Below are 144,179 nucleotides of genomic sequence, written 5' to 3'. Positions count from 1 at the left end.
TCACAGCACAATGTAAAAATATTCTAAAGATAATGTATCTAAAGTGTTTATTTATGTATTACAAACAATATTCTTTCAGGATCTGCATCATGACATAAAAGTCCAACGCATGTGGCCCAAACCCTTCTCACTTCTCAGTCATTGATTCTTTTTTGACCAATTCTTCTTGGAAGCTCTCCTGTATTTAATCATGAGAGTTATCTGTTGTGATACAGAGTTGTCAGAACAAAAAACATACCAGACTGAGATTATCTTCATAATCCAAGCTGCACAATTCATATCATATAAGAAGATGTTTTACTTGAAATGTTATAAAAAGATGCATTTTGCCATTAAGTATGTATTTTATTATGCTCTTCACAAACAACAGTGAAAAGAGGTATTGGTTTTAGACTTGCCCCTAGGCATTTAAGGCATCCCCTCACTTTAATATGTGAATATTTTTAATCTCTGATTTATTTATCTTTGTTAAAAGTTTCTGTGGTAATGATAAATTCCCATTTGTAGGTGAGAACTGAGACACAAATAGAAGAATTATAAAAAGTCTTATTCTCAATTTCTAACTTAAATTCTACACATATTAGCAGACATACCATTTCTAAGAGAAGTATTCATGATAGGCTTGTAGCTCCATGTACCAACTGCAGTTCAATATTTCTGATGAGATCTGTGAAATAAAACCTCATGCACCCCCTTAGGTGAACATGTAACAGCAATGAATCACAGTATATGTTTGATTTTCCATTCTTCATTTTGAAAATTGTCTGGGTTTGTTCTCAATTTTTCTCACCCTTCCATTTATCTTTCATGGTGTTTCTTTTGGAGATGGAAAAATCTGAATACAAGCCATTGTATGTCACTCATGAAAGTACCATATTCTGGTATAGCGCCAAGAATAATGTCATGACACTGTATTTTGGCAGATTTAGGCAAGCAAATACTCTTCAAACTTCTGACTACCAGCTGTTAGTTTTCTTATAAAAAATATTCATAAAATACTTCTATATTTGTTCCTCAGTGGTTTCTACTTCTCCACGAGTGTTTCTTAAGTCCTTTGGTGTGGTATCACAAATTCACCATCCATAAGGAGTTAGCTGAGCAGAGTGCCTTACTTCTTTGATGCCACAGATGTACCACTTGACACTAAGCTTCACCTAAAGCAGCAGGAGAAGGAATCAAGTCAGTAGTGGTGGAGGGGAGGAAGAAAAATACACTTCAGTGCCAAAATTCCACCATTTGTCTATGCTTCCTAGCCAATAAATTGTTTAAACTGTCACCAAATTGTTTTTGTTTGATTGGAATATCAAATACCACATTTTCCAGCATGTCTGAAGGATAAAGCAAGCTGAAATGTTAGATGGGATATCAATTTTGCTCACTGTATAAAATAATACTCACTGTACATTACTAGAGTAGACAAGGCTTGGTAATTCATGGCCATCAGATTGATGAGGAGAATTTTATTGAATTACTGAAGCTTCACAGCAATGACAATGAGACCCTGGGAAGCTAGTTGAAGAGAAAACAAGATTACACAAGTCCAACAATTCAGAATGAAATCATCAGTCTAATGAGCCGTGAAGTTATCCACACTATTGTAAAGGAAATTAATTGTGGTTCACAATACCATTCTGTCATAGCTGATAGAACTCAGGATTACATAGATATAGTATGCAGAAGAAAAGTGTCCATCTTCACCACATTGACCCTGGCACGAAAACGAACAAAAACTCAGTTATAATTTCCTACACACCAAACAATTCCATGGACTTCATTGGAAAAATTGCTTAGTGACACTGAGTACTTGTTTGTAATGCACAATACTCATGAATAAATCAAGAACATTCTCAGGATATTGTCCATAAGTACACATGCTTTCAAGTGTATGTACGTTTTTAAGTGAGATGGGATTCGTAGATCACCTAGTCTGCCCCTTCTCTGTAAAAGAGCAGTTTCAACAGAATCTAGTATCCATCCATATGAGACATTCAGAGGAAATTAAAATTGGAGATATAAAAACTTAGGCCAGCAGTGTCTCAATGGGAGGATGCAACTGTAAATGTGCTCGCTTTAATGTCCCACACTCATAAAACCCCTGATAAGTCTGAAATAAAAGTTTATAAAAGAGGCAAAACGTAACACTAAACAAAGTATGTCAAGTAAATTTTGTCAAAGAAAAGTTAATGAGGCAAAGAACTGATTCAACTGTGTCTATTATTAAATAAGCAGAAGAAATTGTCTAAACATCAGACTTGGATCCAACAGCACCTCCACAGCCCAAAGCTTCCTCTGCTATTGCGCTGTTAGAAGAGACAGCAATTTTATGTAATCAAAGGAAAAGAATTTTTCAGACTGTAGTACTTCAAAGAAGTTTAAGTGTGTTTTGTCCGGCTGAAGACCGCGTTCCTGTAGGCTGATCTGAATGAATATCCACAGCTGGAATGAATGTTTCCTGTTGATGTGAATGACGAATTTGCTGGCTGTGAACCTGAGGGAAAAGAAAAAATCATGATTAAGAAATATCCCCCACTCAGAATCTGACCATACGAAGTATAACTAGAGACATTTTGCACACTAGAACAACTCCTGTTGGGAGCACGCGGTCTGGTAACTGTCTCAGCACAGCTGCAGTCCCTTCAGCGTGACAACTTCACCACCAGCTGCCACAGAAAGGCTGTGACTGCAGAGCTCCATAGTTGAGCCACCTCCAGACTAGACTGAGGACAGATTAATTTATTTTACTTTTCTACCAACTTTGCCTGCAGTGTTTGTTATTATACTTACCAGCCCAAAGATTCACAGCACATGCTGTTTCCTCAAATGTCTGCTTTGTTCAGAACTGTCCAGCTCTGAATGCTCTGCAAGCATCATGTCGTCATTTCAGGCCATACCAGGGGAAAGAATGCTTTACTAGTGCCTTACTCTTCAGACAAAGCTGTGCATTTACCCAAAGGAACAACACAGGTTTAGACAATATGCTTACTGCAGACAACTTAGAAAAAGGAGCAAAAAGAGGATCTCAGGTGACCCCTTTTAAAATTTTCCTATTGTATTGAAAAGTTTTTTTGTTATAGCTTATTCTCACTCTCTCTACCATTGAAACATTCTTGCTGTATGGGACACTCCTGTAGCTCTTAAAAATACATCTAAAGAGAAAATTTAGTGACTTTGAAAAGGTGTTGGACAGCAATTTAAGCATGTCTTTTCACCCAAAAAGCTCAAGGCAGAGGGGGCATGAAATGTTAGGACCACAAGCTACCATAAGATCAGGGGAATTAATTCAGAAGTAGAAACAACTATCAAGTACACAGAGAAGTTGCTGTCAAAATTCAACAATATGTTGAGTAGATGATGGATTTGATAGACTTTCTAAGTACAACTATGAGTTGAAAATCTAGATTTTCAAGAAAAGTGTACAAGTGGTCAAAATGGGTAGAGAAGTGTGCAAAACCATCAGTTTACCTGAAAATTTGACCTCAGCTTTCCATTTTAGAGAGATTTTATTTGGGGGAAAATACTTGAATCTGTGAGAATATTCTGACCTTAGTGTATCAGACAAAGATTGTATTTGATGAGGTGAATTAGGCAGTTGCCAGCTTGAGATGCTTCTGTCCAAGTAGCAGTGTAAAAATATACATAGAGAGATAAAGAGTTTCAGAATCATTTTCTGGGTAATTTGTGTGCTATAATTTCTTTTGGGCCAAGAAGCACTACTTTAAAAACATATTTTATTCAGTGGAGAGATCTTAGCCTGTTTTTGTCCTAAGTTATGTGTACAGAGATATCCATGCATCTTGCTGCATCACAGCTTACATGTTATGAGAATGTTTTGATTTTTTTTAATAGTTCTAGAAAAAATGATGTTGAAGAGTAGCAACTGTAGTGAATCAGATCCAGAAGCTTGTTTGTAACAGCAAAAGATGCTAAACATTTTAGAGGAAAAATTATACTAATGATGATCATTTACCTCTCTGGATTTTAGAGTAAAATTCTAACTCCTTAGGCTATTTCCTTTACCTGCTTTTGATCTAGTAAGGTAGAAGCCTAGAGCATGAATGATTAATTTCCACATTCCATTACAAAAACTTGACTAATTTTGAAGTGAGGTTCCTCAGTGTCATCTCTTCACCTGTTCATTACTCATTTTTCACTTTCGTACCTGATCAGTTCCTTACAAGCACTCGTACTGCAGTGTCATTACTAGTCTCATCTTGCTATCTGTTGCTGCTCTTGTGCAATCCTGGTCACCCCTACATTCATCTGAAGGGTACATAAACGTGACAGTTAACCACTGCATCATTGCTAAGGGTGAGTGTATAATTCACAGCACTGTGATCAGCCAAACTTGCCAGAAAGCAGCGCAGAAAACCAAGCCGAATTTGTCACAAACATGAATTTCTTGCACATCCACTACACACATATAACCTTCCACATCCACTGGCTCTAATGAGGCACAGGTTGTTTGTATAGGTGTAGTACTTTCTGCTACCCAGTAAACAAATACACTTGTTAAGTAGGGTCACTTAAAAGTGAGGAATTCCACAGAATAGCAAACTGCCTAATGGCAGGTCAGTGCACAATCCTTTCCTGTCCTGTATCTCACATGGACCAGAGCCATAGTCTGGTTTGTAACAAGTGATAACAGTATCTTATAGTTTGGAAATGCAGATATTCCTTGTAATTTCAAAATTATAAGGAGAATGGAAGAAAGCAGACCTGGGGGCATTTTCTAGAATATCTGTCAATGGAAAGAGAGAACTCAAAAGGCGCATGACTTAGAGAACAGCTAATCAGTGACAATACCTGTGTGGTGAATAATTTTCAGCAGACCTACACCTTTTAAAATAGTTAAGTTTTCCCAGTCAAGAAAGTCCAGGGACCCAGTAGAACCCCTTAAGTAAAATTCAGCTGCAGTAGCTGGAATAAAAGGACAAGAAGTAGTTCTGTGTCTTTCCAGCCATACTGTATGAGTTGGTCCCTCTCCCTTGTTTCTGTTACCTCCTCTGCAGCCCATATATCTCCACTCACATCCTGGCCAACCCAACAGCAGCTATAACTCCATCCATAAGTGTAACACACCAAAGAGCTTCGGCAGGTTTCAATTCTGCAATTTCCTCATAAAAAATTAATACCAAGTGTAGAAAAAATCACTTAAGTATAGATAGCCATTCAGACATTTCCATGAATATTAGTGAAATACAACTTACAGGTACCATTTTTCATTGTATCTCACTTTCTTAAGCATCCAGCAGAAAACCACATGCAGAATTACTTAACATGCAATTCATGAAAGCCACACCAACCCTAGACTAATCATTGTAACATAGGAACTCATAACCAATAAATGTTTTTTGAAGTACAAGGCTATATGCTGGTGGCTCTGAACAGAAGTGGGAATGTGTGGGTTGTGGGTAATGGAAGGGAAGTAGTTGGGGTTGAGAAGAAAAATCTATCAGTGACTGTAAATGGGGTGTGGAATGATTTAACTGCTTGTTTGTTTTCATTTGTGGGCTGTGAAATTAGGAGCCTTGTCTCAAAGTTCATGAAGATCTGGTGCACGTGTATGAGTCCGTAGTATGGATGTGGGTGAGAACTAAAATTAAATATACATTGCAGTGCATCAGTTTTCTTGCAGAGGAAATTAGAGTATCGTGCATCGAAGTTAAAATGGTGTCATTGAACTGAGAACTTCTCAAATGATACTGGTAGAAATAGTGTGAGAATGAGAGTCAAAAGCTAGAAATATATTATTCATGTCCAGTGTTTTACTCGGAGCTTACAGGGTAGCATTTAAAGAACAGACACAACATCATCTAAACGCCCCCTCTTGTGTTTGTTCTGAAAACGGCAGGTTTGTGTTTGGCGGTGGAAACAGAGAAATCTGCTTTTTAATTTGCAGGTCCCTTAAAGCAATGCTTAATGACATTTTAAAGACTGTCCTACATAACCCAACTTTGAATGTAAAGACAAAATTGAGTCCCATGTAAAGATTTTTGTAAAAAAATAACTTTCAACGTGCAAAAATCTTTTTCTGATATAAAACACAATGGTAGAAGGAATCCTGAAGTTTTCACAAAGCTTTTGCTTACAGAGAAATCTGATATATGCTTTGGAGATGCAAGATATCTGTATTCTATATTTTACAGTAAAGTTATTGTAGAACTGCAAAGTAGACAAATGACAAATGTGAAAGAATATTTTGTTGAAAGTCAAGCATAGATTACAAGGCATTAAGAGGGGCATTCATAGAAAAGTCAAATATGTGAGTAAAGTTTCACTAAAGAAAAGTAATTTATATAACAGGTTCTGTTGCTGTTCAAACCTCAGCTCAGAAATTGCACATGAATAGTGTCAACTTCACATTTTGCCTGGAAATCTGACCACTCAGAAAGTGCAGTATATTTTGTTAAAGGTTTACTGCCTGTGGCTTGAAAGCATTAATATTAAGTACAAGAATTTTAAACCAAAAGTAAGAGGTGCTCTGGCACATGTTTTTATAGCTTGCATACTTGAGGTTTGTTTAAAATTTGATCCACAAACTACTCTGATGTAAACTTGCTCATTTAGATGCTGGTGGCACTATTGGCCATGCACAAGTCTCATTTGGCAAAGCAAATGTATGCAACTGTTTTTGCAATAAAATATTACTTTTGCAACATTTTCTGTCACAGAAGTTACAAAATCCTTTACTTCATCATTTCTGTACATGAGGTTGGTTGGAATGAATAAGAGACAACCACATGTTGGGAGACTCGTAACTAGACAGACAAATCTAGAGTTAAAACAAGAAACTGCTCCATGTTATCAGTTGCAAGATGTCATGTCATTTTTTCAGCTTCTAACTATTTGAAGAATGTCTGCTTGTGATGAAATTCTGAGAAAATTTGTACAAAAGCAGATATGTTTCAGACAATTCCGTCAGGCCTTGGCAATTTTTTATAGATCCTCTGTTCATTTCAATGAGTGTTTTGACTAAGGACCAGTAAGACATATCTCAGTCTTTCATCAAGATCCTCATACTCATCTTAGCTCTTAGAAATTCTCATTCATGTGAATTCCTCTGCAAGTATGGTCTGTCCCACTGTATCCAAAAAAGAAAACCCTGCTCCTAATAGTGGAGTTTTACAGGACTTGGACCAGAATATTCCCTGTTGGGCATATGGTCACTTAAATAATTTTTTTTATCCAAAAAGTTGGGAACAGTTACAAGGTAATTTAAAAGCTCAGGTATCCTTTTGCTATTTATGCTGCTGTAGAATGTTTCATGTTTCATTTGTCACAAAACGAGCCCTGTGTCTGTACATGCAACAGTAAAGCAATCCTCTTCCTGCTCCATTCCTAAGTATTCATGGCAGATTCCAGCTCTAAATAGAGGATTTTTAGCCATTTTATAACTATCTTCCTCAAAACATTCTTTAAGAAGTTCTAGAAAGAGTCAAGGCAATCTGTGAATTCATTCCAAAACTAAAGATGAGGGAAATCACATGAAATTTCCTAGAATCTGTGTGCTATTAGCCCTCAGCTCTGTAGACCCAAAAATGTCTTTGGCAGATTTTCTTCTACCTCTTTTAGCCAAATGCTTATTTTTTGCCTTTGATGTTGATTCATATTACGAGCAATTAGGTCTTACTCAATATTATCTTTCCTTGTTCTTCATTGGCCTGAGGACTGAAACTCCTAACGATAGCTGTCCAAAATAAGCCTCGCTGGTCTGTCTTCCATCATCCTAACCACATACTCTGCCTACTCAGGTCACTGTGATTTCACTCCATTCACTGCATTTGGCTCTTCACAGACCTCCCACAGTCCCTTGTTCAATAGTTCTCTCCACACGTTTTTCTCTCTAACTGGTCCAAACATTTATCACAGGGTTTTATTCTCAGAGATCTGTAACTGTCTTTTTTTCTTTTTTAGAAATTCCCTTGTTTTCCATCCATATCTCCCAGTGGTTCTATGTATTGTCAGTCTGGTCTTACTCCACAATTCCCTCAAGCTAAACATTATCTTCAGAGAAAAGCAACAACTGTTCCTCCTCTGTACTAATTGCACATTTTCCATCACCAAAATGTTGCTGAAATTTTCTGTAATTCATAGGTGAAATACTTGATTTGGTAATTATCTTTAGAAATTATGGGTTAAATGGTTTTGATTTAAAGGCTATATTTATGAGATTTTAGTAATATTTCATCAATATCTATCACAATGCTTTTATGACTGTTTTCTTTTTCCCTGTCACCTAACCAATGAAGTCTCAAAGCTAAAATGTAATTCCTGACCTTATTCCAAGTTTCTAGTATGAATTATGTATGCATTATCATGTGTACTTATCTTCCCACAGCTATTGTTGTTTTTCCTGTTGCTGACCACCAAGTTACACAATTCCAATGTTGCATATTTCTTCCAGATTTACATGGAGGTTTCCCATACAAACAATAGTTTTATTACATTTTACCCATATTTACATTTTTTAAAAATCAAATCCTCTAGTATTTGATTCCATGGCAGAGAGGGAACATAATATGCTATAAAATTAGCCTTAAATCATGTAAATATCCCCTAATTCCTTTAGCTCCAGGCAAAAGATGGTATCTCTGAGAGAAAAGATTTTTAAAGCTTAAGGACTCCTATTTTGCATCCAAGCAGTAAAAGCCACTGAAGTATTGTTGTTACCTTTGTATCAGTATTTGTAAAGAACAAAGGCCTTTTTAAGCAGTGAAAAGCATATTGGTGCAATTAAAGTCTTTAATAACAATCGAAATTATTTTCATAAGTCAGTGCAAACTGGGGTTTTAGTCTTTGGCAAAAAAGTTTTATCAGGAATTTCTAAAACATTGTAACTGCTGTAAAAACTGCCAGCTGGGAAGGAGTTAGAAAGAGGTTTTATTTGATGTTCATCTCTCTATATTCTTTGCATTTGATAGTGCCTTGTAAGCTCACTCTTTCTTCATAGCTTTAATTTCATTATCTGTTTTCATTCATACTGCTTTTAATCTTAGGCAGAAGACGACCACAACTTCTGTCAAGTCTTGAAGTCAGTTGGGCTGTAAGAAAGTGCTGTTTGGAAGTGTACTACATTGTAAATCAAAGTCCAATATACAAGCGTTAACCCAGAAAAAAACAAAACAAAATGCAGAGTATAATGCAACAAGAGCATGAGGATACAACGAGAGCATGAGAATGCAACAAGAGCATGAGAATGCAACAAGAGCACGAGAAGGCTGGACATCACTTCAGTAGAGTGATGTGAAAGCTGATTACAGAAGAAGTTATGCTCTCTGCTAAACATTTTGCTGATGGAATAAATAATCCCTGACATTTGGGAAAGAGACATCAGCATGCAGTAATGCCAAAAGACTTTGATAAAAAGATGTATAAATACATGTATATATGTATAATATGTAAATACATTCTGGTATAAAGAAACTACTTTTCTTTCAGGTGTTTCACTGGTTGCAAAGCTCTATATTGCAACTTGCTGGATAGATATCAGGCAGACTATTTTTTTCTTACATTGGCAACCAACAGCTTGCCTTCAGAAAGCTTTGCCTTGCAGAAGGTGTTTCCTGTCCCATTTTGCCCAAGTTTAACATTGTTAAACTGCACTTCATGCCAATAGGAATGTTGAATTCACATGGGCCTACCAGCCAATGTAAGCAGGGGAGGAGTGGTGACAGAGCAATCCTGGAGGCAGCTTCCTTGTATAAAAGGTTGATGGGAATACTCCCTTTACCCTGTGTTTTGCCTGTTCTTCTGTGTAGAACGTAAAACCTTTTGACAAATTACTGTCTCTGCTCACAGGCCTAGCCTAGAGTCTCTGAAGCAAATGGAGAGACTCTGATGATCTTCAATAGCACTGTGTGTGCAATAACCCACCCAGGTCATGGCATGGGGATGCTGTTGCAGCTATAGAGAAGCTGGCTGTCCCTCTGCTGGGAAGGCTCAGTTACTGTGAACCCAAAGCAGAGAATGTACTATCCAGCAAATCCACCCTGTACTTACAATACAGTTTTGGAGTGCAGGATCACTCTTTTTAAGTCTCCAGGTGAATACATTATTTAGCCCATAATTTGTTTGAAACTGGTTGGTGCTTGAAGAAATTTAGCATCTGTGTCAGTGGGGCTTTTTTGAGTCTGGCTACACGTAATGGTAATCCAAACACATTAAGATCAGGGCAGTCTGGCACCTACATAACTTTAACTCTGCCCTTCAGTGATACCACAAGTAGAGAAAACATAGGATTGGAGAATCTCATGTGCTTTTAAAAATGAAGTATAATCTAATGCAGGACCACAAATACAAAATGTTTTAATTATAATCATACAATTACCACAGAGTTAAAAGATGTGTGAGTTGTGTGAGAGTCTTAATCTTCACTGATTATCTTAATAAATGTATTTCTTTTAAGCTTAATCACGTTTTACAGGTTTGACCTTGATGTAATTGAAACAAGTCTGTACAATATTTTGCCTTGAATTAATTGTTTTCTCGGTTTAACACTGTCTTAATTTAGTTTTTTATGAGGGCATACCAAGTAATTGATTTCTAAAACTGGTAGCTATGTGCCTAGATTAATGGAAAAACTTATTTTTCAAGAGATTTATACAGCATGTTAGAAAATACTTTGCTTTGGTTGGATTTAATACCCTAGTAGTAGGATATAAAGGGAAATTTGAATGAATATACGCTTTTAAATGAAAATATTTTAAAACAGTTTCCCACATTATTTAATTTTTGTAACATTTTCCCGTTGTTATAATGATATTGGAATAGTGTATTTCGTTAAACAGAGTCCTGAAAGCAGAACAAAAAAAGTAAGTTATAGCAGGCAAAATTGCAGTTTATATATATCTCAATCTCAGAATTACCTTGTCTATGGTCTAAATAGGTTAGTTTTCCATATGTTGCTACAAATTGGTCTGTCAATAAATGCCTTTGATCAAACTCTAGGGAGAAGCACCACTCTTTGATTGTGATATCTAGTTCTTAAAGCCACTGCATAGTAAAGGTTGATAAGAACAGAGATAAAAGGTTACCAACAGCCTGAGGTTTGGAATGTATTTGAAAGCTAAGATACCTACAAATCAGTGGGGTGCTGTTTAAAGAGTGGGATCATGAACAAGAAACGCTAAGAGTGTGTGTTTTGCATGTTATGATTGTGAGTGCTGTCCTTGCTTGTTGACAATGTTCAACGACTAATGACCAAGCACTGCATTTTGAAAAGGCTGTAAATTAAAGGTAGAGATTTTAGGACAAATAATTGAAAGATTTATGTGTAAAACTGTCATAGATATAGTTTTTGTGTCCAAACCTGGCAATCTAGACCTGTTATGCTGTAGCAATACCTGCATTTGTGGAGTCCCAGTCAACTGTAGGAAAATGTGAGGGTGAACTGACCCACTGCTCTCAGGTCCTGCTGCAGTCAAGAGGGGTGATTGCAGAAGTGCAGCCACACATGTGAGGTGAACCGGGAGGGCAATCACTGGCAAGCCCTCTGGAGGCTGTAGTAGTACTTGATACAAAAGAACACTGCCAACCATTAAAGAAAATGATGATGACAATGACAGCCATTAGCAAAAATCTTTTAGAAATAACTGCATATAGGTTTCCTTATTGTCATAACCATTGTCAATGCAATTGGTAATTCAGTGTGACCCAGTCTGTGCCACACCGTGACAATGGTATCTTACTCTCTGTGGTCCCATTACTTTGAAAGGGGAAATTCAACCTCAACCCAGTGAAATTTAGACAAATGGTACCATCTACATGCTGATGTGAAGTAGATTGTAATGCCTACTTTAATGCTTTGATGAATGAGGACTAAAGCAAAATAGAAAGCAAAGCAGTACCTCAACATTATAAAGGGCATGGGAAAAATCAGTCGAGTTCTGATTAAGGAAATACAATTTATGGAACTATATAGGAAGTATTTAATTTTGACAGAAATATTTTACAAGCAATTGTGTAGTAGGAAAAGCAAAAACCATGTGAACAACAATTTGCTCTGTTCATGCTGCTCGTTCTCTGTTCGCTTCAGCACTTTTTGAGTTAACTAAAAAATGTTTCAAGCCCTTCTTTTTTGATTATGTAAAACAAACATAGTGTACTCTAAGGTAGGATACGACTCTACTATTAGACTAAAGTTTCTGCAAGAGTTTTCCATTATGTGTATATTGCTTCTTTTGACTGTACACTGGGAGTCAGTTTTGGGGATATTTGGTGTTGAATATGCAAGCAGAGGCACATAATATGGCTGAACCTGGGCCTATTCAATACTCCATGCAGCAAAGCCCTGTCTGAGACCAAGATTGTCCCTGCCTTCAGGTAGTTTCTAGTCCATTCAGGACAATTATTCAGGCATTCATAAAAGGGTATTAAAATTAATACTTTGTTTATAAATAGATGTTTTCCATTAGGCTCACAATTATTTATAGTCACTGGGAAAGCTCTCATGATGATACTAAAGGATAAAATATATCCCTAGAATGCAACAATGTGAATATTAAAATTAATGTAAGAAGGGGGCAGTAATATGATAATTATTCTGAACTGGTAGCTGAGGTTGTTTTAATTAGTAGCTACATAGTTATTAGCTATTTTACACCTATTACTATCATTTATTTACTGTGCACTTAAGACTGGAGTAGTCATTGAATAATTGTGTTTGTTTTATTTAGTTGAAGCTCATGTACTCAAAAGCTTTTCTTGTCACTTCAAAAGGCCTATGAATTTACCCCCACCTTAGCAGCCTCACTCAGGTCCCTGGAGAAAGTGAGAAACTGCAAATGGGATTTATCTTACCTAAATATAGCTGCCTAAAGGTTAGGATTCTAGTGTGCACCACTTACCCAGACCTCCTGTATAGCCAGAAAAAAAGTACAGTCGTTTTATGCAACAAATTCCATCTACTTTGGATGCTTTATTACAGTTACAGCTACATAGCCATGAATCTATAGCTATGCTTTCCTGCTTGCCTAAAACATCGTGGAGGATGCACTGCTTCTTCCAGATTCTCTAAGCCTGCAGAACACTGCACTCTGGGATGCTTCCTACACTGCTGTGTTTGTGAGGTTAGCTCTGTATGGCCCTTTCTACCTAGCTTTTATCTTCAACAAATGCTCTGACTTCAAAGAAACCCTATTAATTTTCGTTGTTACTATAAACAGTCCATGAGATGATTAAGCCAGAGACATGCACAAATTGCTGAGGGGGACAAGGAAGAGCTGCAGTCAGAAGCTGATCACATGAGGCTGCAGTGATTGCAATGGCAGTGAAGCAGAGCCATGGTCCAAGCATTTGGGAGCTACATTTTCTTGTTGGATCAGGAACATAAGTCCTAACTGCTGAGTCATACACACTAGTTTCCTAATCCATCTTGCCTCTTTAGCTACAACTGTCTGAATAATTATATTCTATTTTAAATTACAGTCAAATGGATAAGTTTGAATCTTCCTCCCATGCAGAGATTTCTACTGGCCTGCCGGTTTGGTTTTGCCTTAAATAGCCTTGAAGCCATCATAAAGCCTGCCAAATTTCTCAGCTGAGCAGCTACTACCTGAAAATCAGCACCTCTTAAACCATTTCTCATATGAAGTTTGTGTTTTCAAAGACAAGTCAAATCTGTAAGATTGAATTACTCTTAGAACTTAAACTAATAACAAGTTAAGCAAGCAGTTTAAGAAGCTGGTTTTTTCTGCTTTCAGTAGTGAATTATCACTTAGCTCAACCCAGGCAACCAAAACTTCTGTATATGAGGAGTTATTTTGTGAACACCAAATGGGAAAACCAATATGACATGTTAGGATAATCCAGTTTTGTGATTAGAATATAGTTGATTTTTTAATGCTACTTAAAAATCTTTCTCTTTATAAAGACATTCTCCCTCATAGACTGAAGTTCTTCTGCAGAAGAGTTCTTCTACAGAAAACTTTTTTTACCGAAGCGTGCTATTTTCATCTTCTGTTCCTCATGGATTAGTAAATAGTGTTGTAGTCTCCATACCTTCTGTAATGAAGATTCACAGCTTTCGCAAAGACTTTTTGAGAAGGAGAGATTTGAAAGACTGCAGTCTTAAGGGACCATATAATTTGCTATTTTATTCAATCTTATTTTCATGATAAACTCCATGAACTGCCTGTCCATACAGCATGTAGCCTATTTCCTTGACTGGAGTTTCCAAGTGCTGCTGTAAAGAAAAAATTAGGAATTTTCAGTGTTAACAGGACTCTCAGTTAAGAGCAAGCAAGGCAATATAAACCGAAGAATGGGTGGTGTATTGAATCTGGCTGAGCCGCAGTTCATCTCCCCACGGGAGCCCTCACAGTGCTGTGCTTTGCATTGGCAGCTAGAAGGGTGTTGATAACACACCAGTGTTTTGGCTACTGCTGAGCACAGCATCAGCACTGCAACATTTCTTCCTTAGCTGAGGTCAAGATCCTGGCAGTGGACACAAGTAGGCCATCCCAAACTGACCAAAGGGATGTTCCATACCATATGACATCAGCTCAGACACAAAAGCTGAGGCACAGAGCAGGAGGGTGGGTGTTCATTGTCTCCAATGGCTGCCTGCTGACAACCATCACACGTGCTGAAGCCCTGCTTCTCTGGAGTGGCCGATCAACGCTGCTCATGGGAAGTAGAGAATAAACCCTGCTATTTTTTGCTTCGCTTTGCCTTTGCCCATGCAAGCTTCTGCTTCACTTTTTGCTTTAAGTAAACTGCCTTATCCCAACCCACGAGTTGTTTTCCACCTTACTCTCTCTCCTGTCCAGCTGGGAAGGGGAGTGATAGAGCAACTGAGTGGGCACTTGATGTCCAGCCAAGGTCAGCCCACCACAGGTGGTAAAATCATCAGGCATTCATTCGAATGTGTTTTAATATTTTGAAATTATCAAGAAGAAATAATTCAAGTGAGATGTTTGTCTAAAGAGCTAGGAAGTGACTACATAAGGCTGAAATTAAATTATGTACTTATTCACTGTGAGTTGAAAGAGAGTTTGACTACTCTACTGTAGTTTAAGTTACACCTAATCTCATGAAATTGCACTTGCAACCCTCAAATGGGGTTGTTCTGCTCTTGCATTGGTTTTTTCATATGCTCACTGCTATGTCACTTGCCTTGGACATAACAACCAAGTGACCTAAGTGTGAGTTAGTACAGTTTGCTATTCCAGTGGAAAAGTAATCCACCAAAAGAAAAAAGAATAATTTTCTCTTGTGTCAGTTCACCGAACCATCTCGTACTCTGCTAGAGCTGTCACAAAGAAGGCTTTTTTTTTTTTTTGCTTCAAAATAAAGCAAATGTTCAGAGAAGGGAATGTGACCAGTCACTCCGGAGGAAGCCTGCAGAGCTTTAAGTACAACAAACCTCAGATCTCAGTCTTACAAATGTTTTAATTTTATCTGAAATGAGATACTGCCAAAAAGCCCTACAGCAACCTCCACACTGCTGATAACATGTTCTCACATCATCACATATGCTGACATTGCATCTACGTGTACCTGGGCCAGGTACCATATGTACAACAAAACTGCTTTGAAGCATCAGCAAATCCAACCACTAGATTAAAGAAAAAAAAAAAACCATTGCATTTTTCAAGTTCTTTTTGGTAAATTGAAATTCAGGTGTGCCAGTTCCCTGACCGAGATCATTGGGTAGTTGTCTTATTGCTAGAGCTGGCACAGGAAGAAATATCAAGGTGCAAGCAGGGACTAAGAAAGGGTTGGTAGAGTCCCTTTGGTAATTCATTCCTAAATCATCTCAAAGCAAACATGAGATGTGAGACTATACCCAGACCACAGTGGATATCAGGTTTAGATTTAAAACACACAGAAGGAAAAAACATCACCTGTGTCATAAATTTGTTACATCTTTTTATGCATGTTACCTGTTTTATGCTTTTAAGGTTCATATTCTGTGCAGATATAACTACAACAGCTATTGTGGCTGCACCATCCCTGGAAGTGTTCAAGGCCAGGCTGGAGGGGGCTCTGAGCAACCCGGTCCAGTGGAAGGTGTCCCTGGCCATAGCAGGGGAGTTGGAACGAGATGATCTTTACAGTCCCTCCCAACCCAAACCATTCAATGACTCTAGGATTCTATTTTGCTAAGATAATTTTCAGCAAGACTTTCCTTTCTATACTGCTGTAGTCATTATTCTGAATATCTATAAATATTACACACCATTCTGAAGATGATTTCTGGTTTTGATCTGTTGATTCAAATAAAATGTGTCCGTAATTAGCTTCTGAAAGGAAGCATTACATGTGCTGGGTAAGAAAAGTGCCATTTTTTACAAGCCTAGACAGATTCTGCTCAGCTAAAAGAAAATGCTGTGCATAAATCCACAGTACAACATAAATATTCAAGGAACTCAGCTGCACACAAAATGTAGATTACAGGCCAACAACTTCATGATATATTTTTGTATGATGTATAATCAATTTTTACACCATATATTTCTTCCTTCTTTCCATTAAACATGAGGCATAGGTATGTTATCCCTTGGTGTAGAAGTTTTATTTCTATTATTTCACACTTTCTCAGGATTTTTCTCCTAGTTATCTATGATATATCTTGCAATTTCAACCTCTTCAGGGGACACAGAGACTTCACCTTCCACTCTGGTGTACCCTTTTCAAATTTGGTTGTTGCTTGCAGCTAAAACAGGTCTTTAATTTTCAACCCAATGTCTGCTCTGCAAAACCTGCAAATTAAGTCCATCTAGTAAATACAATTATCATCCTCAGGCATTTTAAAGGGTGATCTTTGCATACAGTTATTTTAATACTTCGTACCTTCTACTTCCTGTGACAACATACTGTGGAAAATAGGCAAATGCCAGTACTGAAAAAAAACCCTGCATTTTTAAAAAATATAAATAATGCTTTCCAAGATAATAAGTACAGTAGCTCTCATTATTTAGTTGTTCAGAAAGTAAGGTAGGAAATCAGTAACTCTCATAAACAAAGAAATAAGACATAGAAAGGTCTTAGTGGAAAAAAAAGTCTAAGATGAAAAGTCCATTTTCCTTTGATTCCCACAAGGCGTGGATTTTATCACTAGTGTTGGTACTATTTATGTTTACTATTAACTCCTTCATCCTCAGCACAAAACAGTAAACTCTGATTTTCTTTTTTCCTTCTTAGAGAAATCTGGGCATGCATAGTATTCACACTCACAGATTTCAGCAGCCTCCAAGCCAGGTGTCAGCATCTTGTAAGTGGTGTGGCCACATTTTGAAAAACGCTTGATCACAAGTTATTCCTTGTATTGTCTACATCAACTGGAGAAAGGGGTAAAATATGACACTTGGAGTTTACCTGCAGATTCTCTATTGCACAAGCCAGAGAAAGATACTTGATGCAATGAGCTACTTTTAGCTCCAAGCATCTGAGCTCCTTCCCATTTTTACATAAGAAAAAAATAATGTTGTGGAACCTTTCATCTTCATGAGCTTTCATGGTGTTCATTGTGAAACGGTTCTTGGAAAAACACAGAGCTTGAAAGTGCTTAATGAGGTTGCCCTGCTGCCATTAATTTAACAAAGCAATTTAACAATTTAACAGAAGATGACTATTCATAGTAACCACAGCAAAGATGCAAGACACTACCCAGCCTCTGTCTTCTTCTGGGAACACACCCTAAAATAGCTCTAAAATATGAATAGTGGAGAAAAATTAGAAGCAATTTAGGTATCCATATCTCTTGATCTACAGTGCAGTGTAACACCCAGAGGCTTAACATTATCTTTCTTAATTTTTAAATAGTTAAATTAGCTGTTATCAGCTGACTCCACTGAATCCACAGAGGACTAACAAATATCTGAGTATTCATTCTTTTCACAGTGAAAAACCACAGAACTGTGTCCGTGTTCATGACACCCAGGCTGCAGAGATATATGATCAGCCATGATATTAAATTATTAGCATAATCCCTGAGAAAGTTTTGGCCTGTGCCAAAAAAAAAAAAACAACTACCAAACTGCATCTGGGATGATGGCCATTATCTACATATAGCTTGGATTTGGCTTCCTGATATCAAGAGAATTCAACCATAAAGATGTGAGCTATGTCATACCACTCAGCCATAAGGACTGTTTTATTTATTGGTAAAGATATACTCGAAGTGTGTCAAAGAAGAGGAAATATATTTTCTGATGCAGCTTAAGAAGGCAAAAGGACTGATACTTCCACATTCTTAAACACAGCAGCTACAATTACACACACACACAATTCCATAAAAATTAAGTTGTATAAAAATGCACTTTAATGTATCTTACTGTGGTGTTTACATTTTTAATTATTATTTTTTTCTTTGTTAGAATATTACTCAAAATATCATCAACAGTGTTCTTTCCTATGTAGAACTGCTTTGGCATTCTGATCATTTTAATCTTATTTTTATTTAGCACTTTAACATATGATTCAGACAGATAGTTATGCAAGCTGTGGTTTCACTTAACCTTTTTAGTCCATGAATGTATTTGATGTTTTCTTAGAGTAAATTTAATAAATTCAAACATCCCTAGACTTCCTGGCCACCACTGTCCTTCGCTGGTATGTAGATTTCAAGAACTTGAATAGCTGGAGGTAACTTACACAGTCTGTTCATGCTACCTTTGCTACTTACACTTTAATCCAGTATAAAGCAAATAAACTTTCATCTTCTAAGCACTTAAGCTAATTAAATTTAGTCAGAATCTCAAGTACTGGAATCAGTTCTATATACAGCCATTACAAAGACAAACATCATAAAATCCAGATGCAAAAAACATGGCAACTTAGTCTAACAAATTTTCTTTGGCGTGAAATATAAACAAAACCATATCAACCACTGTAGCACTTCAGATGTCCAACTGTTAATCAATGTTTTCGAATAAAAATTTATTTTACTATGATGGTTATACATATGTACATTATTACTAAAATATACTTTAATTCAAATACTAGTGGATATTAGTATAACTAGTAGAATCTTCAAAAGTATTTTCCCAGAAGAGTAATCATAAGTTGTAGAATCAATTTCATTTTAATTTGATACTGTCTATTATTCTTTCCATTTAAAAGATTTTCTGTATTTTCATTTCTATCCCACAAGTGTTGGGGAATTAACTGCTTCTTCAAAAACTACTACAAAAGATCATAATCTAAAGAGTCTTTTTCAAATTTGTCCAACTTTTAGCACTTGAGTTAGCCCAAACTTTGCAATGCTTGATTCTTCTCTTACACTGCTAGAGTAAAATTGTTCCAGCTTCAGTGTTTCCCAAATACAAATACACACCCTAGTTCATACTGTTGTTCATCACCTTAGGTTTCTAAGGTTGCCTATATAAAGGTAAGCCCTAATTATTGTGTGGATTTTATAGGCTCCATAGTGCCTCTCAATTTTGCAGAAAAAATTCCATTTAGGATAATTTGGGAGTTTTATTAATTCATAGTGACTTGCTTACCACTGGGTTCATTTAGTAGAAGGTGCAGTGAGAATGAGTGTGAAGTTCAGTTCCTTTTGTTGTTAGAAAAAGAATTTGAAAAATGGTCATCTGGCAGAGTCCTGAAGCAGCCTGTGAGCTCGTCTGCTTTTGAATCGTTATGAATCCTCAGTGCCTGTGAAGCAAACATGACAACTAGAGTTCATCAGGGATTTTCTGTCATGTCATTTTCAATCAATGTCAGTCAAAATCAAAATTTCTCAGTGGGATATTTGCACCAGTTCTAATGAAGGTGTGATTCTTGTCCAAAAGAAGAGGAGAATAACCCACATTAGACTAGTCAGTACCCAGGATATAAGAGAATAAGGCTCAGGATTTAGATCTAATAGTTTTTTATTCTTTTTTAAACAGCTCCTATAAAAAAGACTGAGAAGATCCACCTCGATAGAAACAGATGGAATAATTCACATGGGATTTAGAAGCCTGAGGCAGGCATGGATATAGTAGAACAGGCTGAAAATGTTAGTACTCATTTTTGGCCTTCTTTGACCATGTCCTTTCAGACTACTGCCCCAGAGCTCTGCTGGAGGAAAGAATCACATTCATGCTGCCTCAGAAAAAGTGAGTTAAGTAAAATTAAACTGTTAGTGTTTTGATATTGCTTTAGAGAATTGCTGCTGTAATTCTTTCTGCGTCTTGCTGCTGACAGAGAGGGGAGATTGTGCACAGTAGGTGTTGCTTGAGCTGGAAGACACTGTCTCCACTGCCTTAAATTCCAATCCTTTGCCAACAGTGCATGATGTGGGTTTCCTCACAACACAGGTTTAGATCCTAACTGCTGGTTGTCTCATCTTTTTCTGCCGTGAGATAGGAAAGGCCTTTCCTTATCACTTTTACTGGTAACCATTATGCCGGTGAAAGCATTGAAGAGCAGAAAGGTGTGATATTCCAGGATTCAACCCTTTGCATGGCTGCCTTGCAAAATACCTGTTAAAATTTCACTAACTTGATCAGTCCTCTAAGCTCAATAAACTTCTGAGGTGCTTGAAACTAACTTCCACTGTAACACATTTATTTACACCTTTAAAAAAGACTGGCAAGGATGTGTCACTGTTACATTATTGCTGGCATTCCTTAAAACATTATTATTCCAAGGACAAAACAAAACCTAACCCTTTAAAAAGAGTAGGAATACTGACATTTTGAAAGGTTACACTCCAACTTCTTCACAAGGGATTGTCAAATCTTTTTAGTGTTTGGGGCACTCCTTCCTTCACCTAAATAAGCAATAAGGCAGCAATAAAATGTTTATAATGCAGTTTTAACTACTTGTGTTATTTCTTTTCCCTGTGGATGCTGCAAGCTCTGAGCTTCCTCACAACCTTACAACAGTGGCTATACTTACAGGAAAGGTGTCCGTATTCTCCAGATCAAAGCATGACTTATAAACCTCTTGAGACATACCACCTATATGTATTTAGGGAAACCTCAATTTTGGTGAATTTGAGTAAATATAATACCTTACCTATACAAGGAATCAACTAAATATATTAAAACTAATTATGATATTTACAATTTATGTAGATGCATTGGTGCAAACCCTTACTAAAACAAGCTTAGTCAGCATAAATAATTTAGGAGACCACGTCTGATACTTCTTAGGTCAATACAAATTTTTGCACTGTGAGGGTCAGAACTAGATGAAGTGTGTAGGCCAGTCTCAGTGCAAACTTTTAATAACTGATGACAGCATAGATTTTCAAATGCATGGGTAGCTCTAGATTAGTTTTCATCAAAAGTGGAAAGCAGTTAGATGTCTAGTTTCCATGGTGATCTGGTCCTGTGCAATTTATTTTTCACAGTCATTAGATTTCTAACTTACAAATTTTAAAGCAAAATAAAAATAATTCTTCTTTCACACACTGCTCATGAGCTCACAGCTTGATTTCTCCCATGGAGAAAGGTGGTCTAAGGGGAAAGATAGAGTCTGTGATCAGTGTGCAATCACTGTAGAATAAAGAGCCTGTTTTAATCTAAGTATTTGATCATACACAAAGTTTGATAAGCTATGCAGTGCCTTTCTATGAAATGCTGCTGGAACAGTATTCAGACACCTAAGAGGTCTCCTCTAGCTGTACATTTCATTTTGGGATCAATTTGATTTTAGCATACATTGGCCATAAGGCTTCTGTAGAGTTACAGTTCAGAGGTCTTACTCTCTTATGAAGTCAGGGTTCCCTTATGTAGCGATGTCGCATCTCCCTTCTGGCTCACTGTACAAGGCATCAAAGGAACTGTCTGACAGAGGGCATTCAAGGACATTTATAATAGAAGTTCAGCCAGTGAAGAAGTACCAGGCTCAGCTCACTCAAGCTACAATTCCCATGAGGCAGCATGGCAGCTGAAGGATACCCAGGGCTGCAGGCCAAGGCTAGGGATTTGGGCTTTTATCTGTAAAAATGTCTGTTCTTTAATTTTTTTGGCATTAGTGAAATTGCATTCCGAAGGAAGATCTATTTCTTCAGATGTCTGCCGTAACAAATGAGTCACTTGAAAATATAATTTTCAATACAAAGTTAAAGAGCGAAATCCTTAATGTGCTATAGAACCAGCCATGTGCTTTGCTTCTGTAACCAGAATGACAGAAAAAGTAACTGTCAGCATTTTCTTAGACACTCACACATTCAGCTTTTCCAAATGACATGGATATCTCATTGCAACACTTGAACTCTGTTAAGAACAGCAGTTTCTTCTAAGGATGGGGGTGAACTTTCCTAACTACTTTTCCTTTTCTTTGTTTTTCCCCCAAAATACATAGTTTTAGTGAGGGCCCAGTGGGCCGTTAAGGACTGTCTTTATTTTGGCTTTCCTTTTGACTGAGCCCTTTATAAGAGATGTTGTGTGGTTTCCCTTTAGAAGAAGAGGAGTTTTGTGAGTAGTTAAGGGCAAAAAATTGAATTTGTTAGTAGTGCATTCCACACTTTTATGACTAAGCCCATAGCACATGTCTATGTAACTGGTACATAACATGATACTAAATCAGCCCGCATAACTAAATTGCAACATACCATTGATTTTAGTCACTAATAAAACACATACATGTGTTTCAAGTGGTTTTAATTATCTGTTTATTATTAAAGCATGTTTTCTGTGTTTCTAGAAAGTTTTGATGTAAGAAAGAATTTTGTTTCCAAATTTAAGCTCAAGTGTATTACTTGATGCATTTTTGGACCAGTCAAAGAGTGTCAAATGGCCATTTACCAAACTATGGTTCTTTAACTTTGACCTCTTAAAGGTGGTACAGAAATCAAGCCTGAGAGCTGGTGTTCAGGGAAAAATAATTAAAGGTTTGACTGATTGCATGACAGGACTGTGTCGTTAGCTTCACAGAAATGAACCACTTCTTGAGCTGAGGCCAGAACAATCTGTAAGCCTAACTAACAAACTCGCAGGGACCAAGCTCTCTGCCTCACACTCTGTTCCCTTCTCTCTCTGATCTGAGAATTCCTGCATCTATTATTCCCTGTCCTCCACTTCTCATTTTGCTTTTATGCCTTCTCTGACAGCAGAACTCCAACTCGCTCCCATTGCTCCCTTCCTGTCTTCCTGATCTTGCACAGCACAGAAAGACAGGCCAACACTTGGTGGCCTGGATGCCTTCCTGCACCATGGGTGTGTTTTCTCTTCCGGTTTTGCCATTTCCTTATGTAACATTGTTCAGAGCAAATCTACCTAATTCCAGTAAATTTTTCCACTCACTCCTTAAGCTTCCCATCTTCCTGTATCTACTTATCTCTCTCCTCAGATGGCATCTCACTGATGTATTCGGAGAGAAAATCAGCAAAGGCTTCTGCTTTACCTTGTTTCTCTTCTCCTCCCCAGTTTTCCTTTCCCCTTGAGACAGAGATGCTGTAATGGCTCTCTTCTTCTCAGAGCTCTGCTTTATCCAGCAGTCCCATCCCATCATTTCATCTTACTCCTGCATTTTATGCATTACTCTTCCTATAGCTTTTGTCACTTTCCCTTTTCAGTGCAATCCTACTTCAGTTTATCCCATAGTCACCTTCCTACCCTTGTCTCTCCAATAATTGCTCTACTTACTTTTTACTTTACAAATTCACTGAGTGAAAAACTGAGCTTCTCTCCTCTGGTTCCATCCAAGGGCAACATTTGTATTCTACCAAATCGATGATTGCTGAAGTCTTTTTAAACCTTTAGACCATGGATCCTTATCCTGCCTTAGTATCTCTCGCTCATTTTCAACTATTGGCTCACAGATATTAACAGGAACATAATGGTGCTCTCAGCAGTTTACACTCACTAACTTTAAAACAAAGATCTCCATTCCTTTTCCTGCTTTGTACACTATGCTTTGGAGGAACTACTGACAAACATTGACAGGACACGGCTCCTGCACAGTCAGAATTCTCTTTCCTTGATGTCTGTGGATAATCAGACAAATACTAGGTTATTGGCCTGCAGAGACTTTTACAATTAGTTTTGCTTAATTAGTCTGATATTGCCTAGTTTCCTTGTACTCATTTGTCTGCATCTGTTCCTTTGTCTTATCTTTAGATGATTTCTGAGGCAGGACTCTTTCCACAGTGGAATCTTCAGTCCATGACTAAGGCACCACTTGAATTCAGTAATAACAGCCATGCCTTAAAGGCTTAACTGAATTTCAGCTGTACTTAAATGTACATAATTGTTAATAAACCTGCTCTTATTTTGCTTTGAATAGTTTAAATTTAAGGCCTTTTTCAGTAATTTACTCTTCTTTGTAATTAGCAATAGTGAGAAACATATGGTTACTCTTTTTGATCTGAGCAACTAGCCACATTTTGAGATCTCTTAGGTTATTCCCATTGAATGGAGAAATTGATGGGGTAAATATTCTTTGGTGTTTATTTCTATTTATTTCTGAGAAGGTTTATTTCCAGGAAAGCAATTACTTTTTTCTTGAAAAAAACAGGTTTCAAGCTACCAAAAATAATGCATACCCAATTCAGTATCCAATAATACACTCTGTGGACTTCTCTTGAGGCACATGCGAGCATTAGTTCTTTTTATGTCTTCAGTCATTACGAGCTTTGCCCCACTTCTCAATTTGAAGTCTCTTCTATACACACTTATCTCCATGCACATATAAGCTAAGCAAAACTGCTTCACTATTTTGATTTGGATTTCTGTTTTGAATCTGGAAACTCCTGCTTGCCTACATGGAGGGGTTGAATGGCTTCTTACAAGTATTATAAACAAGCCACAAGTTCATCTCTATCCCAATAATGCATCAATTAAATGGAGGTTTCTTTCAATAACTGTATGCAGATGCATTTATTATGAATTTTGCTACATGGTCTGTAAAATCCTAACAGATAATAAAACTGCTTTTGTATTTTGGCTTTGTAGACCTCTGGAAAAGCTGTTTCACTGAAAAACATAAAGGATTTTTCACAGATGACTGGAAATGCAACATTTACATTGAGACATCTCCAATTTAAAGCTGTAAGAAAAATATTTTCTTCATGCAGTAAGATAGAAAAATGTTGTGGGAAGTACTTTACTAGCACTCACTGTGCTCTGTTTCAGAACCTGTCAGAAACCCACCCAGAACCTTGGCATGTAACTGTAGGCTTTGCTGTTTGTGTGCATTTGGAAGACACAGTTGTGGCTACATGGTTACTTCATGTGATTTTGTGGTGACATAAATAAAAGGCACATCACAGACCTTATTATAAAGTGTAAATAATGTAGTACAGGCCTTGTTAAACCATATAGAAGAGCTTTTTTAGCTTTTCTCACACATTCCCTAGCCAGTATTTTGCTGTCACTTTTTATTATCACATTGTAACTACCAGTTATTTTGTAAAGTCTAATATATGGTGATATGTTAAAGAATGCATAATGTATTTCTGTCAGAAAAAATACTTTTCAATTGCCTTAGTTTTTTCTTTGCACTTCCAATTCTAAATTTGTTTGTATACTCTTCTGTACATACCTTTTATGCAATTTCTGTCTCCCGGTAGCAGTCTTGGTACTGTGAGAGAGAAAAAAGCTAATTTGGAATTTATATTGGTATTTTGTGTCATTTTCATTGGATCTTAGTTGATATTAAGATGCTCTTTGCTGCTCTAGTAATCCTATTGAAGCATTATCATTTCAGCTTTTTTATTTCCTTGTTAAGTTTTACGACTTACAACTTTTTTGGGAACAGTGTTCCCTAATGCAATGGTGTGGCTCCTGGACTGTGCCTACTGAGTTCATGACAGTTTGCCTGTGAACAATCAAGGTAAACATTTGGTGGTTTATATACTGTGTCCCTCACTTGACAGTGTTCAGATCACTGGAGCATTGCCTTCATTCAGCCTTAGATCAGGGCAGATACAGAAAGTTGAGTGGACACCTGCTACAGCTGTATATGTGCATCCTCAAATGATACGTGCAAATTTCTGCAGCCCCATAAAAGCAGAAGTTCTTTTTCAGTCTCATTTAGAGTATAACAAAGTAGTTGTTATAAACTGTAACCTTTCAACACTGATCTTGATGAATATGCAACAAAAAGATAAGGTTTTTGAGAAAAGCAATTGCAGTGATCTAACTATAATAATACCTAGCTCTTCTACAGTCCTTTTCATCAACTGATCTCAGAGCACTTTAGAAAGGAGATCAGTATCATTACCCCCATTTTACTCATTGGCTTCATTTTCTTACAGTGCATTGTCCTGATTTGCAAAATGTATACAAAACTCTTTATATTCATCTTTCAGATCCAATGTGAAGTGGGAGTTATACTCACTCTGGCATGAGAGGGTGCTTTTTGCCTTTCACATCCTCCAACCCCTACGCACACAGACCCCTCTATTTTTTTCTGACTGAGTGGTTTTGCAGAGCAGAGATCAAAAGGAAATTTATCAGTATCTGTCTCCCTTCAGAGCATTGAAGCCAGACTTCTGACAACTGTGTAGCAGCCTTAAAGCTGAAAGAGGCATCAGAACAGGGAAGGAAAAGAAAGAAAAAGAAAAGTCCCATGGCTACATTGTTATTGTCAGATTATGGAGGAGGAAATTGCAGTGTGAGAGCACCACATATGCTTTGTAGGTAGGGAGACAGGGGCTGGGGTCTCTGGCCTCGATTGTTGGTTTGTCCAACCCAAAAGACTCCAAGGTCCCCAGTCCCTAAAGACCCTTGAGCTCTGAAGTTGAAATAGATCCTCCTGTGTTATACAATTGTGGTTAAAGGTGCCCTAAAGTGCTTTAAATACACGAAGTTCATCAGAAATTACAAAGTGTGTAACTTAACCATAGTCCTTCATTCATCTAGCTACTAAAAATGGGGCAACAGAGTTCAGAATCTCCTCTGTTAGAAAAACTCTTGTGTATAAATGCTGAAACCTGGAATAAGAACTTATGAGTTAGTAGACTGAACTTTTACAGACTCCAAGGGATTCAGGCTAGGGATTGTCTGAAGGTCCTTGTTTAAATACTCAGGCAAAACTGCTGAGGTGATATTAGATAGCACAGGCTCTGTTCAGCTAAACCAGAGGAAAAGAGTGGATCTTTTAGTGTCAGATGTGCTCAGTACTCTTTTAACAGTATCCTCTGTCTACTGTATTGCAAGTGACTTCACTAAAAGTGCTGGGGAGAGTTCTGCTTCTGCATTGCTTGAAATAGTCACGTTAGTAATGTAATTCACTGATGAAAGAGGAGTAGATTAATCCCTGAGCTCTGAACTCGGAAAGCAGAAAGAAATGATGGATGAACCTTCTGCATTGGCAATTCAATTGGGTTCAGATAATGAATCAAATGTTTAGCTGCTTATCCAGACCATATCCCTGCAAAACTCTCCAAACAGTTATATCTGACACTGGGACTTCATCCAGCTCCCTTTGAAATCAATTAACAGACTCTCACTGACTTCAGCAGGGAGGCAGGCCATCAGGCCCTAGGGCTCAAACAGGTTTGCTCTCATGACTTACAGATTGGTTTGCATTTTGGCTGAGACAGGGACAAGACTGACAGAATACTAGTTAAAAGATAAATCTCCAGTCAGGGAGAAATGGGACAAGTGAAAAGTCAAAGGACTTTAAAAATCCTCTAAGAAAACCTCTGGTGGCACATCATTATCATGTATTTATTTTCTTAAGAAAATAGTTAATTCACTTTGGGCTTTGTGGAAAAAAATAAAAAACAAAAAACCCCAAAACAAACAAAACCAAAACCAGACATTCTTATTTTGATCATTCTGATTCACCTGCATTGGTAAAATGCATTACATTTTATTGTCAATAGATAATTATTTTGAACTCGATGACTGAGAGATGCATTTTGTTAATGAGTAGGACCAGAAAGAATCTTTTCAAAAAACACTCGGATTTACCTTTGAGTTAAATACTGGCAGCATACATAGCAAATTCTCCACTCATGGTCAGGGAAGAGTTTAGAGGTTCCATATGGCAACTTGCACCAAACAAAAGAAAGCTGGTCAAAGAGGTTGATTAATTGGGACACTACCTCTCAAACTTTTGCACAGTGTCATTACTACCCACAGACACCCAACAGGATGCGGTTACATTTCATCTTCTTGGCATTTCAGAAATGTATCTGGGACTGCATTGTTGGGCCCTTTTTAAATTTAAGAGCTGTCTGTCCCAATACTTTTGTGTGACAGTGTAAATAAGAAAAGGATAAATGTTCATAGGGAGGTTGTCAACATAGCATTCATGTATTTACAGGGAAAAAACCTATACATTTCAGGCAACCAGATTTTTTTTTTTTTCAGAAAATAACATTAGGGCTTAATTATTTTTTTTTCTAAAAGGAAAAACATTTCTAATGGAAATATATTTAAAAAAAACCTTTAAACCAAATATTTTCTCACTAACTTCTGATCAACAGAATGACACTTTCTGATAGGAAAGTGGTAAGAAAATGGGCCTTCTATTAATAAGTCCTTGTATCTCCATAACTACTTGGGGATATTTCTGGACTCCATGGTTTTCCTTCTAAATCAACCTTATTAACGTGAAGGGGAGAAAAGAACACAGATGTTTCAGTCTCTCTGCAGCAGTCGGGGCACAATTGCAAACCTTTTTTAAAAACCTCTTGGTCTGTAGACATCCAAAAAGGAGCAAGAAAAGCCTCAAAGAAGTGAAGCCCCAGCTCTCGATGTGGTGGTGTCATTTTAGGCCACCTCTACGAGAGCAGTGAGCTCATTGGGCACCCCTGACAGGAGCAGCTGTAGGGATAACCATCTACCCAGTGTGGCCAAGCACATACTCCTTCTCCAGAAGCACAAGTCACTCAAATATAAAAAGACTACATACAGCTGTGACAAACAAGTTTATACACACCCTAAAGTGTACTGGCCCCTACTCTGCAGCATGAAAATTGTTTTATGAACTTCTGTAGAGTGACTGTGGTCTGAAGATTTTGGGGAAGGTACAATTTAGTATATTCCTGTACAAGGAGGCACAAATTGCCAGACAGAATTGGGTCAAAAAATATTTTTTATCCAATTTTCCTATTATTACCTTCAACTTGAGTTAAAGACAAATGGAAAAGAGAGAGGTCCATGTTACTTGTTTTTATAGCTGTTTTCTGGCTGGGTTCGTAGTCTGGTTCTCAGGCACTCATAGAAAGTTAGCTGGACTCACAACACTGGAAGGGAATGTTCAAATGCAAAACATTTCCCTTTCTAATGAGCAGAGATCATGAAATACTTCCACTCCTACTGTCTTTCAAAAATCAACTTCAAGAAACCTAATTTGAGGCCCTAAACCAGATGGCACAGTCCTTGCAAAGGTAAAAAAAAATCTGAAATAAAATGCTATTTTATCTATTAGTTACTATTTCTGAAAGTAATCAAATATTTTTTAATTTCCACTCAGTTGTAGGTGGTTTTTGTGAAAGGTCTTAGAAAAAAGGCAGAGCTTATATTAGTTCTGCTAAGAACTAATGTTGGCTTCACTGCATTCAATGCAGAAAAAGAAGTAATCAGGACTTGAAGTATGTTTCCTTCTGTGGCTCTTCCTATGTCTCCTCCGAAGGTAATCTAATATTGGTCTTATCAGTAGCAGGTTACCTCTCATGTCTGCATCTGTTACTTGTGGTACAATGTACATGGTGCTTGAGAAGACAAACCATGCCTGATGTGCCACATCAAAAACACAGGAATGTCATAAGACTTTTTCCTTAGTCTACATTTGTCTAAAGGAATTGGCCATAAATCCTAATGCCCTGAGCGTGCTCATCCAAACATGATCACTGTGAGGTGCAGTTTGGCAGATACTGTATCACATTAGTGTCCAAAGGCTATTCCAGAAACATCTCCAAAAGGGGTATAAAGATTAGATAGTTTCTTCAGAAAGCTAAACAATGGGAATCTCAGGTAAAAGGATCCTAATGCACTGAAATAACTAATGGAGTTGTTTGCACTCTCAGTAAAGGACATTAGAACATAAGACACAGATAATAATCCTACTCAGAACAGTTTATTCTGAATGTTCAAATTCCATTAAAATCACAGAAAAGGTCTTCATTGTCTTGTAGTGTTTGTTACAACATAATAAAAGTCTCTTTCAGACTGTTTTGGACAACAGATGCTTGTAGAAAACCCCTTTTTATTGCAGGTAAACTCAGCAGAGAATGTGTTCTTCCACTGAAATTATTGGAAAAAGTAACTTTAGATTCACTTCATCACACTGAAGATCAGATATAGCTCATGCAGGGGAAGTCTTGCCTGTTTCTGGAGGTTATTTGGCAAGACTGTGCTGACATTGCAGTTCCAAGCCTGATGACACCAATGATCAGAGACATCTACTGTTTTCTGTCTGACATGTACATACAAACCAATGACAGTGCAATTTTGCTGATGGAGGACACTGCTTCTGAACTGCTCACACATGTATTTCAGAAGAAATCAAAATCCAGAACAGAAACTATATATTCTTTAGAGTAATTAATTAGTTAATTTGTTATAAGATATATTGTTTTGTAAGACTGTAGCTACGACCACAGGGACATTTCTTGCAATGAAATGTCTCAGGCGATATAATTCTTAATAGTTAGGTCAAATTACACATTTGCAAGTCTAACTGCTCCCTGGAAAGGCATCCCAGAGCACAACTGTCACTGAATAGCAATTAAATTGAAAACTGGAAAAACAAAACTGGGTAGAAGAATGGCAAAATTATATATTAGGCCCTTTCACTTGCTGTCTTCAGCAGGCCTTATGCTGAAGTCCTGACTCAATTCTTATCGTCCTTTCTAAGCAAAAACATCATTCAAGGTAAAAAGTAATAATTAAATGATAAATCAACATAGGAGGTAGATTTGGGGATGGAGTGAACAAATAGTAAGGTTGATATTTTCGGTATTTTATGCATGAGAATAGTCACATTTTGTAGGGACATAATAAAGCAAGCCCAATTTTCAGGAGATCTGGGATCCACACTGGGAAGGATTTTTTCTCAGTTGGGAAATTCCTTTTTTTCCTTATTCTCTCCAGAACTCTCTTCTCCTTTCTTCTTTGGCATTCTTTGCTTATGATTACTCATCATGATTGTGATGTATTTGAAGAAAGAATATGTGTTGATAAACCTCCTCACTTCATTATGGACTCAAAATACAACTACAGCAATTACATATAATAGTAGCAATACATTTTTAAAAGCTTCCTTGAGACAGCTGTTTTGAAACAATAATGAACACCCATGGTTTAAATCACTTATGTCTGAGATTAGCTCTTTTCCCTTATTTATGTTCCCCTATTTCCTAGAAGTGTTTCTGGAAAATATTTAAGGTAAAATAGCATAGACATGTCATTGAAATTTTGTGGCAAAACATGCAAAAAGCAGAGATGACAATCACCTACTGCATTGATCTGATTGTTTAATTACTTATTCTCAAGTGTAGAACTGAGGTTCTGAAGAAGTGTTTTAGGAAGACATGAACACTTTTTGTGCCAAAATAAGAGACTGATTTTGAAGACTTCAGCACCAATTGACAGAAGAAAATGCCTCTCCATAAAGCTCTACTCTGGGATCTGCTGTGTGCCAAGAACATTTGAAACGTAAATCTCACTTACCTGGTGGATACACTTACCTGTCCAGGTGGGTGGTAGATTTTTCTGAAACATTGGTCCTCTGATATTCCAGTGATAAATGATTTAGAAAAAATAATAGTTACAAATGTCTCTTTCTTGTGGCTTAGACTGCAACATTCAGGTCTTTATCTCCTAAAAATACATTTGGTTCTTACTTGAGTTAAGAACTATCTGCTGACCTCTTACTAATATCCATCAACCATGTTTTTCTCTTCTTCATTCTACATCAATTGATGGACATTTTATCAGACAGACTTTTCTGTAGAGAGGGAGCATACAGTCAGCATACAGTCACAGAATCTCTGCTTTTTCTCTGGTTCTATATCACCTGACTCACTATATTTTTGGCCATCATCACCTCATATTTTTTAGACATCTTTAATTAGCACTTTACGATGACTGGAGCCTTATGGAAATTGGATGATACTAAGCTATCACAATCTGATGAAGTTTGCACATTCTTATTCTGCACAACAAGATGTCACTGCAGGAGGCAGTGAATTAGATATGTATTTATTTGTGCACGGTTACAATGACTGCAATATACGCTGATGTGTTGATGGTAGGGGGTTTTTTCAGAAATAGAGACTTTGACTCCTAAAGTAGCACTTAGGTAGAATTAGTGACTTTCTGTCTCACTCATTCTTAACCTGTAATCACCGGAATAATTCTGCCCCCCTTCATTACATTTGTTCTTTTAAATCACATTCTAAGTAATTTAACTTTCACATTGCATTGGAAGGTTTGCTGTATTAAGTTCTTCAGTTCATTTCAGAGGACAGATGACAAAATGTTAGCTATAGCACTATTTAGCATTATAACTATATATCTTATGAATCACAGCTCCTAGTACGGCAGGTGAAGCCTTCGGAGGAAGAGCAAGTGAAGAAATATATAATAAAAAGGACACAGCTGGACAGCAATGTTTAAAATAGCAAAATTTTGGTAACAAAAAATACATTAACATGCAACAGTTGATTTATATTTCCATGCAACTCAAATGTGTTTGGAGATGATGAGGAGAGGATTGGAGATCAGTTGGTCAGCAGTAAGTATCTTGCAAGATTAGACTCATGAGTCTTTTTTAGTCATCAATAGTCACTTCTACCTCCTTTTCTTTCTTAGTCACTTTATTTGTTTCAAGGGGACTGATAAGGCCCTCAAGGCAGTCCCATAATGATACTAATTAATTAATAATTGGTAGCAATTTGGGTGTGTTGAAGAGTTGACCTCAGATAATTCATGCATTGTGACATGATGTACTTGACAGTGCCAGCAGCAGAAACAGCAGGAGTGCCATCCTCCAGCTGCCAGAACTAATTATAAGCAGTTTGTCTTTTCCCTCTATGGCGGATTCTGTTTGTTTCACAACAGCCAATTTAAAAGTCACTTTTAATATCATCATCAACAAAAGAATACCTGGAAAAAAATGTGTTCACTTCTGACTGACAAACTGCAGAATGAGTTGGATTTCCATGGTCACTTTTGTTAATTCAAACAGAGAACAGAAAGCAAAAAGCAGATGGAAAGTCTCTCACAGGAATACATAAAAACTGTTCTTGCCTTTGCACAATTGATGTGGTGCTGATGGGTTAGTTAACACAGAAACTTAAAACATAAAGTCCCTTCCTGAAGCTCTTATATGACCAAGGTTATGACAAAGGACCACAGGCTACACTCTCTATGAAAACCAATTCTATATGTCTTAGGAGCAATAAGCTCCTGAGAAAGTCATGCAGCCTGATGGAACTATCCCAGTGTTTGTTGAAGTAGAAAGTAATTCACTGTTATGAATTCTCATCCTTGCTATTACTTAGTATGCTCATACCATTAAAATCCTGTCTTAAAATTTCATCCTTCCTCTATAGTAAGGTGAAAAGGTTAATTCCCAAGGGACTAATCCTGTGAGGTGCTGTGCTCTCTCAGCTCCCACTGACTTCAAAGCTAAATATTTGCTTCACATGAAAGCCTCTTTAATTCCCCATTACTGTAAGGTATACTTGTATACAACAGTGGGAGCAGTTGTCATTATAAATCAGACAGTTTATCAGGGGAGCTATTCTCCCGGGCAAAGCAGATTCTAACACACCACGACATACTTTATTTGTTAGCCTTAGTTCCACAGGAATTTTATTCAGGCAGACACCTCAAGGCATGCATCTTTTCAAAGTGTTTAGGCAGGAAGCGAAATTCAAATTAGATACACTTACGATGCAAATGCATTATTATTTAGCTCAAAACGACTGAGGCTCAGGGGTTGTAAATCCCGCCATAAAGAGATCTTTCAATTACCTTCTGTTCAGTGAATCAGAGAAGAGGAACCCTTTCCCTAGCTTTTTCATGCAGAACAAATTTGACTCCCAAACAAGTATCAATCACCATAATACTCTATATTTTGGCCTCTATATAGACCTAACTCCAAGCTGTTTTATATAAGGTTTTCTTTCAAGATGGTGTCAAACCAAAACCTTGCATCTTTAGAGTGAATGAATCTGCACCCTGTCCTGAATGGCTCCTCCCTTTGTAAGCTGAGCCAAAACTCCAGAGTAGAGAATGTGCGAAACCTGGAGCCAAATCTAGATTTGATTTAAGATTTTCTTTCTTTGCTTTGACATTTAATTTCTTCCTCAGCTCATTCCTGTCCTTCATTTTGAACTTCCAAACTACAGATAAAGTGTATTACTGCTTTCCTTCTAATATTTCCACAGCATGACTTTTTCTCACATTTCCCTTCACTTTCTTTCTTGATGTTTGGCTTTTCTAACATTTAGTTACTTCTCCTTCTCCCCCATTCCAGTCTCCAGCTGATATGATCTGCCCGTTCAAAACATGGCTGTTATAGTGTTATCCACCGTGGAATCCTTTTGTTAATTTCTCTCATCCCACTGCACCAAATTCACACCTTATTCCCCTCAAAATGCCTTGAACTTCTCCTTTCCCTTGCCTTTCTATTTTGGTGTTATATTGGTCAGTTACACCAATTTGCTTCCCAGCATCCAGATTTTACATTTGCATCCTTGAGTTTTGTGGCACAAAATATTGGGAAAGTTTTATGTTTGCTTCTGCTTTGATCTTCTGAGCAGGTATAAGAACAGACAACACAACATTACTTTTCTTTAAAAGTTCTTAAAAAAGCATTGAACACCTGTGTCCACAGACAATGCCTTGGCTGGGATTGTTCCACTCTTTGAGGAGTGTCTGCAGTCAGCATAAGGTTTCTATTAATATAGTTCCTGGCATATATATCCACTCTTTAGATTGTCTGTAGGAAAATTCACCTTTCTAATTGCAGAGTGATGATTGTATAGGTGGTGGTATGGTAGCTTCTGTATGACACAAACTAAAGGAAAGAAACATCTCCTCAGATACACAAAGCCATCCCAACAAAAATTCACAAAAAGCCTATTTTCTTCCTACAGGAAGAAACTGTAAGCTCAAGTTTTAAGTTTCTCATATTTAAAAAAAAAACCAAAAACTTAGATCCCTATTTAAATATCATTTGAGGACATATTTATAACAATACATATATTCCAGCAACATTTTTTGCAAATACATATTATATATATGTTCAACAGAACCTTCAACTATATTGTCTCAGCAAAACTTGCTAGTAAAGCTCATATTCATAAAAAGAAATATTTTTTCATTCAAGTTGAAGATTTGTGTTCTAATTGTATACATATATTTTCTCATGGAGTGAATGAGGTGTTACAGTTTTCAGTCTATTTTAAATGGGAGCATGCTTTTTTCCAAAAACAATCATGTCTGCTGGTGAAAGGTGCTGACGAAATATATTCAGAGTCTGCAATTTTCTATGGGTTTCATCTAGAGACTATTACTTCATATCAACTACTGTAGAAGAAGTACAGGTCCTGTGGTTAGGGAATAGAGGTGTGTGTGAGATGGTCAGGTTTCCATTCTCCACCCTGCAGGACCTGCTGCCTCACATCCAGCCACTCACCTGAACGCTTTGTAACTCAGTTTGCCCACCCATGAGGAGGACTTGGTCTTTCCTATCTGCTCCACAGGAGTGATGAGGCTTATTTCGCTACTGTTCATTAAGTGCTTTGAAATATTTGGCTCAAAAGCAAAGCATATCTCTTGTGGGGGTGTTTCTTCCATAGAACTGGTACTACATTTATAGTCATGGTACCGGCTCTCCAACACCACCAAAAAAACTAAGTCCTAATGAAAAGAGTGGTGCCCATATTGTAACTTTTGCTTTTTTGCTTTTTTTCTTTTCTGTTTTCTCTTATCCATCAGTTCAAGTGATGATTTCTTTTTTTCTTTCTTTTTTCTTTTGCGTAGCTTTTTCCAGACTAAAACCACAAAGACTCAAAAGCAAACAATAAACTTTTCAGACTACTTCTCTCAATTTCAGCCAAAAGGAGAACAAAAAAATAAGTTTGAATTGTGTACATTTAAAAATGTTTTTAAATTAGGCCTTATGAGTATGTACAGCAAGTAAATACAACCACAGTGACACAGATTAAAAGATAATATCACTGGTTCTTGAGTTTGTGCAGGCCTGCTTAGGTCTTTATCTGTGATCCCACTATCTAAACAAAAGCTTAGCTTTCTTTTGCTGTCCTTATCTTGTTCGTCAGTTGATTGTTTGCTAAGTATCTCAGTGAACAAGACTCAAATGAAAATGTCTGTTCATGTATAATTTGTTTGGATCAGATTAAATTGGAAAGAAGGTAAAAGTGAGAGACAAAGTAGAATGCACTTACAAATGAGTAGTGAAGGTCAAAATGAATTAGCAAACATTATGCTTGAAGCTTTCTCTTCCTCTTGTCTGACTTTTCTGTGTACTTTTTGGAAAAGGGCAGCTATAAGAGCACGCCCAAAGGAAATTCTTTATATCATGTGAATTTGAAATGTCTCTTTTTATTGTAACATAAGAAAATGCATTCAGAAGAATAAAAGAAGCTAACACAAAACTAACATAGTTCACTTCCTTTGTCACACTGTCTGCTGACAGTTCTTCCAGTGCCTGCTATTTCTTTCTGTTATACCCTGTATTTCTTATGCTGATTAATTTTAACTGTTGTATGAGTGCAAGTCTGAAATGGATCCTCCATTTCTTGCAAGAAGACTCGACAGCCTGACTGGGATGTGATTTGGAACTGAGACACTAACCATGTAAAAGTCCTCTCTCATCGTTCTGTTTCTGTACCGCAATAATACCTGAATGTGAGAGTTGGACTCTGTTTTTTTCAGAAGCAACACTATCTTATGACTTCATTTCAAGTAGATAAGATAATCAAAGGATGCCTGGGGTATTAAAAACCTGGCAAGATACCATGACTTGCCAAAGGCACAGCAGGTCAACAGCATCAGGGCCAGGATTCTGGAGATCTGTTGTGCTCCAGCAGCATGTGCAAGCTGCTAGTATATGCATGTTGCCCACTTCCCACTCTCTCCTCAGCTCTTTACTTCACCCTCTCACAGATATAAAAGCAGAGGGGAAAATACAGTTACCTAGTTAGTGCCCCTTCATTCTACAAGCTGGAAAATTTTATTGTGGCATCCTTCTTCAATTCCTTCCAGCCTATTTCTTAATTAAGACAGACTTGTCAATTTAAAACTGAAATTCAAGGCAAAACACCCTCATGTAGTCTTGTGTAATCTCCTTCAGTGGCACATTTTCTAAAATGTATGATCTATTTTTATTCTGAATTTGCCAGTTTCAGTTTCCAGATGTTGATCCTTGTTAAGAATTTGTCCGATAGATTAAAATCTCCCAAATAAATGGATGATTTTGAATGGTCTTAAGCTTCTTTTAGAGAAATTAAATAGATTAGGATTTTCAGTCTTTCACACAGATCTTTATAGCTGTTTTCTGTACTTCTACCTTGCCAGTATTTTCCTTTGGCAGAACGAGTATCTAAACTTGGTACAATATTCTCCTTCTGCAGCAGTTTCAGAAAGACTATGTACAGTTGCAATATTTTCCTTGTGTTTGCCTAGTCCTCTGCTGACACATCTAGAGATTTTCTGGCCATACCATATTCCATTAATTATTTACCATATTGACAAAAGTAGATAATCTGTCCATGCCTCTGTCCATGTAGTTTTGCTGGTCTCCCACTGCCACAAGATACTGATATTGCTTTATGATTAAATCACTTCATTTAATTGAATCCTCCATTGAGCTATCTTCCCTCCCATATACAGCTGTATACGCATACACTTTTTAAAATTTATAGGGCTGTCATGTTTCCCGTTTTTGCCCATCTCATGGAGACATTCTTAGGCTTAGTCTGAGTAAAAAGAAGCCCCCATACTCCCAGGGTGATGAAATCACAAGTCATATTAAACAGCCCTCAGTCAAAAAACCACACCACCCTAAAGACTCTGAAAGGACCTACTCTGACATTCCATGATAGTAGTCTGATATTTCCAATACCAAACCCTGATGGTCTCTTTAGGACTTCAGTACCTACCAGAGAGCTCATTTCAATAATAGAACTCCCTCTTTGTGAACTTTAAAAGTCGCCCTTAACGCCTCCAAGAGGAAAATGACAGAATATATCCTTTTCCAGAACAGTATGTGTCACATTTGAACATGAATTTTACTTTTTCTTCCTTGTTTACTGTGACCCTCATGCATAAAATTTCAAAATGCTGCCAGGCAGGCTACTCCTACAGGGAATATTGCGTCGTGGGAGAGTGTAATCGTGGAGAATAGTTTATCATGTTGCAGCAGAGGACCAGTAACTGTGACCCTAAATTGCCTCGGTGTTAATTCACTTGTTCTGACAGAAAGCTTGAGTAAAAAGGAATGGTTATAACTGTGTTGGAAAAGTGAAGAGTTTGTTAGTGTGACAACGCTACACGCGAATACCAGCCAGGGTGGATCAAGTTTTCGTGCCAATAAATTTCTTCGTGCAGACCAGACTGCGGCCCTTTCGTGCCAGTCTGGCTTTCTCAACGGCAGCTTCGTTAATCTGATTTACGTCCCGCTGCTGCCCAAGCAGCGCTGAGCCCAGCTCCAGTCCCAGCCCCAGCCCCAGCTCCAGTCTCAGCCCCAGTTCCAGCCCCAGCTCCAGCCCCAGTTCCAGCTCCAGCCCCAGTTCCAGCTCCAGCCCCAGCCCCAATTCCAGCCCCAGCCCCAGCTCCGGCCCCAGCTCCAGTCCCAGCCTCAGCCCAAGTTCCAGCTCCAGCAGCAGCCTCAGTCCCAGTCCCGGCCTCAGCCCCAGCTGCAGCCCCAATCCCGGCCCCGGTCCCGGCCCCAGTCCCAGGTTCAGATGAGGCTCCAGCCCCAGCCCCGGCCCCGGCCCCAGCCCCAACCCCAGCTCCCGCCCCATTCCTAGCCCCATTCCCAGCCCCGCGCACCGGCCCCGGCCCCGGGAAGCTGGAGCACCGGCGGTACGAAATGGCAAAGCTTCCTCTGACCCCTAAACCGATCATTATTCACTTGAAAGGCAGACTTGCACAAACAAATATTTTGTGTAGCTGTTATGATTATTGTCAGTATCTGTCCCCATTGTTCAGGCGCAGGAATTCCTTTGGTCTCATAAATACTGAACCCGGCCCTCCCCTCCCCCCTTTAACTGTCAGATAATTACACAGTTGGCTTTAGAGTTTAACTTGTCAAAGGAGTTTCATTACTTTGTTCCTTTTGGGCAGCTTCCACTATTGTGCTTTCTGAACACTAAACAGAACCTATATTAACTGTCAGTTAATTACACACCGTTTTTCTTCAGTATTTACCAGTCAAAGGGGCAGGTAGGCTGCAATCCTATCATCTCAATCACTGTCTCTGCTCACAAAAGAATCAATAAAGATGAGTCACTTAGTGTCACCCAGTGTCTGATACTCAAAGCCACCCATTCCTAATTGCCTTTAGAGATGGATGATAATACAAACTTTGAAGTGATAATCAGCCTAATGAGTGGCCTTGCTGAGAGGGTAGATCATGTGTCAGAACAGTTTGCAGATGCTTACAGGCAAACAAAGCCAGCTTTCCTTTTAGACCTGAGAGGACCATGGCAAGTCTGGTACCCAGAGCCCAGCACAATGGCAGAGACTGGAGCACAGCAGGACGCTGTAGCCTGCTGATCACAACTGACTCCATCCATCTTGCTCTTTGCCTTTAATCAGCACAGTCAGAACAAGTCCTCCAGACCTCTGCATGTTTATGCTGGATGTTTAGGCAATAACTGTGTAAAAGATAAATTCTCTGATTCTGAGTCATTGGATTTAAATAATAGCTATTGGACTTGATAGGTAATGGCCGGGGATCCCGGCTAAAACTACTGAGTAAATGTAATTAAATACAATCGAGTGCAGTCAGTCAGGCAGAGCCAGAGACCATAAAAGGCTCATTCAGACAGCAATGAAAACAAACAACGTCAGCAACAAAAACAAAACCAGTGTTTGGTTTGCTAATAAGAGCACGATCTGAGGCCTGATCTACACTCGATTTTTGCACCCAACAATTTGACCAAATCAATGATTTGTAAAAAAGCAGCAACAAAAAACCAAACAAACAAAAAAGAAGAGACAAATGAAATTGCTATAATTCTTTCGTCTGGATGCAGTTATAGTATCATAAAGACATTTTCGTTTTAAAATAGCTAAGCGGTCATAAATTCAGTCAAGTGTGAACAAATAGGCTATGACCATGTTTGGGCTAATATGAGTGTCTCATTATAAAAGGGTTGTTTTGATTTAACAATCCTTTAACAATTTAGCAAAAATTTGACAAGAGCTGACCACGGACATTGCTTCAAAATCATCTCAATAAGGCTGGGAATCCATAGGATTACACTGATTTGATTTCGAAGTGTAAATGAAATATATGAATACATATAAATGGATAGGTTAACATGTTTAGCAATTTGGATTTAAAAATGTAAAACTATTTCGGGGCAAATCTGTATTCACATTTTTAGTGAAAGGTGGTGAAAAAGCTGAACAAGTGGGATAAAGATTTGACACTGTTTTAATAAGAAGCCGTCAGGTTTTATTATTTTGTAGTCATCATTTTGCTTGTAAAACCTGTCATGCAAATAAGGAATTATTGCAATAAACCAAATGACAAACAGAAAATTTCATAAAAGCAAACTAACCCTTTGAAATTAAAAGCAAGATTATTGCTGCCTTCTAAAAAACTACAGAAAGAGGTATCTCTCAGATAAAACCAACCATATTTTCCTTTTTTTACCAGCTTTGCATCTGCCTTGCTTCCTGTCTTTAAGTCAGTGAGAAAAGTGCAATCTTTTGGATATGAAAGGGCAGAAAAGAGAACTTTTTTTTTTTTTGTAGCTAATGTATGAATATAGCAGATATGCCAACAGAAGCATTTTAGAGATGTTTCTACTGGAAGTGGACTTTTGTTTTGAGGCAGCATTTGCCAGTAAGTGATGTCTAGCAATACTTGCTGCATGCTCATATGGAAACCTATGTCTTCAAGCTCTCTGCTATAATTAATAGCAGTAATTAGCCCGACATTATTTGAAACTGAATTCATAATAAGGAGTTAGTTTATTTCTTTTTGTAAAGAACATGAGAAAGAAAATGCTTTGCTGAATTAATAAGTGGGCTTCAGAGGCACACATCCACCAGTGCTCATGAGTTGCCAGTGATCACACAGGTTACCTAAGGTTCCTGAATTCACAGAGCTGAAAACACATATGACTGTCTGCCGGCGCTGTGCTCCCAGTCTTGTGGTAGTCAAACTAACACAGCTCTGCTGAGTTCCCTCAGTGCAGCCTGTGAATGACACAAGAGTTTTCCATGCATTGAGGCTGTGGCTTATTTCCTTCAGACCTATAGCCTCTTCATCTCTGTCCCAAAAGCAGCCCAGAGAACCGGACTTCTCCAACAATGCTACATCAGAACTTTTGGGAAGTGATTTTGAGCTGCGTGTGGAGGTACTTCACTTTACTTCTTACCTGGGGGATCAGCTGGGAAAGACCACCCTGCTCATACTAAAGTAATATTCTTCTCCAAGTCAAATTCTAATCCACAGTTGTATTTCTTCTACAGGTATTATTCCTTTAAAACCATCTTAACTTACAAATTTATAGTTCATGTTGTTCCAGTTAATTGTTAAGCAATAAGGTTGCTAAACAAGTTTTTTAAAATCTCTGAATAACCTCATATGCATATGCATATGCATTAGACTATATGCACACCATAGTTTCATAGTAATTTAGTTCTACACAAATGTATTCACAAGCATGGAAGTCTAAAAATGCCCTTTCAAGCACAAAACATTGCTATCATTACATACCTTATCACTTATAATCACATTCAAAATCTCCATCTGAGCTGGACAAAGGGAAAACTTACCTGTGGTCAGACTTCTAGAACTGAAGTTGATAATTTGTGATCAGCTAATGGAAATGTGTTGACATATGAATTACAGTTGCAAGTTTAAGCATGTATGTTGCAAGCAACTATGGGTTGGAAAGGGGACAATGAATTGAATAAATGGGTTTGGTGATGCATGATAGCTGATACCCACTCAAGTAATCTCGATTCAAAGTTTGGATTGTAGGTAGAGGTGTTAAAATCTACACGATATGATACACTGCAAGGAATTTGCTAACTTTTTTTTGTAAAAAAAATTCAAATGGAACTTTTAATGTATCTCTGAAATCCACTCAGTTGATACTAACCTTAGAATATGAATTTACTGTTATTTTTTATCCCATATTTGTATTATTGCATCTCATAAAGATGAGGGGTTTGATGTTCAACTCTGAAGAGGTAACAACAAAATAATCCATCTCTGAAAGATTTCTGTAGATATAAAGCCCTAAGAAAGAGAATTATAGCTAAGAATTTCAGAAATTATTTTTTTTTTGTGTAAGCTCTATTTGAGAACCTTAAAGGTATCTGGTTATCAAAGGATTTTTAATTTCACATCTTCTAAAAAATAACTTAAATTACATATCCAGAAACAGACGCAGCCATAATCACTAGTAATCTTTAAAAACCACAGGCATGGTTTCTTTATCAGTTTGTGTCACTCTTACTTGAGATCATTACTGGAAAAGGGAGTCCTAACCTCCAAGTTGCCTCTGGTTATGCACTCTTGATGCATTAAATATGCTGGCACTCATGGTCATGAGCAAGCCAATCTGATGGAAATATAAGCCTACAGAAAACGCACGGCGATCTGCTTGACTGGGCAGCCACACAAGTGGTAATGACAGCACATGGGCACAGGCTGCCAGGGCAGGCAACAGGCAGGATGGGTCTTTCAGCACCAGCCTGAACTTACATTACCTTAAGAGATGGTGTAACTGCATCCTGAGGCTGAGTGCGTTTGCTTCTTGTTCTGTGTAAGCAATCTGCTGGTGCTTTGCCAATAAGCAGACAAAGAAATAGAAACAATACAAAAAATATTAACCTTTAATAAAACAAATACTTTAACTTCTTCTTAGAGTGAGAGAAGAGGAGGAAAAAGAATGTAGACTAAGTGTGCTCTTGCTGTAAGCTTTTGGTTTACATATTTATATTTCCAGTGATTACGAATTTAAACCAGCATCTCCAAGCTCTTTTGCAATCAAGCAGCTCTAAGTGCTCACAAATGCCTACAAAATTCCATAAATCCTTCCACGAGGCAGCAAAACATACCAGGAGCTAGTCACCTGTCAGTGGAAGACAAGTAGGTCTTGAGGAAAATGCAGTGGAGGTAGTAAAATCTAGTAACACTATAAAGAATGGAAACCACAGGAAGAAATGAAGGTAGTTAAAATAGTTACTGCAAATTAACTTAGTTACTGCCAAGACATCTATGATGGTGTACAACCCTTTTCCCAATCTCAATCCTGTTAAAAACTGCCATGAAATGGGTAATGACAAAAGGGAATGTGAATCTCCTTTAGTTTCATCTGAGATGTATCTCCAGAGCAAGTAAGAAGCTTGCTTTTGAAATGTGTTGTGCTTATTTCCTCTGAGCCAGTGTAAATTTTACCCACTATTTTAATTGGACCAGATCCTTAGTGTGTTACTGAATAAATTACCAAACCCACTTCCTACTTTTCTTGGAAATGTCTCCATTTCCCATATTCATTCAGTCCAGGTCTTCCCTGAGCTTCAACTCTGTCAAACCTTACGAACTACTAGGACAAGAAAGAACTGTAACTCTGGAACTTTGCAACATATTTGGAACATTTTCTTTAACACATGTCATATGGGAGTAGAATTTTGAGCAGATAAACTCTATAGTAAAAGTCCTACGCAGAAAATGAAATATGGCCTTTGCAAAGTATTTTCTTATTTTTTAAAGAAACACAGTATATGATCACTGTTACGCTAAAATTCAGCCTGATTCAGCACTGGGCTGTATTGCCTACACTCCCATTGACTTCAAAATGAATAAGCTCAGCCTGGGTATTTGAGAATTCATTGCTGCAAAGACATATTCTGGCAGGTCAACACAAGCATTATTCATAAGCCTCAATTCAGTCTGTCATCTGAAATGAAAGAGAGTCTTTCTTTAAAAAGCTAAAATCCATCTTTAATTTGTTATCCTAGTAACTGTATCAAAAACTGTTTTAAAACAAATATTAAAAATGAGAGCAAGATGATGAGCAATGGAAACACAGTAAAATAGTTCTGGAAGTGACTGCAGGGCCACCAAATCCTTGCTTCAGCTATTGCAGGCAACCAGTTCTTATAATCTTTTTCATAAATATATCAAACGCTGTCTTAAAAGAAGCTAGTTTTATTTCTTCAGTTAATGCTATTGTACAGTTATTTGTATTTCTTCCAGTTTGAATTACAGATTCATAGATTATATGCCAGCGGGGACCACTGTGATCATCAAATTTGACCTCCATAATCTGCAGGATTGCCCTGACTTCATTTAAGAAGCCAGTGTGTTTGCAGCCATAAGTTTACTAGGGAAAGGGCATAAAAGCCATGGTATCAGTGTTAGACTGATGGGATTAATCAGCTCATGTTAACATACTGGTTATCATATAGTAAAGGGAAATGTTTCAAAAGAATACTCCAGTCTGAAACATAAAGTAAAATCATTTGGACTTCCAGAGAGGTCATGGTTGAAATATCACAAAACTCTCTTTACTCAAAGCAGATGCTTATTAAGATTAATTTAGTGTGAAAAATGAACCAGAATGCATATAAAAGACAATGCCTCCTCAATTATGTAATAGGACACCTTCTCATTATGTTGTGTTCACTGAAGATGATGGCATTTTCCTAGGGGATGTATAACTACGGTTTGCCAAAGTCCCTCTCCCTCATTTTAGATTAAATATCAGACTGCAGAGCATGAAGCCAAGTGAACAGAAACAAGAGAATTCAAATAAACATCAATTTAAATGAAAAAGAAAAGGCCTGTTAAGCATGTTTTCTAAGTAAATGTGTTCAAAATAGAAAGTTACAATGATGCCAGGATACAAATACAGAGAAAAATCACCAGAATTTAATATAAACAAAAATACCTCCTTCCTACACTTTCTACATGTATCAAAATGAAACACAATCTATAAGTGCAAATATTCATGGAACTTTTCAGATAACTGGAGCAACTTGTCTTGCCACCTTTTCTCTTTTTTTCCTGTCTCTTTCTGTGAGCTCCCTCCAGTGTTCTCAAGGAAGTACTGAATCATTTCATTTTGGTATATTCCATTTTTATCACAGGAAGCACCATGATAAGAAAGATTATATTTATCTAATCTCCAAAGACGGCCAGTCTGAGCTGAGGGTCTAGTCTAAAGTAGATTGTCAAAATAGGCACTGATAGAAGATGTCCATGGCAATGTCCCTTAGAATGAATGGCACACTTTGCCAAAAGGGTAACTGGCTGTAGAGGTGGCTAGAGAATGACTTGAGACTGTGTACCAGCTCTGAGATTATTTAGAGTTAAGGAGTATCAATTCTTTCCTTATTTTCCCCTTAGGGACTAAAAAGAAGGATTTCTGCTCTAAGCTGAAGGTTCATCAGTTGGAAAAGAGATATGACCAGGAAAGCCAGGTCCCTGACTCTCAGTCATCAACATGAAAAAAACAAATTGGCTCTAAGACCCTGTCAGGTAAGGTACTTTCTGTATTGCAATAATAATGCCTTTGTACAAGTCTAAGCTGAAAGGCTAAGGGGATATGATTACACTTTGGCAGAAACCATTCAGGGCACTAGTACACTGTGGACATGCCAGTCTGCTTGGAGCCAGCTCGGGGATCTCTATACAGCGCTGCTGTGCAGGCTGCAAACACGTCAAAAGGGCTCTAACACCTTTTAATCTAGTTTAACTCCTGCTTCTACCAAAATAAGCAAGAATAGAGTCAAGCACTCTATTTCTATGCCTCATCTGCTGGCTTTGTGGATTTACTAAACCGAGATGATATACGTGAGAACAAAATTATTCTCTAAAAGGCTACTCTTCCCGGTTTATTTCTGCTGGTTTGTTTTTTGTGTCTGTTCACTGACAGAATAAATCAATATAAGCTGGGGCTGTTGCAGTACCGTTCTACCCTTTTTTCCACAAGCTATTTTTTCCCATTCCTTCCCTTGTACCCACAGTAGTGCTTTGTGCAACTGAGTCGTGAAAAGTTCAGGGAGCTTAGCTGTAAGTAAACTAGGCAAATACTGTGAGAATGTACATAATCTTAGTCATAAGTAATAGAACTACAGATAACATAATTTTGAGTACTGCAATGTCAATTAATTTGGTGTCTTTATTGCTGCTTTAGTTATTGTGAAAGCCACTGTGACAAGTCACTCTAGTGATATCCAGCAGATAGAGAGCCATTGCCTAACCTCAGAAATGTCCGAATGGAGCTATGGAATTACTCCAGTCCTCTGTGGGTTTGGCAAAGACTTTGTAGAATCTCTAGTGACGTAGGCTGGGCCTGATTCAAATCCCAACAACGGAAATGTCTTTGATTTGGTTTATTGTTATTTCTGACCCTATAAATGTGGGAAGCACTTAGGCACTAGGACATTATTTCCCTTACATATCAGTTGGTCATTGAAGTTTACATCAATTGAAACAAAATTAAAATTCATTTGCTTTTTCGTCTTTTACTTTTAAAGCACACATAATAACATAAACTAAATGCCCGTCCAACCATCATGTTGGATGGTGTGTTATGTACACAGCAGGATTTGAGTTTCTTATGAGAAAATTGAACAAAAATGATCCAGATTTCGCAACTCCTTTTCTTATATCACTGTTTGTAAATAACTTCACTTTTGCTTGCTAATATGGAATCAGTGGAGGATCACATTTAAATACAGTTCCTGTTGAATACGAGACATCAAGATGCTCTGTGTTGCATTCCATGACTGAAGTTCATCTTCATATTCCATAAGAGATTGTTTTTCGTATCCATTTTCATTAAGGGGTTGGAATTTTAGAGAGTAGCTAGGTTGGTTTCACTTCTAAAACCATGAATATTGAGAAATAAATTGAATCTGATCTAAGTTATGGGGAACAGCTGTGACAGCACTGCTTTTCAGTCTTCATAGTAGGATAGTTCCAGAAAAGTGGTTTTTTTAACCTCTCTCCTCCTCTTTTCACAGTTGGTCTATCAACATTATTTTTCATGGGGAATTTCTGAAGGATCTCTTGCATACATTCTTTTATCTCTGGTCACTGCCAGTAACTCAGAGCTTGTGGGACAATGTGAGCATCCTACATATACAATATTTATTGCATAAATATTTTCAGGCCAAATCCTCTTGCATTGAATATTGTGGGCAGGGGCGCGCAAAATTCAGGCCCGTCTTTTGTGCTCATTGTATCCCATTTCTAAGGCCCCATAGGGTGACATAGTGTGTAGTTGTTAGCAATATTCATTTTCTTCACTACCTATATTAAATTATATGTGTAACAAGTCTGCATTGATTTCTTTGTGTTGGCTGCTGCTCAGTTTATAGGGGTTCATCTACTCAGGGAAGCTTGTGGCAGAAAATCAGGTTGTGAATGCACAAGGCACTACACCTGAACATTCCTGAGCTTAGTCAAAGCTGCCTCTTAACATTCATCAGTGTCATTTAGAGACTGTTCAAAGGGCACTCTGTCTCACCTGGGTTATTGCCATGTATATTTTCACAACTCTTGAAGTTCATTTACTCTAACTACTGCTGCTGTTGGATCAGCCAAGAAGCAGTAGTGATAAGGTGGCCAAAAAAAACCCTAATATACACTGTATTATAAGACTTAAAGCTTTGTAGGATAAGCAGTTTTACAATTTGAGTTACAAATTGAGCAAACAATTTTACGCTCTGAAGATTTTACCCTCTGAATTTTGATGCTTTGGAGAATAACATCTATATAATTGGGTTTATTTCTTTCTTATAAAACCTTGTCTAAAAGGTAATTTTTTTCTGGTGAAGAACTACAGTTTTCTTCCTCACTTGGAATTTTACCTGCTTTTTACATATAATGTCCAAAGGTAAGGATAGTGTTTCCATTTAATTGAGGAAGAATCATCACTCCTGAGGATTGTTCTTGCATGCACTAGCCAGCTCTTTAATATTTCAGTAGTTCAAATTTAATTGCATTGAACACACACACACAGAAGCAGAAACACACACATACTTCTTTGGTGATGTAATCTGGATAGCATGCATCATGTTAGGATTTACATTACAACTAAAGGATGGGTTTATAACTGACTTCCTTTTGAATGAAATATGCTTCTGAACAATTGGAAAATCGAGTTATTTTTTCTAAAAATTTCTATTGTTACACATCATATATACAGACCTGTTCTAAGGCAAAAATATATTTTACGTAAAAGGTTTCTATTCGAACCATTTTTGGTGTAAATTTTGTTGTGATGGTCTAGTTCCAGGAAGAATAACAGAACCTTGATGTTACTGCCAATTGAACTGGTTTCTAGCAGTAAATATTTGTTGCCACAGACAACAGAAGTTGCTTATATCTATGCAGTTCATATTCATTGTTTCCACAAAACTTTGTTTCAGTGTATACAGTGACCATACTTCCTTTGTACAGGTTGAATTGTCTTCCAGTTCTACTTTTAAACACCAAAGATTTCTTTATACATCCACAAAGTTGTATTTACTTTGAGTGCAAGTCAATAAGCATGCATGCTGTTGGTTTAAAAGTTTGAACTGTCATCAAATACAGTTTCTCCCTTTTTGATTTGTGTTGATCACAAATGTGCACTGTGAGCAAACTGTCTTCCTTTTGATATTGCCTGTGCCAAATATGGACCTTTGTCACATTGGAAGGGAAGACGTTCAGGAGCTCTATCGCTCGTGTTTACTTCTCACACCAAAGGAAATTCGAGGAGTTACCTGTCTCTGAGTGGAGACAAACCCCACTGGCCCCTCTTTACTGGGCACATTCATTGACAACCACAGGGAAACATCGACTCCTTTTCACTAGCAGGTTTGCCCAGGACATTTTACAGGACGTGCCTGTTAAGAAGGTACACCAAGACCTGATGATCACCAAGCTGCTCTCACACTGCACACAAAACTGTTGTAGTTTGCAAAGTCCTAATTTCTTCTCATCCAGACATGTTCCCGCTGAGGCACAAGAGAGTGCACAGTGCATGTGGTCTTACAAACTTACCTGCATTGCTTCTGGTGGGACTGTAGTCCTTTGTGTGTGGTTTTGGGATTTCACTCCAACCTTAAAATCTTAAATTTCAAGATCAGTTTTTTTAGCAATTACAGGAAGCTCGAGCACATACTATTGAAACCTATCTGCTCCAAAGTAAGCCATAAGCTTTCAAAGGAGGTGGCTGTGGAAGTGCAAATAACTACTGAGCAGATGCAGTTACTGTATACAGGAAGCTAGGATCAAGTTCAAATAAAAGCTTTGGGCACCAGTTCTTAGCAACTGATTTTAAAGCAGTTGTAATCTTCAAAGCTATCTATTTATCTCTACAGCAGAGGCCCTGGGTATTATATACCTAATGAGTTAGACCACTTGAGCAACCTTCTTTCACATTAAAAAGGTACTTTAACTTTTTCCTTTGCCAGATTAACTGTTCAGTCTATTTCTGACAGATGAGATCAGCTATATGGAATTTTAATACTCTGTTCCTTTTAAAATGTGTCTCTGTTTATCTCCTTGGGCCTGAATGGAAGTTTTAAGACTGCTGAGGTTCAAAATTGGTTGTGTACTATTACTATTACTATGGCTGTTTTGGGGTGTTTTTTCAGTAACTGTTGGTCACATACACAAAGCACAAATAAATAAGTAAAAGTAGAAATAAGGACACGATCTCGTTCCTGAAAAACTTTCCAGGTAAGGTCCTGATCCAGTGAAAGAGTTATGTGCTTAACTGTGTGTGCCATGTGTGGTTCCACTGACCTCAAAGGGAGTATTCACAGTAGTTTAACACGTGCAGAAATCTTTGCAAAGTTGGAAGGTAAACTACAGCATGTCTGTTAAAATTTATTTTGCTTCAATAAACTGTAGTTTCTTTTTTCTTCCAAAAATGTTTAGAGTATTCCAGTTATTTTAAAGAACTTAAATTTCATTAGAAAACTATTAACTATTACTTCACATAGGCACCAATAAGTGGTTTTTTCCTAAAAGCAGGATGGGAAGGTGAAGTTCAAAATTTTTAAATAACTTTTATATTTCTACAGTTTAAATGTCAAAAAGCAGCACCCTAATAGGAAAAACTCTCTAGATTCTTATCCAATAGCCACTTAAATGGGAATACTTCAAGGGAGTGTAAATGTTTGCTTCATTAAATGTTGGAACAAACTACATAGTTGAAGGTGCACAAAACCAGAGGTTAATGGTATCACCTACACTTTCAGGAGCACACTAGCGTGGGCTGAGCAGTGAACTTCTTATTTCTACTGGCAAAAAGCTATCTGAGTAAGTGCCTGTGTTTGTGGAATGAGTTCTTACTTACTGACAAAACCACAGCACCTGAAACATATAGCATTCACAAACACATCTCAGAAGAGTCTTCAAGGAGTTTAAGAGTGAAGGGTATCAGTGTAATCACAACACTCTTGGAATTTTATTAAATGTGCTTGCTTTGTTATGCAAGGGAAAAAAACCCACCAGTTTTAGGAAACATAACTGAAAGTATCTGATTTACCATGTGTGAGTTTCACACAGCTTTATTAAACATGTCCTTTGCTGAAGTATCTTTATACTGAATTTCTTAATCTTGAAAGAGCAAAGCATTTGGCTCAAGGTTCAATCAAATACTGCTGGCCTTCCTAGAGTGACAACTCCTTCATTGTCCACTTTTTTAATACTTTAAATATATTCTCATGGTAAATCCAGCACCGAGGACAGGGACTTCAAACAGTCTATTCCTTTAATTAGAAATACATATCTATACCACAATAAAAACACAATTTAAAATAGAACAGTAATAACAAAGTACGAATGAATACTAATTGCAATATAACTATGAGGGAACCACTAATATATAGCCAAGGCTGAGTTGATGGGAATTGAACTGAAAGCAGAATAGTAATCAACCAGAGAAGAAAGCCTTATACCCTGGAGTAGATAGGAAAAATAGCTGTGGTTGATTAAGTTCCAGTCCACTGAGGCGAGGTAGGATTTTGAAATTGTTCTTTGGAAACTATCTCAGGGAATGTGCTTCTGGTCAGTGAAAGGACAGTTAAAAACTACATGGTGTCTGCTGGATCCCAGAGCATTCGATAGCAAATATAGATACATATATTTACATATACACACTTACATATACACACATATCTCCCTCTCTCTCTCTCTCTAAAAACACCACCACTAGTTATTGGGTCAAAAGCTTAGACAGAGACAGAGTCACAGAATATGCTGAGTTGGAAGGGACCTACAAGGATTGTCGTGTCCAACTCCTGGCCCTGCACAGGACCATTCCCAAGAGTCACACCATGTGCCCGAGAGTATCGTCCAAATGCTCCTTGAACTCTGCCAGGCTTGGTGCTGTGACCACTTCCCTGGGGAGCCTGTTCCAGTGCCCAACCACCCTCCGGGTGAAAAAACTTTTTCTACTGTCCAACCTAAACCTCCCCTGACACAACTTCAGGCCCTTCCCTCGTGTCCTGTCACCGGTCACCACAGAGAAACAATCACTGTCTGATCGCACGTGTGGCCATTTCCTAGGGCAGTCTCACACCAGCGCCAATTCCCGACCCAGTGCAGATCTGCTAACGTGTATTAATCAACTCTAACTAACCTGTCTTTCCACGACCAAGCTGCCGAGCCTGGGACACCGCGGGTAACAGCACCACTGGCGACACCTGCCACGGCACCGCAGCGGGGCGGCCTACACGCCCGAGTTTTGCTGGAATATAACTGATTCCCCGCAGAGCCGCTATTAGATCGGAGGAGGCGGCAGCCCGCCGTGTCCGCACTCGCGTCGCCGGTTCCCGCGGGCACGAGCCGCTCCCGAGCGCTTCCCGATGGAAGCGGGAGCCTCCCCGCCCCCTCCCGCCCCGCCGCGCAGGGCGGAACGCGCCGCGCGGGGCCGTGTTGCGCGGGGACGGGCGGGCGGCGGCACCGGCGGGCGCCATGGCGGTGGACATCACGCTGCTCTTCAAGGCCAGCGTGAAGACCGTCAAGACCCGCAACAAGGCGCTGGGGGTGGCGGCGGGGGACAGCGCCAGGGACGAGCTGCTCAAGCGGGGCGCCACCCGCTCCAAGAGCGACTTCACCGGCCGCGCCCGGGAAGTGGTGAGTGAGGCCCTGGCGGGAGGGCGGACTGCCCGCCCCTCACCGCCGCCCCAGAGCGTCCGGCGGGACCCGGGGACAGTGAGCAGGCCCCGGAGCCGCCCGCAGAGAGCCCCGGGGCAGCGCTTTCCCACACGGGTGTGGGCTGGGAGAGCCGCGGGCCGGCGCGGCTGTGGCGGCCGGGGACGGCTCCGAGCCCGGCTGTCGCCTCCAGGCTCCTCCGGGGCGGCCCGGGGGCTCTCCGGGCCGCGGCCCCTCCTGCCAAGGCTGCGGTCCCGTGGTGCAGAACCGCCGTCCCTTCGGCCGTGCCGGCGTGCACGGGTGTTCTCTCACGCCAGCTGCCACGTAAGAGAGCGCTCCCCCCGCACTTGCGTTCGTCAGCGTTTGTAATTCCTTTTCCTACTTGCTGCCTTTAGTTTGGTTGCCTCCCCTGCCACACGGTATGGCTGTAAAATGCCAGTCCTAGGCAAATTAAATGTACAGAGGTAATCGGAACGTTTTAAGACTTGAAAAGACAAGCACTGGAAAGTTAAGGAATTACAGACCTGAAAGCTGACTGGCATTAGTAACTCAGTCCACAGTCGTTCTGTAAGAACAGTTTTGTCACAGATTTTTTTCCTCCATACTGAGTCAAAGGCAAAGTTTCAATAACATAAATTTAATAAGGCACTGGACTGTACTTTCAAAACTAAGAGAAAAAGGCTGCTAAATACAGTCTCTGAGGATACAGGCTTACGGAATGCATATGCAAGTTTAGGACTAAATGAAGAATGCACAAGTTGTCTTGTTCTGTCACTTTCTGACTTAGGGATGATTTAGTTTTCAAGCATAGATATTAATGTCATATTTCTGTGCTCTTTGTATGTTTCCCAATTGTGAGAGAGAGTACATAAAAACAGATGTGTTTTATAACACTTGAGTTTAGTGGCTCAGTGACTGCTTTGAGGCCTAAGCAGAGGTGTCAAGTTGACTACCTGTTAAATGAACATATAATTATTCACCATTAGAAAAAAATGATATGTGACTTGTCAGCTGTGAGTTGCTAGGAGGGATCTGTCTGCAGCAATCAGACCTGTCCATAAAATTACATTCATGATCTTTGTCCATGAGATCTACCTCCTCCACCCCCTGCATTTTTTCTGATTTTAACTAAAGGCAGTGTTAGAGAGAACAGGCTTCTTCAGTCTTACCCAAGGCAGAACAGAGCAGACTACTCCTTTTCCTCCTGCCTTAGTCTTTTGGTTTTTCCTTAGTCACAGTTACTGTTTCCTGGAGACCCCAGTCTTGTCTCTGAACTCCTTACCCTTTCTGAGTTTCCTCTGTGCATTGTCCAGACAACAGAAAGGAGGACAAAGATGTGGATAAAAGTATCTTGATTAATTGCAAGAGCTTCAAGTGAAATAAACAGCGAATGGCAGCAGGAATGAGCTGAAGCTCTTGAGGGGTAAAATGGGTTTAATTAATGGTACTTATATAAACAATGACTTTGGAGAAGAAGTGAACGCTAAAAATGTGTTGCTGAAGCATGTGTGAACGTGATATCTCTTGACATGCTGATCATGGAGAAGGAGGAGATGGATTGGCCGTGCTCTGTAACACCTGTACTGTGACAGTGAGCCAGCAACATGCCAGACTACAGACCACCATCTATATGTGTGAATAAAGCATTGAAACTACAGCTAGAAGAATAAGCTGTAAATAAATTATAATTTTAACTGCTTGTTTCAGCCAAATACAGTTCAGTTTGATTATGTATGTGCCACACCCTCTTTCAAATACTTTGTTTAGCCTTGCAATTAAAAACTTAGCTGCTTTGGCCAAGACTGTGCAACTTGGGGTGTGGGGCATCGACCACCTCTCTGGGAAGCCTGTTCTGGTGTTTGACCACCCTCTCAGTAAAGAAATGCTTCCTAATGTCCAGCCTAAACCTCCCACAGCATAGCTTTGAACCATTCCCACTTGTCCTATCCCTGGATACTGGAGAGAAAAGGCCGGCACCTCCTTCTTCAGGTCCCCTCCCCAGGAAACTGTAGAGAGCAATGAGGTTGCTCCTCAGCCATCTTTTCTCCAAAAATCATAGTGGAAGTTCTCCGTTTGACCTGCAAATATGGAAATAGTGAAATACATGGAGTCCACACACAGAATTTCTCCTTTCAACATTATATTCTGGGTGGATTTGCATAGCATCTTGCAGGTAGAGCTGTACTGATGCCACCTGTGCTCCAAGCTCCAGAAGCATCAGCCAGCCCTGGCAGCACAGGTGGAGTGTGAGACTGGGTGGCTGCTTAGCTGTAGTATCAGAAGTCTCCTTTGTAGTCCATCCCATGGAGGTTTTGTGTCATGTTATTAATGTGTTTGAACACTTGACTGAACTGTATTAAGTGATGTAATTCTATTGTATGTTGTATATTCTTTTTCTCCTTTCTGCCCCTGAAGGACTATGAGTCTTGCTCTAGGATTTGAGAACTGTGGAGATTTTTTTTGTTTTTTGTTTTTTGTTTTCATTGTGTACAGTCTTAAGTGATGTTTAAGAAGGAAGATTGAAGCTGCTTAGCATTTGAGGAACAAGCTGGCAGAATTGTAGCAGTAATCCTCTACAGTGGGCACCTGTATTTATGGTGAAGTTTCATTGCTCTTGGGAGATAGAGTTATAAAGTCCTGGTTTACATTCTCAAACTTCATGTGATTTTTTTGGTGGATTGATGTAGGCATAGAGAATGTAGAATATAAGAGTTTTGGCTTGAATAGATATGGTGTGGGGAAGCTGGTATAGAGATGAAAGGATATCTCTGTGCTCTTGGTATTCTGTGTTAGTCACAAGAAAATACTTCAACATTCTGTATTACTTTGGTTTTTTTTGAAGCTGACTGTTTTTTATACCTGTTTTTTATGCTCAGGTATACTGTATTGCTGCAGTCTCTGGGGAGCTGATGAAGGTTTTTGTATCTGAGACTAAGTTGTTAACACAAGGATGTTACGAGGTCATCTATAACCATGGTAATGTTGGTTGCAGAGGCTGGTGTTGCTGGTGATGTTGTTAATCTGTGACAAAACTGATCCATATAAATCGAAGATTAATGTTATGGCTGTGAACTTGTTGAAAGGATTTTCTTTGCCCTAGCATTGACCCATCACTGTTTGTTTGGTTTGGGGTTTTTTTGGTCTGTCAGCTGCATTGTACAACCGTTGGGTTGTCTGATATGTAATGAAAGATGACTTATGCTTTATGTATGGTGAATGTTTCTGGCATGTCTCCATCTCTTCACCAGTTGCATATTGACTAGGACCAGGTAAGAAATGATTCTAGAGGGATTCCCTAGAGGAAAGCTACAGTTACAGTGACATACTTTCCATTGCTTGCAATTTATAAAAGATTGTTAGAATTCATTATCTGTATGTTAGTGCTTTCTGATGAATTGAAACAAAAGCAGCATTTTTTTCTCTTAGACTTTACAGTTACATGGCTATTTTTAGTGCAGTATACAGGGATATTTAAGTTTGTATTCTGTCATACTTGTACAGGAATATGTAGCTGTGGCAGGTTGATCCTGACTGGATGCCAGGTGCCCACCAAAGCTGCTCTATCACTGTCCTCCTCATCTGGACAGGGGAGAGAAAATAGAACAAAAGGCTCGTGGGCCATAAGGACAGGGAGAGACCACTCAGTAGTTATTGTCATGGATAAAATCGACTCAAATTGGGGAAATGAATTTAATTCAAATCAGAATAGGATATTGAGAAATAAACCAAATTCTTAATAACACCTTTCCCCCACCTCTCCCTTCTTCACTAATTCTCTGCCTCCTCCTCACCAGTGGCACAGGGGGACTGGGAATGGAGGCTGCAGTCAGGTCATTGCACAGTGTCTCTGCTGTGCCTTCCTCCACAGGGGAGGACTCCTCACTGTCTTTCCTTGTTCCAGCATGGGGTCCCTCCCATGGGGTGCAGTCTTTCAGGAACAAGCTGGTCCTGCGTGGATCCCCTGTGGTGTCACAAGTCCTGCCAGCACACCTGCTCCACTGTGGGCTTGCTCCTCTCTCCATGGGGTCACAGGTCCTGCCAGGAGACTGCTTGAACTTCCCATGGGGTCACAGCTGCCTTTGGGCACCTCCAGTTGCTCCAGTGGGGGGTCCTCCAGGGGCTGCAGGTGGATCTCTGTTCCACCATGGACTGTCATGGGCTGCAGGGGGGCAGCTGCCTCACCATGGTCTGCACCATGGACAACAGGGACATCTCTGCTTCAGTGCCTCTGCTTCTGCACTTGAACCTGGTGTCTGCACAGTTGTTCCTCTCGTATATTCTCCCTCCTCTCTCCAGCTGCAGTTACTGTTGTGCAGCAACACATTTGCACCCCCTTCTTAACTCTTATCCCAGAGGCACAACCACTTTTGCTGCTGGGCTTGGCCTTGGCCAGTGACAGGTCCATCTTGGAGCTGGTTGGTGTTTGCTCTGTCAGACATGGGGGCGAGCTTCGGGCAGCTTCTCACAGAAGCCACTCCATAGCCCCCCTGCTACCAAAACCTTGCCACACAGACCCAATATATTTGTTCCTTGATATGGTGTCAGATTTGGGATTAAGCTGAATGATTGAAGAATTTTACTGATTAGAGCAGAAGTATTCAAGAAAAAAAAAACAGACTTGCAGTAAGTGCTCAGTGACAAACGTAAGCAGCGCAGAGGCTGAGTTTGTGAGACTAGTTCACAGCTTTACAGTGTCTTAAATCTGTTATTTTGGATATTTTAAAAGATTGTCAGTTTTGGAAGGTGTCTGGCATTTGAGTTTCTGTTTTAGGACAATATTAGGAAATCTGACTGTTTAAACCTTTCCTGGGTTTTTTTAATGGCAAGTATGAGCTATTGGAAATATCATCTGTGTCATATGCTGCTTAGGTATTTGAAAATATTGAAGGAAAGAGAACCTTTTATCTCTGCTCACTATTCAATATGTGTTGGAGAAATGGAATCAAGGGTCATACAGCCTATTAACAGAAATAATTATAAAAAAATGGTCAAGTAGAATTTCATGGCAGGCTTGATTGCAGCCATGAATAAAATCTCCTGATTTGCTATGGGAGGTTCTCTTCTTAAAGTTTTGCAAAAAGCTAAAAAATGAAGTGTTGTAGCATGAATTCAAAACCAATACCAGGCATATCCTTGAGATTGGAAAAATTGAAAGGTTAAATGTTTCTAAGTCTTTAAATGCAAAATTTCAGAATGATCAAATGTCCATGTTTGAAGCTGTTGAACACATAAGGATGCCAGATTCATGAGGCTGCAACATCTGTTATTCATATAAGCTCTGTGTATGGATTCTGTAGGATGATTAACTGATTCTTCAAAAAAAATTGGTATGATAGGCCAATATTCACATAAAAAATATGTTCAGCTGCTCTGTACAAATGTGTAATGAGGAGGAAAAATCCTCACATAAAACTTGTCTCCAAAACTAGTTCTCGTGAAAGCCAGAACAAATGGCATTGAATATAAATTTTAAGCAAACCTTTTAGTTTCAAGGCTACCTGACTTTTGTACGCTGCTTTGGCTGCCCAGAGGCTAGTGGTGGCTTTTTTTTTTTAAATTTTACATTCTCTGGGTAAAACAGCTTTTCATGCATACCTGCAAAATCCAGCATATTCCATTGTTTGGAATGCAGCCCATGGGATAATTCAAAAGAGCAATGCTGTTAGAAGAGATGGAGAGATGATGTTTTGTCCTCGGTCCCAAACGTGGGGTCTTCCTGCACATTTTTGCACAGTTTGTTATTTAGAGCATTCCCATAGGAGAAAAAAGGGTAGAAGTGTTTGTATATGGAGTTTACAATGGCTTCATCATTGCCACTGTCACTTCATTTAATAAAGCCCAAAAATGCCCCAAACCAGTAGCTGGTCCCCCAAATTGACTATAGAGGACCACCTTGAATAGCATGATATAATTGTTGACATAGCACAATTAAAACTGAGTGTTTTTAAACATATATATTTTCTGATCCCTTTCAGACTATTTAGGATTGCTTGAAGAAGCACCAAGAATAAAATTCATCCACCAAGATTGTGTAACATATGCAGTATTAACAGAGAAAGACAAGTCTACACCCTCACTGGAAAATTTCTAGGGATTTACAAACAAAAAAAAATTTGAAAAATATTAGTAGATCAAATCCAGAGATCTAGATTTCAAGCAGAGGATTCCTTGTGCTTAATACAATTTTAATATAAGAAAAAGAGTAGACTTGCAGACTGGGAGGTCCACAGGCTTTTCCACTGCCTACTATTTTTGGATATATAGTAACTTCAGTTCTTGGCAGACTAATATACAGATGCAGGGAGTAACACCATCTCTGTTCTAAAAGTAAAAGGTATATAAAAATAAAAATGCCAAGTATTAAATGTTTTATTGGAATATACAGTAATTATTATGCTGCTGGTTCTGAGTCAAGTTCAGGTTGGTGACTCCAGAACGAATCACATTATATCTGAGCTTTTCAAAAGACTGAGAAATATCCAAAATAAAGAAATAACCAGTTTATTATGTTAACTTTTATAGGATGGGACAGGGGTTTGCCGGGTCTAGGATAGACCGGAAAGGGACTTAATCCTTAAAACTTCCATATCCAAGAGTGGTACCATTAAAGTCTGTGGCAGAATGCAGGCAGAGCATCAAAGACTGTGGTTATGTAGTGAACTGCTTCTGTTGTGATTGAATAGCTGATACTAACCAGTGCTGTGAGGGAAATGGCCAAAAATGGTTAAAATTGTTGCTTTAATGGTTTTGGTTTTATACTCAAACTAAAAAATTATAACCTGTTTTAATAAGGTTAGTTTATACGATCGTTTTGACTCTAATGATTACATAAGAATAACTCCCACGAGAGAATATTTGGATACAGGGGAAATATATACTGCTTGTGGTGTAGCCAATTATAGTCTTTATTAGAAATTAATGACTGTGCCAAATTTTGGACAGCGAGTGATATTTCAGTTCACTTCTTAACTTTTAATGAGAGGTAAGTTCTAATAAATTGGGTCCACAGCTGAGGTCATTGGGATTAATTCTGACTTCTCCCATATATAGTTATGAACAGTCACTCTTTTTCCCAAAGTTCACCAGTGATGCTGCATTTTGTACTCGTTTACATGCACATGGGTTTCCCTCCCCCAAGTTGTAGGCGGAAAATATAATTTTGAATTATGCTTTTTCAAATAGGGAGTTACAGTGTACTGCTGTCTAATGTTTCAGATTTATCTCGTTCCCTGTGCAAATTATGGTTAATGTTAGTTTTTAATTATGAGCATTGCTTTTACTTCTCATTTCCTTCATCCTTGTTAGAGAAAAAGTTTAGTCTGAGAGATGGAAGGGAAAGAAGTTGGTAATTTTAATTAGTAGAGGAGAAACACATAAAAAGCTGGTTAAGGAAATAGCAGAGTAAAGATTTTTTTGAAAATACTTCTGGAGAAGAATGAAATGCTGACCTTGTTCAATGCATTAGGATTAAATGCCAAATCACTAATGTTCTCCATGTAATGCTTCTGGTTTTAGCAAAACTCACATTAGAAACAATGGTGACAGTATAGATTGACCTTGAGGGAAAAGTTATGAACTCTTACATTTTGGGAAATGTCTGTGCAAATGTCTGTCATTGTGTCCCTCCCCTCCCCACCCCCAGCTTTGTTTGTTTGTTTTAAAGTACATTCTTAACTCCCTGGGAATTATTTTCTGAATATAACAGAACATTGGGATTGAAAGTTGGGCTTGGGAGACAACTTTCCTTAGTTGCCTGTTAATTTTGTTTTGACTAACTGGAACCCATGTGGTGCTGAGTCATCCAAAAGCATCTAAGGCTGCAGTTCCCATTTTGAGGATGTTGTCTTCGTCCTTACCTTACCTCCTTCCAGGCTGGTTGTGGAAGGTTCTTTCCTTGCTTGGGGTTGTTGGAGGAATCGTTGTATCGTGTAGCTGGTCACCGAACTCTTTCCTGACTGTGGTTGTCCAAATTAAGCCAACACTTCTTGTGAGTTCTTGCTTTGTCATCCTGCCACAGAGAAGGGTAACGTTTGTGGAAGTTTGTGGAGCATATGAGTATACATTAGGATGACCTCTGAAGGAGAAAGGTGGGCTGGGGGCAGGATGGTGGAGCTCGAGGGGTCTGAAAGGCAGAGAGATACAGTGGAAAAGAAAGACAATAGAAAGCGACCGGGCATAGCTGGGAGTAAATGGAAGGATGTATGATGGAGAAGAGACAGTCTAAGATTAGAGGTAGAAATATGGGTTAAAAATAAAAAATAAAAAGAATGAATATCAGGAAATGATATGGAGGTTATGATGTAATACATCTAAATAGGAAAGAAAGGATGGGAAATGGAAGAAGGGAGAACGAAGCTGAAAATATTTTCAGGTTAGTGAATTTAATTGATGTATTTAGGCTTTTTACTGTTTCTCTGAGTTCTTTATCAAAGATTTTGGAGCAAGAGGAGCTCATTATTTTTAGTACTTTGATACTACAATCTTTGGGCTCTGTATTTATATATGTTGAAATATAATCTCTTGCTTGGGACAGAAATGAACATAAAAATAAACATACTCAAAAGAATATCAGTGTGATTTGTTAAGAGATTTAACTGTTGGGGTTTATTTCCCCAGGTATTAGCAGTGAGGCCAAAATAAAGCTGATTTCCCTGAAGTTAGTAACTTTAAAGTTCTAATTATCCTCCTCCTCCCCTTTTTTGAAAATAGAACAAGTTTGGTGGATAGCAGCTGAGAGAAGGACTTAGCTGTGACTCTTCTCACCATCCTGCAGTTCTCATTTTCTGTGTGTGTAGTTTGTTCTGCTTCTTTACTTGCGAAGGGAGGGATGTTCTTGGACATTTGAAAAGTAACTTCTTGTATTTTCTGCTAAATATAGACTTGAACTGAGGAGTTTTCTTCTCTCTGACAGTTATCAAACCATTTCTGAATAATTTTGAATCATTCTGAATCAAGTTGTTTTGAACTCTGAAGTGTATTCAAATATTAATAAAATGAGTAGATGCTGTTATTTAGGATGCTAATTAAGCTTCACATATGTGATCAGCAAAAAAATGTTTAATTCTAATCTCAGGGAACAGCTATTTAAAAACATAAAGGTTTTACAACTTCTCACAAAAATCAGTTACTTATCATTACTTTCAATGAATAGTACGCACATTTGTGTTTTTGTTAATTGAGGCTGTTTTTGGTCATCAGGGTTAGTTCTTGCTGTAATGCTGAGCTGATTACTTGTGATTTTTGGTAATGAGTGGATTAAGTTCTTCTGTGTTTCACTGTGGACAAAATTATATAATTTTTCAGTGAAAGATTAGGTAATTATGTGCTCTGTCTTTGAAACTTCAGTCCAACTATACTTGAAAATATTTTTCAGACTGGAAATAATAAAACCTGGCACAATAGCTTCAGCAGTGAGAGCAATTAAAGGGTGAAAATTGGAGGTATGAATCATTTCCAGCAATTTGAGGAAACTGTTCTTTACTGTTGAAAATATGACTGTGATATAATTGTATAGAATGTTAAATGATGGACACTTTCTTGAAAATGTAAGTTTCCTGACTTCGTGGTGGCGTGTCAAAGCTTTCTGTCTGCCAAAACGTGACATTTTATAGTGATCAGGTGTTTGTTGTCCCTTTTTATCCTTTCATTCTGAGTCTGCCTTCCCTTTTGATAGAGGGTGGTGAGAACTGTAGAAGAGCAGATGTGTTTCATCTACTCAAATTTACATCTATTCCATTTCCGTAGGTATTGTCCAGCGTTTGAAAAACAAACAAAACAAAACCCAGATACAATGAAATGTAATCCAGATTCCTTTCAGTCTTTGCTTTTCCATTATTAATGGATTGCTTGACATTTCCTTTTGGATATTTCCTTTTTTGGTTGACTTTTAAACGGTTTTGAATGTGGATGTAATCTCACTGATTCTAAGTGAATATTTCATTTCTGTAGTACAGGATGCAACTGACTGGTGCTTCCCACCTCTCCATGTCTCAGCTGGGTAGGAATTGTGAAATGGGTTTCAAGTGAATATTGGTGGAGGTTCTGTGAGGATATCCGGAAGCTCTTAAATATTATGTTGGTTTATGGTTGAAAATAAGAGAAGGGGTCTTGGTTTTACTCCTAAATTTATTAGACCTCTAATATGAAGTATTATTTTGATATTCTCATTAAATTCTAATGTGATCATTCAGTGAATTTTTTATTTTTTAATGGGGGGAGAGGGGAAAATAAGGCCTCTAGAGTTTTTTTTCTGGCTCTTACTCTTTCCTGAAAAGGAAGGAAAACATTGTATGAGCTGTAGAAGAACATAGTGCTTACTCTCAGGACACTTTATGTGTAATGGAAGGCATGTTATACAATGTATCTGTCTTTTTTATTACCAGTGCACTATTAAAAAGAAGCAGTGATAGCAAGCTGACATGTGAAAGACAAACATGTAATGGTGATGAAAAAACCATTTAATGATTAGTAGAGAAACAAATATTTATTGAAAATAAAAACCATGTCTAAAGGCTCTAATGTTGACTTATGGAAACACTACCATGTTGTGGTATTTGCAGTGCTGTATGTCCTGTACAGTAGATATTGTTCAAAATTGCTTGGGAACTGGAGCTTGCAATTGTGAGCTTGGAATGTCCTGCAGATAATTAAGTTGTGGTCAGGCCTTAGAAAAATAAAAAGTTCTCGAACTATGATTTTATAAACATGCTACAATAACATTTCTTTATATTTAACAGTTTCTTATAGAAAGCCGATACTCTCACAAGGCATTGACTAAAGGTAAAACATCAAGAAAGAAAAAAATATTAAATTAAAACTTCACTTAGGATGTTGACAGTTGGCTTGTAATATTAAACAGATGTGTGTGTTCCTGAGATATTCTTTCAGAACCTTGTTGCATGCTAGTTTTCATGTGACAGCTACAAATTTTTGATTAATTTAAAATTCTACTTCCTTCAGTTGTCTTTGTTATATGTTATTTTCTTTGGGTCGACTCAGCTGGCCAGTGTGATGCATACTGTGGTTTCTGCTGTGATATTCTTGGAAAGACATTGCTTTATGAGGGCTTAAATTGAGGCATGGCTCGTTCATCCATATAGAAAATTCTTAAATGTATGCAAAGATTCTTGAGCTTAACATTAACTTTGCATGTGTAAGCAAGGTAGTTACTGATTCTGGTTGTGAATGTGATAGGGCATAATTTGACCTCTTTGACTCTTAGGAAATATTGCACATAGAAGTCAATACCAAAAAAAAGAACTGAAGTTTTTAAAAGATGTAAGTTTAACAAAGCATAAAGGGAATTATCAATTAAAGGAAAAGTGTATAGCACTACTAAAATGACAAAATGTTGTGTCCGATTCTGATGTCAACCTTTTTATGAAATGTGATTGTGGTGGGCGGTTGCTTTGTTGTTCTGGTTTTTTGGTTTTGGGTTTTTTTTGTAATAGAAAGAGTTACACAGATGATCTAAAGTCTGAAAAATCTACTTGGTGGTGAGAAATCCTTTAATCTTATTTTGTTAGGGTACATGATCACAAGAAAAAAAAAGTGTCTGATTTCTGCATGGATCTTATGAAGAAGCAAAGTAAGATACAGTGCCACAAGTAGCACACATTATTTGAGGTGTGATTCAGCTGATCCTTCATTTGGTAGATTATGCATCATTTGAAGTATCTTAAGTCAAGTGCATGTATTTCAAAATACATACAGTACTCAACAAGTAATGCAGGAGTTAACACCTAAGGATGGATCAGGAATTCCTTTTTACATATGGGACACTGCTTCATACCAAAGCAAGGAATTGAATTCTGGTTTTTCAGATCCCAGACTACTGCTCCAGTGACCTGTGACTCTGATCAGTCTGACCTTGCACTGCGAACGTATGAATGTTCTCTCTTCGGTTTTAAGAATAAAAGGACGTATAGGAAACAACATGCTAAAGTTGTTATTCTAAAATAAAATAGCCATATTAGACTTCGCAGGCTGCTTAATCTACCGTAGAAGCTTGTTACTGTGAAATAAGCAACCACTTTTTAATGTTGGGGTTTTTTTGTCAGATTTCTTCCTCACAAATTTCAGAGGATGAATTATGTATAAAGATGGTTAAGTGATTTTTGGTTTTAAGAGTGAAGAAATCAGTAATGGATATGAGGTGTTCATTGATTAAATAATGCTACCTCACTGTAGTCTGCATACTGGCTCTGTTTCACCTATATGAATTGGATATCTCCTTTCTTTGTTTTTTATAGATTTGTGTAAAGACACAGTAAGTGAGAGTAGCTTATTGTAAGAATACACTTTATTTTTCTTGATGATGTTGTTTCCAGTTCCCAAGATTTTTAGTTCGTTGTAAAATCCATTAAAGTGTAGATGGGAAATACTTATGAATACTGTTCATACTTACGAATGCTGATGGGAAATACTGTTTCTTATGCTTCTAAATATGATATAAGGAACTGTACAGCAAATACAGGAAAATCCTTATTTGAGATAGTGAAAATGTGACGGAGAAGAAAAAAGGAAAAAATATCAGAGTTAATTAGTTGTTCTAAAATGTGACCTAGTGTAACTTCTTATATCCTGTTTATTTTCTGCCATGTTACAGCATGCAGAATTCATGGTGCTGTGGCCTGGATATTTAGCTATATTAGCTTCACAGTTTATTGTCTAAAAATTACAGTAGTTTCAGGAGCAGTTTGTGGGTTCACACAAAACACTTGAAATACTTACAATTTTATTTTGTAAGAAAAATAAGACATTTTTGAAGCGAATTTATTTTTTTTGCTTACAATGAAGAAGAAGCCTTTTTTATATAGAACTTAAATAAAAATCTAGATTTATTGAATTAAGCATACACACCCCATGTCAATTCTAATATGAGTATTATTTCAATTTTAAAGAAATACGTTTAAAAGCATCCATTATAGATGTGGGAAGGAAGATAGGGCAAATATTACATGGATTTTATCTTTCGAGTAAAATCGCGTGCTCGTTTCATTTGTTTGTACACGGTTGTTACAAAAACCCATCGTCTGTTTGTTGAACTGTTTTGAATAAACTGATTTATATCAATCAATTCTTAAAATGCAGTGGAAGAAGTTTTTTCTTTCAGTGAGACTTTTAAGTTGTGGTAGGAATTCTGTGCAGCCTGCTGGTGATGGACATGATCTTCTGTCTGAGCAGGCATACAAATAACTCTGTTACTTTATTGCATCTTTCTGCTGGGGCTTTGTGGTGGTTGGTTCTGCCTTCAGGTTATGTCCCTTCTGTGGAGGACTTTGAAATAATATGAATAAAGTGTTAATCATGGAAACTACATGAGAACTTGCTTTTTCATTAGCCTACTTGGAGACAGAGGGAGATTATATTAACGTAGTCCCAATTATCCTTATTACCGGTGCTTGAATACTGAGTCTCTGTCAGAACAACTCTGTAGATGTCTGATCCTACAAAGATAACTTTTTTGACTGAGTCTGAGACTTTGCTGGTGAGATGTTGTTGTTGATTAAACACAAATGTGATGTAACAAAAAAAAATGCTTTCCTACTGGAATTTTATAAGCAAGATGATTGTTGTAATACAAATAAACTGAAACTCTTGAATATAAGTTTGGAATTAAGTTTCCTACGATTTTAAGACTATGAACTGAACTATTATATTGCCTTCTGATTGCATGGTGTGTTTTCTGCTTTAAATTGCTATTCCTGTATCTCTGAGAGTCTCTAAGTGAGAGCAGAGCTAGATACCCTTTGTAGAGCATTTGAACTGTTAACTAAGCAAAATGAAATCCTGGTTGTACTGAAACAGGCTGCAGAGTTACGGTTGATTTAATTGAAGAAAATACTTTGCAAAAAATTCTTAGGAGAATGAGAGTTTAGTGCTCACTTATTGTTTGTTCCCCATTTGACCTTGAGAGAGAGTGAAGATGAAGGTTCAAATCAGAGCTTATGGAAAATGAAGTTTTCTCAAGTGCTATTTAGGATTTTTTTATTAAGATATGTTTCTCATTTTTTTGTGTTTTGCAAAAAGTAAACTGATTTAGTTGGAACTATTCAATCATTGTTCAATTGAGTCCTAAGAGAACATTCTCCAAATGGGAAGGAATTATGAATAAGGACATTTCTAATTTGTGTTACTTATTTGTGTTTCCAAAGATATTCTGTACCCTAAATGATAATAATTCTACAAATATTTATGCGTAACAGTTGTTGAGTAAAACTTGCAATTTTCTAAAAAAGTGTAGTTTTGAAAATCTGTATGAGTTGTAGCAATTAACCTACATGCACATTTATAATTCTAGAAAATGGACAGCATATTACATTCAAAGACTGGATCTGATAGATCCAAATTGCTTAAAACATCAGTTATTGAAGATGTCCCCCTGGGACTTTGAGAAACCATTTAACAGATGAAAGTACATTTTGAAAAGTTTGACCTTACAGGCAATCATAAAATGAATCAAAACAGTTCTTTCCTCCTCTGAAATGTACAGAGCCCATCTGTATCTAATCCAGTAATTATAGACTGAGTTCAATTACCTTTTCAAACTTAGAGCAGACTGGAGACTAGGCAGTGAACAAACATAGGGTTTTGTCTAGACCTCAATTGACCACAGTCTAAAACTTGCATTTACATCTAATTTTATTTTTAATGTCGTTTGATAGTTTTTAAAGGATTTCTTTTGCTACCTAGTTGCTAGATCATGATGGTTGTTACTTGTTGACTTAGTGTTTATGGCTACATTTTTAACCAGGTTAATAAAATAGTTCTGAGTCCTAATGGTTTACTGGATAAATAATTTTAAATTTAAAAAAGTGGGTTAAACAGCTATTTTGAATATTTAATATTGCTACAATGAAATAATGAAAGAATCTGAACAAAATTATGTAATTTAATGTCTGTGCTCAAATCTATATTTTTAATGTTCTGATTAAAACACCCACCTTTGAAGTTTTTTGCTCTTTTAGAAAAATGAACCCCAGACTGCTCGACTGCAATATTACTGGTATTTGACACAGATTAAAAACTATGCTGAAAATAGATTTTCAACTATTTTATTAATTTATTTCAGAGCAAATAAACTATCCATTCAGCCCTATGGGCAGTGTTCAAGAATACAGCTACAAGTTGTAGCAGTTAGTAAAGGTTATCACTTAGACCACTAACTTGAAGCCCAGGCATCTTTTGATATTATCCTACAAGCAAAACAAACCACATAATATTTATCTAGCTGGGAAGTATCTTGTGCTGCATTCACTGTCTGACATAACATTGCCAACATGATGCTCTTATTCCTCATGTGACAGTTACGTGCAGCCTTCTCTGGACAAGTGTTCTCTGCAACAAAGGCGTGTGTAGTTTGCAGGAACCAGCCCCAGTGCACAAGACTTTGGTTGTTGCAACAATACATTTCCTGTCTCTTGGACAGCAGTGGAGGAGCAACGACTAAGGACAGAATAAACACTTTATGTTTAACTTTTTCATTGTACTGCGTGCTTTTGATGGAATGGCATCTCCTGGCAAGTGAAGGCTATGATAATTGGTGCATTTAGTTTAACTTTCTGATTCTTAATAGTAATCACTATTTTGTAGCAGTTGCTGTAATTAGTTAAGAATGTGGTTCACGATGACTTCCAAGTCAACACTATTTTGTGAATAAGGCACACTGTTGCAATGAGTAGTAAATTTGACATGACAAGCAGGAGTCTTTTGATGTTTAATTGGTTTTCCTTGTAACACTTGTGGAAAAAAAAGGATCTAATGAATGTTGCGTTGACTGTAAAGCTGTAGGCCCAAGAGATTGCATGGAATGTATTTTGTCTTTATATTTTGTAAACATGGGAAAAGTTCTCTACTATTTGTCTTCTGGGTTTTTTTTGGTTTTTGTTTGTTTGATTTTGCTTTTTAGTGTGTTGTAGTTTTCTGAATGAATGATACTGTTTTGAGGAGGTAATCCATATGTAAAATTATTTTTGTAATCATAATTTTAAAGCAAAATTTGTAGTAGTGTAAGACCAGAAAATGTAGTAGTTCTTGGTATATAACATCAGTGGTTTTTTTCCTCTCAAAAAGGAAGGACTGCCATGCACTGAGAAGTCAGGAAGTTCAATTTTCAGTTGCAGTCCTTTCATCACAATCCTATTTACAAAACCACTCAGGAGTTTTTTTCTCCCTGCCTTAACTCCACATCAGGAGCCAAGAAGACCTTTCAGCTGTTGCAAATGGCAAATGTCATAATCTGTTGTACAACTGTACTTGGTTTAGTAGATTTATCATAGAAGATGCTGTCTAAAAACATAGAACACTTCCAGCAAGCCCCCTTTCACTTTTTTCCCTCCTCCTTACCATAATGTCCATAAGAAATAAAATTCACCTAGAAATTCTAGTAAAGTCTGTGCTGCCATTCAACGTACCATCAGACTTTGTAATTGAAAGTAGGGATGGTTGATAAAAGTTCCTGAATTTTTAATAAAATTTTATTATAGTTCATAAGGCTACTACATCCAGGATGCTGGATCTGTTTTTTGGGCTCTGTTTCATTTTATAGGGCTTCAGTGTAGTACAGAACTTCAGAAATGAAAACATTTTAGTGTAACAGCTACACCGAGTGTGTTCTGAGAGTAAACTAACGCTGTACCTGTAGTCTGCACGTTACCTGAAAGAGAAGTCTAGATTTTGCACTGTGTTTACTCTGACCTAGATAATTTTAGTTCTAAGGTGTAGTGACACTCCTGACCACAAATTCAAAGGCTACTAACAGTAACTTTTTAGGAGTTATGCCTCCTGCAATAGACAAAAATTGTTTTACAGGTGAAATGACTGTTTCATAGTCTGTCTCAAGATTTTTCATGACCACATCAACTGTTTGTCCCAAGTGAAGGTTGGTTGGTTTGATTCCACCTCTTTGCTCATTAGGAAAAGGCCTTTCTTTTGTGACTGTTGCAACAAACTACTGAATTTCAGTTAGTTGCTTGCAGTTGACACTGCCTAGTAGATTTTCTGCTGTGTGCTTTGCATACACTTTATATTTGTACTGTAAGAGAAAAATAGTATTACTTTAAAAAAAAAACAAACCCTGTGTTTTCTGTTTAATGGAAAGGGAAATTTTAAAAGTGAAAGTGTTTGTTCTTTGTGCTTCAGTGAGTATTTGTGTGTTGGCTGTTTTCAAACCAGATAACTTCAGTCAGCTCTTATAATTGTACATGTCCACTGCCTCAGAGCACACACTCCAAACCAGGCATAGAGCACGTATCTTTTAACTGCCTCTGTTCAAGTAAATGCCTTTCATTTTACTTGTAGGATCACCTTTAAATCGAAAGGGAACATTAACTGTATTATTATCTCTGAAATTGACTTTGGAAAAAAATTGTGGTTCTTCAGGAGTCACCCCATTTTTTCCTGTTTCACTTATTTAAAAGAAGTAGCTTTCTTTTTGCTTTTCATTTGTTCCTTCCAACTCTGACTTTTTTTGACAGTGTGTTTTTATTTCTGGCTCTGTATATTGGATTTTGTCATAGTTCTCTGTTGGAATCTCTCACAATATTAGTGTCACTGATTACTTATTTTTGGTGTTTACTTATCATTTAATTCCTTTGTTACAATATCTATTTCCTAATTTTCAACTGATTTTCTCTACGTTACAGAATTAGTAGACACTTGTTTATTTGAATGATAAGAAACCATTAACTACATGTAGGTTAATTTGGTTTCCCATAAATATCTAGTCAGTTGTTTTACTTTCTTTCTGCAGCAGAAGACAAGCTTATTCTTCTTGTTGCTGTCTAATTTATTGTATAAGACAAAGAAATTAAAAGTGCAGTCTATGTGAAGCCTAATCTGTGTAAATAATTTTTCCTTTTTTTTTTGTTGCCTGTCTTGTCCAGCTCTTATTAGACTTCTTCCTTTTCTTGACTTCCTTAATATCATTAGTTAGTATTAATAATGGCTACTAATTAAGCAGTAAAAAGATGCATGCAGTCATTAAAGCTATGCTTTTATTTTCAAAAGTGCAAATTCCTCAAATCAGTTTAAATAAAAGAAAAACCATCTTTAGTTATTTAAACTTCATAAAAAGTCACAGTTCAGCTAATTTGAGACAGTGCAACTAGACAGAATGAAACAAAGTTACATGAGTAAAACTTTCTATTTAGACAACAGGTTTTATTTTCCTTCCCTTTGTTTTTCTATCCATAGTCATTTTTGTCTTTTCCATGCTCACTGATGCTGTAGTCAGACAGACACTTGATTTCCTTATTGCAGGAACAAAATTTGAATTGTTATGAAGGGAATGGAAGAACATACGGGACAAAAAAGAAAAAAATACCTTCCAACTGGTTTAGATATCCTGAGTTAAAAGTATTTGCACCGCTGCTATACATTGTGTTCAACAATATGCTTTGCCATTGGTATGACATAAGAGCTGCAGGCATTTGAAAATGTTGTGTGTTTCTGTGGAGAAAAATTGTAATTTTGGGGATTATCTGGTTCTAATGCTGGTGTACCAAGAAGTAAAATGTGCTATTAAAACATGAGGTCAGGTTAATCCTTTCTTGCTAGCATATATATAGCATACAGTGTTTTGTTTAGGCTGCTTTGAACACTTTCAAGGAGAATATTTTATATCTTAAGAGATTTATTAATTGGTTTGGAGGTTTTTTCTTTCCCCATTAAGTGTGAGGTTTTAGGGTGTTTTTTGGGTTTTTTTTGGGTTTTGTTTTATTTATTACACTAAATAAGGATCCCATTCTTCCAAGTACATGCTAGCTCTTGTGTCTCTGATATGTCTTTCATTTGCGCTGAAATTATAATTATTGCTTTTATCTTGGGTGTCACAATGTTTTGTGGATTTTCATTCTTTACCTCAGACCATGCCCTTCTGCCTCTGTTTTTATTCCCTCTTCCATCTTCAATTCTTACCTTCCCACACTTTTCAGTGTTTCTTTTATTTTTCACCCCTGTGCCACAGGGAATTTTACCAATTCCTGTTTCATCTACTCATACAGTCAGATATCTGCTTGACATTTACCACATAATTTTGACCAATCCCTGTGTGGTAAATTCTCTTCCCAGTATTACGTTCTTGTGTTCTAATTGTGATTCATAGTCTTAACATTTTCATCTTAGAGTTGCTAGTGAGATAACTCCTCAGCAAGGAGGTACCTCCTGTTGACCTTTCTCTCTTCCTAAGTTCATGCCAGTGCATGAGCAGAATATTGAAATACTGCTGAAATGTATTCCAGTAATACTCATTCATGTGTAATGCAGAGCAGAACTGTGGAGCAGTTGTATGACATCTGTTAAATCAGGTGTTTGTAGGTCAAATAGAAACTGGAAAATGTAGTATTAGTTCTGTCCTTGACATGAGAGACTGTTCACATAATTTATATGAGAGCTGTGAAACATTCTGTGGCAAACTGCAGTAGCATTTTACTCTAACCTTGAGTGAAAATTGTGTACAAACCAGTATCCATCTCACAAGAGATACTCCAATTTCTCTATCTGCTTGTCTGCTGAAACACGAGTGTTTTCCATCCAGTTGTTCTTTTATTTCCCCACACAATGCAGTAGCATTTAGCTACTGCAGCCTAACCTGGCCAATTTAGTTGTTATGGCAAAAGACACCGAGGTAACGTTGATTTCTTCATTGTGGACAGGCTGGTGAGATACAGTGAAACTGCTTGATGGACACTGAATCTTAACACAAAGCTTCTTAGTAACTCCTATGGCTTAATCTATAAATTTGTCATCAGTTGGTACGTGTTTACTTGTTGACACAGTGGTGTTTTAGTTCCTTGACAGTTTCTTCTTGCCCTACATACTACAGCAATGCCCATACATAAATTAGCAGTACGTTGTGAAAAGCAAGATCTCTGAAAATGGTAATATCTTTGAAATGTTCGTGTGCCACAAGCTATGAAAAACTGTGATGTTGCCTGTGAAATATATCTTAAAAAATTGGACAAAGCAAAGTAGTTCCTGTTTTATTCTTTCTACCAGAGTGTTTCAAGTAAAATACGAACTCAAATTCATTTGGCAAAATAGTGGTTTAAGATTTTTGTCTTCTGAAGCTCTTCTCCTTCATTAGAGTTTACAGAATAAGCACGACCTCTTTCATCACACTGGTAGTTAATGTGATCTTATCTCAGCGTACTTAGGTGCTGGAGAGCTGACACGTGCTCTCACTGCCAAGTGTTTGTGAACAGGAATCTGTCAATAAGCATGTGTCACTGTGTGGTTCATGATCTTGCTTCCTAAGATTGTCTCACAGCTGGCTGGGCACTTAGTAATTTCAGAATGGAGACTGCATTCCCTTTGGGAGCAACCATGAAGATAACACTGTAGTTTGTAGCTCTCTCTTCTTGGAGGCCTTTGGAGGTGACTGCTGTCTGAAAGCTCAGACTTCATGCAGCAGTATACAGTGGTGGTATGCCTCAATGCAGATACTCTTTGCTTTTATCTCAGCCAACCCTTTTATTTCCTCTTCTTGTGTATCTTGATTTTGCCTTAATTTTTTTTATTTGTCTCTGTGTTCTCTCCCTATTTACATATTGTGTATTTTCTGTGCATGAGTACCATCAAAAAGCTACCTGCTACATGACGTTGTGGGTTCCTATGAATTTGAGACTTCCTAGAGATAGATACAATGCTTTCAGAAATGAGTAATACATTGCAGGGAGAGGTAGCCTGTTACAGGAAACAGGTGAGTTAACCAGGAGACAAGAATGGACTGTTGTATTCTGAGTTGTCAGGTATGGCCTTGCAATGTTCACTTCACTGAGTCTCTTCTTCCCCATCTGTATTACAAGCCAAGGCTCGTTATGTCCATGTGAGCCTTGGTTTGGCCGAGTCTCCGAGATCGTTCTCTTTTACGTACTGAGAGGTAAGAAGAGGGGACCAGAAGCTTGTATCTCTCAAGGACTTTAGATTTGGTACTCTGGCTTATGAACAGTTACTGTCTTATTAGAAACTTCTGGCTTTTAAGCAATTTAATTTTCTTTCTTTCTCTTCTTCGGTAATATACGTGTCATTGTATAATAGACAGAATAATTGGGTTTAGAGTACAGAATTCAAAGTTTAGCTTCCTAATTGTAAATAAGACTGAACTTTATTGTTTTTCTAATATGGTCTGATAATTTCCTGTTGATGTGATCAAGGGAGGCTTAGAAGGTGGCCTTACATACAGGTAATATAACAACTGCAAATGCCACAAAACAGTTCATCATAATACATAAGGGAATTAGAGAAATTATCTATTAGGTTGTATTTCTTTTGATAACATTTCCTTCTACTGTATATTTCAATATTTTTCACAACTTCTATAAAATTTTTGTGGCTGTTACAGATGTTCCCACAGGAAACTATTTCAATCTATTGTGAATTTTTTTCTATGTTTTGCACTCTGTCTTTTGTTTTGATGTTATATTGTGAAGCATATGAGTGTTTCCTCACGTGAACTTCAAGTTCTTTTCCTTGCTTTTTGAAAATACAGTAAATGCTACAACTCTTTTAACTCTTACGTAAGTGATCTATAAATACTTAATTATTTAAACCTTGAAGTTCTTCATGCATTACAATTGTTGTTGAGGGTCAGTATGCTGAAATGTTTCATGCAAACTTGTAAATACTTAGTCTATGGGAACCACTGTTTTGTTCTGAACATAGTCATTTTTTTTAGCTGTGCTGACAAATGAAACTGTTTCTCAGTTTGTGCTTTTTTATTCTTCTCTGCTATTCCCAAACTTTTTACATGAGAAACTCTCAAAAATTTTCCTGCTGTCTTCTTGTTCACCTCACTTCGTAGCAGTTTCTCATGATTGCTCTTATCATTAAAACTGTTTCGTATATTTAACTGTGGCTTTTTAAATCTGTGAAGTCTGTAACCTTTTCTTTTTACTGATTGACATATATATCAAGTAAAATTAAAATACTCAGAAATCTGAATACTTTGTTCAAATTGGTTAAATGAGCATGATTAAGTTGTAAGAAGTAGCCCATCAAGTAAAATCTTAAGACTGCATACAAAGCTGTCTGTTGAAATAAAAAAGCAGAAACCCAACTTTCGTTTGCAATAGCACTGTTCTGATTTTCATTAAATAAATTATGTTTTACTCTATTTTGTTTAAACTCAAGATTAATTTCTATGGTTACAGCGGATATAAATCTCAAGATTGCCTTTAAAAGGGATTGTTTATTCAGAACAGGACTGACAGTCTCTCCTTAAGAGAAGCTATTACTTAATTTTATTTTTGTAAGTTTAAATGCTTAAAAAATATTTGTAATGATACCCCAAAGGCATCATAAAAATGTAAAAATAATTATACTCTAAAATTACCAAAATTACAGGAAGTGAACATTTAAAAAATCCTTCTGAGATTCATGACTGAGAAAAAGTGAGAAGGGAAAAGTGCTTTACTTCACAACTTGAAATCTTGTCAGGAGTTTCTGCTTTCAATGATTAAAAATATATTTTTGAATTGTCAGCATTACTCAGATGCGAAAGAATAGCGTTGATTTCCCTTTTAATTACAGCTAAAGCTTCCTTCTCACAAATTCAGCAAGGACTTTCTTGGGAGAAAGTTCTATGTGACTACCTACTGGATTTTTTTCAAGTAGGAATTCCTCTCCCCCGTGGTAGAGGCATTTTTTTCACAGGCAAACCAGCTGGCAAATACCCCAGGGCAGATCAAAATCAGCATGAATAGCATCTTGTGATGAACTAATTCTGGAGTCCTGAGATTTTTTCCAGACACTTCATCTGATACCTTGGGAAGCTAATGGTCATTTGGTAGTTAACTTAATGGAAATATGAAAGGGTGATGTGCTCTATAAGGAAGGGATTATTCTCTTGGACTTTGGTCATGTCAGAAGATTCTGGAGTGGGGACAGAGTAAGGTACTTTTGTTCTGTGATGCTTTTAGTCCCACTTCTGCTCTGATAAACTTCTTGCCCTTGCTGTAGAGTTGAGAACCTGTTATGGTTTGCCTTATTTAGCATTGTATAAGACACTTCTATTTCTTAGAAAGTGACAGGGTGAATGGAGTGGGATAATGTTATAAGACTGGATTTCAGACTGACTGTTAGTGTCCCTGTTTGGTCCTATTAGAAGGTCTATCCTTTTTCTTTGCTGTTATTTTTTTCCTTACCTCAGTTTGCTGTTATAAGGACCAGTGGATCCCCAGGTATGGAGGAGGGGTTTTTTGCATAATTCTACTTCCTAGGTGCTCTAACAAAGGAGTAGTGAGTGGCCTGCTTAGAAAAAGGACCAAAGCAGACCATTTGAAGTGAGGTGGCACGGAGAAGATCCATGTGCCTGATTGAGAAACTCTGGATTTACTGAGAATGTGAACAGCCTCTATCAGTGCATCACTCCACATCAGCTGTGTAAGGAATTACAGTTACCAGGGCCCAGTAAGTTCCTACCATTTAGGGCAGAGGATCCAGGTCTTGGTTTCCTGTTCCTTGAGAAGAGGGGGCAAAAAGGGCCCTTTGTTTTAATTTTTCTGAACATACCATAAAGCACTTGGATTAAAATCTTAATGTGTACAGAATTAGTTTATTTCCACTATGTTTATTTACTGCTTTTGTGCCTGATCTCTACATGTTTTTTACATAAGGGTTCATAAACATGTTTTTTTACATAAGTGTTCATAAACATCTCATTTCTGACTGGGTGTTTTCTTGGTCCAGTCCAGTGTTTTAGTGGGGGAAAGACTTGGTGTAAGTGCTAGAGCAACCACTAAAGTAATGTTTAATATGCATAATATAAATGAAAATGTTGAAACATAATAAAAGGATTTTTTGCACTAAGAACATTGTTGTAGCGGTGATGAAAATCCAGAAAAATGCTTGGACACCGAAACAGAATGCTGCTTGTCCCTCTGAATCGTATCTGACAGGGCGGTAGGATTTTCAGACAGAATGAGTGCTGTGACAGTTCATGCTCCATCAGTGTAGAGGTGCAGGAGTGTAAATACCCCAAAGATGTAGAATTTGGAGTGGGAATGGCCTGGCAGAGCAGTGTGAGGGAGGCTCTGCTCCGGCTGCGGCTCCACTGCGGCGGTGGCACAGCTCCTGCCACGGGCTCAGCTGCTCCAGTGGCCTGTGATGGCTTATGCTGAAGCAAATTCACCTTAGTCCCAAAGTGAAGCACATGCACGTGTAGCTCTCTGAATTGCACTGCAAAAACTTGGATTCTGAATTTCATAGTGATGGTCAGAAAGAGTAACCTTCTATTACTGTATATCTGTTAAATGAGACTGGAAATCTCCCTCTATATCATAAAACATCTTTGAGTCCAGAAAACGTACTAAATGAGTTCAGACTGTGAGAACAAGGGACAAGAAAAATACTGCTTACAGAAAAACACAATGTTGAATCCAGTTACTGAAAGCTTGTAAATGGAGCATTTTGAACAGCAATGGTAAAGGCCAATTATTGCAAATATGTATTTTGACCAATTTCCTTTTATCTGTCAACCAAAACATTCCCCACAATTGTTGTGGGGTTTATATTTTAGTCAGTGAGGTTTTCGATGATCATGTAAAAATATAAATGTTAAAGAAAGTTATGATTAGAGTTGGACAATAAACAAGAAAAAGAGAAATAGTAAGTTTTATTAAAATCAGATGTTGTGCTTTTTTTTTTTTTAATTGAAAGTATTTGTTGCCATGGAGAATAAATGAAAACTGGTTACTAAAACCATTTACCGTGATGTTACATTGTAGAAAGCCTACTGTTAATTTTTTCAGGAGGTCACCTCCTGTTCCTCTTGACTCTGTACAGATTATTTTCAGAATATTTAGATGTGGTTCTCTATGTGATGGTATCAAACCAGGATGTTCCCACAAGACCTAAGAAAACAGGGACAAAGTTAACTCAGACTTCTGTCTTAAATTCTATGTGCATTTGCATTTTTCTGGTTCAGAGTTGAAATTAGGTGTTTATAAGTAATTATCCTATAAGATTTTTTTTCTCTATTTATAAATGCCTGAAGTACAAAGCATTAAAATGATTTAAAGAATATATAATGTATTTTGGGATAATTTTACTCCTAAAAAAATCAGTGACTTCTGAGTAATTTTTCTGTACAGTTGGAGTTTGCTGTTGGTACCATGCACATTTTTAAAACATGCAGCAACTTCATCCCCAAATAATACCCCAGTAAAACCTTCATCCAGTGATAATATCGGGTACTTACAGTCTTTATTGTGGTCAGTGGGGGAACTGGACCTTTGAGCTCTTAGATCTTTTTTTGTGTCACTCTTTTTAGAAGAGCCTTGAACAAAAAATGTTTGCAGTTGTGTCACAAAATTACAAGTAGAATCTCTTCATTGTACATTTGACCAAATCTTATGCCAACTCTGGATTACTTATAAGGAAAGCGTAGTAAGATGAGCTTTTATAAGGCCACTAGTGAGTTATTTACTACCAAATTTTGTATAATAAACAACGAATAAAAAATAAAAATAACCAAATGCAGATCTGAAGTGCACTTCAGAATATTTCAGTATGAACTGACAGCAGCATAAATCAACGAGACAATTTTTGAAACAAAGGCAGATTATATAAAATATGTTAAGTAAAGCAAGAATCCAAAAACAAATATTTGTTTAGAGTTGACTGTTTTTTTTAATATAGTGTACAGGACAGTGCTTTTTTACTTTTTCCTTTTTGACAGTTTAATATCAAGCAAAATGGAGTGTTTTCTGCTCCAGACCAGGTGTCAGGAAATTGGCTTTGCTTCTTATTGCAGTTTAGGGGTTTCTTAATCGGTTTGTTACTGGGCAGAGAATACTGCCTGTGGTATTCTTAAGACAGGTTTTAACTTCCAATATTCCACAACTCCTAACGCAAACTTCTGCAATGATTCTTTAAAATTTTGTTTTCATTTTAGAAAAAAAAGGGCTATTTTAAATCAGAAAAAATACTGAAAATATTAAACATTTAAAAAAATATTTTTAAAGTTTTGTACCATCTTTACCTCGAAGATTCAAAATGCCTCAGTCTTCATTTTCATGGCTTTTATTTCAATTAATTCAGTTTTGAATGCTCTTACCCCATGTACCACACATTTTATTAGTATGACCCCCCCTTATTCTTGGTTAATTCCTTTGCTCCGAATGCAAGACTACTAATAAAATGCAATTAAAATGTTTCCCTGCCCTTTGCTGCTGCTGTAAGGTATATGCTGATGTAAAGCAGAAACTGAACAAAGTCACAATTTTCCTGAGATTAGAGGTAGCCAGGCTGGCTGTCTCCTCGCCTCCTGCTCCCCGCTTCCAGCCCTGGGCCACCCCCACGCCACAGTTTAGATATTATTTGCTCTTTTGGGTCTCGGATTACGAGAGCAATTGATCTGCGTGACCTATTTTAGAAACTTTCATATTTGCTGGGGAAACCTAAACCAAATGTATCCCCTCAAGAGACAAATCAGCCGAAAACTGGCGGGTTGACATTTGGAGGCAGCAAATGTGCCCCTGCCGTGAATTCTGGGGGGACAGCACCACCTCATGGGCTTCTGGAGAGTCACCAGCCAAAGCCTTTTAAAGAACTTTGAAGTCTTCCCGCTTTTAAATTCAGAACTTCAGCTCCTGATTTAAACTTTGGTTTAATTTAATTGGTTTAATCTCTGTTGCATGTCGTTGGATCAGGGAATTATATAATTTTGTCTTTTGAAGGTTCCAATTTCTGAAATGTAGAATCCAAGTAACAGTATTTTGAAAACAAAAATCTTGTCTGTTTGTAGTAACATCCAGCAGGAGCCTGTGTTGGTTCAATGGGCTGACAGTGCTTAAAATATAACCTAGAAGGAAGCTGTGTGGAACCTAGCCTTTCATGTGTTTTATTTTTAAAAAGTTCATAATTTTATCTAATCAAAGGTAGTTTGTACTGGAAAACTTCTCTATGGGAGTAATTTCTGCATCAAAGGTTTTCTGACTAGTTTTTCCCACTTATAATAGTTTAGGTAAGACCCTAAGCTCTTAATTTTAAAATTTATTTAATATGAATTGTGTGTATAGTATCTGTTCTGTTTGGGTTTTATTCCAGATTTCTGAAAACGCTTACCTTCATTACATGCACTAACCATGGAAAATTTCATCTGGTGGTTGTTTTTTGATTTTGTTTTTTTTCTTGGTTTTGTTTTGATTTTTGTTAATATGGTTTAGACACTGGAAAAACAAGCTTATATTCTTGCAGCAATTACTGTATCTCCTCCTAGTACTGAGAGAGTACTTTTTTTGGTCAGAAACATGTAGTCCCTGTACATCTTCTACTACCTTACTGGAATTCTGAATTTCTTCTGAAATAGAGAGTGGGTATGTTTGGGTCGACTATATGTTTGGAATTGAAAACATGATAGGCATCTAGATATTCATATTATAACAATTAATATTTTACAATTTTTGTAAAGGGGATTTTAGAATATAGTCACCTACTCATGAATCTGTAGATAGACTATATTTAGGTAAGACACTGGACATAAAGCTTTTCAAACATATTGAAAAATGTGAAATTTTGTTTAAGCTTTTTCTTTTCTTTTTCTTTTTTTTTCTTTTTAGGGTTAATAAGAAACTTCAGCCAGCAGTGCTTTTCAGTGTTGCTGAATCAACAGTAAATACCATGTCTCTCATGACTTTTACAAAAGCCTTTCTATTATGTTTTGATTTTAAGTATTTTTAAAGTTTCCTTTGACAAAGTACACCTTTTAAAAAATTCAGAGCGGCAGTATAGCGCAAAGTGTCCCAGTCAGTTTTATATGGTAGGAAATACTTGCTTATTGTTCTGACGGAAGAGTAAATTTGATAAAACGCTATATTTGTTCAATGGCAATGACTATTCAGCACGGTTGAATTCCCTCTACAATATGTCACGGGAACCTACTCCAATCATTTTAATCGTAAACAATGCTGCTGCTTCTTGCAGTGGGTTAAGCGTATGCAAATTGGAACCTACTGTTTCATGAGTGATCAATTCTTTGTTGGGAGTGGAGAGAAATGCTGGATGTATTGCTAAGAGACTGAAGGAAGCGGAGTCAGCGGCTTCATTCTTAAGTCTGTGCGTCTCCTCAAGATGCTGCTTTGGAGGGAATGCTTTCCTATTTCTCATCTTATTTAATAACACAGCCTGCTCTGAAATCGTTAAAAACATCTCTAAATAGAGGAACATCTACCATTTCTAGCGCAGGCCCCAAGTATAAATAGAGCTGTGCATGCCACCTGTGGTAGCAGATGGCAGCCATTCAAGGCTTCCTTTTGTGCCAGACCTGCATTAGATGCAATATTTGCTTTTATGTTTTCATAGGAGTTGCTTAAAAAATCTATAGCGACAACAAAACACAGATATATGTATTAAAGAGATAGTTTACGAACTGGAACCTAAAGTAACTTTTAAAATGTCATGTTACAGGCTTTAATGTGAATTTATAGTGGTTTTCACTTGCACGATGCTGAGGCTTTTGTTGCCACAGAGTGGAAACCTGCTACTGCTTCACTGTAGAGAATCAATTGGGTTTTCACGATCAAAACTACACTTGGGAGTTGTTAAATAACACCTGGAGTTTCCAGATTCAGTACCTGATCTTAGGAGGTTATCATGGTGAATTTTGTAAGTTGTAGTTAAATATACCTTCATACATGGCCGATGCATCTTGTAGGAAGTTTCCTACTAGTGCTGTTCAGCTTCTGCTCTCCCTTCTGGTGATACAGGTATTTGTGGAGCTGAAATGAAAAAAAACCAATTCATTCTATTTGAATTCAAGCACTGTAAGCCCCATTTCTGGAACAGTAATTTAAAAAAAGTCATTTCAATGTTTTGGGGTGTGATATTGACCCTCAAGGGGAGTGCCAGTGGGAAGGGGGAAGAGAGAGACTCTGGAGTTTTCTAACTGGTCTTCACTGTCAGAAGGAATGTAACCTTCCATATTCTGATAGTGAACAGAAGCTCAAGAAGATGCTGTTGCTGTAATGATATAACTGGTACTGGCAATATTGTGAGGAAAGGTCTTTTATTCCCCTGATTCTAATAAAAATGTCAGTTATCTGGAAATTCAGTAGTGTTCTTCCCTCTAAGGTAAGTTTAGTCTTAATGCAAGAGTGCTGCAACTATGAAGGGCCTTTCTCTAAGCCCTCCTATCCCTTTAGGGGAAAAAAAGGAAATAATTTCTTTATTTCAGGGTTGAAGGAGAGGCTTTTCTTGGCTCCAGACTTTCAGAAAAGAAGAAAGCTATTTTTGAGATGCAAAGAATGAGAGGCATGACAAAAGGCCAATACTGAAATGTGTGCTGCTTCTTCAAATTGCTGTTATCTATCCTTTTGATGGGTGTGTCAGCTAGTGGTATAAATATTTTGAAAACATGCGTGTACAGCAAATAGGAAGTTGCAGTTATGATGGGTGGGGAAATGGAGTGACAAAAAATGGATGTGCTGAAATGCAAGTGGGATTTAAAATTCGTCTAGATCTACTTGAAAGATCAATTAGAGAAGATAACAAAAAATTATCCCAGAGGCAGTGAAAATCAGGGGGAGAAAGAGAGACTGGCCAAGAAAACTGTCACAAAAGAGCAGATTTTGTAATAAAGTCAGGTTCGGCCAAATTCACGAAGTTATCTAGTGGTATTAAAACCTTCTGAAAGTTAAAGTATTCTGTAGCTATTTTAATATATGTACTGGGAACCAGAGCATGGAATTGGAAATTGGAAAATCCCAGAACTTTAATGCAGCCAAATTGTGGTTATCAGGTAGTCTTTGAATTGAGTTCAGCCACAGCAGATTTGAGAAATCATTGTTCTCATGTCAGATATTTTTATGGTAGTAAATAGAAGATGGTACCCTTCGATCAGAGGGAAGTCAATTTGATGCCTTTAATTAGGTCAGCAAAGGGAAACTGATAATGGCATCAGCAGGACCTGACTCAGAAGTGGTCCAGGATTCAGAAAATATTTTAAGGGGAAAAAGACAAATAGAAAACAAGATACAATGAAGTATAATTTGCTGTCTTACTAAAAATAGAATGTGTCCAACCAACTTGGTGCTTTAAGAAAATCTGCTTTTCCTTGGTTAAAATGACCTGAAGTCTGACGGTAAAGTGTCTGCTGAAGTGCCAGCAGTAAGTCTAGAGGAGATTACCAGAGGAAATATTAACGGAATGAGGTGAATTAGCAGCAGCAATTCTTCTACAGTAAAAGAAGTGTTGGACTGAAGAGAGGTTAATGGGGGAATTATTTTTTGCATCCCCTAAAACAAGAGCAAGATGAGTTTAAAAATCAGTCCCACAGTAAGACAGACTGGTAAAATTTACTGATGAGGGAATGCTGAGAGGAAGGAGAGGGAGAAGTGATACATTACAGCAAGTACTGAATGACTTTGGGGTCTTGGAATTGTGAGAAGAAAGAAATTCAGGAGTAAGCATGTATTCAAAGACGTCATAAATGGAAATGGTGGAAGAAAAGCTATTTCCAGCTGAGTTACAAAGTAACTAATGCCAGTGAATGCCTTCTAATTATCTGCATTGGAAAGGGATGGATACAACTGGAACAAATGCAAAGGAAAGCTGTGGGTTAGGCAACTTCAGAACTATTTCTTGAGAAGAAACTAAAAGATTGGAGTCAGTTGTCTTGGGTACAGAAGTTAGAGAAAGATAGTTATTGACAATAAAGTCAAACACACATACAGGGAATCAGAGCTCTTAAGTGAAAGGACTGTTTTGAAGCAAGAACAGATGAATAAAAGTTGGTAATCAGTAAACCTGGAAATTAGACGTCCTTATTTGTAATACCAACAGTAGGATTCTAGTAAAACCATTCAGTTGTAACCAGGAGAAGCCTTTATTACCTTTAGGCTGGAGCTTGATAACTTTGTAAAGAGTGTATGGTGTGCCTCTGATAACCCCAGAATAATTGCAGCTTGATGACCCTGGAGATATCTTCAAAGTTTATATCTGTATAATCAGTGATATTTTGTGACTGTAGAAGATTGAGCATCATACAAAAAAACCCAATCTTTTTATTTGGATAAAATCCACATTAATGCTAGTGAGACCTCCTTTTTCATAAAAATTGTTTCATTTTGTTGATGTGGTAATGACAAATTGAATTCAAAGCTATTCCAGTAGTACAATGTAAAAAGAGGCAAAAGAGAAATATCAGCAGTGCAGGATCTCAGAAGATGCTGTTAGAATTTCGGGGAAAGTAGAACAAGAAGTCTCACTTCTGATGCAAATCTTGGGAACTAAGAGCTTGGTGTGAGTATGGGCATAATGGTGTCATTCTAAATTCATGAAAATAGCTTTACAAATGGAGGAGAGGCAAAGTGGGGTCAGTGCAATTCAAACACACGATGACAATTTTAGCCTAAATAGAATGCTCTTTGTGACTAGATGAATTAATTACTGTAAGACAGTGTTCTTGCTTGTCATTCTGATTCTTTCTGCTTGTTAATCACTCCTAAATTGTAGCTATTGCAGTAATATTAAGATTTATTGCTTACAAAATTTTACTAATCTATTTTCTAGTTTAGCATTTGTTCACATATTAATGTAAATGTTTTGAACATGTTTCTTGTTTTACATTTCTGTTTTGTTTTCTGTACTACTTTCTTTCTGTCTATTAAGTATTATTGTTCCACTGAAACACTGTATGGCTGTTTTAAATGTTTTGCTTTCATAGTCAAGCTTAATTTACCTATTCAGGAAGTTTGACGACATACCAAGTCTGAGCTGAGGAAGAGATTACTGTACAAGTAAGGAGTTCAAGTGGCAATGAGAAGGAACATCTGTAGGATGGGTTAGCTTACTTTGTGTGCCTCATTGGACTTGCAGTGACTGTAGTATTTCCCTTTTTGTTGTGTATGATGGTGCTAATGCATGTAGGAAACTTCGGATCTACTGGAGTTCTGGCAGAACTCAGTTTGCTGTGAATGGGATGAAATTCCCTGAGCTGTTAATCACACAGAAAACTTTAAACATGGAAACTGGGGAAATTGTTATCCAGTATGATGAGTTATAGTAAAAATGAAACAGAGCAAATAACAGTAGGGAGATGGATACATCTTTATTTGCACACAGAAACATTTATTTTGAGTTGTACAGATCACTGTGGTCTTATATATAAATTTTTTTCCTCTTTTTTCAAAAGCTGCTGATCTTTTGAAAAAAATAATTGGAGGAATTAATCTTCTCTTTATCCAAGCTATTCTGTGTTCCTTCTCTGTGTTTTTTTGTTTAATTACAAGGACCATTTGCATGAAAATAGGATTTTAAGAGTTGAACAGCTTCTGATGCTTTTTCCCAGTGGAGTAAACCACTGTTTATTGCATTTGTAAACTAAACCAACTTTTGTTTTGTGAAATTCCCTGTATGCTTCTTTTACACTGAATTATTAATGAATATTTAAAAATATGCTTTAAAAAGGTTCCCCCTGGATCCCTCTGAAAATATATACCATTAATGTATAAAATTCTCCTCCCTTCTCCCCTCTCCTCATCATGTCATCTTCAAGACCTGCCAGGGAAGTCATACTGGTAGTCATCTCGTTTCTCTGACAAATTAAGCTACATTTTCCAAAATAAGCAGCATCTTATGCTACACAAAATCTTTTAAATCAGACTAAAGTATGCAAAAATTCTTCAGATTTTTCTTTTCTTTCATCTTTCCGAAGGATCTTTGTAAAGCTTTCTTAATAAAGAAAGTGAAGTGATTTATAGTAAAAGTTATCCACAGTGAGGTGGAAACCCAGAAGTAGAAATTTGATTGGGATGTATGCTTTGGAAAACTTATAATGATTAGGAGATGATAGAGATGCTACTTCAGTTTGGGCACAAACTGGTCACTGTATTATGGCAAAAATAGAAAGGAGAGGGACAACACCTTTGGCCCATGAGTTCTAATAACTTGAATATTTATGTTATAGCTCATCAGTAAAGAGTTTAGTCTAAGTCTTCCAAAATTAATTTATTTCCAAAGTGTACATTAAATTCTGGATTGACAATTTAGATACTATTTTGTCATATTTAATATTTTTAATATTTAATATTGTAGTTATATTTAGTGTTTGGTTTATTCTTTTTGGAGAGAAGACATGTATTATTACTGTTTTTAATCTGAGCTTAACCTTCATACAGCACATCTTTTTTAGATTATTTTTGTGTATTGACTGCTTGGAAAATGTGAAAATTCTAGTATAAAAGAGTAAATTTTATTATTCCATTCAATTACAGAATAAATAGTTTTACAAATTCATGTTTGAAATGTGGAATACTGAACTTCAAACGTAAAATGATTAGTTACCTGACTGAAATTTTAATTACGATTTTTATTCATTTAGATTTCTCATATTGGAAAGCTGAAAGATTTTCTTCTACAACACAGAAAGGACTACATTAATGCTTATAGGTAAGTGTGCATTGTGTTTAAATAGATTTATTTATTTTTCTAAAGATTTATAAAATGAACAGCTTAAAAACCTATAGGCATAATGACAAAAACCAAGACAGAGCATATCAATTGGCTTACTGTAAGCTACTGTAAGATGAGGAATAATGCTGTCACAAGAAGAGAATGTGCCTGAATAAAATGAGACTCAGAGTTTGAAAATTATTTCTGGCTCTTAGGAGTGAGATCTGAAACAAAACCTGGAATTCTGAGTCCCACACCTTTTAAGGACCTGCAGAGTAAGTTTCTGAAGTGGTTCCCGAGACAGCAGGGTACCAGATTCAGTGATCTGGTTTTCCCTTTCACCTGTGACACTAAACCTACACAAAGTGTGCAGTCAGTAGCCTTGGCTACTGGAGGAGAATGATGCAAACTTTTCAGACTCTGGAATACAAATTCCAGATGGAGGATACGGTGTCAGGGGACAGCAGCACAATATTTGTTTTTCTGTGACAAAAGCAGTAGGCTTCATCTCTGCTAGTTATTCCTGTGTGAAGCAAGTTTTGATTCTCTTCAGCCATTAGGAAACATTCCAAACTGCTGTATCTGCTTACTGCTGACAGCTTCAGTAGTGGGATTTTTAGAAGATTAAAATACAAGTTTACAGGTTGGCGTTAGGAAAAAAAAAATAGTGTCTTGTGGTCTGCAGATACTAAATCAAGTTATCCTAAGAGCTAAATGTTACTGCAACTTGTATTTTGGTGAACCGAGTACAAGTAATAGTTTCATTTGAGAAATGTAAAACTTGCTTTTTAATGAAACTTTGTTACATGTAAACTTAGTGAGTCAGCCCTGTCTGCATTCCAATTCTGCCACAACCCTGACTAAAGCTGAGCTTGTCCTTCAATCAAAGTGGAGAAAATGCAACCTAAAGTCATCTTGGGTTGAAAGCTTCACAGATAGCAAATAGAAGTGGTATCCAGACAGATATCCATTCCCCAGAAGACAATAGAACAGATGAGCCAGTCAATATTGGAGGAACAGTCTTTCTGAGAAACAACTTCTGGGCCTGAAAGGGTCTGTCACAGCAATAGCAATACTGCCCAATTAATGGAATCAAAATGTGTTGCTAAGTGAGTTACTAGAAGACTTCTGGCACCCTTTTTTTGTCTCCCCAGGATTTTTAAAAGCTGTATTTTGTTGTTTCAAAAATGAAACCAATAAGAGAAGATGGCATGTTTTATAAGTGGGAGGCCATGGGAACTATTCGTAGTTGGTGAAAATGAAGCTTGGGGGTGTCAATTCTGTGTGTGAGGTGGAAGAGGGACTGCTTTTCCAAAGCAGCAAGCAAAAGTAACTGTACAGTTATGTGTTATGACTGGCTCCCTGCTTTTCAATGCCTGTTGGAATAGGTCATGAACAACACTAGGTGGAGCTAGCTATTTAATACTGGAATAACTGGGTTTACTCTGTGAAAACTTCGTGTGAATGCAGAGGTTGAGAAACTGCAAATAACTGCAGTAAGAGCAGTCAGAGGCAGTTAAACTTTGGATAGTTTGTATTAACTGTTTGTATTATGTACTGTGCATAAAATGAAAGTGATTAGAGGACTAAAAATTTGTCCAAGTTATTTTGATTTCTAAAAGTTTTTTATATTCTTTTTGTAAACTCTATTGTAACAAGTTATCATGGTAGTTGTCAGTGTTGTTCACACACATACACCCCACCCTAGGGTATTCATTAAGGAGAGGAAAGAAGTGTCATTTCCTTTATTAAACCATAAATAATCCTGCAGATCTCATTTGTGATTGCAGTTGATCCTGTCCTTAATGGTGAAACTTAAAATAGGTAATAATGTCAAATTACATACTAGATTGTTTATGCTGTTCTACTTTGTGGGTGCAAAGAGCATCACAGCATCCATGCTGTCAGTCTGACAGTCTTAGCAAATGCCTCATTCAAAAGCAGTTTCAATAACTTTTCAATACTTACATAATGGGGACAATTTTTGAACAATTTAATATTAAAAGGCTGTCCTGAAACTTACGTAGGAGATTTAATTTTGTTCTTGAAATTTGACTACTCTGTATTTTGTCAGTCCTGCTATTTGTTTGTCCAACTAGCACAATGAGTTGGTGAAATTCAGCTTTTGAATTACCAAGTTGAATTATTGTATGCCTTTTAAAACTTCCTCATAATCTACTACATCCAGGTTCTTGGTTGCTTCTTTGACCTTACTGTTGCAGACTATAAATTCTTTAATAATAGAGTTTTTATTTTTGGCATACATAAAATATCCTGCTATAGAGGGGATGTCTCTAATTCATTTTTAGAGGAAAATTTTTAGCAATGAAAGTCAACTGGAGGAAGGGTTATTTGAATGCAAGGCCCTGACCCATTTTATCAAACTTAAAATATTTAATTGAAATACCTAAATTGAGCCAAAAAACCCTCAAGATTGCTTATTCACCTTCTTTCTTCTTGATTTGACTATTATTTACAAAATATGTAAATGGCAAAGCACACGAAACTATTGATGCAGTGATCTAAACTTGCTGGCTTACAGGCCACTGCACTTTTATCTTCTGTTTATCAGGATTTACTTACTTTCTCTTACATGTAGGTTTTCACTCCTTTTAGATGAGGATTGTTCTTACCTTCCCATTTTTAGTGTATTGACTGCTACACATTCTCTGTATTCTTTCCCTCAGTCCATTTGCTGTAACACATCCCTACATTGCTTTTTACACTGTGCTCCATGAGATCCTGTCTTCAGTCTTTGGTAACTTGTCTGATGTTTCATCTGTGAACAACTTGTGCCTTCCTTTCATCATCAGCTCCTTCATGCTTTTGATCACTGAACCACCAAGACAGTTTGTATATTTGTGTTAAATATAGTTTGAGGAACTAGTGCACTAGCACTTGGGAATTTGAAATGGTTTTCAGGACTCCTCCACAGCCTCCAGTTTCTCTGAAGGCTCTTTCAAGGTTTAGACAGTTTAAAGATTCCTACTCTTTTAATTAGACTTCGGAAAGAATTGAGAGAATTCCAAATTCTGATCACAGAACTCCTCATATGTAAAAGGAAAATGTTTGAGAGAAGAGCTTCCCATCTGGAATTAGTAGGCATCTAATTTATGGTGTTTTGCAACTGCAGAGATACTTATGTGGCCAATCAGTGTGGTGTAGATGGCTTCTGAAAAGAAATGATACTTTTTCCATGGGAAAGGCTGGATGAGTGGCTTCTGATGCGTCTTCATTACGTGCTTCTATGGTCCTTCTGTGCAATTAAGTGTTTGAACATTTCAGTTGCAAATAATATACTTTGAAAAAATTCTGAACAAATTATCTGTCTTAAAAAATAATGTTGGTGCCCAGTAATTATACCTCCTGCCCTAGGATTTATCTATCTAAGCATTTATCTGTCTAAAGGCAGTAAATCAGTTACATCATTTGCCGCTTAATAGAAAATCATTGAATGCTTACACAGTGTTTCATGGAGAGTGTTTCCGTGTCTTTAACAATAAAAGAAAAGAAGCAGCCATTAAAGGACTCTAAAAATACTGTTTTACTGACTCCTGTGCTGACTCCAGGCTGCTTTCTTGTCTAGACTTAATCGTATTTTTACAAGAAGCAAGATTTTGTTTGTTATACTGATAGAAAACGTAGATGATCTGTAGACACTTTCTTCCTGGAGACTCTGTAGAGACTTTCTTTTCCTGTTCTCTAGGGAATTATTTTCAAATTATGTATCTTTTCTTTTTTAATTGCACTAAGTTAATATATCCCATTTCAGAAATAGTATTTTTTTGCAGTAGCACTCTGGAATTTCTCAGCAATATTTTACAAAACTGAAAATGCTAATTCAGGTTTGCCTGTACTGCCTGTTCCAGTAGCTGAGGCTTCCACACAGAATTAAAAAAATATATTTTACATAGGTTGTTGTGGAATGTTTTGTCATTTGAGTAGACAGGCTTTTACCTCAGATTTACATCAGACAGCATTTAGATGGAAAAGGGCGGTAAATGAAAATGCACAAGGCTTTGTTAAATAGGAAATCAAGCAATTTAAAACATGCTAGATGCCCAAAGGGAAGAGGTTCTAAAATATCTGCTGTATTGTATTTGCAACTAAGGTTGTACAACCATGTACTTGAATACTTATGAGGAGCATTTCTTTATATATTTGCAAGGTAGTGTCTGCAAGTGGTAGGTGGGGGAAACGTCTACTAAAAACAGTGGGTGTCAATATTTTAGAACTGATTTTTTTTCTGCTTATTGCTTCTCTCTCTTTTGTAATACATTGTTGGAGGAAAATCAAGTTTTTCTTCTTGATTTGTTGTCTATATTGAATTAGTAAGGAGAAAATATTTTATGCACCAGCAGAAAGTTAGTAATTCCCAAAGCTGACGTAACACCTCCATCAGCTCTTCTCCCTTGTGCTTTGCCAGCAAAATAAGCTGGAAGGAGCATGGCTGAAACATCCAAAAAGAGAATTAGTAGTGCTTTGCTTGCTTTTAAATATTTCTTTAAATGAGATTTCATATCCTCACTCTGCTTCTTCCTTTTTCCTTATCCATGCTACTAGGATAATTTTTTTACACTAACTTACTTTTGGTTTTTTCTTAAGTCTCTCCAGTTTCAGTATATTTGGGATTTCATAGTTGTTCTCTTTGTTTGATTGTACTTTTTCCTCTTCTCTCCACTCCTGTCCCAGTTAGTGTTGCAGTGAGGTGGTGAAATAAAACAAAGCTCCAGCTGAGACCTTGCCCAAACATAAGGATAGCAGAAAGATTGCTTTTCATTATACTGTATTTATGCATCCCATTGTAATGATGACTTTTTATGCAACAACATGTTGTTGTTATGTTTGGTTTATGATCTAATATGATCCCAGATGACTTTCTGAAGTACTCTTCCCTACTCTGTGGGTTCAGTTAGTTGTTCCTGCTGCAGCAAAGAGCCTCTGAGCATTCCTTACTGGAATTCTTCATGTCATTTCTCCAGTTTGGCAGTATTGTTTTGAATTGAAGTCCTGTTCTCTTGATACAGTTTTAATTTGCTTAACTTTATGCCTCTGCAGGTTTAGTAAGCATATATTCAATTCTGCTGAATTGTTAATGGAAGTATTAAATAGCATCAGATTTAGGACAAAATCCTGTAGAACACAACTCAGTGTGTCCTACTGTTTTGGTGTACAACTACTCCCAAGTTCAGCTTTTTAGTTTCAGATTCATATGGTGCTTGTTTCTTCTAACTCATTTATTCACTAGTAGCTTATGAGAATGTTATGTGAGATGGTAACAAAAGCCATACTAAAAAATATAACAGTGATTGCTTGTCATCCATCCATAAGACCTGTTACTGCATCCCAGCAGTAAATTACACTGCCTGCAGCATAGTCCTGATATGATCTTGGTTACTGGTGATCTTTTTGTTCTTTCATAAGTGCTTAAATGTTACTTATTTATTCTTACATTTTTCTAGGCTGAGTGGTCTGTAAGTCCTCTGCTTTTTTTTTTTACTTTAAGAGATTTTTTTTTTAAGATAGTTGCTAAACTTCATCTTTTCATCAACCTCTCATTTGCTTAGTCTCTCCTAGTTCTTGGAAGTGAGGATACATCCTTTCATTTGATGCATTTCCTGTTTTATTCCAGGACTTGGTCTTATGTTTCTGATCACTGTATGAATGTGCAAAAACCCTGGGCTTTTTTGGAAGTTGGTTAGTTCCATTCAAGAGCACATCTTTGTCACACAGATAGGAGGGATATATCAATACCTTCAGCATTATTCCAGGAGCCACTGCACCTTCAGGTACACTCGTGCTATGACCTCATTCCCATAGCTCTCTCTCTTGTACACTCATTTACTCAGCAGCCTGTTGTTCATATATTGTCTGACACTTGTTACTGTTGATGAAAATATCAACAAAGAGCTATGAGAGAGGTACTAAATTGGGCCCAGGTGATTTAGAAGCAGTAAGCTAAAGGGAATAATATCTGCAGCTTTTAAGTGATCTTAGTGATGAAAGTTAATGCAAAAAACCCCGAAAAAGTCTGGAATTTATTCATACTCTGTGTATAATTTTATATCTCTTCTGAGTAACAAGCCAACATCACATTCTTAAGTGTTTCTCATAGTAATGTTTGCACAGCAATCTCTTGTTATCACTGGCATCCGTTACCAGTTGTGAGTTGTAATCATGCACTTGACCTTTTCTGATGTGTCCCTACATGCTGTATTCCTTTAGATGTGTCAGCAATCAGAACTCATTTGCACTTTCTGTATTCTGCTTTTTCTGTTTGAGCTCAATGAAGAGCTCATGAAGTAGCTCAGTTGATCTCTCATTGTATTGCCTACTCTTCCTTTTCATCAAGGGCAGAATTGCAAACTACCATAATGTAATTTCTATATGAGAACTACTAGTTCATATGAATTCTTTTCTGTTCCTTTTTAGGTTTCCATTCTTTTCCAATCTAACTTGCTCATTTTTCTGGACTAATGAAGTCTGCCTACTTGATGTTCACTGTCTTCATTTTACTCTTCACCCACTGTTTTAAAAATTACAAATAAACCAAGTTGCCTTCCAGCCCAAGTTTCTTACAAAGTTTTCTCGTATTAATTAGGATAAAAATCCAGAGGAATTTATTTTCCTCCTTTCTCCCTTCTTTTTCTGCATGTATTAGCCAGTGCATTTCTTGGCTACTCATTCTGATTGTTTCTGAAAAACCTGGTTTGTTTGGTCTTTCTTGATTTAGTGATAGATCAGTCCATTGCTGTGATACTGCCACTGCACTTCTCAGCGAGTATTTGTATCTCTGACATACAAGACACAGCTGGATTTTTTTTTCTGTTCATTTGTTTGTCTGATGTTCTGATGTGGTTTTGTTTTATTTTGGCCTGTTTTATTTTAGTGAACGTTTCATTTTCCGGTAAGGTTGGAGGATAATAATTAAGTGAATTTTCAGTATAATCTCCACATGCAGATTTACTGGGGAATGCAATGGGGACTTCAGTTCCCTGTTAATACTAGTGGATGCCATATGTGTTTTGACATAATGGCATATGATTGTGTGACTCCATTCTTGCCTTCCCAAGGAGGTTGGGTTTCAGGTATCGTTGCCTCTGAGTTGCTTGACCAGCTCATGTTCAAAAGCGCTGGTACCAAATGCTGCGTAAGCTGTAAGCAGTTATAAAAGGAAAAGTATTCTGTTTCTTTTTTACTGGGTTAAGCTGCATTTTGCTAGCTCTGAAGCAGTGAAAATCCTGTTTAAGATCTACCCTAGTTTTGTATTAGCAACTAGGAAAAGTAACTTAACAACTTGCTTCCCAATGATAAAGCTCTTGCAGTTATCCTCAGCATATCACTACCATTAGTAAATGTACCACACTAGTGGTAGTTTTTACTGTTAGTAAAAAATGAAGTGTGCCTGAGGCAGGTTTTTTCATGTGTATTTCTAAGTCTGATTTCAGAGAAAATTCTGGTTTGCATTTTGTAATCTTTATTTTACCCTGTAATGTTAAAAAGTGTATGGAAAGCATATAACTCTGCAACTACCGCAGAGTTGGGCAGGTTACAAGAACATAAACGTAAAGACAAGAAGTTTATATACCCTGTTCAGTAGCAGACCAGCCAGAATTTATTATTGCAATTTGAAATAGAGGAGTGTAGTTTTTTTGCTTCATCAGGGGGCCATCACCAGGCTGTGACTCCATGCTCATTTTCCAGCTGAATCTGTGTGCCCTAACATGCTCAAGTAACTCTGTAGACAGAGCTCACTGAAGGATGTTATACATTATGTCATCCATACCAGATGAACTTAATGGTCCCCTCCTGTCTAGGCTTGTGTGGAAGTGGATGTAGGAATGCATTTTCTGGCTTTACATATGCTAAGAACTTGCTTATGCCACAGACTAGTAACAAAAAGAGTCATTTGTACAAGCTGTGCAAAGGGAGTATGGGAGAGGTCTGTCTAAATATACATTTAACAATATGAGTTATGTTCTGTTTTTAACTGCCAATATGTCATCTTAGCAAGGTTGGGAAAAGCCCCTCTATTAGATTTTTCTAAAATCAGGCAATTTCAAATCTTTCATCATTCAGAATTTGCTTTCTCAAAAAGTACGAATTAGAGTAATATGTTAGAAATCACTAATTACAGCTGGGATAGGGATTCTGCTGCAAATTTATGAAACCTGTCAGTCCTGACCAAAGGGGAACAATTCAGCTAGTAAAAGATAAATGGAAACACTATATATGGCTGGTTTTCTGTAAGTATTAAAAATTAATTTTATGACATTTAGAATAGTTTTAACCGTAGGGGGGGAAAAAAGCCCTGATACTTAGATCTCAAATACATGGCAGTGTTGGAAATAAACATGTGAAATATAGAATATTACTTCTAATTAGTTTGTCTTACTGTTTGCTTGCTAATCTGTGCTTGTGTACTAGCTGGCCAGTAAGCAGAAACTAATTTTTAAGCCAGATGAACTGTGTACTGATTTTTGATGTGCAACCAGTTATATGGGATGGGAATTAAGACATTTTGGTATAGTACTCAAGGACATTAGAGTACACTTAAAACTTTCTGGAAGAGGTGTGGGAGACCCATGCTTACAGTACATTGATGATGCAGGAAGGAACTGATGTGAGGTGGGATTGTGTGAACTGGTTGTGGCCATTCCTGTAGCAGGGACTGCAGCAGACACAGGGGAGCTTTGGCATTATTGCAGTGAAGTGTGTAAGAGATCTCTGAGGGTATCAGGCTGGTTTTGCAAATTGAAGATCCTTTCTTTTTACTTGTATTGCTGCATTAATATCATTGCATTATACATGAGGAAATTTTCACATATAAAAATAGTAAATTCAAATGCGCATCTCGTATAGTTAAGGTTTTCTTTCTGGTTTTTTAAAAAGAAGATATAATAGGCTATGATCACTGTATCATCAGGAAACTCTAGATGAACATAGGATAAGCTGCTGTAGCAAAGTTTTATCATCCTGTCACCTATGGCTGTGGAAACACTGTTAAATACCTTCATAAAGTATGCTTTTCTGGTGGTTACCTACAGCATGTTAATATTTCAAGGACAGGCCTCTATTTTTATTAATTTAGTAAAAAAAGATATATTAATACCATTAGAAAATACTAAATGCATTATGTATAATCTAAAACAGAAATAAACAATGGGAACAGGTTTTAATGAATATTACATTCAATTTGATATTAAAAATTTGCATTATTTTCCAGTATTCTTAGTCTGTTTTGAATTCACAGATTTCATAGTACAGCTACTTTAAAAATGAAGCTCTGTATTTAGGATAATGAAAAGATATTTAACTAAAATAAGTTCCTTTTTATTTTTCTTCTTTCAGTATTTGAGCTATTCCATTATCTTAATTTTTTTTATGTTTTTAGAATTTAAATACACTTCACTGAAATAATTGCTGAGGGCAATGATATATTTTCTAGTAGTATTTTCTCCTTATCTGCTATGTATTTGATTATGTACAAGATGATGCTTTCTTATATATTTTACTAGTAAAAGTGTTTAAAAAAAAAAGTTAAAAAAATTTGATAGAAGTGGCATTTTTGTCAGGGATATTTATTGTACTTTATACTCCTTTTTCCATGAAAATCAGTGTTCCAGAAAAGTTTTTGTGAAGATGGTGGCTGGGAAGAAGGTCTAAGATGTGTACTCGTGGATTTTATGTTGGGGATTTTGTAAGTGACAGGTTTGTCTTTTTTCTCAGCCATATTATGTCTGAGTATGGGAGGATGACGGATACGGAGCGTGATCAGATAGATCAAGATGCTCAGGTGTTTATGAGAACGTGTGCTGATGCCATTCATCAGCTGAGAACAGAAGGTAAACTAAGCAGCTCTTACATGTTTTTTCTCAGTTATTGATAAAGGCTAATGTAATGCTGGATATTGCTTGGTGAAGCCGAAACACTTTTAGAAAGAGATTAGTGAGGTCTCATTGCCTTTTTGTTTGCATCTGTGTTGGCTGTTTAGTACTGTACTTCATTTTCTTAAATGTTAGTGGAAAGAGAGACCAGAGCATAGAATTTTATTTATTTGTTCAAATACAAGTGTAAAAAAGAGTCTTAAATATTTACAACTTGAGTAGTAATTCATCACTGTGGCCTGAACGAAAGCTCTCTAAATTCAATGGTTGTCTCTTTCTAACTTGTCCACCTGTAAGGTATTACAGGTATAAAATTCCAAGTTTGAAATAATTAAATAACTTTAACGAAGTTCTAGTCAATTAACAGCATTTTTGACAACTTGAATCTGAGATCATACCTCTACTACACTATCCTGTGGAAGTTGTAGAGCGAATTTCTGTTTGGCCTTTTTCAAGTTGGCTTGCTGTACCTCTGTGTTTTGTCAATACACTAAAGATTTTCATCAGCTGTGAAATGCTATCCAAACATAGTTGTAACATTATTCAGAATCATTGAAAGTCAGGCATGCCTGGGAACTACATAGTATAAAATAAGAAGTATCAATATATGTGAATTAAAAGGATGTTTGACACAATAAATCCCAAATACTTCCACATAGTCTATACACTGGGGAATTGAAGAAGTTCGATATTTTAAGCAAGTTGAATCTCTAGATCTGCATTGCTGTGCTTAGCTAGATGACACCTATTCCTGTGTAGAAATTTCATTGACATAATATAACTCCTTGGCATATATAAAAATACTGTAAGACACTAGCTGGCTTTAGTTTTTGATTTCTTGTAATGACTTGCTGTTTTAGAGAACCTATATTTAAATATAGCTATATTTAAAATAGGCTTTCGAGTATACAACTTTCATATCAACTGAAAGTGCAAACTGTTTTGGAATTCAGTAAGAAGTTACAAGATTGTCTTATATCTTTCTTTTGTATTTCAGCACACAGGGGTGTCCTGTCTGCTCAGGTAAAGGAGCACAGAACCGCTGTCTTGGACTTCATTGAAGATTACTTAAAAAGTACTTCGTATTTATTGCATGGTTAAAAATGGATGATTTTCCAAGAAAGGAATCTTGTTCTTCTAACCTGAAATTTTGTTTACTGCTATCTTGAACAGGAGTGTGCAAGCTGTATTCTGAACAAAGAGCCATCCGAGTTAAGCGAGTGATAGATAAGAAGAGACTGTGAGTAGTGTCAAAAATAGTGAACTGTACCTTTTGCTTTTAGGACATTCAACAAAACTGTTATTCCTGGCTAGATTGTAAGGAGATTGTTTTAATGGAAATCTGTGGTTGCATGAGCATCTTCTGCAGGTGCATTCCAGGGCATTCCAGGGCTCTTTTACAGAGTGCCAATATAGTGCTGTACTTCTCATGTAGGTAAAGGATTAAAGAACCAAATCAGTAAAATGTGGGTTAATAAACCTATTTGACTTCTACAAGTGCACCAAAATATTTTTGTGTGTCCCATTAAGTAATATTCTGAACAAAATTATTTACAAGAAAATGCTGCATTGGTAATATGTCTCAGAAATAGGATGTCTCAAAGATATGCCATTTAGGATACTGTCTGTTTAGCTACAAGAGATGATCACTTTTCTCTCCTGTTCTCTTTCTTTCTGACTTTTTTTTGCCTTTTTTTTTTAAGCCCCTATCTTTCTGCAAAAGCAAGTGACTGTTTTGTTAGTAAATGCTACTTGAGATGACAGGTGTTCGTGGCAAGTAGGAACATGATGTACCTCTTTACCTGTCTTTATGGATGTAAGAACTAGAAAACTGATGTTGACCAGGTAGAGTCTGTATGCATTGCAGATGTGATATAATGGCCAAATTGTCATTTAAATTAAAATTCAATTTAAATAAATCACAGTGCATAACCCAATCTTTATTACAACTTGAAGAAAAATAGTATTGTTAATTTGTGATTTCCCCAAGGATTTCAGCTGATGCTTTATGTAATGAGAAGTGTACTTTCACTTGAAAGAACTAGGCATTCTTTAAACAATGCATCCCAGGCACTTTGTTCATTTTAAATTGAAATACATTTAGCATACTGTGCAAAGTAAGGACAACAAACAATAAAAGAATACATTTCTTTAAAAGTAAATTAATTCTAGTGCAGCTCTTCTTTCCTGCAGTTTAGTCAATTTAAAATATGTATGTATCAGACAGTACTGAAAGGTTTGCAGTAGGAATGTATTTCATCGTTTCCTTTCATACTGATAACCATCCTAAGCTCTTCAACAAATTGCCTGAGTATTATAATTTTTTTACAGAAGTTGTCTTTATGTATTAACTCATATTTTTTGATTAAAAAGTTCTGCCAGTTAGGACTAGTTCCCTGTAAAGAAAAGCTGAGAAATAGAAACATAAGCATTTTTTTTCTACAAAGGTACTTGGTTGTGATTTTCAATTTTTGTGTTTATTGGTATTCAAGATTATATTTCATTTCAATTGTAAATTTCTTTTCCCATTAGAATATTTTGTGAATTATGTATGCAATTATTAAAATCAAGCTGATAGTTTTGTTAGCTGGGGAATTGGTGTTTAATATTATTAGTCTCAAAACTATTATTTGAACTGCACAGACATCTAGATAAGTATTTTTTTTCCTTATTATTAGGCAAATCTGGGACTTGAGAGGGAGGAGATGAGAGTTCTTTTTTGTAAAATTACCAAAAGCCCAGTACTTTCAGAGGTTTTATAACTAAGAAAGGTTCCCTGCTACTGTTTTTTTCTTGTTAAATAACAGTCACTCAGGGATGACTAATGCATTATATTCCGGGTTTTGTAGAATTTTCTAATTATGGGTTAGAATTTAGACACAATGGAGAGAAGGAAAGGAACACAAAATGCATCATCTTCTGTTAGGCACAGGGGAGAATTGCAGATCATAATGAGATTAACTGTTGATTATATTTTTGAGGGGAGGAAGTGATGAAGTTGGCACAGCAGGTGATTCAGCCCATTGCTTTTTATTTTTTTCATTCTTTACCTTCTCCAGCAGCATAACTGCTAAGCATTTAACTATCTACTGTGTAGCAGTTATAGAATTCATTGTAGACAACAATAAATCACAGAAATTTACTGGAAAAAAAATATTGCCATGATTTTCAATTTTTTTTGGTGCCACGCTGAAACATGCTTGACAAATACTTAGAATATAATCATAGAATGCGCTTCTCATGTTTTGCATTGCCTTTGTGTTAAAATTACATAATAGGGACTTAGCTGTAGTATAAAAAAAGCTAATTCTGTTGTATTTTCTTACTTTTCCCTTATGATAATTGAAAATATAAAGTAAAATTACCGTTATCACTTGAAAAAGTAAAGTAGTAGTGTTGGCCATGCTACTAAAAAGAATTTTTCAGTATGACCAAAATGTTGGGGTTTTTTAAAAAAAAATAAATATTTTAATACACTGCCACTTTGAAAGGAAGTTTAATAAAATGTCTGTATTTTTACACTCTAGCCTTCAATATTCTCCTCAACTCTGAGCATGTGGTGTGTTTTGTCCAGGAATACTATTCGTGTTTTCTTTGCCTTTGTAATAATATTTCAGTGAAAGTTGCTAAGTACATTTTGTACCTTGACTGGAATATCTTTACTGTGAAGTTTCCAAGAGTTAAAATATTGGATTTAGTAATCTGTGGTTCTCATTTTAGAGAAATTTTTTTTTTGTGTAGTATCAGTTAAATTATAGGCTCTTGTTCTTCTAGGTCCAGACTTGAACCTGAGCAGACCAATGTGTCCAAATCACCTCTATCCCCTGAAAAATCTTCATTAAATCCTTTAGATGATTCTGAAGAAAAACTTTCTGCTGAGGAAAGTAAAGGTAAGAATAAAATGTAGTTATATTCTACTTTTTGTGGCAAGGCCTGTCTGGTCAATAGTACTTCCTTCTTGTTAGAAAGGCCAATTTCTGTGACTTGAATCTTCCTTGAGCTGATCAGGCTTTTGAGAAGCATATTGTGAGACCGACTGCAGGGCCGTACAGAGGGTGGATTCATGTGAAGTGGGTACTCCACTTCTGGATGAAGACTCTAATACTGAATTATCACACAGTGTGTGAACATTTTCTGATATGTCATTGCTTATCTTCCTAACCAGTTTGTACTTCTGCAGGCCTATCAGCCCCTGACGCTGGATTTATTGTAAGAAGTACAGCTTTTGATTATGTGCCGTTTCTAGCGGTTACTACCTTTTTATAGTCTGTCCTAAGTGATGCAGCACACAGGCACATAGACCAGTTTCACCTTAACACGTTATCAGTGTTTTGCAGCTGTGAGCTGGTGCCACCAGAGAAGCAGCAGCATAGTAGCATCTTCATTGCCCTGTGCTCTTTCCTTGTCACCGAATGCCCCCGCAATCTCTGGAAGTGTGCACTCCCACCACATAGTGTCATCACAATTTTTAGCTCCAAAAATCTGCACCACACCATGGAAAATACTGTTCTTTGGTTGCCTTGGACACAGCAAACCACTGCAATAAATAGAAATGCAGCTTTGTTTATTGCATGTTAATTTTGATTACTTCGGTTTTCACTTTTATGAGTTTATGCTTTAATTTTTATGAGAAAGTAGGGGTCCTGCCACACAAGTGATGCTGATGGAGTCCTTATGAGGCATTGCTGACTAGCCTAGAAAATTATGGAACTTCTATATCAAAACAAATCTGTCTGAAACAGTTTGTAAATGCACACAGCCTGTGATTCCTCACATAAGGATAAGTGCTGGTTGCTGCTGCTTATAGAAATCAGCCTTGTGACTTTGCTGGTAGGCGGTTGTCGAAGTGTGAAAATAACATGAATAAGATGACTAGGAAACCAGAAGCTCAGCTTAAATCTTACAGCCTTTGATTTTTATTTTTTTTCCAAGTAACTTTTCAAATTTTTAAAAAACTGGAGAAATGATCACATTAAAAATAAACTATTTCATATTCAGGATGCTGATGATTTAGAGAATGGTGATAATTTGTTTTTAGGAATTAGCCATCATCAGCATGCCTGGGTCCCTTGTTTTAAATCTCTCTGTAAAGATACTTCTGAGAACAGCTTGTGGTCCTGTCCATAATTTAAACACTGGTGAACAGCTGAATGTCCTACTTGGCGTGCTAAAGCACAACTTGGATTGTGTCTGGGTTTTTTTGGCAGAAACCAAAACAAAATGTGGTTACTTTTGTTTCGAGGCAAAGCACCTGTTTACATTAGAATTATAGTGGACATGCCTCATGGTAGGAAAATAGTCTCTCTGGAGATTGCTTTTATATACTGACAGTATTTATTTGCATATTACAAATTTGACAGTTTATGGAAATAAATGTAAATAATGAGTAGCTTTTGAAGTGGTCCATAAGCTTAGCAGCTGTCTCCTTTCAGCATGGAAAAGGGTTCAGAGGATTTGATGATTATTTTGTATCTTCATCATGAGTTAACTGCTTCTCTTTCTGAATCAGAAATGTAGTTTGGCTTTTGCTGGTTGAGTTGCAGAAAAGCATTATTGTCAGCTCTTTGAAAGCTGCAGAGAGCCTAAAATATACCACAGTGACAGGAAGAACCCAAGGGGGAGATACATGTTTCTTGCTTGCCTCTTACCATATTTGCTTATTAGCAATCACATTGGATACAGGTGCTGGTTTTTTAACAGTGCTGAGAGTGCCTGAAAGTAATTGGTTCCTCTGGGATAAAACAGGAACATATCTTTTTTTTTTTTCCTCCATAAACTAATTATCTTATTTTGTTTGAATACAGTAAATAATTTCTTGTAATTTTGATAAAATATAAATATATTGATTACCTAAACAAATTAGTTTGGTGTTTCTGTGAAAAAGACTTGAAATACTGATAATACCCCATGGAAAGAAACGGAGTCAAATACTTCCTAAAAATCTTTAAAGCTATTCTTGGGTTTATTTCTTATTACTCAAAAGAAAGAACTGATTTTTTTTTTTTTCAAATTTATTATATTCCTTACTCACATCCCTCATTTGTAACACTGCCATTGTTTGTGCATCCTGGTTTGGTTGTTAGGAAGCCAAAAAAAAAATTTATAAAGGAGACATACACAACAATACTCTTTTATGATATTTATTTTTCAAGAGTTTTCACAAATACTGTTGTGAAGGATAAAAGGGAAAACTTCTCCTAATAACCGTTTTCATATATGAGTTTATAAATAGGCCTACTCTTTTCAGAGGCTTCTCAAGACAAGTTAGTATCTGAATGTTGATGCATCAGTGCTGCATATGCAATTGAAAAAAAATAGGTTTAGAAGGTTATAACAAAATAAATGAAAATAATCATAAATGCCTGAAAAAATTTACTGGGATAAATAGGAAGCCTGAATGTATGAAAAAGTAAAAGCTAAATCTTTCTGTATGTTAATTTGCAACCTGCATCTGATAAGTCCAAGCAGGTTCATCGTTGATCCATTGTGAGGTGGTGCAAATCTCTGAGTTTTGTAAAAATGTCACAGCCAGTGGAGAGAACAGAGGCCCTCTGAAGGCTGCAGTCTTATCATGAGGTTTTTAAACACTGATGCTAAAAAAGCTTCAGAAACAGTAGATTCCTCTAGCATAGTTTCTTTTCTTCCCCATTCTAACTTCTTTGTCTGTAATCAGAAGTATATAATTAAGCCTAAAATTAAATCTTCCAGAAGGGAATATCCCAGAAATAGCCATTCAAGATCTTTTTTATGCCCGACTCCTGCAAAGATTTATGCAGATGATTAGCTTTAATCAAAGGGGAAGTACTACTCAAATATATGAAGCAGCTTTGATGTGTTGTGGTTAATTTGTGGGATTGGAGCTGATTCCTGTTATATGCAGGAAGACCCCTTGCACAGTGTGGTGTGGGATTTGAGCTGTAACAGGAAGTTTGAACGGCATGAGGAGATAGAGTTTGTCCTGTGAACTTTGCACAAATTATCTTCGAAATTCTGGGTTTAGTTTTTGGAATGAGTAGCTGCTGGTACTGTCAAGTCTCATTGGAAGATAATAGTTTGCATATAGGCTGTTATTTTGAAAATTGTGTGGTTTTGTCTGCTGAAAGACAGCTGCCACAGTATTTTATGCCCTAAAACCTCTTAGTGCATTGTGAGTTGTTTTACATCTTTCACTGTCAGTATGTTAGTGCAACTCCTTGTAGTTCATAAAATTAAACATGCACGTAGGCTTTTGGCCCAGTTTGGATGTTAAAGGTTATCAGTGTAATTTCATGCTGTAAATGTAGGGTGAATCTCAGTTACTGACAAAGGAGATACAACAATTTCATCAGCAGTCTAACATGGCTGAAAAGTTATTTCCACTTTACTATTCAGTGCCCTGTATTGTCTCAGGTGTTTGGTGGCTCTTTTACAGACAGGAATCTGCCTGATGCCCAAAGTAACCTTGGATTATGGGGGGATGGCAAAGGAGAAGATGAGCTGTCACCTGAAGAAATACAAATGGTAAGTTAATCTTGTGTCTTATTGTCCGTTTTATCGTATTTTCTGCTGTATTTATTCATATGTGTTAAAAAGATAATATGGATTCGCCCAAATTAATTTTTAGCATTCATTTTATGCAGAATAGTGCCATAACAAGATACACCTTTTGCATGTGTCTTCCTGGTTCTTCTAGTAGCAACTAATATTTAACATTGCTACAAAATATTTACATGGAGACATGAAATTAGTACAACTAATTTTCAACAATTGAAATTAAAATTGCTTTTTTAAAATTACAATCATTAGTTGCTTTTTTTTAGTCAGGAAATAATAGAAGTCAATGCAACATCAGAAAAAGCATTATGAAACTTCTGAAGGAATAAAGTGTTGACCCTATTTTCTTGGATGGCTTTTAGGGCACAACTTAAGCAGTTGTGTGTGTACTATTTAAGTATAGCTATGAAGTTATACTTCATTTTATTTCTTTTTTTTATTATCAAGATCAGAGGAATAGATATCTGTCACAACAGAATTTCATGAATTTTAGCTTTTTTGCATTTCCCTGTTATGAGCATGTTTATGTATTGATTGATCCAATTCTGCTTACCGTTGAACTGATATAGTAGAAAATTTCTGACAAAGGCGTGGTTGCTGACAACTTGTCAGATTTTTTGATTATTCCTAAAATTTATCATTTTGAACATAGCTCAAAATTCTTAGAAAACCTTTCTACATAAGCAAGGGGGTTTATTATATAAAGTAAGAAAGAAAAAGATTTCAGTCAGTAGCTGTGCAGATTTCAGAACAGTGAGCTTCACTAATGGAAGGGGCTGCTGCAGAATGAGTTTGTGAAGCTTCCTAGGCAGTTATTAGAAGTGTTCCCAGACATGATATGCATCACCCTTCCAGTCAGAGATGAGTAAGTTGCATGTAATTATGGTTTGGTTTGCTAAAGAGAAAAGGTTCTTCAGAGGCTGCTCTGTATGCTCTCATATTGTTCTTGAGTGCCAGTCTAAAATCTGAAGGCTTACTCCTGCTTTCTGTTTTCTTATTAAAGAGAATTCTTTGCATATTTTTGTTCTCCTCTCTTTAGTCAGAATCCTGTTAGCCCCCTTGCTTCCAGAGGAACCAGGGAAATGAGCATCAAAGGTGATGGCTCTGACTGACTGCTAAATGGGGGTTGTGTTTTATAGGCCTCACACTGTAATTAAGTTTTAAATGTGTTACATCCCTTGTCATGATATTTTGGGAATAAATACATTTCTTTTTCATGAAATCCTATCGTACCTTTTTACTTTTAAGAGTAAGGCTGCAGATAAGAGAAAAATCTGTGGTCATAGTTTAATGATTTGAAGGATTTCTGGACTCCTAAAATTTCCAATCCAAAACTGCTTATTAGGCACTCCTTGGGGGTTAGTACTGATAGTAAAAAAATAGAATTGAAAAAAGCATACAAAGGGAGGTACCACTACAACACCCTCCTCTCACCAGAACAACCTTCCCCAGTGAGGGTCATTTCTTGTCAAGCAGATTTTTACTGCTGGCTTTGAATAGGTATTATAGGAGTTGACAAACTGTAAACAGAGTTGTATATTTTTGTAATATGTAAATGTTGCCACAATATGTAGATGCTCAGAGCTGCGCAAACCACCTCTCTGTTCTGTGGACAGATTTTTTTTTCTTAGGGTTGTTGTTTTGGTTTGTTTTAAGAACACTATAATTAGCTGAATTACAAACACTAGGGATGTATGTGGTGACTATTCCACAGCAAAACTGCTCTTTCAGTGCCTTTTTGCGGAAACTTACAGCTAAGAGTTGACCTTTATTAGTAAAAGTTGGATTCTATATAATTTCATTCCTAAAAGACTTTAAATTCACTAGATCTATTATTCTGATTTTCAGGTAAATCTGTGTCCAAGGGGTAAATGTAGGTGTAACTAGGATATAATTTGAGCATTTGAATGTGCATTGTTTTTTTCATTGCTCATCTAAATCCTTTAGGTTATGCAGGGAGAGGTTAAATTTATGTAGAGACAGGTTAACATTATGCAGGGAGAAAATCAGAAGGGCCAAAGCCCACCTAGAACTTAATCTGGCTACTGCAGTAGAAGACAATAAAAAAAATGTTTTTAGAAATGTATTGGCAACAAAAGGAGGGCTAAGGAAAATCTCTATCCATTCCTGGATGCAAGGGGAGACATAGTAACAAAGGCTGAGAACAAGGCTGAGGTACCTAATATCTTCTTTGCCTCATTCTTTAATAGTAAGACCAGTTGTTCTCAGGTACCCAGCCCCCTGAGCTGTATGACAGGGATGGGGAGCAGAATGAAGCTCTCATAATCCAAGGTGAAATGATCAGTGGACCTGCTTTGCCACTTAGACACACACAAGTCTATGGGTTTGAGTACCAAGGGAACTGAGGATGCTGGCTCAAGTGCTCACTGAGGCACTTTGCAGCAGTCCTGGATAACTTGAGGGGTCCCAGTTGACTGGAGGTCACCAAACGTGACACCCATCAGCCCAGAAGGGCTGGAATGAGGGTCTGGGAAATTACAGCCCTGTCAACTTGACCTCAGTGCTGGGGAAGGTCATGGAAAAGAGCATCTTGCATGACATCACACAGCACTTGCAGGACAACCAGGGGATCAGGCCCAGCCAACATGGATTCATGAAAGGTGGGTCCTGCTTGACCAACTTGATCTCCTTCTAAGTCAAGGTGATCCACTTAGTGGATGAGGGAAAGGCTGTGGGTGTGTCTACCTGGACCTTACTAAAGCCTTTGACACCACTTCCCACAGCATTCTCCTGGAGAAACTGGCTGCTCATGGCTTGGACAGGTGCACTCTTCACTGGGTAAAAACGGTCAGATGTCCAGGCCCAGACAGTGGTGGTGAATGGAGTTAAATCCAGCTGGTGGCTGGTCACCAGTGGTGTCCCCCAGGGCTCAGTACTGGGGCCAGTCCTGTTTAATATCTTTATCAATGATGTGGACAAGGGGACTGAGTGCACCCTCTGTCAGTTCGCAGATGACACCAAGGTGAGTGGGAGTGTCGATCTGCTGGAGGGCAGGAAGGCTCTGTAGAGGGATCTGGATGGACTGGATTGATGGGCTGAGGCCAATTGTATGAGGTTCAAGAAGGCCAAGTGCCAGGTCCCGCCCTTGGGTCACAACAACCCCAGGCAGTGCTACAGGTTGGGGTCAGAGTGACTGGAAGACTGCCCATTGGAAAAGGACCTTCAATCCTGTGTTCGATTTTGGGCCCTTCACTGCAAGAAGGACATTGAGGTGCTGGAGCATGTCCAGAGAAGGGCAATGGAGCTGGTGAAGCATCTGGAGCACAAGTCCTATAAGGAGAGGCTGAGGGAGCTGGGGGTGTTTAACCTGGAGAAAAAGAGGCTCAAGGGAGACCTTATCACTCTCTACAACTCCCTGAAAGGAGGTTGTATCCAAGTGGGGGTCGGTCTCTTCTCCCAGGTAACAAGTGACAGGACAAGATAAAATGCCCTCAAGTTGCCCTAGGGGAAGTTTAGATTGGATCTTGGGAAAAATTTCTTCACTGAAAGGGTTGTCAAGCACTGGAACAGGCTGCCCAGGGAAGTGGTGCAGTCACCATCCCTAGAGGGATTTAAAAGACATGTAGACATGGCACTTAGGGACATAGTTTAGTGGTGGCCTTGGCAGTGCTGGCTTAATAACTGGACTTGATCTCAAAGGTCTCTTCCATCCTAAACGGTTCTGTAAAGAGGGTAGGTTACACAACTGCTGTGTTGGTTTTAAGCTGGGATATGTTGTGTCAAATCATACTTAACAAGTCTCAGTCATGGTTCTGTGATCCTTCCTGTAGATAAAATAATGAATTAAAGCCCTATCATATTGCTAGAGCAGCAATTTCTACCAGTATTTTATCCTCAGGAGAGAGCCTGACATTGTTCAAAATGTTTGTAGGTTATTGCATGATTTGCACAATAAATTTCAGTTTATAACTCTGAGTACAGGTGTATTAAGGGTTTTTATAGTTACTATGAGCAGATATCTTCTGGTTGCATTGACTGGGGAAAAATCTGGCTCTGATGTTTAGAGTTGTGAAAATATCTACTCTCTATCTTTTTTTTGGTTTGTTATGTCTTAAATTCAGGAACAGCATATCTAGTGATTTCTTTCATGGGATAACAAAAAGGAGTGGTGATGATTTCTTTTATGCATTCAATTTTTAGCCACATATTAAGCAGTTTGTCACTTTATGCTATATTTTGGTAACCGAATATTTCTCTGTCATAAAAGAGGCTACTTCAGTAAGCCATAAACCTTTGAGCTATACTAACTGCTAGAGCTTGGTTTTGGGTTCCCATCATGTAAATCCCTTTGTGACACACTGGTATATGATGTGTTCAGTGCTCTAACCCTTTGTTCAATTGACTGTTTTAGCATATCTTAACTGCTGTATGTGCCAAGTGCTTCATCAGCCATGATTTCAAGTTGCAAAGATCATTTAGCAGTTTAGGAGGTAATCTGTGCCAGTGGAGGGTTTTAAGTATCAAAGGGACTTTTTAAAGAATACTTTCTCAAGTGGATTTGTGCTATTTGTAAGGGATTAAAATCATTCACTGTTTCTTTATTAAAATTTGTCTTCTAAATTAGTTGTCATCTCAGTTTTACTAAGGCAGCAAAATAGGGAATTTCTGATGTTGAATATTTTACAGAAATACTTATCCTTACAGAAGTCAGAAAAACAATTACAGCTTGGTGGCCCCCCTTAGTCACTCAAGGAGCAACCAGTCACTGCAGTGCTAGATCTCGTGGCTCTGTTTCACTGCTCTGTTCCTTGGCTTTGTTGTGAGGTGACTCTACCAAAACCAGCCATACAACGGTGTGAACATTTATGTTCAGTGATGAAACACCTTTAGCCATCTACCAAAGTAAATATCACTGTATTTTAGGCAATTATATTTTAACAAATGATCTGCTCTGTAGGAGGAGTCACTACAGACAGCAGTGACTTGCAACACCAGTATTTTCTTATTTAACAAAACCATTGGATCTTTAGAGTGGAAATCAATGGGACTTCAGGGAACTGTGCAGTATGTTGCTCTGTTCCCCCTCACCTCATGGGGCTGGACGCCTTCCCTGAGGCCTCTACCCCACAGTGAAGGTGACAGTGCCCAGTAACTCTCCTCTTAGACTCTCTGGAATCCTTTAACCAAAGAGAGAAAGCTATTCTTGCCAATCAGGTAGACAGTGACCTCTAGTACAAAAAGAAATCTGTATGTTAAAGAAATAAGTAATTTTTCTTTATACTTCATGACGTAAATTGCCCATGTCAGAAAACTAAACCTTTTTCTATGAGATTCACTGTTACCCTTCTTCAAACTCATACCTGTCATTTAACACTCACTTCAGTGAGATTAAATCTACAAATTTCTGATTTTTAGCAGTAACAACTTCACCTTAAGGCATGCAGGTTGACATTTAATATGCTGCTTACAGAGAGTCAGGTACTGTTTCTCTTAGGCTCTGCTGGGCCTGAAGCAAGATGAAAAATATTACTGCACAAAGTGTGGGGCACAGTGGCAGTGTGGGAGCCCTCATCACGTGGTTTCCAGTAAGATCCACTGAGACATGAGAGACCCTTCTCTCCAGTATTATGGCTGTGCAGATTTTGTTTCCGCAAATCTTGTCATCATACTTGCTGCATGGTCACTTGTTCTGTAATGAGTCCCAAATTATCTAAGAGTCATGTATGCTTGAAAAGCAAAAGCTTATTTTCCTGCATAAAGCCTTCTATTTGACAAATGCAGTGCTAACAATATATTTAAACGTTTCATTAAATACTCATGAGTTTTAATTGAAGGAGCTCTTTTGGAATAACTACAGGCAGTGCATTTGTAAAGTATTTCATACTGCAGCAAAATCTAAAGGCTCCTAAATTCATTCCACCGGGAGTACATGAATGTGAAGGACAGCACAAAGATGGCATGAAAATCCATGAGAATGTGAGAATCACATGCTTTCACAAGCATGAAAGATTTCTCCACTGAAATTTCTAAAATAATACAGAAAGGACAGATTCATCCACTGTATCATTCCTTACTGCAAAGAAACTTGAGTAACGTTAAGATTGTTTTAGTTGAGACATACTGTAATGGATGGCAAGGAAAGGGTGGGAGTTGGTTATCACCGTGGGCATTAAGAAAAGTCCCCGAGTCCAGGCATGTGAACTCATGTGTGTCATTTCCTCCCTTTTTCCAGTTTGAACAGGAGAACCAGAGACTTGTTGGTGAAATGAACAATCTCTTTGATGAAGTCAGGTACAATTTTCTGTTACTCAACAAACTGGGGCACGTGCCAGTCCCCACAACTGGAGTGGTGTGGGAGGAGGTGGCATGAAACAGGAGCACCCAGGAAGGGTGCTGTGTGCTGTCCCACAGGGTAAAGAATGATTCTGAGGGTCACACAAACTATCCAGAATAGTACTGTTAAATTTGGAAGGTTTACATTCTCCCTTACCCAAGTTTTAAAATGCTAAGTTTCCCACTCATATCCTATGGTCCACTGCATACACAGAGGGGGAGGTGCCATCGCTGACCCTGTGCAGAGACCTGGCTGTGCTTACAGCAGCACCATTCACTCTCCCTTGCTGTGCAGAACAGCTGAACAGCTACTCAAACTGGAAACTGACTTTTGGATTATTAGTCCCAGGCAAGGTGAATTCCACAGGTCATAGTAGCATATAAAGAGGATATGTCAAAATCAGCTGCTTAGGGCCCACCATGGCTGTTGTTATGTGAGACGGAAGAAGGGAGACAGGTGAACCCCTGGCAGTGAAGGCAGCTCGCTGAGCGCTGCTGGGTGATGCCTTTTCCAGGGCTTCTCTATGGGCTGGTTGTTTTCCAACCAGGAACATCCAAGCCCTGATCACAGGCTGGTGCTGCCCCACTGATGGCTGACAAAACAGTGGCCTCCTGAACAGCCACTTACTGGGCTGGAGAGTCTGAATCTGCAACAGCAACACATGCTTGCACTTAGTTTCTAATGGAGTATTTCTCTTCTTTGCCAAGACAAATTGAAGGAAAAGTGGTGGAAATCTCCAGATTACAAGAGATATTCACTGAGAAAGTCTTGCAACAGGTTAGTGTATTTTAATACTGCAGCAGCAAATAAAGCTTGAAGATTTTCTTGGGAGATATTTTGCTCTTGCTTGCATGCAATGTGTAAACATAAGATTAATGAATCTTTGGTGCACATGTGAAGGAAAAGATTTTTGTTTGTTTTTCAAATTCAAAATCAAGATATTCACTGTTGTTACTTATTAGTATGTACCGGGAATGGAAAACGCAACATGTGTTAGGATGATTCCTCTGCCTCAGAACTGGTGTTCTGTTAAATGTGTTATTTCATAACATCCTTTCTGGAAGTGGTGCCGCCTCTTCCAAAAGAGCTGGGAAATATCAGACAGGTTAAACTTGATTCTGGATAAATGGGAGACTTCCTGCTGATCTTGGTGGTCTCCATTCAGGCTCATAAAATCACAGATAAAGAAATTGCAACTTAATTGTAATTACTCTATACCTTTGCATCAATGAAACAAAGATGTTAGTAATACCAATTTGATTTTATTTTTGAGTTCTGCTTGTTCTCTAAGTGCTTGGAAGTGGTTTTTTCCTAACTTTCATTACTGTTTCTCAGTTTTATTTCTTTTTTAAAACAGGAAACTGATATTGACAATATCCATCAATTAGTTGTGGGTGCAACAGAGAATATCAAAGAAGGCAACGAAGACATAAGAGAGGTAACGTCTTGAAGTTGTGTTTTAAACTCACTTGTTTCTCTTAACTTTCAGTTTTTCCCAAGTGTTGGTTTAAACGGCACGTGAGAGCTCCCCCACAGGACTGGTGCAGTGGGTGCTGGGGTGTCAGGACATGGGTTTGGGAAAACTGTTCAAGTTAGCTGAGGTTTTCATTAGTTCTAACCATGATCTGAATAGCTCACAGGTCTGCAGAAATCTACTTGGCCTCATCAGTTTTTTAAATATGAAGGTCACCTGGCTTGCATTTAAGCACCTGTGAAGTTGGTTTTAAAAAAAGGTGGGGAGGGGGCAGAAATTGCAGACTACAATAAAAGACAGTGCTGAAATGGTTGAAACTAGAGTTAAATGCTAAGCATTAGCAGAAGAGACTCTTTGCCACCCTGAACACTTCTCACATGTTCCTAGTAAAAAGTCTCTTCCACTGTCTTAGTAATTAGAAGGAAAGGATGTTTTCTTTCAGTAACTGAGATTTCAATAAAAACAGAGTTCCTAAATTAGGCTATTGAGTAAATGGCCCTCCTGAGAGCACACAGAAAAGGTATCTCGAGGATGTTATTTACTGCTCTGCTCTCCTGAAAAGTGCATCAAATGTGGCAAGAACTGAAGTTATTTTTGCTTCATTTTTCACATTTTTAGGTAGAACTAAGTTTCCTAAACCACACTGAGAAACTAGCAAAAGGTGCTAAATACAAAACTTTGTCACTCACATTGATGTTTGTACCATGTAAAAAAAATCTTCCATCTGTAAATCTGAAAAATGAGAGTGAAAACCAGGTCCCCTGGTGCATGCTGGTCTCAATTTTGGGAAGAAGAATCCTAGAAAAATACTTGCTGTGAGAGCACTCACTGTGCTATATCAACCTCCATAGGTGTCAAGGGGTTTTTTGTTTGGTTTTGTTGGTTTTTCATTTGTTTAACTCAGATGTTTATTAGAAAGATGAAGGCCTTCTTACTTCTGATCATGGAATTTCACTTTTGGAACTTGACACTAATCTAGAAGCATGTACTTTTTGATGTAGTTCGTAATATTTTGAGTTCCATTGCATGGGATCTTGGGATTTTCTTTTTTTTTTTCCTAAATGTCTGATTTGAAAATTTTGACTGTGACTTCACTGATAAATCTAAAGAGGTACAGCCTATCTGACCTGTATTTACCTGAAATTAAGGGCAAATTATGTTACTTATCATAGAATCATAGAATCAGCCAGGTTGGAAAGGACCTCTGAGATCATCGAGTCCAACCCTTGATCCACTACCACCGTGGTTACTTCTCATGTGGGAGGGAAGGGTGATGCCACTAACAGGCATCCTGGGTTGCCATTGTTGAAATTCTGTGTGTTTACTGGTGATGGTAACAGGGATAACCTTTTTCTCACAGGCCATCAAAAACAATGCTGGATTTAGAGTGTGGATCCTATTCTTCCTAGTGATGTGTTCATTTTCCTTGCTTTTCCTGGACTGGTATGATAATTAATTAAACATACTATTGTCTACGTGCTTTGTTTGTAAAACTTTTGACTTTTTTTTCAATGGAGTTGGGTATATGGCATACCTACATATTTTATGCATTTTTTTCATACCTCTGTGATGGAAATATTTTCCAATAAATAAGTGTGTGCATATATCCATTAGTGCAGAGGGAACTGATAGCCTTCATTTTAAATCCGTTTGTCAAATATAAAACCACGCTTAATCCTTCAGAGAACACTCTTTAAAAGGGCTGGGAAGAAAGCTACAGGCTGGAGCAGAGCTAATGGAAGAAAAAATAACAATACTGGTTTTGTCACAGCCACCCACTTGTGATGTTGAAAGTCCAGCTCCCATCCCAGAGCGAGAGAGAAGCGTTACTGTGCAAAAGTATCTACACTGTCTCAGGTGTTTATTTACCACTTCAGTACACAGTGATCACTTTGCACATCTATGACCTCTACTTCTAATCCTTTGAAACTACTTGACTGAGAAATCAGCTTGATTTTTTAGTAGCAATAATGATAAGGAGTCAACTAAAGAGCTTTACTTCTAGGTGAAAAGAGAGAATACAACATAGACAGATTGTGCAGTGAAACAGATGTTCTGGGATGCTGGAACAAAGCTGAAGGATGGACAGTATTAAAGTCCAAGTACTAAAACTGGGAGCAGTTTGTTAACTAAAAAAAAAATACCTCAAAACCAACTGTAAATAAGAATCAATAAACTCCCTCCTATTAAATCAGAGGAAAAATGGTTTTGACTTCAAGAAGCATAAGCAATCTGCTTCTCCTAGACTGTAAGGCTTACTAATTTTTATTGTTTGTTGTTACGAGGAGAAAAAGAAGTTGTTTCTCATCAGTATTTACTTGTGCATTAAAATTTTTATTGTCCTAAATTTAAGGGGAGGAGATGTATCATGAATCATTTCTATGTAGGACAGTCTTGGGGAACGGATCTTTCCATCCTGTAAAATCTGAATGTCCTCTGTAAATACGTTGGGATGAAATGTGTGTGGTTTCATATCTCTTCTGAAATGTATATTTCTATACATTATATGCAACAAGTAGCATCGCTCTTATTCTTTACTCTGCATAGAGTGAAAATGTCAAAAGTTACATGTGAATTAATTACATTCAATAAAGCAGATGCCTGTTAAAAATTGCAAACATGGTACGTGTTGAAGATCTTAACATAAGCTTGATATTTTTAAATGCAAAGAAAAAAACTGGCACATAATTTATTGCTTTTGATGCATTCCACATACCATGATGACTTAATATATTAACAGCCTTTTACAGCTGCACTGTGTGATGCACATCTCGTTATCAAGCCTTGAGCATTGAGTCATAATGGTTATTTTTACTGTATTGGAATGAAAGGCTTTGATAAAGCAATTTTGCTGGAGAGAAACAGAAGTAGAGCTGACCATGTTTGTTCTACTACTGATCTTGAGAAACAGCCCATACTGATGCTTCCCTTTCAATCTTTTAATAGACTCTACCAAAAAAAAAAAAAAGGAACTTTTGACATGTCCACTACCCCTCGTCCCATTCAAATAACATGAACAAAAAGGTGACTTGCTTGCCTAGATGCTTCACACACTTATTTTGTATGTTAAATTAATAATGTCCTTTTGTAATGTATATTTAAGATTTATAATAAAAATGAAAACATGATTTCACACAAAGAATAGATAAGTTTGTAATTACAATGGAACTTTAACGTGCATCCACAATACTATGTTCTTCTACGTCTTTTCCCCTCCCAAGCCATACACAAACAGTTCTACTCCTCACTCTGTTTCACATGTAGCTTCAAAACAGCCAGTTGTGGTATCTAATATGCTACTGTTTCACTCGTGATGCTGTGTTTTAAAAAGTATCAAATTGCAAACCATACATAAACAGAAAGCTCTTTCTAATTAATAAGAAGGGAAAATGTGAATGTAATACAGGAGAAAATTTAGACATATTACTCCCTCAGTTGTATCCAACAAATGACATAGTAGACTACATGTACTCTTAAAGTATGATCAAAAGATCATCAAAAGATGTCATTTCTCATTAGAACATCCTGAACTGTATAGTTTTTACACTATCCTCGACACCCACCACTAAAACTGTCGGTGTTTTTCCATAATGTCTATCTAGTTTGTGTTTCAGTGCACATCCTTACCAAGATGCTAAAGCCACAGTGGAAATGCAGTTAAATCCTGTTGACAGCAATAAGAAAACATTGAGCATGCCTTGTTGCAGAGAACTTCATTATCACTTACAAATAAACAACAGTAAAGGAAACATAAGGAAAAATGCGACCTGACAGTTTCTTTCTCCATACAAGTCATTACATCACGCCCCCGACATCAGTGCTGACTACTGTTCTTGCTTGAGCCCAAACTAAATATTACTTTACAGCTTTCAGCTAAACAAGAGATCACTCTAGTTATGGCTGGGGTGTTTCAGTTTGCAAAATGACGAAGAGAATTAAAAACCTTAACAAATTAAGTATCTGTTCAGACAACAGAACACATCATTTATCTAAGGTCCAAGCCCTGAAAATCCAGTGATGAAATCTATCAGTATCCAATAAACTGCAAGAACATATCTTAGCACTGGATTTTTTTTTAACATTGAAAATGGTGTCAAAGCTCTACAGCAATGCTGATATGCACCTGGGGTTATGCCCATGAATGTTCTGCAGCAAGTTTTTGTTTTGGTTTTTTTTTTTTTTTTTTGCAAAGCAGTATCAGCAAACAGAAGCAATTGCACCATAAACATGAGTAACCTCTAAATTATTCATAATTATATTCAGTGAAAAGTTCCTTGAAGTCCCTTAGTTACCTTCAAATTACATATTTTTAATAATTCGCTTATCATACTAAGCTGATTTCTCAGCAGCTTCAGTCTCCTGTTCAGACAGTTTCTCTTCTGACAGTACTGTCATCCACGGGGACACGGAGCGCGTGATGGTTTGTTTGGCCAGGTTGTAGTGGTTTATGACTGTGTAAAATTTCCCTCGAGCGCTGGAGTCTTGTTCAGAGTAGTAGTTTTCCAACCCAGCTGGAATGCACTGATTATTCTGAAATGAAAATCCATCTCTTAGATTACAGATACAGCCCCACACACACCAGCAGCAGATTAGGGTTTTTTTCTCCTTTTACTTTTAGTCTAAGCCAACAGTCACATTCTGTGAGTCAAGATGCAATATACAGCAATTAACTACAGTGTTGTCCCACTGTGTTCAAAATGTTCTTCCCTGCACTCCTTAAACTATTCATGCATTTGCCAGGAAGACCAATCTGGGTTTATATGCCAGCATAATTAACGTAACATGCTTGCCTACAATTATTTTTTAAAGTTTTCAGTCTCTAGTTCCAGCCATATTTTGCTGTTTTTTCTTGCCCACTTTCTTCCAGCTGGTTGGTGTACAACTACAGCTGTCTGTATCCTACCATTAGATTAACTTCAGGCAATTTACTATGGTGTTTGCAGTCCAAGGGATGGAAATTAATACAGATATATTGGTGCCAGCGTATGAACAGTTTTACAGCCCAGTAACTAAGACATACAGGAAAACATTGCGGGTGGCCAAGCATATGCACAAGTGTGTACACACACAGAAAATACTTCACTCTTCATCAGAAAGATGTAGCCAACAGCACGCTTTCAAAAAGCTCTCTGTAACTGTGGGACTACATTATTTCATTTCCCAGGAGTGCACGAGCACTACATAGAACCTGCTAGATGCTTAGAGCTTTGGAGAGTGAAAAAGGTGATTCAGAGGGTTAAATACTAAGTGGAATCCAAATTTTGCTGTCATCTTAAAACCCAAAGTGAGTGTGCCTGTGCAGTGCATTTGTCACAGGTCTTATCTAGCAACTGTTCCAGTGATTAAGAGCCTACAGAGAAGCTGGTTGCACTGAAGGAAAACCAACTTGGACATATACTGTGACCCCTAAGTTTTGCCCCATAAGGTCATGGGGTCTCTCTGCAGGTCCTCTTTCCACACCAGCTAGTCCAGGCAGTCTTGCTTGATACCTCAGCATGTTAGGACAGTCACTTGAGCAAGTGAATTGACTCTCTGTAAGCTATGAGTAGCTGCAGCTTCAGAAAAATAAGTTTAATCATTTCTACTCTGGCTCTTTTAAAAAGAAAACAGGCTGTTCAGTCTTCCTGCTTCCAGCACCGGAGGACTAAAATTTATAGTATTATGGCACAGGAACTTTGAAATGCTACTGTTCTCCTACAGCTCAGCAAACAAAATTTAATACTGGAAATTTCTCAGCATAAAAACACAGGCAAAAATTCCATGGGTTTTAGGACCAGATGCTACCTCAACTGTGTCCACATTTACTTCTAAGTTCACTTTTGTCCTTGCCGACAAAAAGAAAAAGAGAAGTAGCATAAATAAGCACCAGTAACAACAGTTTCAACTGGTTAAAATCATACAACACAAAAAGGAGGAAGATCCAGCAGACAGTCTTGGCTTAATACAAATTTTGCATCCTAAAAATGTTAGTGTGATAAAAAGGCATCAAAAGGTAGGAAAGAAAAAAACGGAGACCTGCCAAAACAACAGGCCCATGGGCAGTCTTAAGAAGCTGCCTGCCCCTGGGGAATTCAATCACACAGCACATTTGATGGCTCAAAGAAGCCTCACTGTCACAAAACTAACAGCCCTCCCACAGAGACAACACCTCACCGGCTTGAACCTGCAGGTGTGACAGAAGCCTTGAAGTGTGTCAGACTTGACAGTGCCCAAAGTTACCATATCCACCCAGGTTCCCTTTATTTGTTATCTTCTGTCAAGGCAGCAGCTGGGGCAAATCTTCCCTCTCCATTTTGTTGAAGTAGCACAACAAAGCAGAAGGGATTTAACCCCAGCTGAGCAGCACCTGTGCCCACTCAGCGCTGTTTAAATCAGCGGAGGTTTTCAGCTGCAAGACTGGGACCTAGATTTATAAGAACTTAATCCAGGAATCTGGAATAGAGCTATTTGATACACATGTTGAATTACATCAATATGCCATCTTCTGGAAGTATTATCCGTGCTTTATCTGGGATAACTGACACTAATGCTGATGTGATAAATGGCTAATAAGTATACAGATACAGACATATTTGTAGTGATTATTTCACCCAGTCATGGGGATGTAGTCACAATTCTAAATATTTAAAATGGGAGAAGGAACACAATCCATTGAGCTAATGAAATCTGCCAAGGAAATTCAAGCAAATATAATTATTAGAGCTGAAGACAAGCCAAGATTGACAGTCTTAAAAATGCCACAGAATCCTTCGCTGCCTTTAGAACCAATTTGCTTTGTAACAGGCAAAAATGACTCAGTAATGGGTTTTGGTTTGGTTTTTTTTCGTAGTCACAAACATGCACAACATCTGACATAAGAGCCTAAAGAAACACACAGCAGTTTCTATCTTGACTGCATTTTTGCTCTCAGGATTTTGCTCTTCTAGAAAAGATGGGAAAATCTCCCCTTTTACTCACTGCCCCTTGTGTTCTGCCCAGGAGCAGCCCCTTTGCTTAGTTCCCAATCAAGGCAAGCCATGCAGCACCCAGTGACTGAGCTATGGGAACTGCTGCCAATTGTTATCCTGGCACTTGCCTAAGACTTTCAGCTATGCAGAACATTTCTCTCTATCCTTTTGTTTGTTTCCATGGTTCCCAGGTGAGAGAAGTAAGAAGGCCATGAGGAGAAAGTGAGATGCTCCACAGTCAGTCTCTTTCTTTTACAGCCCTTCAATTTTGGAAATTAGTTACGGGTTATGGCCTTTGATGCCAGAGAAAACCCTGGTTGCCAGTCTATATCTGGCTGAATTAAGATGACTCCTTTTGTTCCTTTGACATGAAGACCCCAGTGGTATTCTCTTATAAATAGTATCTTCTGTCACGTTAACTTTGCTGGGTCAGTAATTCCCAATTACACAGATGATGCTGTGGTCTCCAATGCACTGAAATGACTTTGTGGTACTGTCCACAAGTCTGACAGAATGCAGGTGCTTTGGCAAAAGAAGCTGAAGGGGAACAAATACGGTACAGAGCATATTGAAGTCCTGGAGAAACTCCTCCAGGATGTAAGTGCACTCAAGTTTTGAGTCTCACCAACAGGCAGTGAAGAGTGCTCAGAGGAGCAATCAGCATAGCAGCAGTACTTGGGCTGTCTCAGCTTAAGCAAGCACAGAAATAAGGCTGGAGCAGGTTAAAACTGCTGCACAAAGGAAGATGAGCACCTTTTAAAATACACCCTCAACTCCTGGAGGCGTAGGACAGCAGAAACGTTTGGAACTGCTCCATGTATGAGAGCATCAAAGCAGAGAAGAGCAAGTCTGACTCAGCTGCAATACCTCAGCCTTTATGTAGAGATTCCTACAGAACAAGGCTTCCTGAGGCAGGGACACCTTTGCCCTTAACCAGGAAATCATATCAGCATCTGAAACCTGGGGACATCCAGGCCAGGAAACGTTGTTGAGTCTACCTAAGGGTGAAGCCAGTCCACTGATACACTGCTCACAAGGTGACAGATTTCATGTCTCCTAGGACATGTGTGCCAAGCTATGCCATGACATATCACGGACTCTCCCCAAAACAGATGCACAGGCAAACAAAAATTCATCTCAACATCGGTAGTTTCAGGCCTTGTGTCATTTGCCAATATGTTTATCCTGTAAAACTCTTTTTTAGAGTTACATTACCGAAGATGCCGTGTCTTCTGGCATTATGCGATCAAGCAGCTCTAAGCAGCCTCCAAAAAAACACCAGGAGAGTAACCATAACACAGCCCTGTATATGTGCTGCACCTTAAAAACAAGCTATGGGACATTCTGCCTAACTTCTGTCCCAAACACAGGACCCTAAGGAAAGAAACACAACCAGATTCAGTGCAACTAAAATGTAGCTAAGAAACTGTTCTTCCCTTAAATATTTGTGGCACTAGCAAGAAAAGCCAAAAGAAGCCAGAAGGCTGCAGCTCAAAGGAGAGGACAACACGGTGCGAAAGGAAGCAGAAGCAGGAGACTGTTGCTAGACTTACATAGGAGCACATAACTGGCTGTTCCTGTCAAGTCAGGGTCACATGAAGACAAGTTTGGTAGGAACATACAGTCCATATTCCAAATTCCTCTATGCCAAGAGAAAGCTTAGGGGGGGAGAAAAGGGCTACTGGGCTATTGTCCCACGAGACATGAGCACAGAAGGGTTTCAGTGCTTGTCTAAGACAACACAAAAAACCAACAGCAGAACTGAAAGCTGATCTCCTGAGTTACAGCCAAGTATTCTAACCACTGTATCTTTTGCTGGGAAAGTAGTAACCAACTGAATGCTTGAAGCTAAATTAATCCAACAGGGCATCACTGATTATAATTTTGGACTGGATTCTTTTAAGATATTTATGTGCCTGCAGTGACAGAAATCCTGAATTGTCAAGTAGTTCCTTTTGAAGTTCATACTGGGTACCCATTTGATTCATTATGTGACTAAATATTTTTAGAAAATTAGAGGGAAGACTGCCATCCTCACTGCTACTTTTCTTATCTAATTACAGCCAAGTTCAACCCTGCTAAATTTACAACAGAAATCAATGTTACTTTTCTGACTTTCAGCCCAGGTCATAACTGAGGAGCCAGCACTACCACCTCACATAAATGAAGTCAGCCCAGCCTCTCTTTTGGTTAGAACCAGTATTTTTTTCCAGTAAATGTATTTTCCCTTTTTTGGCATCACTTTTGTCTTGTGGCAGTAGGGCTCGGAGGTCACTGTTCTAGAACAAGAAGTTCTTCCTACAAAAATAACCCTCATGTAACTCTACTACTCTTAATGAGAACATCACTCTACTGTTTCTCTGACACATATTCCAGAATTTTTTTTCTCCAGGTTTTATCATTCTTTTATTTTGGAAGACCATTCAACATTAAGCCATATGACCCCTAAATGAGGGCTTTGTCTGGACAACTGCAGATGAAGTCTGAAGGACACCAGTGTTTGGATTTCTGCTATATTTTCAATGTTTAAAGCATTAGCAAAATAAAAACATTATTAATATTGTGCAATAGTACAACCTCAGTTAGTAAGAAAAACGTAGCAGGAAGCACACTAACCTATGAGAAGAATCACAAAATTCTGTGCAGTACAGCATGACTTAATCAAGGTTATGCATAGAACAACACGGAATATTACATACTCTCCTGTGTTTCTAGAATGGGAATGCAATTTACCTTGAAAACAAATCCTTCCGGACAGGTGTGATCATACTTGTAAACCTTGTAGACTACCAGAAATACAACACACGTTAAGAACGCAAGGGCAAAAAGGACCAGCACAGTTACCTGTAAAGAAAAATAAAACATGCTTATGTTAGCAATGCACTGCTTATTATACTGCTCCTTGTTACTGCAGGCAGCAGCAGCCAGCTATGAATGCACTTTACAGTAAAATTAAGTAAAGGATAAAACAAGCTGCTGAATTATGGAGGGAGAAGAGGGAAGCAGCACGTAAGTGCTTCTACCTCCCTCTTCTCAGAGAAGAAAGCAGATCATCTGGTCAGTGGCCCACTGCCTCTGGACTGCAAGGCTTTTTTTGATTGCATTTCTGTTTAGGGCACACATGAGGCCAGAAGGACACAACAAGGTAGCTTGGGTCTGCTGTTTTTTCAGTATTTGGATGATGTAAGCATAAGTCTAGTTTATGTCAGCTGATAGACATGTTTGTTTTCCCTGTGCCTGTCCAAGAATGGAGTCAGGTGACAGTAAATTAGCACAGGTGTCATCCAGATAATCCAAAGGTGACTCTTTCAGGGCATGGAGAAAGTAATGTCTGCAGTCTCTTGGTAAGATCAGAGCCTGTTCTGAACGTATGGATAGTTCCACCAGTAGTCTGCATGCTTGGTTGCTCAATGCTCCTTGATTTCTAAGTTGAAACAGTACTACTTCATCACACAGAGACTGTACAGGAGTAGTTTGCTGCCAGATCCGTAAGAGAATACACCATGTTCAACACTGGGCGAGCCTGGAGGAGCTCTGTTGCACCTCTTTTCTCAGTGCTCACAGAGAAGCCACTACAGACTCCCTTACATGGCACTGGCTATTCACCATATCCTTCTGTAGCTCTCTGGTCCTGAATTTGGGCTGGAGAAAAATCCAAGACACACTTAAAATCTGAACTCAGTGTCAGTATCAAGCTCACCTTTCCCAGACAAACTGAGCAGCTGGAGACCGGCAGCCTTTTAAGTGTGACGGGAGAGAGAACTACCTTCAGAATTACACCACCCGTTGACAAGAGAAAGCACAAATCTGGCCTAGTAGTTACACTGCAAATCTCTCTAATTCAGACCCATTTTTGTGGAAAGTGTGAGCTGAGCAAATAGCATTCATTACCTGGGACAGTATCCCAGATGTGTAGTATTATTCTAAAACAACTACTGATAGACTAACTAGTACCCCAAGGAGATTACGCAGTAAGAGTCGTTGAGATTAATTTCCTTTTTGGCAAGTTAGAAAGTAAGCCAGCATGTGCTACAGCATAAGAAACAATAATAAACAGAAACAAACAAGATTATGATTAATTTCTTAAACCAAAGTATAAAATAATCTAAATTTTAAAGGAAGTTGCATAAGCTACCTATATACACCTTCTAAAAAAAGAATTTAGGCATGTCAGGTTCAATTAATTGAAACAAGACTAATCTGATATTTGAGAAAGCAACAACAACAAAGAATTGTAGCTTTGCCTCTTGGTAAAAACAAGTCCCTTTAAAAATGATAAATCCCTGAACTAACAGACTTTGCAACACTGCAAACTGTGTGTGCCAGTGAGATTAGGACATTACAGGACTGCAATGAACTTTAGGGACTTATGCTGTGGAAGCAAACTTCATCATGGGCAGACAACAGCGAGTGCTAAATTTCCTGGCTGAAACAAGGCTGGGAAGTATTGTGTGTTGCTGAAGCCAAGGATTTTTTAAGGATTTTTGATAGACAGAAAACAAACATAAAAGGAAGGCTGGACTAGAGGCAGGGAGAACTGCACATCAAAAAGCAATTTAGCAGAAGAAATGTAGACATTAATGTAACAATGCCGTTAGAAATGAGACATGGAGCAAAGCACCTTTCCGATTAAATGTTCAGTTTCTCAACAGTCACTGGATTAAAAAAGAAAAATAATTCAATCATAATCAGCCTCTGAAAACTTCACATTGATGTGAATTTTCGTATCTAATTCATCTTTCTCCGAGTTTATTACTCATTTGCAAACACAAAAGTTAACATGGATAGATCACTCTGTCATGCCAACCTCATGTTTTCTGCTTACATGTTTCATGTCTCAGAATATCCTGCACAAATCCAAGAGCTAAAGTACATTTTCACTTTCCTTTCTGGTTATTCTCTGTTTAATAACGAACAACATAACACAGACACGCCCCCATTTCTGGCCAAGCTATGCCTTAGCTCAACCCTTCTGACAGGTTTATAATCAGGCTTCTCCCTTTATTCTTCTATGGTTGTGTTCTTCCTGTGCTTCCTCAGCTATCCCACACACACACATGTACAAGTGCATGTACATGTACCCTTCACACTTTGGCTTGGCCCAAACCTTGCATTCCACCCCCCAGGGCTTTCCCCTCTCCACAACTGTAATAAGCCTTATTCTCTGTTCCCTCCCTCCAAATTTACCTTGCACTCCAGGCTCTAGAAAAATTGACCCTTCTCCCCTAAGCCTGCAGTTCCCACTTGGGGCTCCTTGTCCCACCTCCTTAATGCCCTGCTGGTACCCCATACCTGTACACAGATGCCCTAGGTCCTCCTGCCCCATGGGCCTCACCATGCCTGGGCCCCAGTGCAGGTCCACAGCCTGCTCTGTCTGCAGGGCCATGGGCCCAAGGCCTTCCTCTGCTGAGCTCCAGCAGCTGCTGGGCAGCATGGGCAGATGAGGAACCAGAAAACACAGAGCACCCAGCCCTGCAGATCTACAATACACCCAGGGCCCAGTCCAATTTGCAGGTTTGGGTCATTGACTTCCCACTGACTCCAAGCACATGTTAGAATGTTCCTTTTGCTCTGACAGTGGCTGCTCTTTACCTTAGAGAAGAAAGGGAAAAAGAGAGACTAGAGAGCTAGGATAGAAAAACTAAAAGCCAGATGGGATTATTGCTGAGGCTTCCCATGCTCCACAAGACATACTCCACGCAGCCTTCAACAAAGACTGCTCCCTTTAGGAGCATAGGCCTGTGACACAGGACATGGACATCAAGCAGAACAATTGCTACGGCACAGATCAATTCAGCTCACATTTGTCTCTGCCACAGATAGGAGCAAACAGTTTTAAAAAGTTTTGAAAAATATTCTCAAATTTTAAAGCATTTTAACCCTATTTCCTGGCCATTCTACTAGCAGGCAGTAGTAGAATTATAACAGCATTTCCCCGTTGTAACTATTCTAACATACAGATGAGGTCTCAGGAACATACTGAGACAACATACTAACAAGCTATTTTGTAACTGAGGATAGGTATTAGACAAAAGAAAAAGACTGTATTTCCACAATCACTGCAATATCACTCTGTTCAAAGCTCAAAAATTGTTCTGGAAAGTAACTGTTTTTTGAAAGAGGACAAAAGCCCAGTGCTGTGTAGATTGCTGGAGCCTGGCAAGTTGCAGAGCCACAACCTCAGAGTTGATTTGCTGAGACCTGTTTTCAGTGACTGACATGGAGCTGTGAGTTCTCACAGCTTGTACAAGTTCTTCCATTGCCACCCAGTAAGCCCCTGGGAAGAGCTTTCAGGGCTCCTGGTTCAAAATTTTCTCTCACTTACTGTATTTCCTGATGTTACTAATTTTGGTATTAACATGTAAATTTTTACTCTCATTATCTTCAATGATTTGCAATCACACTGCATTTGCAAATCCCTAATCAAGTAAGCTCTTGTCTCCTTCCTATTAGGAGAGAATCTCCCGTCTCTTACCATCCTTCAGGATACGAGTAACTTCTATTTAAGGACAGTTGCAGATGCAAATGACACAGATGGAATCCAGTGATGGATTTCTTTGCAAGGTGATCACAATCACCTGTTAATCTGATCTACTTCTCCCTTATAAATTGACAATCCTCTTTCTTCTAATAGCCATTTTTCTTCACTCTCAAAATAACCCACACTGATGGTCCACAATTGTCAGATCCCCATGTTCACTGCAGTCAGCTTCTCTCCCCAGCCAGTAACAGTGTAGCCTAACCTCTCTGCTTCACCTTCTGAGCCCTCTCCTACTGGATGCCTTTCAGAAATAAAAGCCTGGAAAAAGAGAAGGCAACAATCTGCTCTTCAGACCACAACCAACACCAACACCAAAGCTGCCATTTTATTGTTTTCTTCCACAGCAACTTTGCATACCCGCTGTAACCTAAAGTTATTCTTGTCTTCCTACCAACACACTAACAGAAACTTGCCCTCTTCCTCTGTTCAAGGCAGGAGCAGATGCAATACGTGTACAAGCACCACTCCCATTCTTCTGGAAGGAAATCTTGAATCTCTTCTCTCTTTGTAGTACCCAGCTGGCAGTACAGGACCACACACAGTAGGAGCAGAAGTCTTGTGAATTACTATGAGCATTCACTGCCATGCAGATCCTGCAGAACTCCAAGGTGACTGTCACACTGCAAGAGTGATGGGCTTTTAAAATACTTTTCATGAAATAACTACAAGATAGGACAAACAACCATTTCTTTTAACTAGGAATTCTAAGTGTGGCTTTGCTTTCATCTTGAGTGTGACGTTTAAGTTAGTTTTAAGGGGATCTGGCAGCAAAACGAAGTGAACAGAGAAGATGACAAGATACTATGTACGTGGCAGATTTCTGAAGAGATTGAAAGTGAAGAGCAGAAGAAGGACAACGTCTAGCCAGAAGCCATTACAGTAATCGAAATGAGAGATGACTAATGAATGAACTAAGCATACCCACAGCAAAAACCCCTGTCTTCAGACTCTGTAAGTGGTTAGCTGAACAAATGAGACTCACCATATCTGACAACTACACTAACATGTAAGCAGGTTGTGATAAGGCCTTTACCATAAGATCTGCTAGGTCTTCCCTATCAGTCCATCCTACTTTGCCTCAGCTGTGAAACTGCAAGCTGTATTCTTCTCTGCCTGGCTACTGCAGTCTCCCTCTTCCTTACTCCACTACTGTTTATTGGACTCCCTTTTTAATCAAGCTGCAACATTACAGCAAAATTCATCAATTGCACCAACAGTGCCTGCTTCTCTTCACATCCTTTCCTGGCTCCTGTCCCTTTCTGAACAAATTACAAATCATGTTTCAAGGGATGCACAAGTCTACTCCTTTTGCTCATCTCAGGTCCATCCATTTTGCCTGTGTCCCACTGTCCCACTAAAGTCTGGGTACCATCCGTTTCTCCTCTGCCTTCACCTTTCTAATGCCTCCTCCTCTTGTCTGAAATTCTTCCATTAACCCACTCACACTGTGCTGCTTTGCACCATGCCTTCCTTCATGCTTTTACTTCCATCAGCACACAAACCCACGTAGAAGCATTCCTGTTATTATGAGAGGTGGAACTAAGGTGGAACTAACAAGATATGCAGTAATTTTCACTGCTCAATCACTGCACTTGGTCACATCTCATCTCTGCATTATCTATTTCAACTCAGCCTCCTGGGAAAACAACTTTCATTTCTGATCTGTCTGTAAAGTGTGAGGTACAGACTTGATGACTGAACGAGAAGAGTGAAGACATACAGACACAGAGCACCTTTCATATGAAGTGATTTACAACCAATTTATGCTTTGCTCACCATCTAAATGCAAAGACCTCAGGGGTGAAATACAGCAACTCTGTACAACCACTTAGGACAGGAAATTAAGATTATTGCTATTGAATTTAAACTACAAGAGAATTCTAGGCAGACAGACTGTAATTACAATAGATTGCGTCTGGCTGCATCCCACAGACAAAAATTTGTAAAACACTGCATTGACTTCCCTGCAAATGGCTGTGACCTCCATTTCACCTCTCTCCCCTGAAATTCTGCATCTCCAGCTGCACAATGCCCTCTACCAGCACACTGGAGAACACCAAAATCAGCTCTCCACTTATCACTGCTTTTCAAAAACTATGTCCTTGTTTGCTATTACTTCAGCCTGCCTCTGGAAGTTTACATGAAAAATGTGTCTGAAACAATGCACTCAAGGATTAAAAAAGTTCAATTTGCAAGAAATGGCAACATAAAAGAAAAAAAGAGAACCTTTACCTCTATACATGCAACATTTGACTCGTATTCATTTACAGAGCAATGCAAATTACACAGAACAACTTGGTACAATGTCCCATACTTTCCATGGGAATTATATATACATATACAAGACAATCAGGTGCCTCGTTTCAAGAAGCGTATTTCTAACATCACATGTCATGTTTAGCTTTATGACTGGTAGCCATCTATTAAACTCAACTTCTTCACCAGAACATTCCCATCAAACCTTTATGCTCAAAGAGGATGACAGTTTTGGGGCACTTTGTACAGAAAAAGCAGGAGAAATCAAAAGACTGTCCTTCCCAAACAGAAATGACACAGAGAAGGAGAGAACTGTCTTGGATGTTTACCTGGAGATGATTGGGAGTAGCAGCAAGAAAGGCAGATAGATTCATGAGGACAGTAACAGAAAAGAAGCTACAAAATCAACACTTATTAACAGCAACAGTGCAAGGCAACAGGACCAGTCTGCAAGGGAGTTGATTAATGAAACCTGAGGGATATACTGTTAGACAAAAACAAGTTAACAAGGCAGTGGCCTTGAGTTCCTAGCACTGTGGCTTAACTCAGCTGTTCATGACAATATTCCCATCATCTTCCATCACATGGCACCCTGTATTAGTTTCTTAACTACAGAGATCTGAGGAAGCAGTTCAAGAAACCCTGTGGCACCAAGATAAGAATCTTATTACCTTCACATACAAACCCAGAAGATATTACTGAGGGTAGGAAAAAGGCTGCTTAAGGTTACTACAGAAGAGGAAAGGCTATTTAAGTGATATATCTGGAGAGTTCCAAAACATCTTTGTCAATGTCACTGGTTCTCTTCCAATAAAATGATTTCTAACAGAGACAGTAGCAGAGGAGAAATTCCTTTCAAACAAGATTGTCAATGCCATATCAGAGAGTATCAAATATTTAAGGAAAAAAAAAAAGTGACAGTTGCCATGCAGTGCCTTTACATCAATTGTTTTAAAATAGTAGTTACATTGAAAAAAGAACCTCCTTTATTTTTCTTATTTTAAGCAATAAAGGAAGAATTCAAAGCCTGCCAAACACTTATACTTGTGAACAACTTTAATCCTGTGAGCAGTTCTACTGAAGAAACAGAACTACTGACAGTAAGTAAGTACCTGTCACTCTTCCAGCCAAAGTGACAGACACACAATGTACTTATGGAGGTGATATCCTGTACAGGAGACATCTCATACACCTAACAGACTTTTAATGTGAGAGCAAAGAGCTACTCAGCACAAAGTAATCATACAGCAAGAGAGATCTATCTTCCTTGTCTCTTGATTATTTTTACAGCAATAATAATTGTTGGCATTACTAAGAAGAGATACAAAAGTCTTGAGGCAGAAATATGCTTGAAGGATGCCCCTTTTAAGATAGAAAAAAAAACTGAATAGTTGCATACATTTTTGCAGTCTTAAAATGACCAGGTAAAACTGTGAGAACTGATCTTGAAAGCAGTCTGAATTCCTCTTCCATAACCTCATGCAGATATTTCAACAACTGCTTGCTACTTGATAGTACACGGCTTGCACCATATGGTCTTACCACAGAAATAAGCTTCAGGCTTTGGCTCTGCAGTTAGATGTATGTAGAGATGTCAAGGATAAAGTCTGAAGAACTGAACTGCCTTTCAATAGAACCAAAAGGCTGAAGGCATACTACAGCTTGGGTTTATTTAAGGGCTTAAAGTTTATAGGGAAACATAAGTGTTTGCTTTCAAAATACCTCTGAATCTTCTTTATTGAGATTTTCCCAAAGACAGAAAAAAAAATGTCATGCATTGCTACAACAGACATTTTTTTAAATTGGTGTGTTTGTGCATAACTGTCAACTGTAGCCCAATTCAACGGGTGCCAGAACAGACATCCCACTACAAAATCCAACTGGAGGTTGTAAGAACACTGCTCTGTCAATGGGGGAAGCAAAGGTTTGGTCTTGGGTAACTCACACCATCAATTTTCTTCTGTCATGGATTCCTCCTGTGTCCTGATTCACAAGGGTCCTTTGCAATGACATTTCCAGCCTTGTTGTGTTACTCTGTACAGCAGACCATTTACAGGAGGGAAAAATCTGCCTCGTTCAAAGTTGCTTTCCAGTTACGAAGACCCAACTCCCCACATTAGCCTACACTTCCAAAGAACAAAAGCAAGACTTCTATGTCTCAATGGCAAATAATCTTCAGTGACAAATCACATCCTTCTTAGTCTGGTTAGTGCCATAAAACTAAATTAAGACAACAGGGTTCCCATAATCAAGAAATCTTCACATTCTTCTGAGATATTCTGATTTGAATTCAGAATGTGGCTTCATAGAAGAAAATTATACTTGCAGTTTTCTTTGTAAACATTCTCAGCTCTGTTGTAATAACTGTGGTAATGTGGACTGAATGCAGAAAATACATTTTGTAATTGATTATTCACACAGGTGCTAAAACACCATCTACATGACATATGCACATGCTGGAGTTGCTTCATTTGTTATAATGTATAACTTCTCAAGAAGAACAGCTTTAGATGATCTGCACTGTTGAATCCCAAAACTGCAATCTGCTTTGTCCTTATTTAAGAAGTACATCCTAGAATACACATGTGAATTATTTGTAAATATGACTGACTGACTTGCTTTATTTTTAGCACAACATTTGGGCTGTGTCTTGTGGCAGGCTTGTGCATCGGTGATGTACAATATTGAAGTCATTAAAACAGCATCTGAAACTTTTCATGAACATGAGCCAAAGTCAATATCTCACCAGTTAAATAATGCATTTCATAATTATAGCAAATATTTAATTTTCAGACAAATATCTTTTTGCTCTCTCAGAATCAACATCAGCAGTTGACATGATGATTCACAATTAATAAGGACCCAGGAGAAAACCTCACACAATCGGTACTTTTCATCTACATATTTATGAAATGTCATAAATTATTCATCTAATATTTACTACTGGGAGTGGTGAATATGACAGTCATCCCTGCTGGAGAACCAGTCAGTTCTCTTTAAAATGTTTCAAGCAGCATAATTCAATTCTAAAACTTGCTATATGGAGATTAAGGGACGTTTTTAGGACCTGAATGTTCTGCATGAACGTTGTTTTCAATTAACTGAACCACAATTTTCCTAATTGATCAACCCCCACACTCTTCTTTAGAAGCCTAGACTTACAGCCACAGTGTGAATCACTCTGCAATTCCCAAGAGATACCAAATCTTACTGAAACCTCCCTCTGATGCAGTAGTTACCTAGCAGCAAAACCTAGCAACCCCGTAGTATGAGATTAATCCCAGAACGATCATCATAAAGTAGTATCTAAAGGATATTTTACTTAAGTATGCCATCCAAAAGTATATAAAAATGCAATGCAAAGATGCTCAGGCTTCTAACTGTTCAGCTATATATATTAGAAAAGACTACCCAACAGCACGATAAGCTTTTTTATTTATTTGTTGTTCAGTAAGGTCTCATTTGCTCAGCTCTCCCAACAAAGACAGAAAAAACCAGATCTACGTAGGGATGTGCAAACCACTTAGATGTGATTAAGATATCTTAATGTTCAAGCAATGAAACCCCTTAGTCCCTACAGCTAAAGCATAAGTGCAAAATTCATCTGCTCAGCTGCTTGGAACCAAAGTCCTAGTGGGGTACTCAAACTTTCTCCCCTTTCTCTTCTACAACGTAGTAAGCATTTTCCAGTCACCTTAGTGTGACCAGGACACACACAAAGACAGCCAGTTCCTCTTGTTCTGAGCTGTCTAATTGCATTTTCCCAACCCTCACCTGACAGGAAGGGGATTACTCTCAAGGACTGAGTGGTACTATGGTGCCAGGAGGACAAAGAGAGGGTATCAGTCAGAATGTAGCATTTTCCCTGAGGGACAGGACATCCTTGCCCCAAATTGGGGAATAGAAAAAACTAGAAATAAGTTTCTTACCTGCTTAGTACCCTACCACACCCCATATCATTTCTTCTTAGCTATCCAGGGTGGTTCCCCCTATAGCTTACTGGGAACCTACGTGCTTCACTGTGTGGCTGACGACTCCACCAGGTAACTGGCACTTAAAACATTTGTCATGGCAACACTCTGCAAAGTTCCTTTCCAAATATATTCTAATCCCTCCCTGAGCCTTCACTTTGTTTGTTTAGCATGCTCTGATTTCACTGAGAGCTGTATATACACTTCTGAAGGTCAGCTTGGGCCTGGGCAGCTTTTAGAACCACTGCTCAGGCACAACAAAAACAGAATCTCTGGTGTGCCCTAAAATCTCCTATCATGCAGAGTTCAGAAGCATGCAATATAAAAAGAATCCACATCTCTACTGAAGCTCTGTATTTCTCCCTCATACTAAATGTTAGGCTTTCCAAATATATTTGTGCTTGCACAGGGAAGAGTGTGGTTGCCTACTGTTTAAAAATGCTTTGGCATCCTTGGGTAAGATGCCAATTAAAAGCACTGAAAAGCTGCAGTCTTCCTTTGTTAAAAGAACAAGTAGGGAAGCATGAGTTGAAGTACCAACTTTCCTGTTTTGCTTTACTTACACAGAGCAGGAAAACCCATCTCTAGTGAGAAGGGGGAAATTCAATCCTTGAACCAGTTAAGCTCTCAGGTTTCCTACGGGACTATTGAAGGAAGCAATAGGGACACTAAAGAGTAAATCTGAGTCAGATTCTTGGTGAACTACCATATGACAGTAAGAGTCGTCACCAAGCTTTACGATTTAATTGGACCAGGAAAACTGACAGCAAAGAGCTCTGGTACATACCCCTGAGCTGCCAAGTCATATGCTCAACCATAAAAAATACATAATGGACTATGACAGTGCTTTTAAGAGAATGGTTTGGCCACAGTGATAATAAGAAGCCAAAAAGAAAATAAATGTTCTTGTGGTTCTTGTCCTTCAGCACAAACGGGAGTTTTATCCATGCCATGAGCACTACCTGTGTGCAGCCCGCAGGCACCCTGGCCAGCCATGTTCTGAAACCCACACACTGACAGAAACACCTTCTGAGTTCATCTGCTGGAGAGGGATTACAAGCAGTAATGCTTCAAGATTTGATTTTGTTTCTAATTGTTAAATACTGAACTATTATAACACTGAATTTATTTTTCTCATGTCCAGCTATACCCACAACAGGCACTCTGTTACAGCCAGTTCTGACTACAATCAGCAACTGATTTTAAGCAATTCTGTGAACACAACGGAGCTATTAACATCTTCAGACAGCACTGCTTACCTTAAATCTTTCTGAAACCCCTTCAGTGATGCTGATTGTGAATTCAGCTATTTTAGGAGTACGGAACTTTCCCTTCTTGCGATCAGGTTCATATTCTGTTTTTGTTTTGACCACAACCTTTAAGAAAAAAATAAAAAAAACCTGTCAGCTGAAACTAGCCACAGAAACCTTAACTATTCTTTAACTCTTACCCACAAGCACATCTAGCAAAATATTCCTCCCCCCTCTTTGTGTAATTCTTCTTTGAAAGCTGTAAATTATTATTTATTTTTTTGGCATATCAATCATTAACAAAGTTATCTCTCAAAGTGATTTTGATGGACCTACAGGAAGACTTGTTATACAACAGTTTCACAAACTTCCAGTTTTTTCATCTGTGGTGATACTTTGCTCCTGTACTAGGCAAGCATAGGTCAAATCTAAATCATGGTCCTTCTCACTTTGTATAGTCTGAAAACAGTCACCTCCACTTGCTTCAGGAAATCCCACTAATGAGATTTCAAACTGGAGACCAATAGGAGAAGATTACTGAAGAGGGCCCACAGAAATCCTGCAAGATGCCATGTTCTTTGATGGCAGGATCTTAAGTTCAAAAAAAATGAAATGACCCATCTAGTTGCTATTCACTATGTGATAGACTATGGCCTTTGGCACTCTTATTTTTAACATCTAATTTCTGATGTATCAGCTGCAAGCAGCAAAATGCACACAAACCCTTGTGTTAATGAGATTGCTTCAAACACCCAAGGCTCTTCAACTTTAGTTTATCCCTTACTATGAACTACTGCCCCAAGCTGCACCATTTAGCACCTTACCTGTATTCCCAAAATATTCACTACGTCAGTCTAATCTCTACTATTCTCCTAGGCATTCTAATTGTACAAAATTTTCTCATACCTAACCTATTTGCCTCATTTTTGTCTTCTGCATTTTTCAGGATCTTTTTCTAAGTATCATTCTCAAGATAGGGTGCAGTTCATCATACTGACAGCGCTATTACGATTTTTTCAATTTTCTCTGTTGTTCCAAGGAATAAATACCTACTCTTAGATTTTTAGAATCAAATTCTATCTTTAGCACAGCCCGTGGTATTAATAGCAAATACATTATCATAGAATCATAGGATGGCCTGGGTTGGAAGAGACCTTAAAGATGATCTAATTCCAAGGGCAGGGACACCTTCCACTAGACCAGGTTGCTCAGAGCTCCCTCCAGCCTGGCCTTGAACGCTTCCAGGGATGGGGCATCCAGAGCTTCTCTGAGCAACCTGTTCCAGAGCTGCACCACCCTTAAAGTAAGGGATTTCTTCCTAATATCTAAACTAGACCTACACTCTGTTTGAATCCATTCCCCCTTGTCCTGTCACTACATGCCCTTGTAAATAGTCTCTTTCCATCTCTCCGAAATTAAGATTATGACACTCACAGATAGCCAGGCATTGAAATGACAAGCTTTGAGTTCCCCTCTTCTCACTTCCTTGAATGGTACCTAGAATGTGTAACTGTACTAGAGTCAGTATCATAAAGCTTATTAGACACTTTGACAGCATTACATGTATTTGTCCAGGACAGTGGTTTAGAAACTTCTTTACCTATTTTCAGCTATAATCAGTAAGATAGTAGTTATTACATATTTTAACTTTATAACTGCCCAACAGCACCATGAAAGTAAACTGCCTGAAGAGTTCTGAAATGCTTTTTAACATTTTACTTACATTCCTCCCCCCTTTATGTTGCGTAATCTCAGGCAACTCAAATCACATTCAGCTGACACTGAATGTACAGTTCTAACTGCCTGGTTATGTAATGTCTTCTTTTGTTTAACATATCTGAATATGAATTTAAATCACTTCACCCCTTTAATTTAGAAACTGTCAAAATCATCAAATCCTTAGCGCTGTAGTCACTACTTTTCAAGAAGTTATGCTTCACTGCCATACTGGAGCCTTGTAAGTGAATAATAAGCATAGATATATGAAGTATGTACTCCTATTCATTATACACGAGTGTCTGCATACTTCAGAATTTGATCTGTGTGCCAATCTTTCCTTAATACTTTTTCCTTCTTTTCGCATCAGCTGCTCTGCTCCTGCCTTTGAGTCTGTACCACTAAAGAGACACTGACATGACATGACTAACCACTTACAGAAGGAAACCAGCAGGACCAATAAATTCATGGCTTTAATTTTTCCCATGTTTGCAAAAGGAAAGAAAAACTAATATACAATTAGACAGTGGAGAGTAAAAAACCAATCAAATATTCCCTTATTTCAGCTTTTAGCCTAGCTGGACATTTGCTTTTATTCGAGGCAAATGCCATTAAAGGTAGGAGGAGTTCTGCCCCATTCTAGTAGGAGCCATAGGGCCGGCACAGAACCTCCTGAGCTCTCTACAGAGGCTCTGCTCAGGTTAAACCTATTACCATACACATCCCTAGTTCAGACTTCTGCTTAGCAGTGCAGCAACAGAACGAAATCCTTTGGACACTGGTCCCTGGTAATCGGTTCTATCCAGTCACCAGTTGGCAGGCGTATCAGACACTGTAAGACTTAACTTGCTTTAAAGCCTTAGGGTGCGATTTTGTCCTCAGTTACAAGATTTACACCCATGTAACTGAGGGCATAAAATGGACCCTCAGGCTCTCCAACAGCTGTTATGGCTTATTGCATTTATGCCTGCCAACTGGTCACCACACACAACACAGAATGGTGTTGATAGCAAATAAAATGGAGGTCAAAAATTTACTTGTATTGCCTACAAGCAACACTCTACCAAGGAAAATTTTACAAGCTAAAATTCTTTACCCTAAGATACTATTATCTGAATCTTTTTGAGCTCTGAGGAATGAATATATCTGTTTGTATGTATATGTATTATATGTAATCTATATATCCTGTAAATATCAGTTTAACTAGAAGTAGAATTGAATGTGTGGAAGGCCAAAAATAAAAACTGTATGAAGACCACAAAGCTTTTTTTGCCAGAGGCATGTGAGAAATGTATAAGTAGGTATCCTATTAAAATAGGATACTGAAAAACCTGAAAAGGTTATCCTACTACTGTGTGCCTTACATGTAGTAACACTTACTGCATTCTTTATTGTGAGGACAATAAACATATTTATTGTGAGGCTATCGCATCACCTTCCTAAAGCTTTAAAATTAAATCCTCAATAATTAAGCCATATAATAAGGAATGCAGGAAGCACACTTCTCTTCCAACCTGTAAGCACTCATTGGACTGTCCCCTTCCAACTACAGAGGATCTGAATCACCTATTTGGAGGTTTTTGAACCAAATAAATTGCCATGGAAAAAACTCAATGGCCTATTCTCATCTATTTCAGCTTGTCTGGGGTTAGCATTAGTTTCCTACTTAAGCACAGAAGGAAGATGGAAGAGCTCTCTGTTGCCAGTCTGCCTGTCCCCATGTTGCAGAGAAATAAAGCAGGGCTTTATCCCCCCATGAGAGAGGCATTTTCTGGACAGAGAAAATTCACATCATTCACACAGAATACACAGTACCTTACAAATAATAATAAAAAAAGAAAGATGCAGAATAGCAAGGGCTATGACAATACAGCATAGAGAAGCTTACATTTATATGTCTATATGTTTCATACACAACACTGAAATCTATATATGCTTACTGCTAACATTTTGCACTGGTTTTTAATGCAAATCACTATTACTGGATTTTCATGAGCTTAACTGGTTTTTTTCCCCAGAGGGAATTAGCATGCTTTAAAGCACCCCAAATTTCTCGCCGTTTCTAAGCTGCTCGTTACACATAACCTATTCTTTTGTTGTTTGCCTGTGATTTGGGTGTGATTCTCCAGGGTGGAAACTAAAGCCTACTGTACCTTATCAGGAGGTGGGAACTGGAGCTGATTGACATCCAGGGGTGTGATCAGGGGGATGGTGTCAAATCCATCCTCAAAAAGGGGCTGCTTTGTGCTCTTCTCGCTGAAATTATTCCCCAGTTTCACCATTCTTCCAGGATAGAGGGATTTTCTGCTGGCACACACGGACACACACGCACAGAAATGCAAAATATCACAAACCAGACCTTTCCCCAGCGGGTCAGAAATACCTTATGGCCAAAAAATAAAATAAAATAAAATAAAAAAAAATACGCCTTCGTCGCTGTGACTAGGCTAGGCTTTAGCGTTCTGCGAAGTAAGAACGATAGCCAAAGCTTCTACTATCGAAGTTAAAAATTAAAAAAATAAACAAAACAAGCAAAAAAGCCACCATCAGGCACACAAAAAAGCACCCCAAAATCCGCGGCACGTCAGCCCGACGCGAGCGATGCTGCCCGCGCGGCCCGGTGCGGCATCGCCCCGCAGCCCGCGGGATGCGCAGAGCTCCGGAGCCCCCTCCCCGCGCCCCCTCCCCTGCCCGTGCCGTGCCGTGCCGGAGGGCTCCCCACTCCTTTCTCCCGGTCTCCCCTCCCCGGGGCAGAGGCAGCGCGGCCGCCACTCACCGCCGCGGCTCCCGGCCCTTCCTCGGGGGGCGTCGTTCGCCGCGGCCCGCGCAGCGATGGCGGAGCGGGGGGCGAGGCGGCGGCTCTCCCTCCGCGGGTGGCTCTGGGCGGCCGCAGCGCCGGGGCCGTGACGCAGCCGGCGCTTGGCTGAGGCAGCTCTGGAGCAGCAGCAGCACAAAGGGGCCCCGCGGGGATGAGCGGGCGGGCGGCTCCCCCCAGCCGGCGACTGGCGCAGCGGCAGCAGGTGGAGGAGGAGGCGGCGGCGGTGGGGGGGGACCGGCCGGGACGCGCCGCCCTCCGCGCCCCTCCCTCCCTCCTTCCCTCACGGTGCTGGGGGTGGTGGCTGCCCGTGCCCTGCGCCAACGGGGGCCGGAGGAGCCGCCGCCCTGATCCGCTCGGCAGCCCCTTGTCCCCGGTCCGTGCGAGTCCTGGCCCTGGGGAGCCGCGGCAAGGGCAGCGTCGGTGCCGCGGTCGGGGAAACTGCGCTACATCAGGCGGCGGCGAGGGGAGCCGGCCTCGCCCTGCCCGCCGCGGCTGGGCGCCGGCCCCTGAGCCGGGGGAAGGCAGGGGGTGCTCCCTCTGGCCGCCTCAACCGGGGGGCGATGGCCGGCTCTCCCCTTCCAGCCAGGGCTGTGAGGACGGCGAGACCCCGTCCCCGCTCCGCAGAGCGGGGGGAACGCGAGCATCGGAACAGGCGCCCGCGTCACTTCAGGGCAAAGGCGTATTGCGGAGCCTGGCAGCCGAGCGGGAGAGGACATCTTACCAGCCCGGCTGGCTCGGGGCCGAAAAAACCAATAAAAGTGATTCATATTCACTGCGCTGTCTCCTCTAACCTAAGGCAAACCATCATGCTCATCTTGTAGTCTTACAGGTGCATTGCTTTCCAGCCAGTGGAAAGAAAAGCGCTGTGGGCGACGCAACAAGTGACTGGGATGGTAGGCAGCTCTGAGAGAGAAGAGGCAGACAGGTGCTCAGCCTAGAGCCAGTTTTATGCTTCAAAACCAGCCAGCCTCTCCTCACAGATGACAGCATGAGCAGCCCTTCTGTGTGGCTTGTTCCAGTTGCCCAATCCAACATGTGTTTCATTTTTCTGAGGTCAATGGTCTGTAATGATAGAGGCCCAGAGCTCCTTTCTGGCTGTGACATAAAGCAAGTCGTGTCTCCCACTATGGATCATCCTGTCTGTCTCATTTATTTCTCCTATCAGTGTTCCGTCCCGAGTAAATAAAGTGTAAAATAAGCCTGTCTTACCTGACTAACATTTCATAAATCATACTTGTGTGTGTTAAATAGAAGAAAAAGTTTTTCATTTTATGTAGGAAATTGCACCTGTAATTGGAAATGAAGGGGTTTCTCAGAAAACAGGAAATACTTGAATTATTTAATTTTGGCAAAGTCCTTGTCTTACAAGTGTTCTTGAACAGAACAGATGAATAACCCACGGATGGATGAGTGTAATCCATTCATTTCTATGTGAAGCCAAAGTAATTCAGAATCCACATGACATCAAAAGTCCAAGTGATGATCAGAAGTGTATTTGACAGTATACTACAGGGAGCCAAAATAACACAGCAAATGGTTTAACAAATAGAGTGACTAAGTCCTTTCATCTCCAGCTTCTGTGATTTTATATTTGAGCCCTTCTGTTGGCTGAAGTTGGTCAAAAGCTCTGGGCAATTGTGTATTAAGTGTGTGCCTGAGGAAGTATCAGTGTCAGATTAAGATGAATGGATGTAGATTCCCCAGTTGATTGGTGAGGCATTTTTTTCGATTATGTGAGCATATTCCAGGGGTCCTCAGTTTTAGTGTCTCTTGCAGGGAAAATGAGAAATTTGGATAGTCTATAGAGTAAGTTATTCTTCTCTTTGGCATTGTGCATTTCTTTAATGATATCTGCCTTTAGCATAAACTAACTAATCTTACCCAATTCTTTAGTTTTACAGAAAAATCCTTTTGTTAAGCAAATGGATACTACACTTGCTGCCACTCAGTACAACTGCAAATACTTGGCTTACCTTTTTTCATTTTAAGTGCATTTCGCCCCATATACTATGATGTAAAAGAAAAAAAGCTATGTGTTTGCATGTGCATATACATGCACACAAATATCTGTGACTAATAAGTGTCTTTATTTGCCAGGTATGTGAAATGAGCAGTTAAAAGGATTTAATTTCTGATATCAAATAACCAACTGTAATTTGCTACTGATGGTTTCAGAAGAGAGAAATGAGGTAGCTTAGTAAGAAAACTCGCATGCTTCCTAGTCAAAAATTGCTGCCTTAACAATCCAAAAAGGTATATATTAACACAGAGAATATGTGAAAAGAAAACTAGTATTCCTCTTTCCTCCAGGGCTCCTGCTGTAGGTCATTTTGCTAGGGTTATTCAGGGGGTTTTAAGTTTGGGGGACTGTCGTCAGTCTTCCACAGAGTAACTCAAGTTCCAGGTGCTTAACAAGTAACACACATCCTTGCTGAGCCACTGAAGTGTCATGGCCAGCAATCTTTATCTAATGTTAGTGATCTCTGAGGAAGCACAATAGCTCCTTGTGGGTTTTGACTGGTATGTGGGCAACAGAAAAAGCAGCACACACACAGAATTGATGACCTAGTGGCTGGTCTCATTAAGTCAGATTGTACCCTGATTTACTTACTCTGAAATCTTAATAGTCTCAATGAGGTTAGAATTCACTGTGTGTACCATCAGCCTAACTATGAAAGCAGAAAATTCGCACTACCATCAAGCAGATGTAGTTCTTCCCAATGAACTATCTAATGGAGAAAAAAAAAAGTAATGTGAAGCTTGTGTTTGCTGGCACTTAGTCTGGGAAATGATACAGAAGTGTTCCTTAAATAACAGTTGGCCTATGTCTCACAAAAGCTGGAGAAAGTCCAGTTGCATGGACAGCTTACATTTTGACCTAGACTGAGAACACCTGACAAGCCCTCATTTTGTAGCAGAACTATGAAGAACAAAGTCACACACTCTCTACATATGGACATTATGAAATGTTGTAAACTGGTAAGTGCCATAGGGCTAGACTTCTGATTCATCACAGGCAAAAGCTCTGGGAATTACAGGATTCTTTTTCCTGAAAAATTCTTTTTCTAAAAACGAGGACAAAAATTGTGACAATTAATCTATTATTTATTATTTGATGATGCTTTATTCAGGTTGACCACATGTCTTTTTCTTTGTGGGCTGTGGTTTATTGACACAATCAACTGAAATGGCTCTTCTGGAACCATTACAATTTGTTGTGTTAGTGCAGCTGAAAACACTTCAACATACCATGTGTCACGCTTTGTCAAGTTAACAGTTGATGTTTCCAAATCAGGATTAGGAACAGTGCTGATGCAGTGCAATGCTGCAATTGCTTGTGCAACATAAGCATTCATGAAAAGGGACAAACTCTGCTGAAGTAAAGCAGCACTACCTATTGTTGTTCATCAAGTATCCCTGCTGTTTATTCACTCTACAGCAACGAGTCCCTTCGGTATCTGAGGTTATTTACAAATACCAGAGGAAGAAGAGCATTCTCACCAGTCCGTTTTAAGAAGCCAATAATCTTCAGAAATTATATTAAACTCTTAGTCAGCAATAGGGAAACATGGATTAAGTGATGTACCAAAGGAGGTGCAAGTGCATGGTGAAGCCGTGTAGGTAGAGCCAGCTGCATAGCTCCTAGCAAGTGATACAAGCAAGTCCACCTCACCAGGAAGTGCTAAGGTTTATAAAGCATCTTTAGTCCTTCTCTCTGCCCTGTAAATCCAGACTGGGACAGAAATGGAGCTAAAATCTAACTTTTTCTTTAGGTTTTTCTTCTCTGACTTGTATATGTGATAGGCTTATGTGTAAACAACTCTAGAATTGTGACATTCATACTGAAATGGACAGTAGATAAATGAATAGTGAACCTGTGCATGAACAAAAGCAATAGCTTAATGACAGAAAACAGCAATCTGAAATGGATAATGATTTTCAGTTACTGTCAGATTTGTAGAATTGTCAAATGGAAATAAAGGTATTGATATTGAAGAATGCACATCTGCTATTTCCAAAATTACTGAGAAGAAGGAGATTGAATTATTCCTTGGGGAAAATTGAGGAATGGTCACTGGAAAGCTGTGAAATTCTTTAAAACATGGAACAATTTTTCAAGCCTGGCATCCTTATGTCCATCATCCTGAATTCAGGCACAGACACGCCAATAACATTTTTCAGGAAGAAGGTAGTCCACACATTGGAATAATGCTGAGACAGAGGAAGTTCTAAGCACTCAGATTCTCAAGAGCAGCATTTCTCAAATGGTGATGCAAACATCAGTGATACGCCCCCATAAAATACAGGGCAGTAAAAGCCAGAAGGATTGCTCTGAGAATCAGTGCTCTGAGCTTGCATATGCAGCAGAAGGGATAAATTGTGCTACAAGGCAGATTATGTCCTGTCTCTGTCCTCACACCATCTGTAGGCCTGCAGGTTCATCTCCTGGTGAAGAGAAGGTGCCAAAATACAGCAAGGAGATCAGTGCTCTGAGTCCAGGGGAGAAAGGGAGAGGAGAGTCGGTACAGACAGACAAATTGTTCTCCAGGCCTCCTGTTATTCCCAGATATCAGACCCACCACTTTCCTAAGTTGGGGCAGAAAAGTGACAGTCCTGATGATGAGAAGGCAGAGCTCTGTCTGGCAGGGGGATTTGGGGAGACAGCAGTGATGGGATATACTTAAAGGCAAGGAAGCACAGCTTTAGGGGTAAAGTGAGGTTGATCTTTTACTGATCTCTTCCCAGGTTAATCCTGCTTATGATTAAACAGTCATTTAAATGGCTAAAGTTACCTGATTTAGGAGAGCCCAGTAATGTTTTGGCTATTATACAAATGGATTTTAAACAGCATCTAAGTAACACAAGGTCATGTAACTATCCTAAATGATCCTCTAATAATTTAGAGTATTACATGAAATTAAAGGATAAGATCAATTTCAACAGAAGCTGGACTTAACCACTAAACCATTTATTTAAAAAAAAAAAGTGCATAAACAAGCCTTTCACCAGGAATGCTAGAATGTGATCCTAGACTTCTCTTTGGCCTTGAACCACTTCAAATTAATTGGTTGGGAGCCAAAGGAGGTGCATAATATAACATCACAATTTATATTTAGGAAACCTCATTAGAAATTAAAAAGTTATGTAACTCCTCAGAGAAAGCAAAAGAAATATAGGACAAATTATACTCAAACACTGCAGTTAAATTATTTTAACAGCAGGGTAGCTTTAAAAAAAACCTGTTAGGACAAAATCCTACATAGCATGAGGAAAAAAAGCTCTTATGTCTTACTGTAATTAGAAACTCATCAGGTTAATGGGGCAATTTCTCAAAAGCTGCCATTTAAGTTTTTGCACATGGCATTGATCTTGCTGTGTTTCAGTTTGCAAATAGAACTTGGCCAGAGGAAAAAAAACAGCAATCACACATTTTCTAATGTACGTGTAAATTCAGAGCTCTGTATCTTTCGTGTCTGTGCTCTTTCTTTCATTCAGTTTGTAATTGTGTTGGAGTTCTAAGACAATGGCACTTGAACTTCAGTATCCACTGTCTGAAATTGCCAAAAGCGCCAAGTGATTTTGGGGTATCTCAGTCTGTAGGCAGAAAAGTGACAGGCTTCAAGAAAGCAAAGGGAAGAGAGCCAGCTAGTCAAGATTCACTCTTAATCTGAGCACTTAAAATCTGAGGCATAGGAAATTAAAGATCACTTTTGATAATTTAGGTCAGCACTTTTAAAAGTTTCTATGTTCAAAGATATGATGAGAAGACATGCTGAAAAGAATGGAAAGGGATGTAGCATTATGGGAAGAGTTTTCCAAAATGGCCAAATAACAGAGAAGCCAAAATCTGTAGAGCATTCATTTATTGACTATGGCAGTTTTTTGGGGACTCCTAAATATGCTTATTTACACAGATATCTAAATGTCAAAAAATGAAGAGAGGAGGATGTAAAAAACATCTGCTCACTCCAGATCACTAACAAGTGAAAAATAAGAGGGAGCCAGCAAAGCAAGTAATGCATAAGCCAGCTACTTTTACTGAAAGGATGAATTATACCTTTTAGAAAGTAATGAATTATTAGAATTAGGTACCTAAACTGCAGCAGCTGTCCACTGTTTTTTGTTTGTTTTGGTTTTTTTTTAGAAAGCTTTAAATATGGTACATTGAAAAACAAAATTGCAAACAGAGATGTTACTAAAAACCAAGTTACTATCCTTACTATTATATTCATATTTTTCAGGGTGGATGGAGCAAGGCAATTATGGGAATGGAATGGAATGGAATGGAATGGAATAGAATAGACTATTTCAGCTGGAATGGACTTAAAACGATCTTCTAGTCCAGCTGCCTGACCTGTTCGGGGCTGAGCAAAAGTTAAAGAACATTACTAAGAGCATTGTCCAAATGCCTCTTAAACACTGATAGGCTTGGGGCATCGAGCTGTTCTGGTGTTTGACCACCCTCTCGGTAAAGAAATGCTTCCTAATGTCCAGCCTAAACCTCCCCGGCGCAGCTTTGAACCATTCTCATGTGAAATAAAGTAACTCAATGGGAAGGGAAACTGTGTAACTAATTAACTAATATCAGAAGGGTACTCTTGACTTAAAAATGTATTGATATTAACATGTAGTATTATTAGTTTTATATTCTGGATGGAAAGGGTTTTACACTTGCCTGTTATTAAGAACTGTAAAAGCAAAAACTGTGACATGCAGTGCAACTTATGTGCATTGTATATCACACTCATTTGTAAGATTAGAGCTTTATCATGGCTTTAAAACAGCAGAGTTTTTCCTATCCTGGTAACCCATTTTGCATTCCTTTAAACTGACAATCCATGCAACAGGAGATACTTTGAAAAATGATGAAAAAAGATGTAGCAAGAAATATCAGTAGTAACTTCAAAGAAATAGTATTAACCCTGCAGGATCTGGTTGCCACAGGAATAATTCCTTCTCTGTTAGCTGAAATAAAAAACAAGACCAGCTACATCCAGACAGCACAGATGTTGACTAGCACAGGATTACTGGTACTTCACAGCAAGAGATCTAAGAACCTAAAACCCCCTATTTGTATTCTGTAAAATGTGCAGCATCGTCACTGCTGTATTTGAATTCCTTATGTTACTTTAGGAAACTGCAACTGAGGGCATTAAGGACCCTACATGGTAAGAAATCTAAATCCAGCACTTATGAATTTTAAATCAATCAAATCTCCATGGTGCATATTTGAGGAAGAACTAGTCAAAATGAAAACGCAGTGAAAAACAGAAAACAAAACTGAGAAGTGAGAAATAATTCCAGAAAGACAGGGTTCCCACTGAACATTAAAGTACATCAGCTGAGGAAATCTGCCAAACACATTCAAGACTCTTCATAAATTGGGTTCTTGAATTGGTGTCTTCAAGCAGAAGTGGCAATAAAGGCATCCAGTTGCCCTGTGGGAACAGAAAGGGAAAGAGATCTCCTTGAATACTCCACTAAGGGCAGGCTATGGAGAGCAAATGTTAGATTTGTTTCCCTGAGGAGAATATGGGCAACTGTACCAAGCAGCTTCCAAAAATATTTTACATCTTTAAAGCACCGGACAAAGATGAACCAACAATTCCCTGTTCCATTTCCCACTACAGACGAAGCTGAATTCCAAAAGAAAAACAAATCAGGCCCGAGAGACAGAAAAGGACAATTCTTCGAGAGTGTTGGGATGGGCAAAATAATTCATAGTACTAGTAGTAGTTTAGTGAGAATCTTGAGGTTTTAATTCCTACAGAAAAGTCCAAAGTGATATATTCTGATAGATTCCCAGCTAGCTAACTGCATTTTGCTTAGCTGAACTCAATCCAGCTGGCTCTTACCATAAGAAGAATCTGCAGATAGTCATAGGATCATAAAGAAACAACCCACTGGACACACAGAGAGCAGGTGGA

General features: G+C 38.2%; 2 protein-coding genes across 2 annotated transcripts; one reads left to right on the top strand and one right to left on the bottom strand.

Moving 5' to 3' along the window:
• The first annotated feature begins 51,958 nt into the window (after positions 1-51,958).
• Positions 51,959-112,232, top strand: STX18 (syntaxin 18). Its single transcript, XM_064653245.1, has 11 exons — positions 51,959-52,155; positions 85,493-85,560; positions 95,293-95,408; positions 96,448-96,525; positions 96,624-96,690; positions 99,225-99,340; positions 102,862-102,950; positions 109,177-109,235; positions 109,986-110,055; positions 110,636-110,716; positions 112,113-112,232. Exons 1-11 carry the CDS (start codon positions 51,994-51,996, stop codon positions 112,206-112,208), a joined length of 1,002 nt encoding a protein of 333 aa, XP_064509315.1. The 5' UTR covers positions 51,959-51,993; the 3' UTR covers positions 112,209-112,232.
• Positions 112,233-113,065: 833 nt separating this feature from the next.
• NSG1 (neuronal vesicle trafficking associated 1) lies at positions 113,066-136,338 on the bottom strand. The gene is made up of 5 exons (XM_064653246.1): positions 136,210-136,338; positions 135,587-135,737; positions 131,727-131,843; positions 120,433-120,543; positions 113,066-115,282 (listed from the first exon to the last, which is right to left on the bottom strand). The coding sequence occupies exons 2-5, from the start codon at positions 135,713-135,715 to the stop codon at positions 115,082-115,084; spliced, it is 558 nt and encodes a 185-aa protein (XP_064509316.1). The 5' UTR covers positions 135,716-135,737; positions 136,210-136,338; the 3' UTR covers positions 113,066-115,081.
• Positions 136,339-144,179: the final 7,841 nt, after the last annotated feature.

This window comes from Pseudopipra pipra, chromosome 4 (assembly GCF_036250125.1).
Source record: "Pseudopipra pipra isolate bDixPip1 chromosome 4, bDixPip1.hap1, whole genome shotgun sequence".
Lineage (NCBI taxonomy): Eukaryota > Metazoa > Chordata > Aves > Passeriformes > Pipridae > Pseudopipra > Pseudopipra pipra.
Note: the sequence above shows the minus strand (reverse complement) of the source record. Positions and strands in the feature narration are given on the sequence as shown.

What these genes read in the sequence shown, in the direction of transcription:
- STX18 (XM_064653245.1), top strand. Translation starts at nt 51,994, where the DNA reads ATGGCGGTGGACATCACGCTGCTCTTCAAGGCCAGCGTGAAGACCGTC. An exon ending in CCGGCCGCGCCCGGGAAGTG is followed by an intron (nt 52,156 to 85,492) that starts GTGAGTGAGGCC and finishes TTATTCATTTAG; the next exon opens with ATTTCTCATATTGGAAAGCT. An exon ending in CTGAGAAAGTCTTGCAACAG is followed by an intron (nt 110,056 to 110,635) that starts GTTAGTGTATTT and finishes TTTTTAAAACAG; the next exon opens with GAAACTGATATTGACAATAT.
- NSG1 (XM_064653246.1), bottom strand. Translation starts at nt 135,715, where the DNA reads ATGGTGAAACTGGGGAATAATTTCAGCGAGAAGAGCACAAAGCAGCCC. An exon ending in GGGTTTCAGAAAGATTTAAG is followed by an intron (nt 120,544 to 131,726) that starts GTAAGCAGTGCT and finishes TTTTCTTTACAG; the next exon opens with GTAACTGTGCTGGTCCTTTT. An exon ending in CGGAAGGATTTGTTTTCAAG is followed by an intron (nt 115,283 to 120,432) that starts GTAAATTGCATT and finishes TTTTCATTTCAG; the next exon opens with AATAATCAGTGCATTCCAGC.